The sequence below is a fragment of the Callionymus lyra genome, chromosome 1 (assembly GCF_982586985.1).
Source record: "Callionymus lyra chromosome 1, fCalLyr1.hap1.1, whole genome shotgun sequence".
NCBI lineage: Eukaryota > Metazoa > Chordata > Actinopteri > Syngnathiformes > Callionymidae > Callionymus > Callionymus lyra.
Genome location: NC_141818.1, coordinates 47,333,747 through 47,477,413, shown reverse-complemented (window position 1 = coordinate 47,477,413; position 143,667 = coordinate 47,333,747). Strand labels below are relative to the sequence as shown.

General features: G+C 39.6%; 8 protein-coding genes across 17 annotated transcripts in view; 2 read left to right on the top strand and 6 right to left on the bottom strand.

Annotated features, from left to right (window-relative positions):
• tll1 (tolloid-like 1) overlaps positions 1–30,981 on the top strand; it is a 56,134-nt gene extending 25,153 nt beyond the window's left edge. The window contains exons 4-21 of the mRNA XM_087810728.1: positions 2,189–2,353; positions 2,459–2,576; positions 3,917–4,095; positions 4,584–4,689; positions 5,759–5,883; positions 7,567–7,682; positions 7,785–7,887; positions 9,517–9,633; positions 9,707–9,852; positions 12,817–13,012; positions 13,072–13,197; positions 15,997–16,157; positions 16,247–16,427; positions 24,947–25,072; positions 26,971–27,098; positions 27,161–27,374; positions 28,342–28,592; positions 29,804–30,981. Of these exons, the coding sequence (XP_087666854.1) occupies positions 2,189–2,353; positions 2,459–2,576; positions 3,917–4,095; positions 4,584–4,689; positions 5,759–5,883; positions 7,567–7,682; positions 7,785–7,887; positions 9,517–9,633; positions 9,707–9,852; positions 12,817–13,012; positions 13,072–13,197; positions 15,997–16,157; positions 16,247–16,427; positions 24,947–25,072; positions 26,971–27,098; positions 27,161–27,374; positions 28,342–28,592; positions 29,804–29,938 (2,693 nt within the window). The 3' untranslated portion in view covers positions 29,939–30,981. The remainder of the gene's footprint in view (positions 1–2,188; positions 2,354–2,458; positions 2,577–3,916; positions 4,096–4,583; positions 4,690–5,758; positions 5,884–7,566; positions 7,683–7,784; positions 7,888–9,516; positions 9,634–9,706; positions 9,853–12,816; positions 13,013–13,071; positions 13,198–15,996; positions 16,158–16,246; positions 16,428–24,946; positions 25,073–26,970; positions 27,099–27,160; positions 27,375–28,341; positions 28,593–29,803) is intronic.
• A 3,178-nt stretch (positions 30,982–34,159) lies between these two features.
• stox2a (storkhead box 2a) lies at positions 34,160–51,403 on the bottom strand. 2 transcript variants are annotated; one of them, XM_087810707.1, is made up of 4 exons: positions 50,879–51,403; positions 43,182–43,334; positions 36,127–38,632; positions 34,160–34,969 (listed from the first exon to the last, which is right to left on the bottom strand). In XM_087810707.1, exons 1-4 carry the CDS (start codon positions 51,231–51,233, stop codon positions 34,768–34,770), a joined length of 3,216 nt encoding a protein of 1,071 aa, XP_087666833.1. In that variant the 5' UTR covers positions 51,234–51,403; the 3' UTR covers positions 34,160–34,767. The 2 variants fall into 2 exon arrangements, with proteins under 2 accessions (XP_087666833.1, XP_087666842.1); XM_087810716.1 differs by lacking the exon at positions 50,879–51,403 and adding an exon at positions 44,117–45,403.
• A 4,642-nt stretch (positions 51,404–56,045) lies between these two features.
• Positions 56,046–63,539, bottom strand: casp3a (caspase 3, apoptosis-related cysteine peptidase a). Its single transcript, XM_087810696.1, has 6 exons — positions 63,386–63,539; positions 62,902–63,038; positions 59,524–59,652; positions 59,280–59,455; positions 57,413–57,521; positions 56,046–57,343 (listed from the first exon to the last, which is right to left on the bottom strand). The coding sequence occupies exons 1-6, from the start codon at positions 63,436–63,438 to the stop codon at positions 57,114–57,116; spliced, it is 834 nt and encodes a 277-aa protein (XP_087666822.1). The 5' UTR covers positions 63,439–63,539; the 3' UTR covers positions 56,046–57,113.
• A 1,256-nt stretch (positions 63,540–64,795) lies between these two features.
• On the bottom strand, positions 64,796–76,857 carry LOC148089937 (oxysterol-binding protein 1-like). Of its 6 annotated transcripts, XM_087810664.1 has the most exons (17): positions 76,751–76,857; positions 75,859–76,029; positions 74,958–75,166; positions 74,416–74,575; positions 74,243–74,354; positions 73,798–73,996; positions 73,605–73,719; positions 73,472–73,535; positions 73,229–73,396; positions 72,895–73,140; positions 72,531–72,651; positions 71,201–71,304; positions 71,034–71,129; positions 70,228–70,412; positions 69,928–70,157; positions 69,616–69,660; positions 64,796–66,480 (listed from the first exon to the last, which is right to left on the bottom strand). In XM_087810664.1, exons 2-17 carry the CDS (start codon positions 75,990–75,992, stop codon positions 66,338–66,340), a joined length of 2,331 nt encoding a protein of 776 aa, XP_087666790.1. In that variant the 5' UTR covers positions 75,993–76,029; positions 76,751–76,857; the 3' UTR covers positions 64,796–66,337. The 6 variants fall into 6 exon arrangements, with proteins under 6 accessions (XP_087666790.1, XP_087666800.1, XP_087666764.1 ...); XM_087810674.1 differs by lacking the exon at positions 69,616–69,660; XM_087810683.1 differs by lacking the exons at positions 64,796–66,480; positions 69,616–69,660 and adding an exon at positions 69,686–69,829.
• A 555-nt stretch (positions 76,858–77,412) lies between these two features.
• On the bottom strand, positions 77,413–80,138 carry sart1 (spliceosome associated factor 1, recruiter of U4/U6.U5 tri-snRNP). Its single transcript, XM_087810625.1, has 2 exons — positions 80,044–80,138; positions 77,413–79,846 (listed from the first exon to the last, which is right to left on the bottom strand). Exon 2 carries the CDS (start codon positions 79,822–79,824, stop codon positions 77,518–77,520), a length of 2,307 nt encoding a protein of 768 aa, XP_087666751.1. The 5' UTR covers positions 79,825–79,846; positions 80,044–80,138; the 3' UTR covers positions 77,413–77,517.
• A 1,597-nt stretch (positions 80,139–81,735) lies between these two features.
• pcm1 (pericentriolar material 1) lies at positions 81,736–102,108 on the top strand. 4 transcript variants are annotated; one of them, XM_087810587.1, is made up of 40 exons: positions 81,736–81,891; positions 84,526–84,636; positions 85,405–85,647; positions 85,914–86,231; positions 86,682–86,852; positions 87,896–88,015; positions 88,163–88,358; positions 88,414–88,526; positions 88,594–88,861; positions 88,943–89,084; positions 89,226–89,438; positions 89,535–89,695; positions 89,816–90,021; positions 90,246–90,388; positions 90,470–90,599; positions 90,682–90,849; positions 91,002–91,177; positions 91,267–91,479; positions 91,956–92,217; positions 92,294–92,439; positions 92,508–92,713; positions 92,799–92,979; positions 93,066–93,358; positions 93,965–94,126; positions 94,279–94,335; positions 94,472–94,644; positions 95,793–95,924; positions 97,082–97,190; positions 97,424–97,588; positions 97,709–97,806; positions 97,882–98,016; positions 98,089–98,268; positions 98,322–98,381; positions 99,886–100,006; positions 100,081–100,268; positions 101,037–101,094; positions 101,164–101,324; positions 101,395–101,517; positions 101,583–101,706; positions 101,794–102,108. In XM_087810587.1, the coding sequence occupies exons 1-40, from the start codon at positions 81,751–81,753 to the stop codon at positions 101,817–101,819; spliced, it is 6,393 nt and encodes a 2,130-aa protein (XP_087666713.1). In that variant the 5' UTR covers positions 81,736–81,750; the 3' UTR covers positions 101,820–102,108. The 4 variants fall into 4 exon arrangements, with proteins under 4 accessions (XP_087666713.1, XP_087666721.1, XP_087666739.1 ...); XM_087810604.1 differs by lacking the exon at positions 81,736–81,891 and adding an exon at positions 81,994–82,143; XM_087810595.1 differs by lacking the exon at positions 94,279–94,335.
• A 4,060-nt stretch (positions 102,109–106,168) lies between these two features.
• On the bottom strand, positions 106,169–114,264 carry asah1b (N-acylsphingosine amidohydrolase 1b). The gene is made up of 14 exons (XM_087810561.1): positions 114,122–114,264; positions 114,010–114,056; positions 112,589–112,679; positions 112,435–112,521; positions 112,278–112,356; positions 110,460–110,534; positions 110,352–110,397; positions 110,143–110,287; positions 110,013–110,067; positions 107,282–107,363; positions 106,845–106,976; positions 106,655–106,778; positions 106,531–106,587; positions 106,169–106,468 (listed from the first exon to the last, which is right to left on the bottom strand). The coding sequence occupies exons 1-14, from the start codon at positions 114,185–114,187 to the stop codon at positions 106,379–106,381; spliced, it is 1,176 nt and encodes a 391-aa protein (XP_087666687.1). The 5' UTR covers positions 114,188–114,264; the 3' UTR covers positions 106,169–106,378.
• Positions 114,265–115,104: 840 nt separating this feature from the next.
• On the bottom strand, positions 115,105–124,388 carry frg1 (FSHD region gene 1). The gene is made up of 9 exons (XM_087810574.1): positions 124,270–124,388; positions 123,684–123,748; positions 123,471–123,593; positions 121,306–121,363; positions 120,084–120,198; positions 118,811–118,915; positions 118,566–118,657; positions 115,458–115,568; positions 115,105–115,243 (listed from the first exon to the last, which is right to left on the bottom strand). Exons 1-9 carry the CDS (start codon positions 124,326–124,328, stop codon positions 115,207–115,209), a joined length of 765 nt encoding a protein of 254 aa, XP_087666700.1. The 5' UTR covers positions 124,329–124,388; the 3' UTR covers positions 115,105–115,206.
• Positions 124,389–143,667: the final 19,279 nt, after the last annotated feature.

Sequence of the window (143,667 nt, the reverse complement as noted above, 5' to 3'; positions counted from 1 at the left end):
TATACAGTTAAATCTTCCCAGTATCTTGAAAGACAAATTTGAAAACACTTAAAGAACTGTCCAAGTATATTGTTCAGGAATAAGACTAATTTTAAGGCTGATAATGAGTCTTACAATTCCAGAGAGGAGATTGAATATTTATTTAATACGTATTAAATGTTAGGTAAATTTCAATGAAATTGGTCGTATTTAATTTTTTGTGCCCTTTTACCAATGACCTGTTGGAGTTGTTACGCCACTTAAAACCTTCCCTGTGATATTTACGGACCGACCTTAAGATAAAAAAATACAATAGCACGACCTACATACGTGTATGAAAAATACATTTAAGCATAAGGCTGAATCCGCAGGAGCTCTGGACCGGTTACAACAAGATGTTAGTGTATTGGATGGTATGCTGATGATAGTGTTCTGTATGTGTGTGTCAGGACTGACACTTTACAGAAAACGACAAGAGTGAGATCCGAGTGTCCTCATCTTGTATCGTGTAGTCTTGATGTCCTTCACCTCCATGGAAGCACAAATCTTTGACAAAACCATATGACTTAGATGTTTAAAATATGATTTAATTATGATCCAAAGTCTATATTCAAATGTTGCGATTTCAAATTCTCAAACCTGCCATTTAAAATGAGCTGAAACCTTTGAATTGGGTCATAGAATTGTTATGATATTAATAGTTGATGGTCTTCTAGAAGAGATCGTACCTTGGGTTAATTTTTGAGTTATAGCATCCAACATATTCGACAACGACACGTTATGTCACAGATGAAATATAAATGATCGATTGCTACAGAATTCTACATTCAAATGTTATGAAATGTATTATTTCAAACCTTACACCTGCCGCGATCTTAAATTAAATTCAATGATCTGAAACCTATTCATTTGGTGAGAATCTGAATCTGAATACGTTCCAAACCATTAATAGATGGCAAAATAATGAAATGATCAATAATAATGAAAAATACTAGCAAACATGGGTTTTAAACAGTACTTATATGACTGATGAATAAAAAGATATCAAGGCAGACAGAACTTTGTGCTGATTCGTTGCTCTTAATTTTAAAGGAAGTTTATTTCCTCCTTCTGAATGGCGTTTGGGGAATTTACTGCAGATTTTAGCGAAAATTCTCCAGATTAAAGTGCATTAGTGCAGAAACCTGAACCTTGGATTGATTGACAGCAGTATGATGTTGTTGTTAAGTTACTATGACTCGACCTCGCGCTGGTGTCTCTACCTGTGTGACTCGTGTAATAAAAGATGATTGGTTAACATTGTGTGGTGCCTTCCATGATAGGACCAACGTTGATATCATCATTAAAAATATATATATAGAGAGCATTTAATGGGTTACTCAAGGAGTGAGAAATGTCAAGGGTGGTGTGAGAACGAGTCAAATTGCGCAACTTGACCCTTTTAGAGACTTTGTGCCAATGTGTGAGCATGTTTTGTTTTCGTTAATTTATACGGAATGAGGACTTTGAAATAGAAGAGGTTTCTTTTCTTAAAAGAGTTTGTGTTTCCTCTTTTTCACTAGTCAAGAGTCACTATTCAAGCAATATTTCATCGAGTTTGAAATTCAATTCAATTCAATTTTATTTAAAGTGTCTTATCATAACAAAGTTATCTCAAGACACTTTACAGTTGAAGTAAGACTATAGTGGATTATGTCGTTTCCAAGCTTCGATACATCTTTATATGGTTGCAATTTAGCTTCAATCAAAGTACCGTACAATTATTCACATTCCAAAACGAAAGTGAACTTTAAAACGTTATAAAACATTGAATTAAACTCTTATTTTCATTCAATTACTTTAAACAAGGACAGCAGCTATTTATACACCTGCCACGCGAATGAATTACAACATTTTACCAATTTATTCAAAGAAGTATTGAGAGAATACAAGTGTCTTGTAATATTGTAAACAACTCTTTAAATAAAGTGTATATTTTAACTGTTAAGTTGCTTCAAGCTAATCGACAGATGCTAACATATTAGCCTTGTTGACGTTAGCTTCAGCCGGCAGGGAGCGATAAAAAACATCAAAGACACGCAGGGATTAGGTCGTTTTTCGGGTGTCTTCGATAAAAAAAGATACTCAAAAGGCATTATGATCAGGTGGAATCTCAAAATAAGCGTCGGATATACAGAACCATTTAGAAATGTGGGATTTTTCTCCTCAGACTACTTACCGAAGAACTTTGGCAGAGGTCCCGCCGCGAGTCAGACGAGCCAAACAATAAAAAGTGTGAAGTCAAATCGCAGGATTCCTCGAGCGGCCACATCACGAGCAGAGAGGATTTGGCCCGGAGGAGTCATTCCCTTCGTCATCGGAGGGAACTTCACTGGTAAGCCACTCGCTTGGACCGTTCAGTGCCGACAACTTACACACAAAAAACAAACAAAAGAACATGCCAACATGAGAACTAGAATGCTGGACGTGTGTGTTCCAGGTAGCCAGCGAGCCATGTTCAAACAGGCCATGCGTCACTGGGAGAAACAAACATGCGTGACTTTTATCGAGAAGACGGACGAGGAAAGTTACATCGTGTTCACCTATCGGCCCTGTGGGTGAGTGTGTGTGTGTTGACGGGTACACTCAGGGTTCACTAGTGACCTTGTCACGGTGAGAGACGATACGGTCACTCAACAATGGCTCTACTTTCCTTCCTGTCCTGCTCCTGTTTCCCCGTCCCACCACTCACACCGCCGGGCTCTAAGTGTTTGTATGTTCCTGCACTTTTTTTCTTTGTCCGAGCTCTGCAGAAGCACATTGTTCTGTGGAGGAGCTGCACAGTGGGGTCAGAGTGTGTTTGGACAGCGTTGCCCCTTTACCCACGGGTAGTGAGGATGAGGATTTTTGAGTGGCATCTGGGTTTAACTTTTGGATTCATAGTGTCTTTTCACCACTTTGAGAAAATACTCTTAAATGGCAACTAATGTGAAACTTTCCAAGATGCAGCAAGTCTCTCATCATGACCACGTTTTGAACTTATTACTTTATAAAGTTCTCCCCCGACTTAAATCTGGGCGAACAAGCCCAACGTCAACCATTATGACGTAATAATGGGTTCACTCCTCCTCCAGCCAGCTGTAATTACAACGGGCTTTTTTTATACAACGAGTCCCTTTTCTAATGTCAATATTTCAATGAAAAGAGAGTTTTGTTCAAACAGACACAAACTGATGACACAATAGAGTCCAACATCTATTTAAGACACACTAAGTTGCCCTTTAAGTTACAATTTATCTTTCAATATCATTCTAATACATCCTACACTTTTAAGCTATTGGACATGAGCAATTTCGACATTCGTCTGGATATTTCCACATAGAATTGTAGCCAACATAAACAAGTTAGTCACTTAATAAATAAAAAGTTTGTAATTTTACACCATTTTGCCCGTGGACACAATCGCTACCGTTTAGACTTTGCTCTGTGACAGCTTAACAGAATGAATGATGCTGTTATAAGAGCAAATACCTGATTAATCGTGAGACGAAAAGATTGCCGTTCATGTGTAAGACCGACGGGAGACAAAAAGAAAAATGGTTTTAAGGGAATTTTCGTGAAATTGGAACTTTTGTTCCGAGGCTTCTATCTTCTGTGATTCCTGATCCTGACACGGCATTTAGAACGCTGGATAACTATAATCAGATTTGCTAGCCTGGCACCGAAGTCTCCACTCGTTGAGCGAGTGTGTACAAGTGTGTGTTCGGTGGGCAGCGAGGCAGGACTTCTCACAGCCTGTTCCGTTCCGGTCATCAAACTACTGTTGTATGTAAACGAAGCCTGACACTTCCTCTGAAAAACTGTGTTTCTGTGTGTGCTCAAAGAACTGCCGTCTCTGTCGAGTGTGTAATGTAAATGTCTATCTCCCTGCTATCAACTTCCTACTAATCCTTATTAGGTGTTGTTCCTATGTGGGTCGCCGTGGCAACGGGCCTCAGGCCATCTCCATTGGCAAGAACTGTGACAAGTTTGGCATTGTAGTGCACGAACTGGGCCATGTCATCGGATTCTGGCACGAGCACACGCGCCCGGACCGCGACGATCACGTGACCATCATTCGAGATAACATCCAACCAGGTGAGATTCTCCCCGAGATGTCGTAAGACGACAGTCGGACGAGGCGTATCGAAGATATTCTGAGGCTCTAAGCTAAGCTTTTATGAGCGAATTCAAGCGAAATGACTCTTTCTTTGTGTTGAGGAATAAATAGCCGATGTTAAAATCTATACAGCTTTCTTTATAAAGTTATTTTGAAACAGAAAACTTAACCCCCAGAATTGACCCCTGTTGCCCCAGCCAGTGGAGTGTGTGACCCCTACAGTAGACAAACATTCTGCCTCGTTGGTTTCAATGAGACAGAATGTCATGAATCAATTAAACACGTGAAGTTGTCGTACAAAACTCATCTGATATCAAAGATATCCTTCCCTGTCCTTCACTAAAAGTACCTCAAACCAGAAGGTTTTGCGCTGACGACTCCAGCTACTTGATGATGTGCTAACAAAATACATTCCTATGAATAAAGAGTGTGTGTGTGTGTGTGTGTGTGTCTCGTCGCGGGCCAGGTCAGGAGTATAACTTTTTGAAAATGGAGCCCGGGGAGGTGAACTCACTCGGCGAGCCGTATGATTTCGACAGCATCATGCATTACGCCAGGAACACCTTCTCAAGGTAACCACAGGAAATGTAGAGGATTGAAAAAATGATTGTTTGTTATATACATGTCACGCATCACGGATGTTAGGACACTGAAGATGAAACCAAAGCTAAGTCACTTGAGCTTGAGTCATGTGGTTCCCGTTGTGAAAGTGTCCAGTCATCCAGGGATTACATGATAACCTGAGAAACACCAATATTTTTAACTTGACTTCCTGTTTTATATTTATATTATGGCTTTGTCCTTGTACAGCTTAAACGTGTTCACGCTCTATTTTTTACTCAACCTTGTGTTTTTTTGCCTTTATAGACGAAAATGTTTTTACATTTTAATGTAGCGACTGATGTTCTCTCGTCTTCATCTTCATCTTCGTCACTTAAAAACATCCAAATACTGTTCGTCTGTAACGGCCATCTTGTATTAAATCCTTGACATGAGAAATGTTTTACTAGTTTTCAGTTCGTTTGTAGCAGTAGCTCCAAGTCTCCTGCTTGAAGTTGTTCCTCCTTCAAAAAAAAGTGTCAGCGAGGTTACGTTACAGACGAGCAGTACGGAGGTATTTGGATGTTCTTAAGTCTTTTTGGACGAAGACAACTGAGCTCCAGTCGCTACATTAAAACGAACAAACATTTTTGCCTATAACTCTAAAAAGGAAGTGAGTGGACATGAGGGTTGGTAAAAGATAAGGGAAATTTGAATATAAGGGTGAACTAACCCTTTAAAAGAGTGTAGTAGTTTGTCTTATACTTGTATTTGTCAAAAATCTTTTGTCTTGTTCTGTGTGAGCTTGAGGTTGAAAATACCCCTGTATTTGGGAAAGATCGATATAATGATGTTACATTTGAGGTTTTCAAATCTTACCCCTGTGCAAAATATATTTTTTAAAATACCTATTTAAATAGGTAATATCTAAATGCACTGGCCAGAATACTTCAAACTCTACAATCGTCTCTTTCTTGAGACTCGAGTGCACCTGTTGTGACATCAAATTGTTAACGTCGTCTATAATTTGACATTAAATGAGTGCGGAACTGTGATAAATGTTGATGGTAAAAAGACATTTGTTTTGTTTTTGTCCAAAAGGGGGATGTTTCTCGACACCATCCTACCATCTAGAGACGAAAACGGGGTCCGACCTGCCATCGGACAGCGGACCAGACTCAGTAAAGGAGACATTGCACAGGCAAGGAAGCTGTATAGATGTCCAGGTACTGACATATTGACTCAGAGACGTTGCTGTTCATGATCCAGGTGTGATGTATTTTGCCCGATGAGCCGTTAAAAGAACGTGACAAAGTACCCGAAGATCTCAGCTGACATTGCAAACTTGTTCCTTTGGCTCACGTTTGGTCCCCTGCTGTGTTTTCTGCTGTTCAAGCGGTAAAAACGACGTCACCGGTATTTACGATCCCAGCAACACACACTCCTGGTCAGACGTGTAGTCAGAGGACTTCCACATCAGGTCACCATGTGCAGGATATGAACCCAGCTCTTGGAGAAACTCTCTGGATGCCGGACGGATCTTGTTAGCGTGCCCCAGCTGGAGCGCGATATAAGTCTCCCGAAGCATATAAGGTCATATTTCAGTGAAACCATATTCGCTAACAGATGAACACGACCCGGAGGCACTGCGTAGGGAACACAGCATGCATGAAGGGAATTCATTGGCACAATTGGCTAACCTCCTTTTGAGAAGCCTCTCAGCGGGAGGACTCACATCCTTCTCAGAGCCATAAGATGAAGAGTATATTTGGTTGGAATATAGATTTCATTTAGATTGCTCAAAGCTAGCATCATTTTGAAGCTACAAAACACTCGTCTTGTGACGTCAAGTCCAGTACGGGAGGCGTATTGAAGACAACCTTTGCACCATGTGTCTCGCAGATATACGGTGATGTGACAGTAACCATGACAACCTTGTACAGTGATACCTCCACAATGAAGTGGAAGCCAAGCCTGACTTTTAAGTTAAAAACTAGCAACTAGCAACGTAAAAACAAGAGTTTAAAACTGGGTTGACCAACTTAAGGTTTTAATATTTAGCAACTAGCACCATCACTTAAGATTTTATTTTTTACAGTGAATTAATTTGGTGTTTTATGAGCTATTTACAGTAGTAATAAAAACTCTACTATTGTAGACTTAGAGTTCAGTATTTAATCCATGGGTGTCACACTCAAGTTAAAGAACTATCGAAACAAGACCACCTACGATGTATATTCATTCCAGGACCTGTGATACCTTGTCATTCAACAAGTGGTTTTGTCACTTCATTGATGAAAAACTATTTTTTTTACATTTATTTCAGCCAAAGATGTTTGGGAAAAAATGTAGACTCTAGTACTTAATAAAAAATATTTTGGCCACGTCCTTGATGAAGTTTGACAGTAGTGATGGTTCTGATGAAGCTTCATGAAACAGTGTCATTATTTTCAAAGTCCACTAGATGGCGGTCTCTGCACTATTTTCCTTTGTTTTGAACAAGTGTTCTAATGAAACATCATTTTTAAACTGATGGCGCCACCTACTGACCTCTGAACAACATGACACTGTTTCATGAAGCTTCATCAGCACATCACTAGTTTTACGCACCTGCTTTAATTGGGGCATATATATGATGTCATCACTAATAGCCGATCGATATTAAAAGGCTAAGCAGATTATTTCAAAAGTTATTGTTTACATTTATACACAGGAACGGGTATTGACTACAATGAATTAAATATAAAGAATACATTTCAAGTTTCGAGTTAATTTCTTGTTAAGTTTGAGGATTGTACGATAACGAAAACATGTGTTTGGAGGACAAGATACAAGATACCATGGAAATGGTGAAGAGCAGCAGATGCTACATACATGTAACTCTCCCCCGTTGCTTGTGTATATTGCAGCATGTGGAGAAACTCTCCAAGAGTCAACGGGGAACTTCTCGTCTCCTGGTTACCCTAATGGTTATCCATCGTACACACACTGTGTCTGGAGAATATCTGTTACTCCTGGAGAAAAGGTACGAACGCACACATGAACACGACAGGAAATGCACGTACATGTACAATAAGATAAGCCTTCTGGTTTTATAAAATCTTATAACAGCTGTTATTTCTTACAGATCGTCCTCAACTTCACCACCATGGATCTTTACAAGAGCAGCTTGTGTTGGTACGACTACATCGAGGTCCGGGATGGATACTGGAGAAAAGCTCCCCTGCTTGGTGAGAGTCAGACACGGTCCGATGGTTTGATAATGGACTTCATCAACTCTGAGGCTTGAACTGATCCGTGGGATCTCTGTCTTGCACAGGAAAGAACACAATTTTCCTTATCAACTTTTTCACCTTAGGCGTCCTAGACTGTAAACAATATTTTTTTTATTAAAGATGTATTTCTTGAAAAATATACTCGCCATCTTTTGGTGTCTTTAACATTGGTTTTAAAATATCAAATAGAAACTCCTGTTCTGTCCTGCTCCTCCCACATCTCTGTAGATCAATTATACACATCTAAATACTAAAACTATGTGGGTTGATCTCTGTAGTTGTGAAAAACTTCTCTGTTTTGTGTATATGGTATAGTGTATTGTATGTGACGTAGACAGACCAACTTAAATTGGTTAGTTCCAATGCGACCTATAATCATTGACATGTATATTTGTCAGAGAATGTAAATCTATAATGTATAACTATAACCACACATGTTTAATAAATGTCACATCATCACCTCTTGACTAAAATGAATTAGAATCCCAAAAAGTACTTATTATAAATACCTTTCGTTGCCTAGTGCTCCTCCCCCCAAAAAACTTGCTGACTCCATAGCATGGTATAGAATAGTTCTCCAAGGGCTGAACCACTAATTGCATGTGATTTACCAAGATAGTTTAAAAAAGTGCAAACAGAACAAAACTTTGTCACCTGAGTTGAATTTCAACATGAAACAGATGTCAGGAGAGATGACAGTATGTCGTTTAGTACATGCACAGTTACAATCAGTACCTTTGGGAAGGTAAAAATAAATAAAAACAACTCTTGTTAAAATGATCCTCTTCATGTATTTTAAACTTTAATTTATACAGTTTAAAATATTTTCTATATTTATTTTTGGTAACATTTCGAGTTAAGAGAGTATTTTAGTTTTAATTTAAACTGCTTAGAAAATGTGATTTTTACGGGTTAATGAAAAGTGGCCTTTGTAAAAACCTCCTCTAAGAGGATTTGATGAGGCGGCGTGTTGGGTTGTGTGTCGTTAAATGTCATCCGTGTAACAATGAAACCCATCTTTGAAAAAAGACCTGGTGGGAAATCTGTGTGAAACTAAAGAAGAAACCGAAGGAACCGAAAAATGCATTCCTTCCAACAGGATGTAAGACAAGCCTCTAAAAGGGAGAGCTTTTGACCCAAATACTGACCAGACCTTCCTGGAGGATTATGATGGCCAGGGTGTCATACTTTGATGATGGAGGCGACGGAGAAGACCTTAATCTGTCGCCAGTAGGAAGATGTTGGCAGTGATTAGGATGTCAAGAGTTTTGATGGGAAAACTGTTGGGATTGCTGCTCTATTTGAAACATGAACCAGAACACTGTTTCTGCTGGGTAAGAAGAGAAGGTCGGGTCAGAAAGTTAAAGCAGGTATGCAGACTTATTGAGCAGTAATCCTGACACTTTTTCATTAAGTCATTGAGGAGGCTTTAAGTACAGCGAGTGGGCATCAGGGTATTGGGGCCAACCTGGGACCTGTCTGGGGGAAGAGTCGTCCCATGATTTTAAAAAATGTTCACTAAATACATTTTTACAGAAACGATCAAAAAGCAAGTATTAATACATCCACATTTCTGTTTCCTAGGCAGGTTCTGTGGAGACAAACTTCCAGATGTTCTCATCTCCACCGACAGCAGGATGTGGATTGAGTTCAGAAGCAGCAGCAACTGGGTGGGCAAAGGTTTTGCTGCAGTTTATGAAGGTCAGTGTGGGAAGTGAAAACGACACACTTGATTGGTTTAAATATAACCTGTTTCTCGTTCTACGCTGCACAGCTATCTGTGGAGGTGAGATCACCAAGGACTCTGGACAGATCCAGTCCCCCAACTATCCAGATGACTACAGACCTTCCAAAGAGTGTGTCTGGAGGATCACGGTGTCTGAAGGCTACAACGTCGGGCTCAGCTTCCAGGCATTTGAGGTGATTTTCTCCCTCAACGCATGTTCTCGTGGAAGAAGTGGAGAGTTCTTTGTAACAACATGTTCCTGCAGTGTGTAGCAAGTGTCAAACTCAAGGCCGAGGGTGCAATAGCCAACCAACTCATGACTTATATTGTGATAGTGTAGTAACAAGGATGTATTTGTAGTATCATTGAAAACTTGGTGTTGTAGTATTTACAGACCACATGAATCTTGACGAAGACGGAACTGCTTACATTCGTTTTGAAACCAGAATTAGCCCAAAGATTAGCTTTAAAAGCCGCTGGAGTCGACTGTATCCTCTCGTCCTCAGTCATCTCCAGGATCTAGCAGGATTTCAATGTTCATTTAGTTGCAGGGGACGTAATGATGCTGCCATCTTGTGACCAGAAGTTTTATTGTGACCCAAAAATGAACAAATGGTGCCACTATTTTCATAATAAGTGTAATGAAAAAACTTGTTTTAATCAAGTGAAAACACATTTTAGACAGTCGACAGTGGGTTTTCTGCTTGTAACTCTATGTAGAAATCTGGCAACCTAGACGAACAAGGGAGTGCGACGTTCACTGACAACAGAAATAACGCATTCACAGAAGCGTTCATCACGCAAAATACTCTGTAAATAGTCTGTCCAAAATCTGAACTAGTTCATGAAATATCCTTCAATGACCCAACACTGCATGTTGCTTAACCTAAACCGTAGCAACTCGGCTCAACGTAAAAATGCAGCCTTTTTTCAAACAGCACATATATCTACTTCTTGATAACACATTAATCTGATGACGCTTCATAAAGCAGTGTCATTATCTTCAGAGTCCACTAGATGGTAGTGATGTGTTGATGAAGCTTCATAAAGCAGTGTCATTATCTTCAGAGTCCACTAGATGGTAGTGATGTGTTGATGAAGCTTCATGAAACAGTGTCATTATCTTCAGAGTCCACTAGATGGTAGTGATGTGTTGATGAAGCTTCATAAAGCAGTGTCATTATCTTCAGAGTCCACTAGATGGTAGTGATGTGTTGATGAAGCTTCATGAAACAGTGTCATTATCTTCAGAGTCCACTAGATGGTAGTGATGTGTTGATGAAGCTTCATGAAGCAGTGTCATTATCATCAGAGTCCACTAGATGGTAGTGATGTGTTGATGAAGCTTCATGAAACAGTGTCATTATCTTCAGAGTCCACTAGATGGTAGTGATGTGTCGATGACGCTTCATGAAACAGTGTCATTATTTTCAGAGTCCACTAGATGGTAGTGATGTGTTGATGAAGCTTCATGAAGCAGTGTCATTATCTTCAGAGTCCACTAGATGGTAGTGATGTGTCGATGACGCTTCATGAAACAGTGTCATTATCTTCAGAGTCCACTAGATGGTAGTGATGTGTTGATGAAGCTTCATGAAGCAGTGTCATTATCATCAGAGTCCACTAGATGGTAGTGATGTGTTGATGAAGCTTCATGAAACAGTGTCATTATCTTCAGAGTCCACTAGATGGTAGTGATGTGTCGATGACGCTTCATGAAACAGTGTCATTATTTTCAGAGTCCACTAGATGGTAGTGATGTGTTGATGAAGCTTCATGAAGCAGTGTCATTATCTTCAGAGTCCACTAGATGGTAGTGATGTGTCGATGACGCTTCATGAAACAGTGTCATTATCTTCAGAGTCCACTAGATGGTAGTGATGTGTTGATGAAGCTTCATGAAGCAGTGTCATTATCTTCAGAGTCCACTAGATGGTAGTTATGTGTCGATGACGCTTCATGAAACAGTGTCATTATCTTCAGAGTCCACTAGATGGTAGTGATGTGTTGATGAAGCTTCATGAAGCAGTGTCATTATCTTCAGAGTCCACTAGATGGTAGTGATGTGTCGATGACGCTTCATGAAACAGTGTCATTATCTTCAGAGTCCACTAGATGGTAGTGATGTGTTGATGAAGCTTCATAAAGCAGTGTCATTATCTTCAGAGTCCACTAGATGGTAGTGATGTGTTGATGAAGCTTCATGAAACAGTGTCATTATCTTCAGAGTCCACTAGATGGTAGTGATGTGTTGATGAAGCTTCATAAAGCAGTGTCATTATCTTCAGAGTCCACTAGATGGTAGTGATGTGTTGATGAAGCTTCATGAAACAGTGTCATTATCTTCAGAGTCCACTAGATGGTAGTGATGTGTTGATGAAGCTTCATGAAACAGTGTCATTATCTTCAGAGTCCACTAGATGGTAGTGATGTGTTGATGAAGCTTCATGAAACAGTGTCATTATCTTCAGAGTCCACTAGATGGTAGTGATGTGTTGATGAAGCTTCATGAAACAGTGTCATTATCTTCAGAGTCCACTAGATGGTAGTGATGTGTTGATGAAGCTTCATGAAACAGTGTCATTATCTTCAGAGTCCACTAGATGGTAGTGATGTGTTGATGAAGCTTCATGAAACAATGTCATTTTCTTCAGCGTCCACTAGATGGTAGTGATGTGTCGATGACGCTTCATGAAACAGTGTCATTATTTTCAGAGTCCACTAGATGGCAGTCTCGGCACTACTTTCCTTTGTTTTAAACAACTGTTCTAATGAAACATTATTTTTAAACTGATGGCGCCACCTACTGACCTCTGAACAACATGACACTGTTTCATGAAGCTTCATCGACACATCACTACCATCTAGTGGACGCTGAAGAAAATGACACTGTTTCATGAAGCTTCATCGACACATCACTACCATCTAGTGGACTCTGAAGAAAATGACACTGTTTCATGAAGCTTCATCGACACATCACTACCATCTAGTGGACGCTGAAGAAGATGTCACTGTTTCATGAAGCTTCATCAAAACATCACTACCATCTACATCTACAACAGTTGTCATTTATCGGTAAATGGGCCACAAATGTAAGGGACAGATTTGAAGTTGAATAAGCCTGAATCTAAGCTCTTGTTGTGTTCTGTGTTTTGCAGATCGAACGACACGACAGCTGCGCCTACGACTACCTGGAGGTCCGAGATGGCCCCCTGGAGACGAGCCCTCTGATAGGCCGCTTCTGCGGTTACGACAAACCAGAGGACGTTCGCTCGACATCACACACGCTCTGGATAAAGTTCGTCTCGGACGGGACCGTCAACAAGGCCGGATTTGCAGCCAACTTCTTCAAAGGTGCGCATGATGGACATTGGGTCGGTCAGTTGGTTACCTAAGGCGCATGTGTTATTCAGAGGAGGACGAGTGCTCCAAGCCGGACAACGGTGGCTGTGAACAGCGCTGTGTAAACACTCTTGGCAGCTTCAAGTGTGCCTGTGACCCGGGCTATGAACTCGCATCGGACAAAAAGAGCTGTGAAGGTAGGATTGCGTGTTTATATTTGTGTGATGGAGTGTATACATTCCTTGGATGCTGCTGTGCGACTTTAGAAGAATAGGGGTCTGAGCGGCCCTTGTCAACAGGAAAAAACAAGCTGCAGATGCATCGCATGAAAACCTCTCGTCGCAAAACCAAAGCATACCTTTGAGTCTGACTCAGGATTTAAAACATGGTGGACCCTGAGATTCTGAACTGTGACTATAAGTTGGACTCTGCAAGATAGAGGTGGAGGATTTATGGTGAAGTCGTACTTTTTGTTCTTTGGACTTTCTGCAGTCATTCTCAGGACCTACAGTGATTTCTTTCACTGCCCTGATCCTGTTATGATCATTGTCCGTAAACCAAGGCCATTCTCCCATTGATCATGTACATTTTTAGAAGTAAAAAGTGATGTTTTTGTATATTTATAATGGCAAATGCCCGATTATTACAAGTGTGCTAGCTGAAGGTACGCAGGTCGTACATGACAAAGGATGATAGAAGAAAATACATTTGAAAACAAAATGACCCAAAAGAGAAAGGGGTGAAAAAAGTGAGCAACTTTGGTCTTTCAATTGCCAAAAGGAGCCGCCATTCCTAAAATATCCCTTACTTTACTTGAAAAACATATGGTTTAAATTGAATCAAAAATGGACATTGAAAATTGTCGGCTTCCCTTGTGTCCCTGTCCAAAAGTTAACTCTGATATGTTAGCATGGATGCTAATAGAACATTTAATTGCAATAATCAAAATGATAAGACAGGATAATGTAGTGATGAAGTGAGTTTTTTTTCATGGTCAACGTTTAGCTTTTGCAAACTGATCAATTCTAGTAAGGTGTCCAAGGAGCTGATTGGAAGACTTATTTGACTTTGACCTTAAAAGCATAGTTCACCCAAAATTCAAGTTCGACTAACCCTTGCCGCAAACTACGCCCATTTAAGTTTGTTCCTCTGGTCCAAAAAGACACACTTAAAAACATCCAAGTACCTCCATTACTCTGAAAAGAATCCCAACCTCTTAATCCACATGAGTGTGAGCAGAAAATGGAAATAAAAATAAATTTGAATTCACCTGGAACCCAGTGACAACACAAGGGATTCCACAAACACATTTGTTTAAAGTGAGCCAGGAGAGATATCATGACCTTCTGGAAGCATCAACTTTGTTCATATACTGTACATAATCAAAATAAGAATCAGAATCAGTACAGAATAAAAGAATGACACAAGATAACAAACAGAGTAAGCAATAGAAAAACGCCATCATTTAGTGTAATTGTGAAATAGTCTTGCTTCAAAATGTTGATGTGCAACACTGTCTTAATTCTGAGCTGCTCTAGTAGAAGAACTCACATTTCTCCTTCAAACTCTTCACTGGCTGCCAGTTTCTTTCAGGATCTATTTAAAAATTCTGGTTCTTACTTTCAGATCTATTCATGGTCAGACCTTCCATCAGTGATCTGATCCAGACTTACACCCCAGCTCGGGCTCTGAGGTCTGTGGATCAGAATCTACTGATGGTTCCTGAACACAGTTCAGGACCAGAGGAGAGAAATCCTTCCAGACTGTTGCTCCTAAGCTTTGGAACCATCTCTGTGTTTGATGATCTACTGACTCCTTCAAGAAACATCTGTGTTTGATGATCTACTGACTCCTTCAAGAAACATCTGTGTTTGATGATCTACTGACTCCTTCAAGAAACATCTGTGTTTGATGATCTACTGACTCCTTCAAGAAACATCTGTGTTTGATGATCTACTGACTCCTTCAAGAAACATCTGTGTTTGATGATCTACTGACTCCTTCAAGAAACATCTGTGTTTGATGATCTACTGACTCCTTCAAGAACCATCTGTGTTTGATGATCTACTGACTCCTTCAAGAAACATCTGTGTTTGATGATCTACTGACTCCTTCAAGAAACATCTGTGTTTGATGATCTACTGACTCCTTCAAGAAACATTTGTGTTTGATGATCTACTGACTCCTTCAAGAAACATCTGTGTTTGATGATCTACTGACTCCTTCAAGAAACATCTGTGTTTGATGATCTACTGACTCCTTCAAGAAACATCTGTGTTTGATGATCTACTGACTCCTTCAAGAAACATCTGTGTTTGATGATCTACTGACTCCTTCAAGAAACATCTGTGTTTGATGATCTACTGACTCCTTCAAGAAATATCTGTGTTTGATGATCTACTGACTCCTTCAAGAAACATGTGTGTTTGATGATCTACTGACTCCTTCAAGAAACATCTGTGTTTGATGATCTACTGACTCCTTCAAGAAACATCTGTGTTTGATGATCTACTGACTCCTTCAAGAAACATGTGTGTTTGATGATCTACTGACTCCTTCAAGAATCATCTGTGTTTGATGATCTACTGACTCCTTCAAGAAACATCTGTGTTTGATGATCTACTGACTCCTTCAAGAAACATCTGTGTTTGATGATCTACTGACTCCTTCAAGAAACATCTGTGTTTGATGATCTACTGACTCCTTCAAGAAACATCTGTGTTTGATGATCTACTGACTCCTTCAAGAAACATCTGTGTTTGATGATCTACTGACTCCTTCAAGAAACATCTCAAGACATTTTTATTTGTTCAGGCTTTTCCTTGATTTTCTGGATCTCCTGTGTTGTTATCAGTTTTATCTTGATCTTTAAAGTATATACTTTATTGAATATTGTTTCGATTGTTTAAGCGCTTTGTGACCCTGGTCTGGAAAAGCGCTATACAAATAAAAATGACTTAATTACTTACTTACTTCTGCAACACTTGTATCTTCAGCTGCATGCGGGGGTCTCATCTCTAAACTCAACGGAACCATCAGCACGCCTGGATGGCCTAAAGAGTACCCGCCCAACAAGAACTGCGTTTGGCAGGTAGTCGCTCCCACCCAGTACCGGATCTCCATGCAGTTCGAGGCTTTCGAGCTGGAAGGCAACGAGGTAAGTCCTCCGTCTTAATTAGATCACAGCAGAGCCGGCAGACGTCGCAGCTGCTCGCCGTCTCACCTGAGCTGTACTTGTGTATTTAGGTGTGTAAGTACGACTACGTGGAGGTCCGCAGCGGCCTGTCGTCCGACTCTAAGCTGCACGGTAAATACTGTGGCAGCGAGGTCCCGGAAGTCATCACCTCTCAGTACAACAACATGCGGATTGAGTTCAAGTCGGACAACACAGTCTCCAAGAAGGGCTTCAAGGCTCACTTCTTCTCAGGTGAGTGCGACGCGTGGCTTGATGTTATGTCACTCTGTGTGATCACTGTTACTTCAAAGACTGCAACAGAAATCAATCAAATATATATATATTTTAATAAATTATCTGAATCCCCAAATGTTTCACTTTAGTTAATTTGATCAATAAAAACGACTTTTATATTACGTGTTCTTTTTTTAATCGTATTATTAAATAAAAATGATCGTAATGATATTTACTTTAATCTCATGACTAGTACGTTTTTAAGTCATGTCAAGTTATTTTATTGTCAAATATGCATGTATTAAGACATTTCTATTTGTTCTTGTTCTTATTTTATTTTTATTTATTTTTTATGAAAAATTGCTGTATTGCTGTGTCTAATTGGAAAAAAAACAATTTCACGAAGGAGACCTCCTGAAGGAATAAGAAAGTTCTACCTAACCTAAGTAAGTAAGTAAGTAAGTAAGTAAGTAAGTAAGTAATATTTATTTATATAGCGCTTTTTGAGACCAGGGTCACTAAGCGCTTAAACAATCAAAACAATATTCAATAAAGTACATACTTCAAAGATCAAGATAATACTGAGAACAACACAGGAGTTCGAGAAATTCAAGGAAAAGCCTGAACAAATAGAAACGTCTTAAGATGTTTCTTAAAGGAGTCAGTAGATCATCAAGAGCAAAGAGAGAGAAGATTGTTCCAAAGCTTAGGAGCAACAGCCTGAAAAGATTTCTCTCCTCTGGTCCTGAACCGTGTGCGTGGAACCATAAGTAGATTCTGATCCACAGACCTCAGAGCCCGAGCTGGGGTGTAAGGCTAACATACAAAAATTAAAATAAATAAAATTGTGGTCCTCTGTGACCCACGATGCAAAACATGAAAGGTTGAAATTACTTAACAACAGACATTAAGACATTCAAGAAAATAAATAAAAATGAATAACCAACAAAATGAAATAAATAATCAACTAACAAACAGAATATAAACAAAAAAACAAGTAAATGCACAGGTATGTTAGTACAAGTGAAATAATCACCTTATTTAGGAAGGTAGGTAGAAATGTATTAATAAATTGTTTTTTTTCCAAATTATCCACAGCAAATACAGCATTTTTTCACAAAAAATAATCAAAAATAAAATAAGAACAAGAACAAAGAGAAATAAAGAGAATGAACAAGATGATACAATCTAAGTCTAAAGATAAAGATAAAGAACATAGATCAAAGAAAAACAACAAAGACAAAAGATACAAAGACTAACATAGAACAGATACTTTTACTCCACTCCTGCCCCCGAACTCACAATTGTACAATTTAATAGCCCGAGGAATGAATGAGTCAACAATTTAATTTAATATTTATACGTTAGATAAGAAACATCCACTTTACAAATACATATTTAATTTTAAAGTTGATGTAATAGTGTCATTAAAAAAGATCTTGCTCCATCTGACCACACCGTCCTGCGAGTGCATGAACATCTTGCTGTTGTTTGTCTCACTGTGACCTGAGCGTCCGTCGGCTTCCATCTCGCCCTCAGACACGCCGTCACTGTGTCCAGAGCGTTTGTTTGTGTTTGAGTCGTGCCGGGACAGAAAGCGTGGACGCTCGTCCCCCCGCGGTCAGGTCAACAAGAGATTGGCCACCTCGCCAAAGGTCAGAGGTAACATGACCTCACAATCAGCTTCCCTGATTGACGCTCGCTAGTGCTACGAGGAAATGGATAGGATCCTGGATGATCCCCTTATCCATTTGTCTCTGAGGCCAGCTCTTCCATTTTTCTACTTCTGTCTCACACACAACTACACAGGGAGACAACATGAGCAACACTTTATCCTACTGTTGAGTTTTGTTTACTTTTCATACTTTCCATCTCCAGGAAAGCACCGTTTTTTTGTTACTGCCAGGGACCTGATAGAAGAGTGACGAGTAGTGCTGTGTATTGACAAGTATCTTGCAATACCATACGTATCTCTGCACATGCGACAAAAACACAATATATTGCGATAAGGCAGGAACAAGTATATATATTTATAGTATTGTTGAGTACTTGACTCTGGTGTTGTGATAGTGTAGTAACCAGTATATATGTGTAGTATTGTCCAGTACTTGACTCTGGTGTTGTGATAGTGTAGTAACAAGTATATATGTGTAGTATTGTCCAGTACTTGACTCTGGTGTTGTGATAGTGTAGTAACCAGTATATATGTGTAGTATTGTCCAGTACTTGACTCTGGTGTTGTGATAGTGTAGTAACAAGTATATATGTGTAGTATTGTCCAGTACTTGACTCTGGTGTTCTGATAGTGTAGTAACAAGTATATATGTGTAGTATTGTCCAGTACTTGACTCTGGTGTTGTGATTGTGTAGTAACAAGTATATATGTGTAGTATTGTCCAGTACTTGACTCTGGTGTTGTGATAGTGTAGTAACAAGTATATATGTGTAGTATTGTTCAGTTCTTGACTCTGGTGTTGTGATAGTGTAGTAACAAGTATATATGTGTAGTATTGTCCAGTACTTGACTCTGGTGTTGTGATAGTGTAGTAACAAGTATATATGTGTAGTATTGTCCAGTACTTGACTCTGGTGTTGTGATAGTGTAGTAACAAGTATATATGTGTAGTATTGTCCAGTACTTGACTCTGGTGTTGTGATTGTGTAGTAACAAGTATATATGTGTAGTATTGTCCAGTACTTGACTCTGGTGTTGTGATAGTGTAGTAACAAGTATATATGTGTAGTATTGTCCAGTACTTGACTCTAGTGTTGTGATAGTGTAGTAACAAGTATATATGTGTAGTATTGTCCAGTACTTGACTCTAGTGTTGTGATAGTGTAGTAACAAGTATATATGTGTAGTATTGTCCAGTACTTGACTCTGGTGTTGTGATATTGTAGTTACAAGTATATATGTGTAGTATTGTCCAGTACTTGACTCTGGTGTTGTGATAGTGTAGTAACAAGTATATATGTGTAGTATTGTCCAGTACTTGACTCTGGTGTTGTGATAGTGTAGTAACAAGCATATATTAGTAATATTGTCCAGTACTTGACTCTGGTGTTGTGATAGTGTAGTAACAAGTATATATGTGTAGTATTGTCCAGTACTTGACTCTGGTGTTGTGATAGTGTAGTAACAAGTATATATGTGTAGTATTGTCCAGTACTTGACTCTGGTGTTGTGATAGTGTAGTAACAAGTATATATGTGTAGTATTGTCCAGTACTTGACTCTGGTGTTGTGATTGTGTAGTAACAAGTATATATGTGTAGTATTGTCCAGTACTTGACTCTGGTGTTGTGATAGTGTAGTAACAAGTATATATGTGTAGTATTGTCCAGTACTTGACTCTAGTGTTGTGATAGTGTAGTAACAAGTATATATGTGTAGTATTGTCCAGTACTTGACTCTAGTGTTGTGATAGTGTAGTAACAAGTATATATGTGTAGTATTGTCCAGTACTTGACTCTGGTGTTGTGATATTGTAGTTACAAGTATGTATGTGTAGTATTGTCGAGTACTTGACTCTGGTGTTGTGATAGTGTAGTAACAAGTATATATGTGTAGTATTGTCAAGTACTTGACTCTGGTGTTGTGATAGTGTAGTAACAAGTATATATGTGTAGTATTGTCCAGTACTTGACTCTGGTGTTGTGATAGTGTAGTAACAAGTATATATGTGTAGTATTGTCCAGTACTTGACTCTGGTGTTGTGATAGTGTAGTAACAAGTATATATGTGTAGTATTTTCCAGTACTTGACTCTGGTGTTGTGATAGTGTAGTAACAAGTATATATGTGTAGTATTGTCCAGTACTTGACTCTGGTGTTGTGATAGTGTAGTAACAAGTATATATGTGTAGTAGTGTCCAGTACTTGACTCTGGTGTTGTGATAGTGTAGTAACAAGTATATATGTGTAGTATTGTCCAGTACTTGACTCTGGTGTTGTGATAGTGTAGTATCAAGGATATATGTGTAGTATTGTCCAGTACTTGACTCTGGTGTTGTGATTGTGTAGTAACAAGTATATATGTGTAGTATTGTCCAGTACTTGACTCTAGTGTTGTGATAGTGTAGTAACAAGTATATATGTGTAGTATTGTCCAGTACTTGACTCTGGTGTTGTGATATTGTAGTTACAAGTATATATGTGTAGTATTGTCCAGTACTTGACTCTGGTGTTGTGATAATGTAGTAACAAGTATATATGTGTAGTATTGTCCAGTACTTGACTCTGGTGTTGTGATAGTGTAGTAACAAGTATATATGTGTAGTATTGTCCAGTACTTGACTCTGGTGTTATGATAGTGTAGTAACAAGTATATATGTGTAGTATTGTCCAGTACTTGACTCTGGTGTTGTGATAGTGTAGTAACAAGTATATATGTGTAGTATTGTCCAGTACTTGACTCTGGTGTTGTGATAGTGTAGTATCAAGGATATATGTGTAGTATTGTCCAGTACTTGACTCTGGTGTTGTGATAGTGTACTAACAAGTAAATATATTTATAGTATTGTCGAGTACTTGACTCTGGCGCCGCAGATTTTACAGACCACATGACTCTTGATGATTTGTTTTGAAACCAAAATATGTCCAAACATCAGCTTTAAAAGCCGCTGGAGTCACTGTATCCTCTCATCCTCAGTCATCACCCAGATTGCGCAGGATTTTCTTTTTCCTTTAGTTGCGGAGGAACGTAATGCCTCCATCTATCGGCTGGAAGATTAATAGCAGCACAAAAATGAACAAAAGCTGTGAATATTGTAAAATCGATTCAAATTTTACTATTGAGGTATTTAATTTCAAACACACTTTATTGTGTAAACCATTTTTGTTAATTTGGTAAACATATGAACTAATAATACACAAATATGATTTAAAAAGCCATATCTATTTATGTATATATACTGTGTGTATATTTCTATAAAATAGAAATATATGTATTTATGTTTGTATGCTTGTGTTTGACAATAAAAATAAAAATAGAATAATATATATATATATATTTTTTTGTTTTAATGTTATATATATATTTATATATATTATTTTTATTTTATTATTATTATTACATTTTTTTTATTGTCAAACACATGCATACAAATAAAATGCATTTTATTTTTATTGTCAAACACAAGTATACAAACATAAGTACATATATTTCTATTTTATGTTGTGTTTGAAATACTAACTGTAGAAAAATATACTTAAATCAGAAAAACAATCCTATTATATTATATTATATAATAATGTCTCCTTGAGCCTCAATCTAAATATTAAACAATTTTACTTCCTATATATTTTATGGTAAACTTTGCTTTAATTAATATTTTTGGCTAATTAGTTTCTAACAGTGTACGTTTCCCATCTAACGCACACGTTCAAGTCACTGGACGTAAATCAGAGCAGATTAATAATCATGTTGCTAATAGATAGATAATAGATATTTCTACGCAGCTGTAGATGTTGTCGTAGAACAAGACGACAAAGGAGAATTGTGTAGCGTTGATGTAACAACTTGGAGAGAATTACGAAACCAAAACATCCACCGGACCTGAGTGTGTGTCAGCAGGAGTGAGTCCAGCGTAGCAGAAGGTAGCTTCAGGTTCTCGACAACGAGCCTGCGATGTCGTGTTCGAGCAGACACGCTTGAGTTGAGTCAGCAAGTGTGTGTGTGTGTGTGTGTGTGTGTGTGTGTGTGTGTGTGTGTGTGGGGGGGGGGTGTGTGTGTGTGTGTGTGTGTGTGGAGAAAGTCACAATCCACACGGGAGGGTAACATCAAGAGAAAAGCTTCTTAGGCAGACTGAAGAGAGTATGAGCCCACAATAGCACCGTAATACTACATCACACACACACACACACACACACACACACACACACACACATGGAAGGAGAGGATTTAGTTGTTTCATTAAATGCAGATCTTGTTTTGATTCACAGGATCTGAGGTCACATGTGTGTCTGTGTCTGGTCTGCCATCTCTGGAGAGGTTTTCTCTGACTCACACTCACACACACTCACACACACACACACACACACACACTCACACACACTTTTGCTTCTCGTGATAATCCTCTCCCTCGATGACTCCTTCCTTGAACCGTTCTGTCAGACGGACCACACAGTCAGACGCTGCCGTTTGCCTTCAAAGTCCATGAAATTATACAACAAGACCCAGAAGTAGAAATTAAATCATGTTAAAAGAGGATCAAGGAGAAAATAAATTGAGTAAAAAAAGATGTTCGAAGGAGAAAGTAAGTTGAGTAATAAGTAAGAAATCACATGTCCCACTTTTTTTATATTGTATTTTATGTTTTTTATAACAATGAATTACAAAATCTTTTTTTTTTTTCTTATATATAGGCAAAGAAAATGACCTCTCTTAGCTTATGTTATAATAATAAATATATATATATAGGTTAACAGAAGTTTATGTGTTAGATTTTATTCACACTTTTTTTCAGTAATACATTCTTTGAAATATAAATATTTTCATTAAATATGAATATTATGATTAGTGATGTGTTGATGAAGCTTCATGAAACAGTGTCATGTTGTTCAGAGGTCAGTAGGTGGCGCCATCAGTTTAAAAATGATGTTTCATTAGAACACTTGTTCAAAACAAAGGAAAATAGTGCAGAGACCGCCATCTAGTGGACTCTGAAAATAATGACACTGTTTCATGAAGCTTCATCAACACATCACTACCAACTAGTGGACTCTGAAGATAACGACACTGTTTCATGAAGCTTTATCAACACATCACTACCATCTAGTGGACTCTGAAGATAATGACACTGTTTCATGAAGCTTCATCAACACATCACTACCATCTAGTGGACTCTGAAGATAACGACACTGTTTCATGAAGCTTCATCAACACATCACTACCATCTAGTGGACTCTGAAGATAATGACACTGCTTCATGAAGCTTCATCAACACATCACTACCATCTAGTGGACTGTGAAGATAATGACACTGTTTCATGAAGCTTCAACAACACATCACTACCATCTAGTGGACTCTGAAGATAATGACACTGTTTCATGAAGCTTCATCAACACATCACTACCATCTAGTGGACTCTGAAGATATTGACACTGTTTCATGAAGCTTCATCAACACATCACTACCATCTAGTGGACTCTGAAGATAATGACACTGTTTCATGAAGCTTCATCAACACATCACTACCATCTAGTGGACTCTGAAGATAACGACACTGTTTCATGAAGCTTCATCAACACATCACTACCATCTAGTGGTTTCTGAAGATAATGACACTGCTTCATGAAGCTTCATCAACACATCACTACCATCTAGTGGACTGTGAAGATAATGACACTGTTTCATGAAGCTTCAACAACACATCACTACCATCTAGTGGACTCTGAAGATAATGACACTGTTTCATGAAGCTTCATCAACACATCACTACCATCTAGTGGACTCTGAAGATATTGACACTGTTTCATGAAGCTTCATCAACACATCACTACCATCTAGTGGACTCTGAAGATAATGACACTGTTTCATGAAGCTTCATCAACACATCACTACCATCTAGTGGACTCTGAAGATAATGACACTGCTTCATGAAGCTTCATCAACACATCACTACCATCTAGTGGACTGTGAAGATAATGACACTGTTTCATGAAGCTTCATCAACACATCACTACCATCTAGTGGACTCTGAAGATAATGACACTGTTTCATGAAGCTTCATCAACACATCACTACCATCTAGTGGACTCTGAAGATATTGACACTGTTTCATGAAGCTTCATCAACACATCACTACCATCTAGTGGACTCTGAAGATAATGACACTGTTTCATGAAGCTTCATCAACACATCACTACCATCTAGTGGACTCTGAAGATAATGACATTGTTTCATGAAGCTTCATCAACACATCACTACCATCTAGTGGACTCTGAAGATAATGACACTGTTACATGAAGCTTCATCAACTCATCACTACCATCTAGTGGACTCTGAAGATAATGACACTGCTTCATGAAGCTTCATCAACACATCACTACCATCTAGTGGACTGTGAAGATAATGACACTGTTTCATGAAGCTTCATCAACACATCACTACCATCTATTGGACTCTGAAGATAATGACACTGTTTCATGAAGCTTCATCAACACATCACTACCATCTAGGTGACTCTGAAGATAATGACACTGTTTCATGAAGCTTCATCAACACATCACTACCATCTAGTGGACTCTGAAGATAATGACACTGCTTCATGAAGCTTCATCGACACATCACTAGTTATTTTATTGAAAATTAAAAAAAAAAAAAGGAAAAAGTTTGTGGCTAGAATTGTATTTGTCGTGAAAGTCTTCAATAGGTAGTGGACGTTACAGGTGTAACAATGTGATTTATATTGGTGTCTACATAAACCGGTGGAGGCATGAACCACAATCACAGCACGACCTCGTGTGTGTCCTTCACCTCGTCCACTTCCCACCATAGAAGCCGTCCTCACCGTGTGCATGTGTGTCCCTCACAGACAAAGACGAGTGCAGCAAGGAGAACGGCGGCTGCCAGCACGAGTGCATCAACACTGTGGGCTCGTACGTCTGTCAGTGTCGCCACGGCTTCGTGCTGCATGAGAACAAACATGACTGTAAGGAAGGTGGGTTCCACTTGCATCTGCACGCCCACAAACACGAGCTCGCTCACAGGACCGGTCGGCCGTCGACCCACCGGCATTACTCCTTCCACACGCACAAAAACTCCATTTGACGACTTCAAAAATAGTTAAACAATCCAGAACTATATCGACACATGGCATTGTTTCATGAAGTCTTAGTGCAGGTGAAACTATCTAAGTAACAATATAGTTCCTGTGATGCTTGTAAAATAGTGACATGAGTGAATGTCTTTAGTAAGTTACCGGTGGAACAAATGACATTTTGTTCTTCTAATTTCATGTTTTTTTTCTTTCGTATTTATTCAAATATCTTGTATACGTCAACTCATGTTTTATTTAATAACTTCTTCTTTTTTTTTCGTGCCCGTCGACTGCTTTTTCTCCCCAAATTCTGAGTTTGTAAATGTTTCATTCTACAGCTTTTATTTTGTAATAAAACGTGTTGAGCTACGTTCTCTTCTTCTACTGTGCATGTGTCTCATCCTTTCCATCTCTTTATTCTGTCATCACATTCATATAGTACACATATAGTACAATATATATACACTAGGAATATACAGGGTTTCTTTCTCTGATACCAGAGTACACTTCAAATGTAGGTCATTCAAAAGAAACAAAAAGCAACAAACAATGAGGCATGAGTCGACCTCTCTTTAGGTATTGAGTGTAGTGATGGTCTGATGAAGCTTCATGAAACAGTGTCATGTTGTTCAGAGGTCAGTAGGTGGCGCCATCAGTTTAAAAATGATGTTTCATTAGAACACTTGTTCAAAACAAAAGGAAAATAGTGCAGAGACGCCATCTAGTGGAAAATAATGACACTGCTTCATGAAGCTTCATCAGATTCTAGCTCCAACTCTGCAGGGGTCTCTGGACTCCCTCTCTTTAAAGACAAGGTCAGTCATTGAGGAGAGACTCAGAGTAGAAGTACTTTCACACCAAGATAATCCAGTAGAGGAACCTATTCGGGTGATTAGTATTTGGCAGATGTTAACCAATGCATGTCCAACTGGGACTATTTGGAGAGACTACGTCTCTCAATTAGCCTGAAAACTCCTAATCCTATTACTCATGGGTTTAGGAAAGTCTGGGTTGACGGATATTTGTAGCCAACAAATATTTCACCATAGAGTTGTGGGCCCCAGATTGTAGATCAGAAAGATGGGTCATTAGAATGAACATCAGAATAATATGAAGTATATTTTATCCCTCATTATGAATGAAAGTTACAATTAGTTTCCTAATTGTTGAGTTTATCAGTTCATACTCCTGAACACCATTGTATACAAGTGTATATGGTAGAAAACCAAGTTTTAATCCTGCCACGTGTTTTTGGAATCACTCTCTTTTGACGGTGGATCAGAAATATATGAAATAATAAATATTAAAGGAACCTTGAGCATGTTTCGTACGATCAACGTTTGCTAACTTAATGGAAACACTTAGAAGAGTTGAGCTAAAATCCTGGTTCTGGTTCTGGTAAATTGAATATTTGAACAAATTTAGCTAATTCGGTCCTTCCGTCTGAGCTCAAGGCTACAATAAAAATATGCCAAACGGTCGCTCTAACCACTGTTCCAAACACTCACTGGCGAAATCCAAATAATTCCTGTAAAACCAGCTTTTCTTGTGTAAAAAATACAGTCTTGAGAAGAAGTTCCCGAGACAACAGTCTTGATTCAAGGCTCTTCCCGTTGAGGGACGTCAGGTATCGGACTCGCTCCAAACCTCCGCACCAGGATGAAATCTTCACTCTCTCGCTTCTCTCCTTCCTGTTCCCGTTTCCATTTCCTCTGACCTTTTTCCCCCCGAAACAGCCATGATTTTTAACTTCCTGTCCTTCTGCTCGTGTGTTTTTGTGTGTTTCTCTGGCTCCCCAGCCGAGTGCAAGCACAAGTTCCACAGTCCCAGCGGGTCCCTGAGCAGCCCCAACTGGCCCGACAAGTACCCCAGCCGTAAAGAGTGCACCTGGGACATCACGGCCACGCCGGGCCACAGAGTGAAGATAGTGAGTTCCAATGAAACCAGAGAGTCGTACCACGACTACAAACCCGTGTCTCTGCCCCACAGACCTTCAGCGAGTTCGAGATCGAGCAGCACCAGGAGTGTGCGTACGACCACCTCGAGGCCTTCGACGGCGACACCGACACGGCGTCTATTTTGGGGCGACTCTGCGGCAGTAAGGTCCCGGAGGCCCTCGTCTCCACCGCCAACAAGATGTACCTTCGCTTCATCTCTGACGCGTCGGTGCAAAGGAAAGGCTTCCAGGCCGTGCACTCCACAGGTAGAGACGCCTTGCTTCTCACCTGTATTTACAACAGATATTCAAGCGAACACTTAAGAGTATTTCACTTATTATTCTGCATATAACAGTGGTAGAAACATGCGTTTGAAAAATTAAATAAAATCAATGGTTCAATAGCGCCCTCTTCCGGTTGTCAGGCAGAAGTAACTCTCGTTCAGTGACGTGCGCTGAGGGTCATGGTTGGTGAGGCACTGACTCCCTCAGTGTCAGATCGACAAGTGTATAAAGTCAAAAGAGAAGCTTATTTAACTGGCTACTGGTTATTTCATATCTTAACAGCATTCTTCACACACACACACACACACACACACATAGTTAAAGCATAAACCTGTCCATCTTTGACAATGTCATATGAAGATGGTTTAAAAAACATGATTTAAATAATAATTTCTCAACAGGTCTACATTGAATTGTTGTGATAATTTGTGGGATGTTAGTCTACATCCTCTAGATCTATGGCAGTCATCGATTGTGGATCAATATTGATTTATAGTCATCTTTGACATTGACATAAGAGTCATAGCTGAAATATTACGTTTTAATTATCAGTTTATTTAATTTTTGTATTCAAAATCTTTAACGTCCTTTCAATCGGCTGAAAATCTAAATTTGTTTTAAACAATCAATGGATATAGAAAAAGATGAATGAACTCATGAATAATTTTAAAAAGGATTAGCAAACGTGGATTCAAACAGTATAGAATACGACCGTGATGGTAAAGGATTACAAGGAAGACGCAGATAAGTCAATGCTTTTAATTTGAATCTGTGGAAAATCAAGGCAAATAAACGTACCTGTGAACATTATATTGGCGACATTCAGAGATAAAGAAACCGCCGCGCCTCAACTGCAAGTATCAACGCACATGTGATGGATTGCGCAATGAGAGGTGAGGCACTGCCTCACCTGCCTCCCCCTGACCGCACGTCCCTGCTCTCTTTGCAGAATGTGGAGGTCGCTTGAAAGCCGATATTCGACAGAAGAACTTGTACTCCCACGCCCAGTTCGGGGACAACAACTACCCGGGCCACACCGACTGCGACTGGCTGATCACGGCGGAGCCGGGCTACGGCATCGAGCTCAGCTTCGTCACCTTCGAGGTGGAGGAGGAGGCCGACTGCGGGTACGACTACATCGAGCTGTACAACGGATACGACATCAACTCACACCGACTCGGACGCTTCTGTGGCTCAGGGGTGAGCAAGGATTTCTATTTATGCTTTTATAATATATAATAGATTTTATTATTTAAATATATAAAACATCAAGCTTTTAAAGCCGCTGGAGTCCACTGTATCCTCTCGTCCTCAGTCATCACCGGGATTGAGCAGGATTTTTCTTTTTCCTTTAGTTGCGGAGGAACGTAATGACTGCCTCCATCTAGCGGCTGGAAGATTAATAGCAGCACAAAAATGAACAAAAGCTGTGAATATTGTAACATCGATTCAAATTTTACTATTGAGGTATTTAATTTTAAACACACTTTATTGGTAAACATATGAACTATAAATAAATAAAATATGATTTAAAAAGCCATATCTATTTATGTATATATACTATATATATATTTATTTTTTATTGGCATATATATATATATATATATATATATATATATATATATATATATATATTTATTATTTTTATTGTCAAACACATGCATACGAACATAAATAAATATATTTCTATTTTATAGAAATATACACACAGTATATATACATAAATATATATATATTTATGTATACATTATATATAATATATATATATATATATATGTATATATATATATATATATATATATGTATATAAGTGATATTTCATTGTTTAATTTAACATTTCAAATGATTGTATTATGTTGAAATGTTGTTATTTTTATAGAATTATATATATTATTATTTTATAATTAAATTCAATCCTTTCTTTATTTAAAAGTTGAACTTGTTTTTATTAAATAATTCAATTCGATTAATTCATACATTAAAGGGTTTGAATTTGTTTTTTTCTTTATTATAAAAAAAAATTTTTTACACAGAGAGTTTGATATTCTAGTTCCTATATTACAAAAATAATTTTCTTAATTAAATATGATTTAATTCATAGCCTTTTAAATTCAATTTAAAGATGCATATATAGTGCCACCAATACCATAATAATAATCAGTCACGTGATCACATGATTGGCTGAAAGTTTGATCATGTAGCTCGGTGCACTTTTATGTCTACGTATCATATATGTGTAAATATTTGATCATTTTATTAACTTATTATTAAAAAACAAATTCATTACTTAATGAAAGCAAAAAAAACGATACGATGCTTCAAAAAACAACAACTTTTCAGCGGTTTATGTTCATGAAGCGGGTATTTATTTGACTAACGTGTCACATGTGACTGATCCATGTCTACTGCAGCCCAGAGAAGGAATCTTCTCACCTGGAGATGCCATGATGATCCGTTTCCATAGCGACGACACCATCAGCAAGAAGGGCTTCCACATCCGCTACTCAAGCACCAAGTTCCAAGAGAGCCTTCACAGCAGGAAATGACCTCACGTGGACCGTCACCACGGCGATGAGGAGAAGGGGACGGCCCGTCCCCCTCCGTTTGGACCCGTCAAGATGGACCTCTCTCGTCTCCGGTCGTGGAGGTCTGAGATGAGACAGGAAACACACGATCGGGGGGGAAAACACTCTTGTTCCAGGAGCGCCACGGACGACTTCCTGGCCGGGATCACTGCAGAACTTTGTGCTTGTGTCCAGGATCACGGGATGAGGAACCTGCAGGGGAACATTTGTGAACCTGAACCCCCCGACCGGAAGCGGTGGATCCGTCTCACGCCGTCGGTGTTTGTTCTGTGCATGCGTGAGCGGCCCGGTGGTTCCGCTCGCTGGTGTCGTGAGGTTCGCTCTGAGGAGATGTAAAGTTAAAGCCTTGCTTCGTGTTGTGTGTTTGTGAGGATGTGTCGCAGGTCACGTCACCCCCAGGTAATCAAGACATTTGTGTGGATATCAGAAGGGAAATCTACTCCCCAGTCATGTGACCCGGCTCTGGCGGACCGAGAGACTCCCATGGTGCTAAACTAAAGAAAACAAAACCCACTGTGGATGGATCTTCACTGTGGCAGCCATCGACAGCACTGATCCTGTGGAACTACTTTCTTGCCTTAGATACTGATTGGAGGCGAGGTTGACCTGGAGTGTGTTCCTTAAACACGGGGGTGTGTGTGTGGTCTGTGTGTGAGGTGCAGTATAGTTGGTGCATGTGTGTTTGGATGTTACTTCAATATACTAGAGATACACACTTAAAAGCTCACACATCGTATGCACATATTCTCCCGAAAACCCTGAGCCGTAAAAACCTCTGAAAATATCTGTTGAATACATACTCGTGGGGCGAATATTCTACGAGTAAAAAAAAAAAAAAATGGCAGAGAAACTACAGACGTGTGAGTCGAGTCCTTCGTGGCTGTTTGTGCCAAGCTTCAGGTGATTCACCACCATTTCTGTTTCATCGCCCCGTCATCTCGGTGTCTGTAGTTCAAAGACACAAGTCTCCTGCATTAAAGTACAAGAAGTTCTCATCAACTGTGCCTTTTTTTTCTGTGTATTAATCATGTCTTAAGTACACACTGAGGCTGCTGGTCCACCGGTCATACACTAGAGGGCGCCAAGAGAATGCGTTTGAACTTTTTTTGGAACCAAAAGATTTTACTGGTGTTTGTTGCGTTAAAGGCGACATCATAAGACAATTTTTAAAATATATTATGTTTAATATTATTAGAAAGAACATAAGGTTTAGTAGTAAAAATATGAATAATAAAGGACAATAACATTTAGCATCATCATGCAATATCTGTAGTTAAACATTAATTATTTTAACGCTTCTATTAATCTTATGTTTACTACTTAACAACGTAGACTGTGGTGTGAACTGCTCTATATTCTTATATTTTACTTTACATTTATATTTAATTAATATATTATTTATTCTCCAATTTATCAGTGTGCACTTTGTTCCACTGACAAAAGCTTAATTACCTAAAGAACAAGTTCTATCCATCCATCCATCTATATATTTAAATAGTTTTAGTTAAACTAGTTATAACATGTTATCCAACCCATGACTCATAGCTTCTTCCTTCAAACACGGTCGTCACTTTAACGTGATTATGATTTAACACTTTCATACGTAGCCATACATTAAATTACATAAATTATTATCATGTTTTAAAAACATTTGTAATCATTTTAAATAATTGTATATTACTAGATATTACTTGCACATGTTAGAATCGCATGTATAAAGTTTATCGATCTATCTAAATTAAAACTTTTTTTTAATCGATGTTTGATGTAAAATTTCCCATTAGATGAAATAAACTTTGACTCGCAGCATAAATTCTAATTAAGTATTTTCCAAATTGCGTTAAAAACATGGTTTAACTACCACAAATGAATGCTTTTACAATTATTGTTTTTAACTTCACTTACATTTATATATATATACATATATATATTCTTCTTTAGGAAAGGAAGGTTATGTTTATACAGTACGGTGCAAAAGTTTTAGGCAAAAAAGCTTTAAACTAAGAATGCTTTCAAAAAATATAAATAATAATTGTTTATTTTTATCAATTCACAAAATGCAAAGTGAATCGAACAAAAGAGAATCTAAATCTAATCAATATTTGTTGTTACTTCCCTTTGCCTTCAAACCAGCATCAATTCTTAAAGGTACATTTCAGTGGTTTTGTAGGATCATAGTGAGGTTTATGATCAACAGCTGCTGATGATCATCAATTTCACAAGTAGTTGAAACACAGTCATGAAGTGAAGAAGATACAGATGTGTAGGAGCTTAAAACTGGGTGAAGAACAAACTCTGCTACCAGAGCTGAGGTCGTGGAAGACAGTTTCATGTCACAGGTCAAGCGACTCAACTATGCAAGAAAGCATAGGAACTGAGGTGCAGTTTGTTTCCCGAAGGGCTGGAGAGCAGTTCATTAATGAGTGTCTACAGGCAACAGTGAAACATGGTGGAGGTTCTTGCAAGCTTGGGGCTGCATTTCTACAAATGGAGTCGGAGATTGGGTCAGGATTCATGGTATCGATGCTGAGAAATACAGATACTTATCCATCATGCAATACCATCAGCAGGACCACGACCCTAAGCCATCAGCCAATGTCATTAAGAAATATCTTCATCGTAAAGAAGAAGAAGAAGTCCTGGAAGTGATGGTATGACCCCACAGAGCCCTGATCTCAACATCATGGAGTCTGTCTGGGATCACAGGAAGAGACAGAAGGATTTGAGAAACATCTACAGAAGATCTGTGGTCAGTTCTCCAAGATGTTCGGAACAACCTTCCAGCAGAGTTTCTTCAAAAACTGTGTGCAAGTGAACCTGGAAGAATTGATGCTGGTTTGAAGGCAAAGTGTGGTCACACAAAATATTGATCTGATTTACAATCTCTTCTGCTCGTTCACTGCATTTTGTTAATTGATGAAAATAAACTATTTTCACTTTAACACCATTTTTTAAAGCATTCTTGGATTTATAATTCATCATTTTGCACCTCGACTAGAAATATTGTTTGTCTACAGTTTTTAACGCTACAAACTCAACTAGTGATTGAGGACTAGCAGTGACCACCCTCCCTGCCTCCTGAAATACAAACACAGCTTTAGCAGAGGTCACAACGGATTTCACCCAAATTGTCTGTGATCTTTGAAGAAGATGTCACGATAAAGTTCAAGCTAAAATGCTAAAGCCTAGAAGCTAATATGACTACCTTGATGTTTGGTAGCTGTTTTAACTTGATTGTTTAGGATATTGCAAACCATATCTTTAAATAAATATACCTTCAATGCATCTAAACAAAAAGTACACATATCTACAGATAGATATAAAATAATACAATATACTGTATAGGCAGGTAAGTGGAGCCATCCACAGGCTAGCACAAAAGCTACATCTTGAAGTGCTTGAACATTGTCCTTTAAAACGATATAAATAAATATAAATGATTCACTCAAAGATAAATATCTACTTACCTGTTTTCAAAGCTTCCTTATATGCTATTATTTTAAGTACCCCTGTATATATACTGTGTATATACAGTAGATATATGGTAACCTAAAGTGCACTTCACCACCACTTACCAGAGCAATGCACAATGTTCCCTCTTTTTATCCAGATTCCAACTGTCGGTCTCGAGTGAATGGAGACAATATTTGTTGAGTTAATGTTGGTGTATAATGTGTAAAGGTTAAGAGACGTGGACACAAGAAGGGTAGCGACAGCGATCGACCACGAACGTCGCAGATGGAGACGAAGAAGACGACCAATGAAAACCATTGAAGTTAAAGGGTTAAAAGGTAGTTAAAGTCGGCAACAAAACCTTTTTTGTACATTTAAATACGAGATTTGGATCAAAATGATCAATTTCATTTTGGAGAGACCACCATTTTTCTTTGTTAGTTTCGCTATCGAGCGTAGGATTCACCCTATGCTAACTAGCATTGTGCTAACTAGCAGAGGGAAATCCCTATGGCACGAAGAAAACACTGGATAAAAATCCATCGCTGTCTAGCAGTTCGGTGGTCACGGTGACACGCACAGGCTTTCGAAGGCAAAGTTTGAAGAATCATGGAATAAATAGAAAAATAAATCCATAGAAAAATGTACTAACAGACCAGTGTCTTCACTCCCTGATCCCCCCCGATCCCATCCCAGATGTTAGCCATGAAATTAGCCAATGAACATTGATTTGGTCACATAGCATCTTTTATATCACCATTATAATAATTAGGATATCAAAAGTATCGAGTATACATACATCATTTGCATTGCTGTACGCAAATCTGAGCGGATTTATGTTCTTATATGTGTCATTTATTGTTCTCAGGTTCAACTATTATTGTCTGGACATTGTGCTGATTAAATTGTCCTGAATATTCAACGTTGTTTCAGAAAGGAGAACATTAAGTTGGACATATATTATTAAGTTATATAAAAAGTTTTTTTGATATTTCCCAATGTAACTTGATTCCTATAGCCTACTACTTTCCAATACCAATAATAAAGAATCTTTATATTAGCCAAACTATAGTCCATATCAAGGAACATCTGGTTGGAGCGACGCCTCCTGTGGCGTTCATAATTGGATGTCTCTTTTTTTTATTTCTCCGCAGTAAAGTTTGATGTCTGTGGGAACAGTCTCTTGAAGCCATGCCTGTCAGTGTAACAGTCCCAGTAAACAGATTCTCAGTCCGAAGGTGTGAAGCTTCATTTGAGAACATCGAGGGTGGAAAATGGTCAAAATCCTCACTTCCCCGCTCCTTCATCGCGCTCATAGTTTCCGTCTGTGCTGCCTGTTAGACGCTGGTGATGGAGGCCAGGCAGTTCGATGACTTCTGGAGTTTCTCAGGCTGTGTGGTGGCGGGTTCGGGGATTGCACGAAAGCTGAAGGGCAGTCCCATACTGCTGGTACCGATGTGGCCTGGGCTCAGCGCTGGATTCTGCCGTCTATTGCTTTCCACTATGCTGGATGTGTTGGAGGCAAGGCTTTCACGTGTCCTGGAAATCATTTGAAAAGGAAAAATTTAACTCAGAACATATAGAAAAAAAACATACGTTGATTATTACATATTATGTCAAGAGGTAATCTGGTCATTGGATTTTGGTTATTGAATTGAAACGTATCTTAAAAAAATAGAGGTTAAAAGAATTCTGAAATTGTATCCGATCCTGAAATCCAGTCCCAGTTATAAACTGGGGGTAAAACACTCAGTTTGTGTGGCTCAAAACTTTTCAGTAGAATCTGAACTGTGAACCAAAAAAACAACGCTAGAGTTAAATTATGAATTAAATGTATCGCACAACCTCTCAATATACAGTATATGTATAAGCAATATATTTATATTTACCATTTTTGTCAAGGGTAAAGTACTTGAGGCATGCAAAGTGCATCTACAAAATACTTGTTGAACAAAATACCCTGATAAAAAACTTTAAATATGCTTATTCACTAGTAACATTTGGCTCCAAAATATCCACAATGAACTTATTTTTTGTCGCGGTTTAGATGGGGTGGTAATGAAATAAATCACGAATAGAAGTGGGTATTTCAGTTTTTTTTCTCCAAAAAAATGAACGTGACCGACTATCAGTAGCCCACATTGTGATATTATTTCTGTTGTATTGATTATTTCTTTCTGAAATTAGTTTTTACTAAAAAATAACTAATTTGATACACAACATTAGCCTGTGACTCTTGACCTGTAACAAATAAAAATGAGACAAACACAAACTCTGTATGAGACCATCTTGTATCAGTGAAACCAGTCCAGGGGCTCCTGCTGATTCAGTGTTATAGTGAAATATATTTTTCATGCAATTTATGCAGTTTTGTTTATAATGACTACAAGAAACCAGTCTGCGATGAAAAAAAAACCCTAGGGACACCTAGTTAACCAAAAAATGATTTTCCTAAGCAACACAGTTCTTGAAACGATGGGTTCAAGGTTGTTTGTAATGTCATGGGAAATAAAGACCTTGGCAGAGGTATGCAATGTCACAGTGGGTTTTAAATTTCCAAAATAAACATAAATTGTTCTCCTAGTTAATGCTCAAAGGCACAGAGTCACACTACAGCATACATTTATAGAACAATCAATTTTTGCATTCTACAAAATCAAGGATCGAATAATGAATTGATGGACAGCTGCACATACCGAGGAGAGTTGAATCCACTGTCCACTGTGACACTGCTGCTGTCCATGCTGTCCAAGCGTGCAGAGTGGGCTGACTTCTGGATGCTGCTGTTCTCTGTCTCTTTGGGGCTGAGTAAGGTAAGATTGGTCGCCAGTTTACGCTGCAGGTCATGGCCCTTTTCTGGATCAAGTAGCCACTGCATGGTTCCCTCCCCACCGCCGCCACTGCCCCCTTCATTACCACCACTGTCCCCACGGTCTTCGATGTCCTCTGTAGTTGCCAACTGTTTGTGCGAGTCCTCCTCTGGTTCTTCTTCTACCTCGTCGTCCGATACATTATAATAGTCGAAGGAGGCTGGGGGGACAGTTGGCTCTAAACAGCTCTGTAAAACTGCAGGTGAGGCTGACGAAGCGGCTGAATTCGAAGGCTGCTGGGGCTCAGGATTGTCTAGGGCCTCCGTTGATTTGGCATGTGAGGCTTTCCGCAATGTGCCAGACTTGGTGTAGCTGCTGTCCATGTAGCCCGTGGACAAGGCATTGTGTGGAGGTTTGAACAAAGTGTCCTTACTAAAGATCTCTTTCCTTTTGATTACCAAACTGCCCCCTCCCCCTCCAGGATCGACGTTGTGTTGATGTGGCATCAAACGAACATTTTGCACTGGCTCCGGCGTCTGGCTCGGCGTCAGCCGAACTGTGCCGTTCTGTGTCTTTGCCGACACGTCCTCTTTGTACTCCAACTTGTGAGGAGACGTGAGGTGAGGCGTTTGGCGGTCAGCTGGAGAGCTCTTTCGGAGTCCCCCTGATGAGGTTAATGTGTCATATTCTGATTTAGTCTGAGGCGAAGGTGCAGTTAGGATTGTTTCGTTTGACGTATTGCACTGGATGTACTCATCTGTTGAGGGCTTAGGTGAATGTTTCATTAACTCGTTATATGTTGGCAAGCTGTCTCTGCTTTTGTTCCTCTCTATTGTATTACGGATCCTTGTCTCGTCTAAACTCCCTTTCCCTAAATCAGGCACATTAAAATCAGAGTGGAACTTAGCAGCAGAGAACATGATTCTTGAGTAGTGGGAGGACTTCTGTGTAGCCCGCAGTGTACCGTCGTCCGTGTAATAATGACTATGTTCCTCAAGGCTGGGTTCAAAGTCTTCTGGTGCCCCTAATGAGGGACCTTTAAGAGCATTGTCCATGGACCGTGATCGTTCTTTAGCTTGATCCGTCCTGTCATGACGTGACTTCCTGTCCTGATTATGACTTTGACTTCTTTGAACTCTGGATTGGCAAGTTCCCCGCGAGGGCTCCGGAAATGGCATTTCTGTCCGTCTCTTAGCTAGCTCCCCTGAAACATCCCATTCTGGAGTGGCAGGGCAATAGGATTCGGTGATGTTGGGGTTACTGTGGACGAGATAGGTTGCGCCACTTCGCATTCGCTCCAATGTGTACATAGCCTCCCGAGGTGAGCGAACTAACGAATGACTAAAGAAACGATAATCCCTTTCCATGAACACAATGTCCCAATTGGAACCCTCAGATGGGTCCTGCCTGGAGGTTCGAGGCTTGCTATGAGAACGAGACTTAGCATGTGGCATCCTTCTGTGTCCTCGGCCTCTTCTGCTCCGTGCACTGTGCTGGGCCGAAGAGCCAGCCTTGTTCTTCTGTGAACGCTCCTCCTCCAGCCGCTTCATTACCGCAGTGTGTCTTGCAACATTCTCCACTGTCAAATCTGGGTTGATTCGCCGAATTATCTCCATTTCCACCTCGCGTGGGATTGGCGTGGTTGGCACATCCTCGTCACCGAGAGGCCACTCCTCTGGGGGAAACTGGGCCGAGAAGCTTGCCAAGTGTCTCAATTTGTCTTTTTTAAAACTCAGCCTAAAAAGTCTCAGACCAAACCTTTTAGATTGTTTTTCGCCATTTCCTCCAGCATCTTTCTTCTTTGACAAGGTGTCTGTTTTATAAGGGAAAGATGTGTTACTTTTACTTTTCTCAGCAGTTTCTTGAGTAGGTGGAGGTTGGACAGGAGGGGATGTAGCAGGAGGGGGATAAGGATATGATGGTGGTTCTCCTCTGGGCTCCTTAGCTGATGGAACAGGTGGAGGCTCTCCATTATTATGATCCTTGGGTGGTTTACTTTGGAAGGAATCCACTCTGTGCTCCTTCGTTGACTTAGTCTGGAGTTCAGAGGTTTGAAGTCTGGTCAATTCATCCCGGTAGGAGTTGTACGAATCACTGAGGTTTTTGCGTGAAGGCTTTTCTTTTAAGCAGCCAGGTGTGGATGGCGTGACGTTTCCAGCCTGAGAGGAAGTGCATTTCTGAGGCTGCTGCTGTTGTTGCTGCGGTGCTGACTGTTCCTGAAGCCGATCGTCCAGGTGATACCACTTACTGTTGGTTCTTATAAGGGAGGGGGTGATAAAGTAGGTCTGTGGGGTAACAATGAAGTAGCCCTCTGGAGTTGGGTAGATCTTCCTTTCTCTTACCAGCATGTTCAGAGTATGTCGCAAAACATCCATGCTGGGCGTAGGCACACCTGAAAAAGGACAATATAGGCAGTTGGAATTTTGAATCATTGAACTAAAAATGAAACGTAGCTTTTACAGAAAAGATACCAAAACATAGATAAAAATCCTCTTAATCCTGAAAGTGCCCTAACCATCTTTAATGGCCATCCTGACTGTTCAAGATGGCTTCCAGTATATTGCTAATTTGAGGCCTTTTCATTCCTTTCACATCTTTTACATATGCGAGAATGATTTTGGTATATATAAAATACCAAAGATAAAAGAGCAGTCAGAAGTAGATGTCATCAACGACAAAGAAGTAAATATAGCTACAAACGGACACTAAAGTTGTGGAAGTAGTCCTTGTTGCGCATTTGACAAGCAGAGAGATTCAACGTTGACCTTAAGCAAGACCTCTCTGGTGTGTGTCATTGTAGATTTAAAAAGAAAAACTATCATTGTATTGGATGCTGTTGCCTTCCAAAAGAATTACTACAGTTTGTGAGTAGTTGAAGATATATCCTCAAATTGATCCACATATGTGTATTCATTGATGGGTTGAATATATGTCCTCGTTTTGGGTACTCAATTGTTAACATTGATAATTTTAACTTTAATTCAGAGTTCAAACATATTCTTGTATTTTGTCTTTTGTCTTTCCCAAGGAGCAGGGTTCAAGGGTTGGGGGCTCTGGGCATCTGTGCCTGAACTTTGTATGGACCTTGGTGCCACTTTGTGTCAATAGTTCTAACTGTGAAAGACATATGTGTTGGGAAGAGGATGTTACTTCACGTGTTCGGGGAGGGTCTTGAGGTCTTTAAAAGAAGGGACAAGCTAAAAGATTTTCAGCCAATCTCTGGAAGAATCTGGTTGGTGTACCAGGATTTCGGACAGAGACTGGACCGAGCGCTCGAAATTCTGGTATTTCTGAATAATTTGCATTCTTTGTTAACTGTTGTATTTAAGGTCTTGTATGGCCTACCTTTGTAATCATTCTTTGCTGTTAATAAATTGACTGTTTTAATTTTAAATGTAACTCTTCCTTGGATCAAACGAATGCGCAGAACTCATTGGACAGGAAAGAGGTTTGAGTTTTCTTCATAGTAATTATTCGTCGATTATGCCAGTAAGATTATTTCATTTGACAATATTAAAGAATTGAGATTTCCTGATTAGATGACAGATCAATAGACTTACATTTCTTATGTGAAATCTAAAAATAAGAATTTATCTAGTCATTAATTGGTAATTCTAGCAAAATTTACTGTGTAACCAGTGACAGTTCTAGGGGCAAACTAGGCAGAGAGTAGGTGGCATTATTTGGCGGGCGGCATGATTAGTGTATGGAAAAAAAACAGCAAAAAGTTGTATTGTATTCACGGTAAACTACAGTCTCCATATTTAAGTTGTCCCTTGGACAGTGAGTTTTCTACAGGATAGGGCTAAACTGGACAGCCTTATTAAGAAGGCCGGTTACGTCCTAGGGCGCCCCCTGGATCCTGTGGAGGAAGTGACTGGGAGGAGGATACGGAGCAAGCTGGGCTCCATGAGGAGGAACTTGTCTCACCCTCTCCAGCACACACTGAGGGCATTGAGGAGCTCCATCAGTGATAGGATGCTCCATCCCAGGTGTGTGAGGGAGAGGTACCGCAGGTCCTTCCTCCCTACTGCCATCAGACTCCACAATAAGAACACAGCCAGATAATCGTCTAACTGCACCTTTCTTGTTATTTTTGTAAATATGATTGTGTATATAATATAGTGCAGATTTATTTTATATTGTATTTAGATCTTTTTCTTTCTTTTTAATATTTTATTTCTGGGTGTTATATATTTTTTCTGGTATATTGCTCTTGCTGTTGTTAAAACGAATTTCCCCTCGCGGGACAATAAAGGGATTCTGATTCTGATTCTGATGATTCATCTGATTGCATAGCTTAACTAGTAGAGCACATCCGTTTAATCAACATTTAAAAATTTCGAGGTTATTGTAGGTGTTTTTTTGTTGCAATAAACAGAACTCTACCTCTCTTTATCTTTTTGTTAACACCTGTGGTATCTCAGTGCCTGAAAACAAATGTTTTTGTAGATAAAAAGAAGGTTAAGGCATTATTTATATTCTTTTGCGTTTATATTTCATAGCCAGGGGATAGTTTTGTTTGTATTGGTAGCTGTAGTAAATGGCTTTCTCTAAAGCAATACATCCCTGGAAAGGGTTAGGGTTAAAGCATTAAGTACAACAACTGAATATCTACACAGTACTCAACGCTCAATCGCTCCAACATTCATTGCTAAATTGGTAATACCATAACTACTCAGATGTTTCCTTAACATGTTTATTTGTACATCTTTGTTGTGTTGTTGTATATCTGGCCAGCAATTCATTGAAATTCATTTTAAATTTTGAGTTTTTTGGAATTTGAAGTTTTTATGTATTCATTTTTTATGGTCACAACGAGGTCACAACAGCACGAAAGAGGTTATTGAGTACTAGTCTGTTCCTTCAGCCAAATACATTGACTTGAATAGAAATCTCAAATTGGTTTCAGTCTAAAAATAATATTTCCTTAAAAGGCACTTAAAAGGCTCTAGTAGAAGAACTCACATTTCTCCGATCCTTAAAACTCTTCACTGGCTTCCAGTTTCTTTCAGGATCAACTTTTAAATTCTTGTTCTTACTTTCAGATCTATTCAGACAGTGAAGTCTACTGACTCCATCAAGAAACATCTGTGTTTGATGATCTACTGACTCCATCAAGAAACATCTGTGTTTGATGATCTACTGACTCCTTCAAGAAACATGTGTGTTTGATGATCTACTGACTCCTTCAAGAAACATCTGTGTTTGATGATCTACTGACTCCTTCAAGAAACATCTGTGTTTGATGATCTACTGACTCCTTCAAGAAACATCTGTGTTTGATGATCTACTGACTCCTTCAAGAAACATCTGTGTTTGATGATCTACTGACTCCTTCAAGAAACATCTGTGTTTGATGATCTACTGACTCCTTCAAGAAACATCTGTGTTTGATGATCTACTGACTCCTTCAAGAAACATCTGTGTTTGATGATCTACTGACTCCTTCAAGAAACATCTGTGTTTGATGATCTACTGACTCCTTCAAGAAACATCTGTGTTTGATGATCTACTGACTCCTTCAAGAAACATCTGTGTTTGATGATCTACTGACTCCTTCAAGAAACATCTGTGTTTGATGATCTACTGACTCCTTCAAGAAACATCTGTGTTTGATGATCTACTGACTCCTTCAAGAAACATCTGTGTTTGATGATCTACTGACTCCTTCAAGAAACATCTGTGTTTGATGATCTACTGACTCCTTCAAGAAACATCTGTGTTTGATGATCTACTGACTCCTTCAAGAAACATGTGTGTTTGATGATCTACTGACTCCTTCAAGAAACATCTGTGTTTGATGATCTACTGACTCCTTCAAGAAACATCTGTGTTTGATGATCTACTGACTCCTTCAAGAAACATCTGTGTTTGATGATCTACTGACTCCATCAAGAAACATCTGTGTTTGATGATCTACTGACTCCTTCAAGAAACATCTTAAGACATTTTTATTTGTTCAGGCTTTTCCTTGATTTTCTGGAACTCCTGTTGTGTTATCAGTTTTATCTTGATCTTTAAAGTATATACTTTATTGAATATTGTTTTGATTGTTTAAGCGCTTTGTGACCCTGGTCTAGAAAAGCGCTATATAAATATAAATTACTTACTTACTTACTCAGCACCCACTTTTACATGACTTCAACTTTTAACTAGCTAGGAGACGAGGGAAATAATGTCATTCTTGAATCTACGTTGAGGTTTATTTTGTATGTGTATCCAATTTACTCAAGCACATCTAATATTGCTATAATCGTATCACTGCAGGTATTTTCATCAAGTGTAAGAAAGGAACGTGAGGGTTAGTGAGGTCATGGTTCCAAGAACCGGTCTCTGACGTGAGTGAACGCCATCCTCGAACCTTGATGATAAAAACATTAATGTAATAATTTTTGTGAGGAAACCTTTGTGGATTTCAGAAATACATGTGAACTGTTCTTAGTTGGAGTAAAAATGTGTGACTTTAAATTTGATTCGTATTCTTGACCTCTTAATCCAGGGGTGTCAAACTGGTCCAGAAAAGGGCCAAAGGTGGTGCAGGTTTTTGTTTCAACCAGTCGAGCACATATAGTTGAACCCATCAGGCATCTGAAGACAGTAATCAATTAATTATCAGTCACAAGTTAATGGTTGGTTAACTCGTGTGCTTGACTGGTTGGAACAAAAACCTGCACCACCTTTGGCCCTTTTCTGGACCAGTTTGACACTTTTTTCTTAATCTGACAGTTCTACTTTTAAAATACTTTTAAAAAACAACAACTTGTAGTGGATATATGAGGGTAGTACAGTATTTCGAGGGACCATTCTTCTGTCATCAATACAATCAAATCAGCGACATGCTAACACGTTGCAGCGGAAATAAAATATTCTTAATCCCGTTTGTTCCTGAACCTAATCCCCCGGCACGGAGCTGCAGGACCAGGAGGGTGAAAAGGTACCTGGGAAGCTGGCAGTCAGATGCTCCACGAGAGCCTCCTGGTTGACCGGCTTGTGAGCCGAGTTCATGGCAGAGATGGCGAGGCACAAGATCTCCCCCAGCGGGATAAACTGCGACTGGCTGATGGGTGACATACTGAGTGGAGATACGTCACCTACCGGGGCAGAAGAGGAGGGTTGTGGGGGTGTGGGGTGTGGAGGGTGGGGTGAGGGGGGGCAGAATCACAACTGTTAGCTTATGAATGAACAGCGGCTGCAGCGTGTGAAGCTATGATGTAATGGTCAAACAGCAGCAGCCTGCTGAAGCAGCGTCACCCCTCCTTCTTGTGTTTTCATAGCCCAGGAAAAAAAAAGCGGTTGCACCAACCCAGACCCCTTAAGTCGACCCCAAAAAACATACCTCGGTCTTCCCGATCACGTAGAGTGAACCGGTGACCTTTTTTCAAAACATTTTTTTTTTTCTTTGGTCAAAGCTAGTGCACTGACATCATCCTACAATCATGCTCCGAACACACGTGTACACGCATCAACACAAGGATCCGACATCGACCGCCTTCGCTCGATTCCGAGGCGACGACGACAACGTAAGGGTAGCGGGGCCGAAATATTTGTGCAGCTTTGTGTCGAGGTTCTGTACTACGAGTCTACGGACGAGCCGGGAAGCATGGATGAGCGGTCGGTCGGGCGAGATGATGACATGATCACCGCTTGTTAGAAGAAAGAGGCATATGTGGATGGAAGCTATGTGATCGAGGGGGGGATCGGGGGGTTTGTTACTGACTTTATTTCCCCGTCTTCACGTTAAAACCTCTTCTTTCGAAGATACTACAACGAGCCGAAGCAACACCGATGAGAACATCTTAAGTCCTCCACGAGGAAGGTTGGTTTTCCAGCAAAAATTCTGAGGCAGCTGAGGGTGGGAGTGTTCGGGACTCACCTGGTGAACGGTAACTTGGAGGGGACGGAGAGATGTGAGGCGGAGGGGGGGGAGGAAGATGTTGTTTCTGCACACGGATGTCTTTTTCACTGCGAGAAAGATTGTGCTCCAGTGGGCGTTCTGTCAACTCTGAGCTGGGCCGGGCCTGACGCAGATTGTTGCCGCGGTTCTTCTTCATCGTGAGACCTTTTTGGTTGTTAAACCAGTTGTTGTGAAATGGATATAGGGGTCCAGGGGGGGGGGGGGGGGGTGGAGGAAGGTTAGGGGGGAAAGGGGTTGCAGGGGGAGGTCGACCAAACTGCGGTTCAGTGCCTCCCCCGCATCAGTGAGAGCGTCCTGGTCGATCGATCACACGCCAGACATGGCAGGAAGCAGTGGTGTGCGCCTTCACACACACACACACATCGTTGACATCCGAGCTACAAACGACGGCGCCGGCGCGGCGGGCGGTTGTCATCGGGCGCTGGGCTCTAGCGGACCGACGTGGAGGGGCTGCGGCGGCGGCGGCGGTGGTGGTGGTGGTGCGACGGCAGGTGACGGCACCTGACATCACCTTTCAGCATCGGCTTCAGACCCGGCCACCATTTGTAGCGAGCCCATCTGCATGCGTGGAGAGGCACATGACGTCGCTGCTCGGCTGTAGGAGGAGGAGGGGGCGCGGAGGGAGGGCAGGGGGAGCGCTCAGGGATGTGGGGCATCGGAGGCGAGCAGGACGGCCGGGAGCTCGTTCTCTCTCTCTCTCTCTCTCGCTCGGTCCTCTGGAAGGTGGTCGAAAGGATGGATAGATGCTGAGGAATGTGAAGCTTAAGAGGCCTTAAGTCTTTGACAATAGCTCAATTCAACATGGCTCGGTCCAATCCGGAAAACAAAAAGGTCCAACTTAGGGGTTCAAAAAATATATATCTTTTTTTAGAAATTCATCCCAGCGGACAATGAAAGTTCAGGTGTCTGCCGACGGCCAGGAGCGCCACAAACACCTCCATCTTTTCCCCCCATCAAGCCCAAGACCTCATCGTCCTATTACAACAGCACCACCAGGAGGGTGGGGAGAGAGAGAGAAAAAAAATCCAGGAGCATAAAAAAATCTGATAATAGATCCACCGTCCTTTACAATCCGGCGCGAGGACCCCTTGAGCCGATGGCGTTCATTCAGCGGCAGCAGAGGTGGGGGGTGCAAACTTTAGTCGGCGAGCGAGTCTCTTTCAACGCTAATGCTGCAGCTGCTCCCAGCTCCTCCAGGAAGGGTGTGTGAGCATGTGTGTGTGTGTGTGAGAGAGAGAGAGAGAGAGAGAGAGTGTGTGAATGTGTGGTGAGTGTGATTCTGCGTGAGCATGCGTCTGTCTGAGTGATGGAGAGGAAGCTCAGAGAGGATATAAGAGGACGTTCACCAGATCCAGAAAATGCAATAAAAGATGAGCGTTTTTTTTGTTGTCGTTTTTTTTTCCCCTCTCTCCTTGAATAACCTCTTCCACGCCACGTGACACGCCGCCCTTCACCTTGACATGCTATTTCCACAACAGAAGGCTGCGTTAAAAGATTCTGGACGACGGCCCCCCCGACTCCCCCCCGGATCACATGGAGGGTTTAGACGTGAGGAAGGATGTAAGGACAGCGTCACTTGGAATCTGCCTCAGTCGGCTGAAGGAGAGCAGAAGATAATGAGGTGATGAGGTGGTTGAGTGCTGTTAGCAGGGTAGGCGGGGAGGAGGAGGGGGGGGGTGAACATAATGCCAGCCATTTTACTTCTCAGTGGTGCTGCAACAGCTTTTGTTGCCATAACGACGCAAGCCGATGAGGTCATAGCTGTTAGCGACGAGACCTGTCCCCCTTAAAGAACCCGTTACCGGATCCACGAGCACAAAGGAGACCGGCAGACACACACGGACAGAGAATCCCGTGGAAATGCTTGGAAAGACGGTCAAGAGAAATCGACGGGACGAAAGTTCCATGTTGTTTCTGGGAGGAGTGTTTACTGGGATGTAAAATATGTTAAAAAAGAAACATGTCTGTAACTGACGTGGTAAAAACACAATAGTTCTCATAGATTTGACTTGGTATTTACGATCAATGTAAGAACATATCAGTATATATCGCTATATTCTGAACCAATACTGTATCCATATTCAATAGCACTGTATCGAAAAAATGTATAAATATATATGTATATTTGTGCTTTATTTGAATTCAAAGTTATTTAATGGTTTATATTTCAATAGCGTGTGTATAAAAGAAAATGATTTTAAGACGTTTTCTTTTACAGTTAATACTTAAATATTCACAGCGTTTATTCATTCGTGTGCCGCAATTAAACCTCTGGCCACTAGCTGGCGACATTCGGTATTTCCTCCGTGACAAAGTGACAACTAAAACCGGCAGCAATGAGTGAAGAAGATGGTGACGTCGTTGATAAGAGTCATGTGATCTGCAGTATGGAATCTGGGCTCGTCTTCCTCCACAAAAATATGAAGTTTAAAAAATAAAAACACTGAAAACTAGACTCTGGTGTTGTGATAGTGTAGTAACAAGTATATATGTGTAGTATTGTCCAGTACTTGACTCTGGTGTTGTGATAGTGTAGTAACAAGTATATATGTGTAGTATTGTCCAGTACTTGACTCTGGTGTTGTGATAGTGTAGTAACAAGTATATATGTGTAGTATTGTCCAGTACTTGACTCTGGTGTTGTGATAGTGTAGTAACAAGTATATATGTGTAGTATTGTCCAGTACTTGACTCTGGTGTTGTGATAGTGTAGTAACAAGTATATATGTGTAGTATTGTCCAGTACTTTACTCTGGTGTTGTGATAGTGTAGTAACAAGTATATATGTGTAGTATTGTCCAGTACTTGACTCTGGTGTTGTGATAGTGTAGTAACAAGTATATATGTGTAGTATTGTCCAGTACTTGACTCTGGTGTTGTGATAGTGTAGTAACAAGTATATATGTGTAGTATTGTCCAGTACTTGACTCTGGTGTTGTGATAGTGTAGTAGCAAGTATATATGTGTAGTATTGTCCAGTACTAGACTCTGGTGTTGTGATAGTGTAGTAACAAGTATATATGTGTAGTATTGTCCAGTACTTGACTCTGGTGTTGTGATAGTGTAGTAACAAGTATATATGTGTAGTATTGTCCAGTGCTTGACTCTGGTGTTGTGATAGTGTAGTAACAAGTATATATGTGTAGTATTGTCCAGTACTTGACTCTGGTGTTGTGATAGTGTAGTAACAAGTATATATGTGTAGTATTGTCCAGTACTTGACTCTGGTGTTGTGATAGTGTAGTAACAAGTATATATGTGTAGTATTGTCCAGTACTTGACTCTGGTGTTGTGATAGTGTAGTAACAAGTATATATGTGTAGTATTGTCCAGTACTTGACTCTGGTGTTGTGATAGTGTAGTAACAAGTATATATGTGTAGTATTGTCCGGTACTTGACTCTGGTGTTGTGATAGTGTAGTAACAAGTATATATGTGTAGTATTGTCCAGTACTTGACTCTGGTGTTGTGATAGTGTAGTAACAAGTATATATGTGTAGTATTGTCCAGTACTTGACTCTGGTGTTGTGATAGTGTAGTAACAAGTATATATGTGTAGTATTGTCCAGTACTTGACTCTGGTGTTGTGATAGTGTAGTAACAAGTATATATGTGTAGTATTGTCCAGTACTTGACTCTGGTGTTGTGATAGTGTAGTAACAAGTATATATGTGTAGTATTGTCCGGTACTTGACTCTGGTGTTGTGATAGTGTAGTAACAAGTATATATGTGTAGTATTGTCCAGTACTTGACTCTGGTGTTGTGATAGTGTAGTAACAAGTATATATGTGTAGTATTGTCCAGTACTTGACTCTGGTGTTGTGATAGTGTAGTAACAAGTATATATGTGTAGTATTGTCCAGTACTTGACTCTGGTGTTGTGATAGTGTAGTAACAAGTATATATGTGTAGTATTGTCCGGTACTTGACTCTGGTGTTGTGATAGTGTAGTAACAAGTATATATGTGTAGTATTGTCCAGTACTTGACTCTGGTGTTGTGATAGTGTAGTAACAAGTATATATGTGTAGTATTGTCCAGTACTTGACTCTGGTGTTGTGATAGTGTAGTAACAAGTATATATGTGTAGTATTGTCCAGTACTTGACTCTGGTGTTGTGATAGTGTAGTAACAAGTATATATGTGTAGTATTGTCCAGTACTTGACTCTGGTGTTGTAGTATTTACAGACCACATGACTCTTGGCGAAGTCGTAACATCAGCTTCAAAGCTGCTGGAGTTGCTGTAAGACTCGCTATATTTAATACTTATCTCAGGGTCAAGGGGATCCGGTGGACGAAAACAAATGTGTTTGTGGTATCCCTTGTGTTTTTTCAAGGTCAACCTCCCTGGCAGCCAGAATTACATATGCAATGAAGGGGCGCTCCTATACTCTGTATGGCCAGTTTTGACCCGATGCAAAGAAACTGGGGTGTACATGGAAAATGAAAGGCGAGGGGAGCGTTAAGCATATAGATATTTTCTCATACCCCTACAATCGGATGAAAGTTGATGTTAAAATACCCCAAAATGCTTTCATTTGTTTTGAAATCAAAATATGTATCCTCTAGTCCTCAGTAATCAGCGGGATCCAGCTGGATTTCACTGTTCCTTTAGCCGCGGAGGACGTAATGACTGCTGCCATCTAGTGGAAGGGGGTGTCGGATAAAATAATAATTATCGGCTAATCTTGACGAAAACCAACAAAACCTCAAAAATGAGCTTGACTGCACACACAAGGTACAACGGTGTCGATTTACACACCTGGGTGTGATGCGCACTACCGCATATTTCCCAGGACTACACCAACACTGGCATTAAATAGACAGAATTGGGGAAAGAACATCTTGGTACTGCGTATAATGTGTCATACTCCGGGCAGAGAACCAAATCCAGTGCGCCAAGTGAGTTTACGTTTTTCATGAAGCTTCATGAAGCAGTGTCATTATTTTCAGAGTCCACTAGATGGCGGCCTTTGCACTATTTTCCTTTGTTTTGAACAACTGTTCTAATGAAACATGACATCATTTTTTCGAGGTAAATATCATCATTTTTCACTCGTGACATGACGTCACGTAGACATGACGGGGATATTTTTCAGAAAGTAAAAAAATAAAGTGTTACTTCTGGTGAAAAACACTTATTTTTTCACTTGTACCACATTTGCTAGTCGTCTGCCCTCGAGTGACATCGTACTACAACCTTTACTTTCCTGAGACAACGAAAGTAGAAACACATATCTGGGGTGAACATGACCGACGATACATTGAATTACAAATAGAATTATCCGAGTCAAACATTTCCACCAATTCTCCACGGAGACCCTCCTCTTCCTTCCAACAGTCCTGGCCTGGAAATGCCATGAACTGCCGTCTTCCTGAAAAAGCTCTCGACGTTAATGTTCAACCGAGGCAAAGGAATCCTTGTTTAAAATCCATGCTTCGGTTAATTTCCAAATATTTCCTTTTCGTCCTTTTAGGAGCAGTAAACAAAAACAAAAAAACAAGAAATAAATCTACATTTGTCAATTTTACTCATAATCCTAATCCCATCGTGTCACTTTAACAAGTATGAGTGAGAGTTTTTGTGGAGAGTCTGAACATTTTCTTTTGAAAAAGTTGCATCGGCGTAAGTTTAAAATGAACATGATTTGAAGGACAATAATAATGAACTCCTAAGATGGAAGTATCCCCAACAAGGAGATCTGTTGGTTTAAGCGTAACGAGGGCTAGTGAGTCATTAGCTTTAAGACAAACATTCCACGACTTATCGGTTCTACCTTCAACAAGGAAGTCCAGTAGTCTCTGCCGGAGCGAGAGAGAGAAGCATCGTCGTCGTCACAGTTTTTCTTTTGATTGTTGTGGTTCAAATGTTTCATTTTCAGCCAACTTCACACTTAAAAATTCAATATACATTCCGTTATGATACTTCCTAATTGGGGCTCTTTGGTATTGATGGTCTGATGAAGCTTCATGAAACGGTGTCATGTTGTTCAGATTCCACTAGATGGTAGTGATGTGTTGATGAAGCTTCATGAAACGGTGTCATGTTGTTCAGATTCCACTAGATGGTAGTGATGAAGCTTCATGAAACGGTGTCATGTTGTTCAGATTCCACTAGATGGTAGTGATGAAGCTTCATGAAACGGTGTCATGTTGTTCAGAGTTCAGTAGGTGGCGCCATCAGTTTAAAAATGATGTTTCATTAGAACAGTTGTTTAAAACAAGGAAAATAGTGCAAAGGCCGCCATCTAGTGGACTCTGAAAACAATGACACTGCTTCATGAAGCTTCATTGAACACATTTACTCCCTTACATGGATTTATACATTTTAGTGTAAGAATATGTTAGTTTATCCTCACTTTTGCCCTCAACCATCATCTCTGTGAACCTTCGCTGGAAAATACACAACAATAATAAAATAAATGATTAATATACCTTGATAAGATAAAACATGAATTAATCAATTTAAAAACAAAAGGCTCCAGTTTGCATATAAGACCAAAACATCTAAAGAAATAGTTTTGGAAAAATTAATTATTACAACAGGTTTTTTGTTACTTAGAAATAAACTTCATAAGGGGTGAATGTTTATTTTTTTAGCTGTTTTTAACCACATTTTTCAGGGTGAACGTGCCAGATTACATTGCGTTAAATAGGTGCAAAAAAAACCCAAACTCTAAAAACAAAAACGACATGTTGGGATCTTTTCCGTCACTTACCAATGGTCTTGATGTCAAACCCTGGAGGAGGACTCAGGGTTCTTCTGGTCCATCCGTTCCTCAAGACCTGCAGGTGGGTCTCTCTCCCTCGCACCAGGAGCACATGCTCGTCGATCCAGCCCAGGAAGAAGACCCGGGTCAAGGCTCTGGTCAGAGTCTGGTTCCAGAAGTGCTGCATGTTGGTGGCCTTGAAGTCGCAGAACACCTGGTAGCCGGTGTCGCTGCGGGGCTGGTTCTGGACGGAGAGGACGGCCCTCCTGGACGAGGACGGCGAGGAGGATTCTTCATCTTCTGGGTCCAGTCTGGACAGAACCAGCGCCAGAGAGTGAGGACAGATCCGGAGCCGCCTGTCCATCCCTGGGCCGGACCTGAGACCAGAAAGACTTCACTGACTCGGTAAAAAACGAACAAAAAAAACACTTAAATAAAACCACAGATACGTAGTTTATGAGACAAAAAAATGAAGCGAAACATTCACTTCTAAAAAGAAGTGAAAACGACGTCGTCCCGAGAAACTGTCAAAGTTGTGAAGAACAACCCAACAGTGTGATGCCTTCAGGGGCGGTTGGAAAAGGAAGAGTTTCTTTCACGTTTGGCACAAGCGCTCAAATCTCTTCATCATTTAAATTCCAAACGACAAACCTTTGAAAAAAAAACTTGTGGGCGAAGGAATTGAATCGCCATCATGATGAAGTATATTTTCTCTTTATGTTCTTGTTCTTATTTTTTTTCTCTTTATGTTCTTGTTCTTATTTTTTTTTCTCTTTATGTTCTTGTTCTTATTTTATTTCTCTTTATGTTCTTGTTCTTATTTTTTTTTCTCTTTATGTTCTTGTTCTTATTTTATTTCTCTTTATGTTCTTGTTCTTATTTTATTTCTCTTTATGTTCTTGTTATTATTTTTTTCTCTTTATGTTCTTGTTATTATTTTATTTCTCTTTATGTTCTTGTTCTTATTTTATTTCTCTTTATGTTCTTGTTCTTATTTTTTTCTCTTTATGTTCTTGTTCTTATTTTATTTCTCTTTATGTTCTTGTTCTTATTTTATTTCTCTTTATGTTCTTGTTCTTATTTTATTTCTCTTTATGTTCTTGTTCTTATTTTATTTCTCTTTATGTTCTTGTTCTTATTTTTTTTCTCTTTATGTTCTTGTTCTTATTTTATTTCTCTTTATGTTCTTGTTCTTATTTTTTTTCTCTTTATGTTCTTGTTCTTATTTTATTTCTCTTTATGTTCTTGTTCTTATTTTTTTTCTCTTTATGTTCTTGTTCTTATTTTATTTCTCTTTATGTTCTTGTTCTTATTTTTTTTCTCTTTATGTTCTTGTTCTTATTTTATTTCTCTTTATGTTCTTGTTCTTATTTTTTTTCTCTTTATGTTCTTATTTTATTTCTCTTTATGTTCTTGTTCTTATTTTTTTTCTCTTTATGTTCTTGTTCTTATTTTATTTCTCTTTATGTTCTTGTTCTTATTTTTTTTCTCTTTATGTTCTTGTTCTTATTTTTTTTCTCTTTATGTTCTTGTTCTTATTTTATTTCTCTTTATGTTCTTGTTCTTATTTTTTTTCTCTTTATGTTCTTGTTCTTATTTTTTTTCTCTTTATGTTCTTGTTCTTATTTTTTTTTTCTCTTTATGTTCTTGTTCTTATTTTATTTCTCTTTATGTTCTTGTTCTTATTTTTTTTCTCTTTATGTTCTTGTTCTTATTTTATTTCTCTTTATGTTCTTGTTCTTATTTTTTCTCTCTTTATGTTCTTGTTCTTATTTTTTTTCTCTTTATGTTCTTGTTCTTATTTTTTCTCTCTTTATGTTCTTGTTCTTATTTTTTTTCTCTTTATGTTCTTGTTCTTATTTTTTTTCTCTTTATGTTCTTGTTCTTATTTTTTTTTCTCTTTATGTTCTTGTTCTTATTTTTTTTCTCTTTATGTTCTTGTTCTTATTTTATTTCTCTTTATGTTCTTGTTCTTATTTTATTTCTCTTTATGTTCTTGTTCTTATTTTTTTCTCTTTATGTTCTTGTTCTTATTTGATTTCTCTTTATGTTCTTGTTCTTATTTTATTTCTCTTTATGTTCTTGTTCTTATTTTTTTTCTCTTTATGTTCTTGTTCTTATTTTATTTCTCTTTATGTTCTTGTTCTTATTTTTTTTCTCTTTATGTTCTTGTTCTTATTTTATTTCTCTTTATGTTCTTGTTCTTATTTTTTTCTCTTTATGTTCTTGTTCTTATTTTTTTTTCTCTTTATGTTCTTGTTCTTATTTTTTTTCTCTTTATGTTCTTGTTCTTATTTTTTTTCTCTTTATGTTCTTGTTCTTATTTTATTTCTCTTTATGTTCTTGTTCTTATTTTTTCTCTCTTTATGTTCTTGTTCTTATTTTATTTCTCTTTATGTTCTTGTTCTTATTTTTTTTCTCTTTATGTTCTTGTTCTTATTTTATTTCTCTTTATGTTCTTGTTCTTATTTTTTTTCTCTTTATGTTCTTGTTCTTATTTTATTTCTCTTTATGTTCTTGTTCTTATTTTATTTCTCTATATGTTCTTGTTCTTATTTTTTTTCTCTTTATGTTCTTGTTCTTATTTTATTTCTCTTTATGTTCTTGTTCTTATTTTTTTTCTCTTTATGTTCTTGTTCTTATTTTATTTCTCTTTATGTTCTTGTTCTTATTTTTTTCTCTTTATGTTCTTGTTCTTATTTTTTTTCTCTTTATGTTCTTGTTCTTATTTTTTTCTCTTTATGTTCTTGTTCTTATTTTTTTTCTCTTTATGTTCTTGTTCTTATTTTTTTTCTCTTTATGTTCTTGTTCTTATTTTTTTTCTCTTTATGTTCTTGTTCTTATTTTTTTTCTCTTTATGTTCTTGTTCTTATTTTATTTCTCTTTATGTTCTTGTTCTTATTTTTTTTCTCTTTATGTTCTTGTTCTTATTTTATTTCTCTTTATGTTCTTGTTCTTATTTTTTTTCTCTTTATGTTCTTGTTCTTATTTTATTTCTCTTTATGTTCTTGTTCTTATTTTTTTTCTCTTTATGTTCTTGTTCTTATTTTATTTCTCTTTATGTTCTTGTTCTTATTTTTTTCTCTTTATGTTCTTGTTCTTATTTTATTTCTCTTTATGTTCTTGTTCTTATTTTATTTCTCTTTATGTTCTTGTTCTTATTTTTTTTTTCTCTTTATGTTCTTGTTCTTATTTTTTTTCTCTTTATGTTCTTGTTCTTATTTTTTTCTCTTTATGTTCTTGTTCTTATTTTATTTCTCTATATGTTCTTGTTCTTATTTTATTTCTCTATATGTTCTTGTTCTTATTTTTTTTCTCTTTATGTTCTTGTTCTTATTTTATTTCTCTTTATGTTCTTGTTCTTATTTTATTTCTCTTTATGTTCTTGTTCTTATTTTATTTCTCTATATGTTCTTGTTCTTATTTTTTTTCTCTTTATGTTCTTGTTCTTATTTTATTTCTCTTTATGTTCTTGTTCTTATTTTTTTTTCTCTTTATGTTCTTGTTCTTATTTTTTTTTCTCTTTATGTTCTTGTTCTTATTTTATTTCTCTTTATGTTCTTGTTCTTATTTTTTTTCTCTTTATGTTCTTGTTCTTATTTTATTTCTCTTTATGTTCTTGTTCTTATTTTTTTTCTCTTTATGTTCTTGTTCTTATTTTTTTTTCTCTTTATGTTCTTGTTCTTATTTTATTTCTCTTTATGTTCTTGTTCTTATTTTTTTTCTCTTTATGTTCTTGTTCTTATTTTATTTCTCTTTATGTTCTTGTTCTTATTTTATTTCTCTTTATGTTCTTGTTCTTATTTTTTTTCTCTTTATGTTCTTGTTCTTATTTTATTTCTCTTTATGTTCTTGTTCTTATTTTATTTCTCTTTATGTTCTTGTTCTTATTTTTTTCTCTTTATGTTCTTGTTATTATTTTATTTCTCTTTATGTTCTTGTTCTTATTTCTTTTCTCTTTATGTTCTTGTTCTTATTTTATTTCTCTTTATGTTCTTGTTCTTGTTTTATTTCTCTTTATGTTCTTGTTCTTATTTTTTTTCTCTTTATGTTCTTGTTCTTATTTTATTTCTCTTTATGTTCTTGTTCTTATTTTATTTCTCTTTATGTTCTTGTTCTTATTTTTTTCTCTTTATGTTCTTGTTCTTATTTTATTTCTCTTTATGTTCTTGTTCTTATTTTATTTCTCTTTATGTTCTTGTTCTTATTTTATTTCTCTTTATGTTCTTGTTCTTATTTTATTTCTCTTTATGTTCTTGTTCTTATTTTTTTCTCTTTATGTTCTTGTTCTTATTTTATTTCTCTTTATGTTCTTGTTCTTATTTTTTTTCTCTTTATGTTCTTGTTCTTATTTTATTTCTCTTTATGTTCTTGTTCTTATTTTTTTTCTCTTTATGTTCTTGTTCTTATTTTATTTCTCTTTATGTTCTTGTTCTTATTTTTTTCTCTTTATGTTCTTGTTCTTATTTTATTTCTCTTTATGTTCTTGTTCTTATTTTTTTCTCTTTATGTTCTTGTTCTTATTTTATTTCTCTTTATGTTCTTGTTCTTATTTTATTTCTCTTTATGTGCTTGTTCTTATTTTTTTTTCTCTCTATGTTCTTGTTCTTATTTTATTTTGATTTATTTTTTATTTTTCATGAAAAATTGCTGTATTTTCTGTAGCTATTGGAAAAAAAACAATTTCCCGAAGGAGACCTCCTGAGGGATCAATAAAGTTTTACCTTACCTTACCTTACCTTATAAAAGTAATAGTGAGTAACAATTTTTCAACAAAAATAGCAATATGAGGATTTTTAAATAACTATAAAGGGTCCTAATGAAATATAAAAAACAAATGGTAAGATGTTTTTATGTGAATTATATTAACACGAAAGAATACAATACAATAAAGTATTTTATAGCTAAAGATAAAGATAAAACATGAATCAAACATGAATTATGAGTACTGAGGAAGTATGAGTGATATAAACTGTAGACAATGAACATACCTTTATACAATTATAGTACTAGAAATATTCTTTTAAATGGGAATTTTTAAGATGAATAATTCTACGTCTAATGAGTCATTTTGATTGATAAGATGTAGAAAAATGACCCATTGTTTATACCTTCAAGTACGTATAAATAAATGCAGACCTATGAAATAATTCGAATTAAAAAAAAAAGAATCACATGTATTGCAACACTTTTATTTTTCGGTTAAACTGAAACGTCACAGTTTACAAACAATAACCACAGCAAACTAATGCACAAATGTGTCGCTGATACTGCGATTTTTTAAATTATCGAAATGCATTGAAAAACCAGCAAAAAGAGTTCCTGTCGCGCCGGTTTGATAGAAAATCCCTGATGGAATAAAAAGTCCTACTCAAGAGGTTTTTTTATTGCAAGTTTAGAAACGGTGAAATGTTTGAATCAAAACATGGCTCAACATGTTCCATACATGTACCATACATGTACCATACATGTACCATACATGTACCATACATGTACCATACATGTACCATACATGTACCATACATGTACCATACATGTACCATACATGTACCTTACACTGGAGACTGGGCCGAAGAGAGAACTGGTCGACCAACGACTGATTTCAGTTTCTTGTAAAAAAAAAGAAGAAGAAAACGTTTTAGTCGTTTCTCTCATCACATTAAAAGTTCATGCTACCATTGCTTGTGTAGATTTCAGGTGTAAAAGTACACAAACAAGAGGAAGATTTTCACAAAAGCCACAAGATCTTCTTTTGGACGTAAAAGAAGGTCCAAGGTCACGTTGAGATAGAAATTCATAAAACAAGTCACGATGACCAAAACAAAACCACTTCGACTCAAGATCTCGATTTCCCGCCGAATGCTTCTTTTTTGCTCTTCAAATGCCGCAAATATCTTCGCTTTGATTATGTCGATTGACCTGAACGCCATGTTCTCAGCCTCCCTTCTGCAAACATACTTCAAGTATCAAAACCTGCGGCTCATCGTCAATAACCAGTGGATAAGAAAAACAAAACAGGCACAGACGTTAGAATCCCTTCATAGAAACGTCGACTGAATATGGCGTCATGATAAAACTGACATGTTTCCGACCAAACCAGTTCCCCTGAGTAAACAGCAGGTGGATTAAAAAAAAGTGACACTACTTCATGTATAACAAACGTGTGGTTAAACCTTTAAAAAAAACAAACAGATGGAACATCAACTATTATTCTGGAGAAACGTGAGCGTGGTTTGATGGCAAACTAAGGACAGAAGTACATCTCTTTGGTGAGCATGGACACGATGCACGGGATCTGCTTCTTGGAGTGGAAACCCGGCGCGTTGGAGAAGGACTCGAACTCCACCGCCACCTTGTGGTTGACCCGCGTCATGATGTGCTGGAGCTCCAGCTCCTTCCCGTACTTGCTCAACATGTCGCAGAGCGACTGCATGAACCAGGAGCCCGTCGTGGTGTTCCTCCAGGAGTAGTACCCTAAAAAGAAATGACACGTCAAAGTTAATCCGGACGGGTTAGTTAAGGGTCGAGCCGAGCGCGTTTTACCGGGAGCGGTGGAAAAGGCGTACAGGAAGTCCGCCTCCACCGGGATCCTGGTGGTGTCGTCGCCGCTGTCCGTCTCGATGCCTCCGTCCAGGTCGGTGCCCCTGCAGGCCTGGACCATCCAAACCAATCAATATTTCACACCAACAAACGCTGTATAAACTAGAAAAGCAGTAAGATGACGCATGCCTCTGCCAAGGGCCTCGTTTTGCATGAGCTTTTGCATTAGATCCGTAGGCTGACGCGAGTGAACACTAGGGTAACTGACGGAAGGACTTGACCACAAGTGTCGAACTCAAGGCCGGGATCTGGCCCAGTAAGTTGCTTCATGTAGCAAAGTAGATCCACTTCTATCCTGGTACTGTAAGTAAAGGTTATTTGTAAAGATCTTTTCTACACCAGGGTCACAAAGCGCTTAGACAATCAAAAACATTACACAGTTAAAATATACACTTTAAAAGATCAAGACAACATAAGACAAACACAGGAGTCTCAGAAAATTAGGGAAAAGCACAAATAAAAGTGTCTTAAGATGTTTCTGATGTTTAAGATCAGTAGATGCTGATCCACAGACCTCAGAGCCCGAGCTGGGGTGTAAGTCTGGATCAGATCACTGATGGAAGGTCTGACCATGAATAGATCTGAAAGTAAGAACCAGGATTTTAAAATGATCCTGAAAGAAACTGGAAGCCAGTGAAGAGTTTGAAGGAGAAATGTGAGTTCTTCTATTAGAGCGGTTAGAATTCTGGCTGCAGTCTTTGTCAAATACAAAACCCATTGTGACCTAAAACATGCCAGTATTTAAGATAAGATAAGGAACATATACTGTCAAGAATTATACAGAGAGACGTCCAATATCTAAGGCTTTTAGGATTTTTGATGGGATTCCATGTTAAAGACAGTTTGGTCAATATATACGTTTTTAAAAAACTACAGTAACATTTTCCACAACACTTGTACTTTTATAATGAATATTTTGACATCACGTTCATTTTGCTTGTTTGATAGTCGGCCATGTTTTGTAAAGTTCTGTTTGTCGTATCCCTTGTGTAACCTCAGGGTCAAGGTGACCTGAAGGCCTGAAAACAAATGTGTTTGTCGTATCCCTTGTGTTATCTCCGGGTCAAGGTGACCTGAAGGCCTGAAAACAAATGTGTTTGTCATATCCCTTGTGTTATTTCAGTGTCAAGGTGACCCGAAGGCCTGAAAACAAATGTGTTTGTCGTATCCCTTGTGTTATCTCAGTGTCAAGGTGACCCGAAGGCCTGAAAACAAATGTGTTTGTCGTATCCCTTGTGTTATCTCCGGGTCAAGGTGACCTGAAGGCCTGAAAACAAATGTGTTTGTCGTATCCCTTGTGTTATCTCCGGGTCAAGGTGACCTGAAGGCCTGAAAACAAATGTGTTTGTCATATCCCTTGTGTTATTTCAGTGTCAAGGTGACCCGAAGGCCTGAAAACAAATGTGTTTGTCGTATCCCTTGTGTTATCTCAGTGTCAAGGTGACCCGAAGGCCTGAAAACAAATGTGTTTGTCGTATCCCTTGTGTTATCTCCGGGTCAAGGTGACCTGAAGGCCTGAAAACAAATGTGTCTGTCTTATCCCTTGTGTTATCTCAGAATTAAGGTGACCCGAAGGCCTGAAAAAAAATGTGTTTGTCGTATCCCTCGTGTTTTCTCAACGACCTCTGGCTACTAGAAATCCACATGCAGTGGACGAAGTTGTTTGTTTTCGGCCTTGTTAAAATGATGAATACATATACATTTTTGTTTGACCCACAACCTCATCTGAACAAATGTGTGACGTAGTTTTTAACCTGTTTTAGAGAAAACACATCTACGCGTCCAGACACGCAACGCCTTCTATAAATACCTGGATGAAGAAAAGTTTGGGTTTCCCCACGAGGCTCCTGCAGCGGTCTCCCCTGAACAGCGAGGTGAGGTACTTGAGCTCCACAGAGCCATCGGTCCCGAAGAAGACGCCTTCATCGCCATGACTCAGAAGAACACAGACGAACGACGCCGAGCCGCTGTGATCTTCTTTGGAGGCTGAAGACAGAAGACGCCGTGAGGGAACATGCCGCGGGTACGGGATGAAGACGCAGAAAAAAACTCACCGGAAATCAAGACCTGCTTCATCTGCTCGACGGTTTGGTCGTTGTACACTTTGACTTTATAGCCCAGCTTAGCAAAGACCTTCATGGCATTACCTGCATCCACGTCTGTGCCGTTGCGTTGATTCATGCCTGGGATTGCAGAAATGTGTATTATTTAGCCACGAGAAGATATAAAAAATCTTCTCTAAACATCCAGGAAGAAGAAGAGGATGGTTTTGGTTTCATATGGAACTTTATCGTGAACAAAACCAACTGAATAGAACAATCAAAATGTCATTTAATCCCATGATTATAGTCGTGTGAACATGATGTAATTCAGGTGCATCAGTTAAACAAACAGCTGCAGAGGCTTCATGAAACAGTGTCATGTTATTTAGAGGTCAGTAGGTGGCGCCATCAGTTTAAAAATGATGCGATGTTTCATTAGTGATGGTTGGATTAAGCTTCATGAAGCAGTGTCATGTTATTTAGAGGTCAGTAGGTGGCGCCATCTGTTTAAAAATGATGCGATGTTTCATTAGTGATGGTCGGATGAAGCTTCATGAAGCAGTGTCATGTTATTTAGAGGTCAGTAGGTGGCGCCATCTGTTTAAAAATTATGCGATGTTTCATTAGTGATGGTCTGATGAAGCTTCATGAAGCAGTGTCATGTTATTTAGAGGTCAGTAGGTGGCGCCATCTGTTTAAAAATGATGCGATGTTTCATTAGTGATGGTCTGATGACGCTTCATGAAGCAGTTTCATGTTATTTAGAGGTCAGTAGGTGGCGCCATCTGTTTAAAAACGATGCGATGTTTCATTAGTGATGGTCGGATGAAGCTTCATGAAGCAGTGTCATGTTATTTAGAGGTCAGTAGGTGGCGCCATCTGTTTAAAAATGATGCGATGTTTCATTAGTGATGGTCGGATGAAGCTCCATGAAGCAGTGTCATGTTATTTAGAGGTCAGTAGGTGGCGCCATCTGTTTAAAAATGATGCGATGTTTCATTAGTGATGGTCGGATGAAGCTTCATGAAACAGTGTCATGTTATTTAGAGGTCAGTAGGTGGCGCCATCTGTTTAAAAATGATGCGATGTTTCATTAGTGATGGTCGGATGAAGCTTCATGAAACAGTGTCATGTTATTTAGACGTCACTAGGTGGCGCCATCTGTTTAAAAATGATACGATGTTTCATTAGTGATGGTCGGATGAAGCTTCATGAAGCAGTGTCATGTTATTTAGAGGTCAGTAGGTGGCGCCATCTGTTTAAAAATGATGCGATGTTTCATTAGTGATGGTCGGATGAAGCTTCATGAAACAGTGTCATGTTATTTAGAGGTCAGTAGGTGGCGCCATCTGTTTAAAAATGATGCGATGTTTCATTAGTGATGGTCGGAATGAAGCTTCATGAAGCAGTGTCATGTTATTTAGAGGTCAGTAGGTGGCGCCATCTGTTTAAAAATGATGCGATGTTTCATTAGTGATGGTCGGATGAAGCTTCATGAAACAGTGTCATGTTATTTAGAGGTCAGTAGGTGGCGCCATCTGTTTAAAAATGATGCGATGTTTCATTAGTGATGGTCGGATGAAGCTTCATGAAACAGTGTCATGTTATTTAGAGGTCAGTAGGTGGCGCCATCTGTTTAAAAATGATGCGATGTTTCATTAGTGATGGTCGGATGAAGCTTCATGAAGCAGTGTCATGTTATTTAGAGGTCAGTAGGTGGCGCCATCAGTTTAAAAATGATGCAATGTTTCATTAGTGATGGTCGGATGAAGCTTCATGAAGCAGTGTCATGTTATTTAGAGGTCAGTAGGTGGCGCCATCTGTTTAAAAATGATGCGATGTTTCATTAGTGATGGTCGGATGAAGCTTCATGAAGCAGTGTCATGTTATTTAGAGGTCAGTAGGTGGCGCCATCAGATTAAAAATGATGCGATGTTTCATTAGTGATGGTCGGATGAAGCTTCATGAAGCAGTGTCATGTTATTTAGAGGTCAGTAGGTGGCGCCATCAGTTTAAAAATGATGCGATGTTTCATTAGTGATGGTCGGATGAAGCTTCATGAAGCAGTGTCATGTTATTTAGAGGTCAGTAGGTGGCGCCATCAGTTTAAAAATGATGCAATGTTTCATTAGTGATGGTCGGATGAAGCTTCATGAAGCAGTGTCATGTTATTTAGAGGTCAGTAGGTGGCGCCATCTGTTTAAAAATGATGCGATGTTTCATTAGTGATGATCGGATGAAGCTTCATGAAGCAGTGTCATGTTATTTAGAGGTCAGTAGGTGGCGCCATCAGTTTAAAAATGATGCGATGTTTCATTAGTGATGGTCGGATGAAGCTTCATGAAGCAGTGTCATGTTATTTAGAGGTCAGTAGGTGGCGCCATCAGTTTAAAAACGATGCGATGTTTCATTAGTGATGGTTGGATGAAGCTTCATGAAGCAGTGTCATGTTATTTAGAGGTCAGTAGGTGGCGCCATCTGTTAAAAAATGATGCGATGTTTCATTAGTGATGGTCGGATGAAGCTTCATGAAGCAGTGTCATGTTATTTAGAGGTCAGTAGGTGGCGCCATCAGTTTAAAAATGATGCGATGTTTCATTAGTGCTAGTCTGATGACGCTTCATGAAGCAGTGTCATTATTTTCAGAGTCCACTAGATGGCGTCTGCACTATTTTCCTTTGTTTTGAATGAAAACATCACATCTTTTTTAATCTGATGGCGCCACCTACTGACCTCTAAACAACATGACACTGTTTCATGAAGCTTCATCAGACCATCACTAGTTAAACTCACTGAACTGGTTTGACATTTACTGACGTCACTAAACACAATTTTTATTTAGGACCCACTTTTTTTTCTTATATTGTTAGTTTTAATTGATAGTCTTGTGTGCAGGTCAAGAGTAAGAGAACCAAACACAGAAAAACTGACTTTTTTAATTTGGATAATTTGTTTGAGACGCATTGTGAAGATGCCTTTTCGTCCGAAGGGTAATTTGTAAGCAGCTGGTATTTTACACCGTAAAAATAACCTCGTACATGACAGTCGTGATTAGTCAACACAGCAATGCAAGTAATGTGCGTCTGTGAATGCTCCGAAGAGTTGTCGGTTCAATTCTCATGCGTCTCTGGCTGCACATCCTGACGGTCGACTGCTTGCTGTCGTCGACAGGATGAAAGCCCAAACATTCTTGTTTTTAATTTGCAGGGAATTCCCTTCCGACCGTTAAAATTCTTTAAAAAAACACATATTTGTAACGTGTTTCACGTTATATTCCTCAAATTGCACCCGTTTTATTGAGGGATTCGCACTCCTCTGCAGATTGATTTTAATTCCGATTTAATTCCGATTCTGCTCTGAACGTCGCCCTCTTCTCCCCGACATACACACCCGTTCTCCGCTCGAAGTTCTTGTTGTTGATGATGACGCAGCGGCCGATGCTGGGATACTTCAGGCTGTACCTGAAGCTGTGAGGGGTGTTGGCGTCCACGGTCATGGTCTCTGCAGGGGGCGGCGACGCCTCTGACCTGAGGGACAGACAGACCATAATAATAACAATAATAATCCACCATTGAAAACACACAACTAACCACTGTAACCACCAATGGTTGTGACCCTGAGGTTAAGCTGTAGAAGCTGCAGTAACATAAACAGTGTTATTCAATTATACATTTTAATACAAACTATATAATGTATTTATTCATAATTATGTTGATATTTCAGATATTATTCGTCTTTTTCTAAATAATAAGATGGCACAAGATAGTAGAGCTGATTCAAAATAGGTTTCATAGAAAGAAGGAGTTGTTGTTAAAAAACTATGTAAACAACATGCTAACAATAGCAGCTAAACTAGCATGTTAGCTTCACTCACGGTTCTCCGTCCTGGCGCCTGGCGTCGGTGCAGTCTGACCCGTTAGCAGACATTATTCTTCGGCTTCAAGCGGGCGATGAGAAGTAACGCAACGGAGCTGAGTCACCGCACCTTGTTCTGAAGAAGAAGAAAAAAAATGTCTCACTGAGATGTTTTCACGGACAAGGAAATGTGGCGCCGCCTGTCGAGGAAACACCGGCGTGATCATCATAGACGGATGTGTATGAAGCGCCGCCATCTTGGTACAGTGTCGTCAGAGGCAGCAACTGCAGGGAAGAAGGCACTTATCTCAATCTTAAAATACAATTATACGATGAATTTTGGACCGATTTTTCAAACGGCAACAAATCCGTATTTGTTTCATTTATCAAAATTCATCATATTCAAAATAATCCTTTATTTTATAGATTTAAAATATTCCTTCTAATAATGTACAGTATGTCTATCTGGTCTGAGGTTTATAACAACAACCCCCGTGAAAATAGATTGACAAATGAGCGATTAATGATGACTTTTATAGTGTAAACACATCATTCCTCGATAGACTTAATGCATTGTAGGAGCGAGTGACACTGTACCAAGATGGCCGCCGTGGATACACACCGCTCTTGTGGGCGGCAGCAGTCGATGCGGTGTCTATGTATATATATGTCTATGGGGATGAAATATTCGCTCGCTTTGCAAACCGTCGTTGGCCGAGCGGGCGGTCCTTAAACCAGACAACAAACAAAAAGTCAAGTATGTAGTAAAAGTAAAAGTAGAAACAAAATGATAAGTGAGAATTTAAAAATAATTATATAATAAACTTTTAGACAAATAATTTAATCAATTATTATTCAAACAACAAATGTGTAAATAGGACTCTATTGTATCATCAGTGTCTGTTTGTACAAAACTCTATTTTCATTGAAATATTGACATTAGAAAATGATCTCAAGCCCCGCCCACTGAAAGCACTGTTTTTCTGGAGATGAAAATCTTGTTGACCATAACCACACCCACTCTGCTGTCTGACACCACCTGTCTTCAATCTCAGAAGTCTCTCCCTCCAAGGGACTCGTTGTATAAACAAAGCGGGCGTCATAGCAGCTGGCTGGAGGAGGAGTGAAGCCACTATTACGTCATAATGGACTCCCCTCTCGTAACCTCTCGTTCGCCCGGATTTCAGACGGACTTTATAGAGCTATAAGTTGAAAACATGGTCATGATGAGGGACTTACTGCATCTTGGAGAGGAAGATTCAACATTTGAAAAACACAGTCTCAGAAAATAAACCATTTAGGAAAAAACAATTACAGATAAGATAGTAAAAGTTCAATTAAAAATCTACCTAAAGACCTATAAACACACGTCGCTCTACAAATCACTCAATCAGCTGCTTGGAAAAAGAAAAAAGTCAAACAGACCGAATCAGATAAAACAATTAATTTATTATGTACATTTCTGTGATTACAGCTGAATTCACCATCTTCAGTAAATAACATGGGCAGATAACAAGGAGTGGAAGAGCAGCAGCAAAACAAAATGTTTTTCTGTTTTTTTTTGACGTTTTCCGCTGCCCGTTAGTTTCACAAACAGCCACAAACATCAGAGCTGAGAACGTGAATCTAAAGAAGGCAAAACACAGAAAAAGGTTTGGTGGCAGTATAATAAAATGAAGTAATCTCGTTCAGTTATTAAATAAACATATCTACAATTAATATCCTAAAACACACTTCTGAAGGAATTCATTGTGCATCAAATAAAAACTTTCAAATCATCATACAACATGTTACACTGGAGTATCCAGACAATCCAGATCGAGGATCAGAAGTAAATGTAAAAGGGTGTTTGCTGTGGTTTTTAAATTAGATTTTAACTTCTATGATGGACGATACTAATCACGATGACTATTTCTTATATTTACAACAATATGGTGAGTGATCCATTTGGTCTTTTTTTTTTTTCAGCGGTCTTTTAAGTACACTTAAATATGGTGTGAAGGGAAAAAACTTTTGGGAGTCTTTTCACGGACAAACAAAAGCACAAACCGGAGAAAAGCGTTCACGAGCTTCACATTGCAATCGGTGCCGGAAGACACGCGTTTTTTGCATCCATTTTTAAAAGGACGAAGCTTGATTCCGATACAATTGACGTGAAACCAGGACAGCAGGAGAGAATGAAAGAAAAACACTTTATTTTCTTTGTTTTTTTTAAAGTTTTCTTTCGTCTTCAGACAGTCTAGGCTATGATGTAGGAGTGCAGCACATCTTTTGTAATGTAGGTTTGTGTTATTTGATGCAAGTACGTCATAGCTGTTGACGTAAGAACTTCAATCAGCTATTAAATAAAAAACAAGTGTACATTTAGTCGAAGCAGACATTCAAGTCAACAAGAGATTCAAGAAAAAAAAAAAAAAAGGTGCTTTTAATCCTTTTTGACATGACTTTAGATGTTATGGTTCAAAATATAGTTCTAATATATAAAAACTACTTTGGGTAACTTTAACTCATTAATGGTAACATACTGGTGTAAACGTAAAATGAAATAATTCTACACATAATTGTGAAAGAATTAAAACACAAAAAAGTCAATTAGAGTAAATGTAATTTGTGATGCTGGACCAGACGCCACATTCTAATTCTAAGAACCTGTGTTTGTATAAAGAAGGCCTTAGTGTCCGTGTCACAGGAATCAGAGAACTGGAAAATGAGCAGGAAAACCCTTTTTTTTTTTCGTTTAAATATAGGATGTCATGTTTGGACGGGAAGAGAACTGCAGCAAATAAAGACCATGCGAGTCAGTACAAGCAGCAGCAAGAAGAGTGGCAGTGAGAGACGCACCTGACGTTACCTGGCTGTGCAGCTGCACACAGTGATGGGTTTTCATTGAGGGTAACGAGAGACACAAGCCCACGCCCTCGTCCTGAGAATGAACTCCCCAAACGTCCCTAGTTATCTTCAAATGCTGACTTTAGAAGATGTTGGGGCAAATGTCCCAGCTGCCTTTGTCCTTGGTCTCCCAGTAGCCCCCCCTGTAGACGTGCAGGGTCTCTCCAGAGACGGGATCATCCAGCTTGTCGAACCACATGGCTTGATAGTTGTCCTGATGAGGACCTGAGTGAAGAGGACGACAAACTTAAATTATTTCAACGTAAAATCACTTTGCACCGGACCCGAGGCAACTTCTCTCTTCGGGCAGAGAGTGTTGTAAAGTAAAATACGGTTCATCTACTTTTTTTTCTCCTTGAAATACCCAGTCGGAAAGGGGCCACGATACAATATATCGTGATACTGTAGTAACAAGTATACATGTGTAGTATTGCCCAGTACTTGACTCTGGTGTTGTAGTATTTACAGACCACATGACTCTTCGTAACTGCTTTCATTCATTTTGAAAACAAAGCTTTTAAACATGCTGGAGTCGACTGTATCCTCTCGTCCTCAGTCATAGCCGGGATCTCGTGGGATTATATTGTTCCAACAGGTGAAGAAGCCGTAATGACTGCTGCCAACCAGTGGCCGGGAGTTTAATTTCAACACGAAAATGATCAAACGCTAATGTTAATTGTAGATTAAAAAAAAAATAGAACCAAGAACAATGATTTAAATATGAAAGAAAAAATATATATACAGTACTAGCTGACGTATTGCCCAGTGATTTTTTACTAGATAAAATCGCAAACGTATTTAAAAGGAAAAATGCATGCAAGGCCATGTCATTTAGTTTTAAATAATAAAACACACTAGAATCTCTACATGTCCAAAATCGGCCCTGAACTTGGCTGATATCATAGAGCACTTGACCAGCTCACTGCGCTACAGTTGTTTTGCCGGCGACAGTGAGACTCATGGGCGTCGCTTGTTTGAGTTCAGGTGCGTCACAGAACACAGATCATTGTTGACATTTGACCTGTTCAACAAGAAAAGTCCAACTCCAGGAACTGATGATATCTATCAAAGCTAGTTAGTGCTAAAGTAGAGCCTTCAAAAACAACACTTACACATCCATGTCTTCCACATTCATTCTAGGAGCTAATTCTAGGTGAGGAAACTCCACTGAGACGGACATCTACTCTTAAATACTTGCTTTTTATCGGGGCTCCGTTTGGACCTTTAGTACCATCCAATGAGAAAACATGAAATGATGGAAACATTTTCACATCAGATGAATCATGAGCTAAACTATCGTCTCGAGGGTCAGAATACTTGCTTTGAAAATGACATTGTGTGGGTCCATATGGTGCTGAAATAAAAATGAAAGAAAAAGGTTGGAATCTGAAGAGGGCGTCACAGCGGGGAAATAGATGACGTTAGTAATAGAGCTGCACCGCAAATTATACCTCCAATGGATTTACCCTTGTAATCATAACTTGATGTATTTGATGTATTTAAGTTGATGACGTTTTGACTGTAAGCTTCAAAACCACAATTGTTTTTTTATATCCATAAGAAAGTAAAAAGTTATCACAGAGTCACAGCTTCATCAGAATTATTAGTTGCTAAAGTACTTCTTAAATTCTTAAAATGTGTTGCACTCAAAAAAAGTTAAAAAACAATCCTTACTTAAGTAAGTAAGTAATAGCTATTTGTAAAGCGCCTTTCTGGACCAGGGTCACAAAGCGGTTGAAGAATCAAAAGCAATACACGGTAAAAAATGCCTAAAAATTTAAAAACTATAAAAGGTCAAGACACATAAGACAAACACACGAGTCCCAGAAAATCAGGGAACAAAAAATAAGAATGTCTTAAGATGCTTCTTTAAAGTAGTCAGTAGACCCTGAAGTGTGTTCAGGAACCATCAGTAGATTCTGATCCACAGACCCCAGAGCCCGAGCTGGGGTGTAAGTCTGGATCAGATCACTGATGGAAGGTCTGACCATGAATAGATCTGAAAGTAAGAACCAGAATTTTAAAATGATCCTGAAAGAAACTGGCAGCCAGTGAAGAGTTTGAAGGAGAAAATTGAGTTCTTCTACTAGAGCGGCTCAGAATTCTCGCTGCAGAGTTTAGTATGAACTGCAGGTGAGACACATCCTTCTTGTTAAGACATGAAAAAGTTACTTAGTAACATTAATCCAAACAAATATTATTATCTAGATAAACTAGTCAAATCAAGGGTAAAAAACTATCACACAAGGTTTTAGGTGCTAAATCCAGAACACGCATCGATGACTTAGTTAACAAACATCCTGCCTCGTTACAAATATACACAAACTAAACTGCTTTCTATCATATTCCCTTCGTCTCACATCAGGTGTTTGGATATTACTGACATGTTCCTTGTCTTAAACATTAGTTTCTTCACTTCACCATATCAACATGGCTGGCCACATAAAATGACATGGCATGCTGGATTTAGCTCGGAAGTTTGACACATTTGGCCGAAAAGCTGCTTTCTTAAGTCCTTCAATTAAGTTTCATCTAGATCATCAAAAATAAGTTACAACCCGACTCTCAATTCAAACCATAACAGAGAAAAATGTACCTTTGCAAAGACAAATTATGTTAAAACTGCCCTGAGGTTGAAGATAAATATCTCATCTTTACGCTATAATTAAACGTGTTTGGTGGCGACTGTGCAGCTCTGATGACACATGACGAGATTTTAAGAAGTTACTTGCATGCAACAGGAGTGAGAGGAGGTGAATCTTCTGTATCAGCTGCTTTGCACACAGAGACACAAACACACACACAGATGAATTAACTCTAAAACAAAAAGTAAAGCGTGCTTTCAATACATAGGAACAGAACATGTCAGATGTTTTGGAGATGAGGTCAGAATGAGATGGTTTGGTCATGTACAGAGGAGGGAGAGTGAGTATGATGGTAGAAGGATGCTGAGGCAGGAGGTCTAGAGGAAGACCAAAGAGAGGTTTATGGACGTAGTGAAAGAGTGAGAGAGGGGGATACAGAGAACAGGCTTAGATGGAGGGGGTTGAGTCGCTGTGGCGACCCCTGAAGGGAGCAGCCGAAAGGAAAATAAATAAGTCAATAAAAATGATATTAATATTTTATTATTAAATAATAAACCGTATAAATAGTTTTTATGACTATGGGACTTCAGCTAGTGTTTCAGCTGCACTGGAGAATCTTGATCACTAGTTGTTTAGTTTGCTTTTTAATTCTATTTATACGGATTTAAACGTAATCAACACTACGATCGATGACGACGTCACGTCAGCTACAGAACAGTCTGTAAATATGTGAATGTTGAGAAAAGAGAACCCGCTGCAGTGAAGTGATACTTGCTTTCGGAAACCTCGCTGACTTCGGTTCCCGTCTCCACCGCGTCGGCTAAATGACACACAAACGAATAACGTGATGGCGATGAGACAATGGACAATATGGGGTTGATGACATTGGGAACTAGTTTTGAAGTGAACTTTCACCAACTGCTGGCAATTATGTCAAAAGGAGTACTTGCTTTTGAATGCCGAGTCATCTATCTGCTCCTCATTGACAGCTTGCGGTGAGACAGAGACAAGAGGTGTACACAGACAGACTTGTGGGCACAAAATGGTGGACTGAGCAACACGGCGGGACAAACAGAAAGTCTCTTACCTTCCTCGGGTGAGTTGGCAGCCTTCACGGCCTCCCTTTCTCTCTCCCTGCGAGCGATTCGCTGTTTTTCCTCAAGTCTCTGTTTTTCCGCATTCGCCTCGTCCCAACGCCCGTCCTCCATTAACCGCTGGTCTGGGCGGTTCCGACTGTCGGTGGGCGCCACTCCATCTTCGGCTTCGTTCAGAGTCAAGGCCAGTGAGGAGAAGAAGTACATGTTTTCTGCCCCATCGCTGCAACAAAATATGTTTTTAAAGAATCAGACACCTGATGGGGGCAGATTGAACGTCTCTGCGAACGTACGGTAGAGGATTCTTTTTCCAGATTTCTTTGGCTTTAAGGGTCTGATACACAGTTTTCTGTTTGCCTTCCAGGCCGTTCTCGCCTTTGCTGCTTTGCATCACCCTGGAGAACTCCATCTTCTCGTCCCACGTGCCGGACAACACGTAGTGCGCCTTCCCATCTTTGTCCGTCACGACGCCAGTAACCTGCAACGCAGATGCATTTTTAGAAACATCACGGACGCTGTTGAAACACCAGCACAAATTCCCAAATGAATATGCGTTGAAGATTGTTTGCCATTACAGTGAGGAGCAAGTACAACCAGATAAAGACCACGAAGCAGGTGATCTACACAAATTCTGTGACCATTTTGTGTGACTGTGCTCTTATCTTAACGGGACAATAACTTTAAACATTTCAAGTTAATCAATGTTTTAGTCCGATTGTGATATTGCCTTTTCATCCTTTTTAATTTAACGTAATCATCTCTGCACTTCGATCAAACTTATAGATAGATAAACTTTATAAATCCCTCTAGAGATCTCTTTCAGGAAATTAGGTTTATTTAAAATGAGACCCTTACACTGTACGAGTGTCGACACCCATAATCTTTGTAGGTCACAATATTAACATAATGTACTGGTCTGGTGGCCCCCCGGTTTTAAGTAAAATAAAATGAAAGAAATCAAGAAATTGTTGTTGGTGTTTTTGCTAAGTTGCTAACAGAGACGTTTGTTTGTGTTCAGGAGTTCATTTAACTTGAAAACGCAACATAGAAATCCATCATCGCGTGACAATCTAAAGACGAGTGTTTATCTTTAACAAACCTTTCTGGCTACATCTCTAGAAAAGTAACTGTAGGGGGCAAACTTGAGATGACAGCGATCCCCCGTCTTGTGGTTGACCACGTCGATCTCTCCCGACTGAAGAACAAGGGTAGAGACCATTGATGTTAACAAACACACACATGAACCACAACTATGAACATTTCTACCTGATCGATCCATAATTTCCCCACAATAATATTGTGCACTGTTGTCGTTACTTTCTTCCAGGAGTAATGATTGTTGCTTTTTTCAAACAAACACTGGATTGAGCCTGGAGAGAAAAACATAAGATATCATTTCATGATGGATGACAAAATGTTATGAAGTAACTAATTAAGTCAGATATTTGACATTTCAAATGACCATAACTTCTTCAGATCTAGTCTACCAAGGTTATTAACATGTGTCAAGAACAACAGTGAAATATTGATAGATTCTATTAAAACATGGTTTCTGAAGTAGAAAAATCAGAGCTTTCAAACTATGTCAGGCGTGCATTACTACAGTAAGGTTTTGCTGAGTTTACAGAGAGGGAGTGAGACCAACAGGTAGCAATGTTGGAGCTTCGGTGTCAGTGCTTGTTGAGTTAGAAACCGAGTAGGTTTTATTCAAAATGATCCAACAAAGGTCAGCAAAAGGAGAATTCCTAGTCTGCCTTTGGCCCTGGTTGAAAACCTGTGGACAATTCTCTTTCTAATTGGAGAGAAAACGATTAATAAAAGATAAGGAGCCTCATGTACAAGGCTTGCATGCGCAAAAAAATATTGGATAATAGTGGATATTCAATTATTCATAAACTTGTTTCTCATTTACCAAACTGATGATTTTTTATAAAGACAACATGATCGATCAGTTATTTCACGCAATTCATAAAAATAAGACAGAATTGTATGCAGGTTTTTATAATAAAACTTACAAAATATTCAGCGTCTGATTGCTTCAATTCTTCTCTACGAGAGTCACAGACGTTCTTGTGAAACAACATCCCGTCAGTTTTATCAAACTGAAGCTGCAGAATGAAGCTAAATTCATGTTTGATTTTGTTTTTCCTGGTCGCTCAGAGAAGAATCACTGGTGCCAGTTCATTTAAATATGGTTGACATATTTAAATGGAGGCGTGGAAAGGGATGAACACGTCTGCGATTCATTCTACGTTGATTTGGATGAACAAAGAAAAAGGGCTTTTTTTTGTGCGCACAGATTCATACATCTGAATATTTTTGTGAACCATTTTCTGGGTTTGTGTGTACAAGTAGGAAATCCAGCTACATCTTTGTACATGAGGCTCCAGGAGGGAACATTTGTTACGGAAATATTCAATGTTTAATTAATCATCCTGGTCGGATTTTTAACGTATGGTATAAGTTCTTACCAGATGAGTCGGGTGAATCACTCTTTTATGTTATTTCAAAGTAAAATGCGTGATAATATTTTATAACTACCAAAATGGGATGAAAGCACAAACTCATGAATTTTTTTTAAATCTTTCAAACTCACCAAGTGGCATTATAGACAAATATTTCCCCCTGAACTTGCTGGCCAGAGTGATTTCTTGTCTGAGGGTCCAGCCCTTCTCTGACATGGCATGGTGAGCTGCGGCAGGAGGATGGTGACTCACCTAAAAGCGGAATTAATGAGTCAGAGTTATAGGTGTTGAAATGTTCCAGGACTTCTCAGTGTAGTTAAACATTTTTTGCTCCAAGCATGTGCCCTGGAATCTTGTGAAACAGGTTTAGGATTATTAAGGAGCTGGACCGTGGGATTCTGCCTCAGGAGTTCTCTGTAATGTTCATGTGTCAGTTATGATACAGCTCATGTTCTCATTGACCTATAAGTGGAAAGGACAGAAGCACCAACATACCTGTTCGCACAGTGAACGATATCCACAATCAACAAGTCGATCCAACTCAAATGTTTCTCCGAGCAGAGGGTTAAAGGGTTTCCCTGTGCGATGCACGGTGGTAGAGTAAGACGAGACTGTGAAAGCTGCCACGTAGCACATCTGTTCTAGAGAGCTCTGACACTTTGCTGCTTTATCCAACAGCTCGTAGTACTCAAGGTCTTCTGAGAGACGTTGCAGCATGGAGAGAGGCTCATTGAAATTCACCTTGAGGACGAGAAATGAAAGTCACGGGGAGATTAATTGGCAGGTTTAAATGGTACACGTGTTAGATTTATCTTTTCATGTCAATTACAGGCATGGGTATCTTTGACAGCTCCTTTCCGATGCAGTTCTTCATGATGCTCCATAGATTAAGGTAATAGTTGGGCTTGTCAGGGATGCGATTGCGTCTTTGTCGAACTGGTTCCAGCTCCAGCAACTGGGGCGACTCAGGATTGGATGCCAAAGATTGTTCGTCAAACTGAACGAGAAATTGAAAAACGGTTAGTTTGTGGGAACATCCGTCTAAAAGAAATAATGAGAACCAAGGACCTACATTCATTGACTGGTCATCTGTTCCAATCTCACTGCTGAATCCACTCATGTTGCTGCCAGATCTCCTGCAGGACAAACAAGAACGCCACTGTGTGGTTAAAAGCTTCTCGGGGATGACTGGGCGTGATCATTACCTGTGATATTTCGGGTCTGCTGGGACAGTGATGAACTCTGCAGGGTCTTCCATGGCATCAAAAAATTCATTGTCATCGTCCTCATCACTGGCGTCACCTTTTCCGGTTACACCTCCTATGGAAACAGAGATTTTGCATGAATGAACAACAGGGAAATTTAATAAAAGCTCTCGAGGGACAACAGGTTTTGTACCTTTGTTACCCAATTCCGAATTGCTGAAAGACGAAGGAAGGACCGTTGCTCCTCTGAAAGCTCTCTCCAAGTGATTGTGCTGCTTGGCCAACTGCTCCAGAGTCTCCTCCAATCGAATCCTCTGATCCCTCTCCACCTGCAAGGCCTTCTGCCAACGCTTACTGTGTTGCTGCGCCATCGAGAGGAAGTCCCTGCATACCTGCAGAATAATCCAAATGTTAAAATGGGGAAAACTAAAGTAAATGATGAAAAGATCAAGATTTTAAGTTTAAACTAAAACATTTGATATTCCGATAAACTAATATACAATATTCTAAAAGTATCAGAATATGTCAGAATATCCTTTACTTTCTGGTAAAGTATTTGAAGGCCACGGTATCTCACATTAACATGCTTTATAGAGCATTCATACATTCTTTTAAACCATATATTTATGTTGGCTTACGTTGATCATCGCATTCGAGGTGATTCTGAACAGCGTCGCTCTTTCTGTCACTTGTCTGACCTTCTCCCCCATATCCCCTCCTGCACGGATATTTTCCAACTCAGACAGAGACCTGTGAAAAGTAAAAATCAGTTCCGCCATAGATCTTAAAGAGCAGACAACTGTCCAAATACCTTTGGAGTGCAGAGCCATGCTTGACAATAAGGTCATTGCAAGTAGTGAGGTCTTCCACTTTGCTGCTTAGTGTTCGTAGTGTTGACTGGATTTCCGAGTTGCGTCCGCCACCTTGTCCGGCCGAGGCAGGCGCAGGAGGGCAATCGTCCCCGGAGTCGTCTAAAGGGGAAATGCAGTAGAAAGTCCTGGATGACCCAAAACGTTCTTCTGCTGAACTCAGACACAACTGAGGTTCTACTTATAGACAACCCCCAACTAAAAATATCTGCTCTATACTGTTCAACATAATCCACCTATCTTTGTTTCACCTCTTACAACTTAAGCTATTCACACCAAGTCTGGTTCTGCTCAATGTTTCTGCCTGTTATGAGGCCTTTTTTTTCTTGCCACTGTTGCTCATTATGACTTGATGTTATTTGTATTTCTCCGTGTCATTTAAGAAAACTCTGTTATGATTTGTCACTTTATTTGAATATGATTAAAAAAAAACTTGCATATAAAGCTATCCCAGACTTTTTGGAAAAGTGAAAAGTCACGTCACCTGACTCTGCCTGCATGCGGACTGCCTTTGCCTTGGCGAGCTCCAGAGCTGTTATCCAGCGTTGTCGCTCCACTTCTGAGCTGGCCTTCAGGTGGTAGGTCTGTGCACCTCCATTAGAGATGACAAAGTTACAGGAGTCTTCCACTGCAATGTTAGCTGTCGCCAAGTTGATGGTTCCACGGCACGTGTGACCCATTTCAGCCTGAGTCCTAGAGCAGAGAAGAAAAATACTCTCAAACAATGGCCCTTTGTTTAGAAATAAATATGCAGCCGATGCAAAAGATCATGGTAAGTAAAAAACAATAACAATATAAGGTAAATTGTTTAATTACACTGAAGCTAAAAAAAAAAAGCAACATGGCTCCCATCATTTCCTGCTCAGATGATCTGTATTTACTACATATTCAATAAGGACTTTAAATCCAATTAAGAAGACCTTACTTTCCCTGCCTTACTGAAAAGCTAAATCATCCCACAAAGAAATAAGAAAAAGCACTATTAGAAGTAGAAAAAGGTTTCAAAGTAGTCAACACAAGAGACAACAGACAACACATGACTTGAGCAATGACACAAACTCTTAGTAGAAAATTGTTTGCACAGAACAATGAACAATTATTTAAACTGTTGGACCCAATTTGCTCAACTGTTTTAAGGCAAATATCATCCACTGGCTTAAATACATCAAATGAACATCATGTGATGTCCCAACAATGTATAGCTTCAGTTTAAACAGTTAAATATTAATGTTTTGTGATTATTGAACATATTTTTGCTATCAGGAATGTATAAAAACCAAACTGATTTGATTTCCAACAAGTTTCATCAAGTAAGAAGCCCCTTTATTCATTTTATTCATCACAATGTAGGGATAATTTAGAAATAAAGCCTGGCGGAAACTCACCTGTAGTAAGACAGCAGTCCATTGCTGAGAACAAACCAGCGCCTCTGGTACCCTTTGATGTAGTTGGTCCACTTGAACAGCCAACCTTTGTACGCGTCTCCTGGGGTTGGTGTGGGGGGCTTTGTTTCGGACATCACTGCGGTTAACGGGGTTCCTGGGTGAAGGTTGAGTCTGTAAAAATGACAGATACACTCCTGGTGCTCAGTGGAGTTTTTCGACTTCTAAACTACCCTCAAATAAGTTCTCTGCTTCAACCTTCATACCAATATGGCAGCCTTTCAATGGCAATGCAATGTAATGTTGACGAGTTATAAACAGCATTGAGTGACGAATTACCGACAGCATTAATGTATACAAATATAAATAGTCATAGTTCCAACGCAATATAATAGCGATGTAGTATATTCCCAGTCAATAGACGATTATTACAAACTCGGATTCACTAAATAACAAGCTGATCTTCATTATGTCTATCGACATCCAAGTTCTACTGACACCTGCCTGTTTATTTCGCCATTCCATACGTTTTTAAACGTAAACGATTATTGTTATTATATATTAGACGCAACAATTATTTTAGCCACGGCTGTGGATCGCCTGCTGCTTTTAAACTCAATATTTACTCAAAGTCACGTTTAACATATCGATTGTTATTTCTTTAAACGGTGGTTGATAGTGATAAATACGAGTCGGAAGCATTTGTTGGATCGAGATCTCTGTTCGTAGCATCAAAGCTACTTAAGCCACAGCTCGTCACTAAGCTTGCTAGCGAAACAACAGGAAGCTGTCAAACCAGCGACACGTCAGATACTCGTATTTCGCTTTAAATCCCTCTCACGCCATTCACGGACAATTTTGAGCTTCGCGTCCGTTAGTGTCTAGAAACACCCACCGCTATGTCGAAGTATGTCGCCTTCAGGTGTACATTTCGTGAGCAGTGAGCAGCGGTAGCTCACTGATGCTAGCCTTGAGTCGCGACTGCTACAGGTTGTGTTGCACAGAAACAAGTTCTCCAGCTCAGCTTGAAAAGAAGGTTCCGCTTTGAAAAAGTACGCGACACTGCAAACGTTGTCGCTTTTTGTCTCGAATAGCCTTTTATATATAGATATATAAATATATCCAACTATATATCTATAAATATTAAATAAACAATGTGACTACTCGTCGAGTCACATAACCAAGTAGATATTGAGGTCAAACGTTTAAACCTATAGACTCACGTACTTTTAATAGCCAATTGTAAAACACTTAAATTAAGAATTAACCTTCAACTCTTAAATTTTACTGGAGTACTTTTTAGAAGACGATGTTCTGCCACCTAGTGGATAAACCACACAGGCGAGGATGATTGGAATAAATACATAAACAGTCGATTTTAGATTGTTTTTGTTTGTTTACCGATCAAGTTACACATTATACATTATTGTGTGATCATTTCATACTTTCATGTTGATACAACTAGTAATGTTAAGACAACTATCATGACTATTTGGATTGAAACCACAAATGTTGGCAGTTTTACAACAAAAAAGGCAAGTTTATCAATTATCCTGATTTTATTCAACAGATAAACATTACAACAATGTCACATGATTTTCTTGTCTTCTAAAAAAAAAAAAAGAAATGTTTTCATCAACTCAATTAAACACTTCCTCACATCTATTTGGTGATATTGTTGGCATTCATACTCTTCCCTCCTCCACTCAGGACAATATAGGGTGTTTTCTGAGATTTCTGCTTCTCCTGCAGCAGGGCCACCGTCCCCAGAGGAGTGTCGCTGCTGCTCATCTTCTTGAGCAGGGCCTCTTCTTCCAGCTTCTTCATCCTCCTCTCCGTCTTCATCTTCCCAGAGCCTTTGCCGTGGAATCTGTGTGAAAGTTGTCTGAATGCTTCCTTTGGCGTCAGCCGCCGACCGGACTCGTCCACGTATTCGATCTTGACTTCTGGCTTGTAGCTGTCTTTATCTTTGAAGTCTTGAGCGAAGCCTCTGTATTCCTCCCTGCGACTGTACTTGTCATCGAAGCCCATCTTATCCTCGATGCAGTAGTTATCGTTGGGCAAGGCACCTTTAGTGGCTCTTACACGAGAAATCTTTTGCATCTGAGTGTCCAACAGTCCCTTGTTTTTGCACAGCAGAAGAGCAGCACCAAGACCGGAGCTCACTATGGGCTCCTCATCCAGGATGGTAGCAGAAGCTGTGGCAAAGTCAGGCGTTTTCTGCTCTTCATCCAAGTTGACAGTGCTCCAGCCAATGTTGTCATCCATGTCTGATTCTGAACCTCCAGCACCTTCTTTCTCTCGTTCTTCTTCAAAGTCCATGATGTCTTCTTGGTCCTCTCTGTTTCCGGACAAACCATAAGTTGGAATGTCACCCAGAGTTCTGCAAAACTCGGATGTGGCGTTGAAAACAATGTTGTTCTTCTTGTCTGGATCGTTGTCGTCGGCGGCGTCACTTTGAATTCTTATCTGCTGCGCCACCTTCTCTCCAGAGTCTTTGAGCAACCGCTTTTGTCTCAGCTTGCGCTGCTTCTCCAGCTGTTTCTGCAGCTCCTGCTCTGCTTCATCCTCCTCAATAACGGTAGGTTCTGGTGGGGTGAAGTCCTCCTCGTCACTCATTTCCATCTCTGCCAGCCTGACATCATCAGATATCAGGGGAATCTGCGGCAATGCAACTTCTGGCTGAGGATCCTCACCCTCTGCTTGAGTCCGACCTTTGCCACGGGACCTGGAGCCAAAATCTGTGTTGCGAGTATCATCAGAAAGCTGTGTAACCAGATGTTCCTTCTTTCGGATTTTCTTCACACGACGTTTGGTTTTCTTAAAGCCCACCATCTCCTGTGGAGTGTAGTACTCGGATGCAATCATAAGGGAGGGCATTACCAAAGTCTGCGCTTGATTTTGGAGCGCCTCTCTCATCGCTTTGAGCTCTCGTTCTCGCTCTCCACCCACAAAGCCGCCGGCATTCAACCGGAAACTCTTTTTCTTCTCGCCCTCAATTTCCTCGTCATATTTCGAAAGGACAGTCGGAGATTTGAACGTTATCATGTCATCAACGCTCTCCTCTTCTTCGTAGGGGTTGTAGTCTGGCTTCTTCTTCTTCAATTCCACATTCTTATCGGCTTTCTCTTTGTCCACAATGTTCACATTTACGAGAACATCTTCCTCTTCCTCCAGCACGCCTTTGTCCTGCAGTGTCAGGATGACGCTTTGGCCCTCGTTGAACGACTCCACGCGATGTTGTACTTTTAGTCCCCTGAGATCAAACGAGGTGTACTTTGTCTTCTTCTTCCCTTGTCCAAACTCCTCCTCCACTAGGTTGCTGACGCCAAACTCCTGATCCATTTCTTCCAGAAGTTTAGCTCTTTTTTCTGCCAGCTCCTTTTCCTTTGCCAGCTTTCTGTTCTTTTCCACCCAAGAAGATGCGTCGTCCAGCCAGTCCTCATCTCCCAAGGTCTTCACTTTGCCCAGCTTCTTGTTAAGAAGGCGTTTTTCTTTCATTGCTGCGAGTTTCTCTCTCATTTCCCCTTGTTTTTTGATGAGGACAGGGTTGATGGTCTCGGCGACCAGAGGCGCCTCCTTGGTACCGACTTCCTTCTTGTCATCACTGAGCTCCAGAGGTTTCAAGCCCAACTTCGCCCGAAGCTTGTTGGTCTCTTCGACGCTCAGTGATGCATCACCACCCGCAGACTTGGCTTGCACGGCTGAGCTCGCCTCGTCATAGCTGGGGTCGACCTTCTCCTTCTTCACCCGTGGCTCCCCTTGGCTCCTCTCTCCTCGACCGCGGGGGTCTCGGCTGGGCCTGTCCCTGTCCCTGGACGAGGAGCGTTTTCTCTTGTCCTTCTCGCGGCCGGCGCTCCTCTCGGGGCCGCTATCCCTCTCCTTGCGACGGTGTTTCTTGTGTTCGCGGCGGCGATCTTCCGCTTCTTTGTCACGGCTCTTTTCTTTGTGTTTCTTGGACGAGCCCATGGTTTTTGCTGGGTTTCAAAAACTGTGAAAGAAAGACGTGGATGTCAACATAATATATACGTGCGTAGCCATTAGCATGATTAGCTGTGCATGCTAGTAGTAGTAGCGCGACGGCTTTAACGAACAGATAGTCGACGCCGCTTAAACGGCGAGTACATCAGTGATATTTAAAGTCGTAACGTGCATTTGTGAATGATCAAGAAATTCAAAATAATTTACCACTGCGTAGATTTATGAGAAGTATCCAGTGAAAGACGAGACGTCCACCAAACGACAACGGGGCTTGAAGATTATGGACTTCCGGTAACAAACACGGTGAAATCTATCCGCCATCTAGCGGAGTGGAGGTGTACTGCGCCCTTTAACGTAAATGAAGTCTTACCTGAAGTCACTGCTGTAAACACGCGAATTAATTCACCTGTTTAAAAAATAAACAAAGATCCGTTATGATATATTTTTGCATTAAAATATACCCTTTTTTATTATTGGATATGCTATGGATAAATATGATTAAGCTCTTTCACACTCACTTACTTTATTTATTTTTTAAATGAATCTTTCAATTGAATATACCTGATGTGCAATTAAATTGTTACTAAAGTGACATGCGGTTTCTAATGAGAAAAGATAAATACACGCAATTAAAGTTGTATTGTTTATAAAAGTCAATTGGTCAAGATGATTCTAAACTATTTTCAGTTTTTCTATTTTTTTTCTCATGTTTTTCTCAGGTTATTATGTGTGCTAATTTATTCCATTATTTTCTTTTCTTATGCCATCACAAAATAAATAAATCATATATTGTGTTTACAACACTGGCAACAAAACCATCTGATTCTGATAATTAAATCAAATCAGCTATCGTGTCCACATGTCTTAAATAGCAGTTGGTGACACTTAATCAAATTGCAAGAATGAAATCTCTGGAAGGGTGACGACCGGTAATCTTCGATGAGTAGGGAAAGGGAAGCCTGAAAAAAAGCCCACAGATAATCTCTCATTGCTCAAACATGTAAAACATGTATTAAAAAAAGGTTGCGAAATACAATTCGGGACTTGGTAATGTCACATCAGCATGACCCAGTTCAACAGTTCATGTCACACTCGATGCTAGGTGTACGTTTTCTACCACTGCTTTCCACTCTTGGTCAATGATATGTAAAAAATAGTATAATATAGTATAATAATATAGTCAAAAAATAAATTCAACAAATACAATGTGATTGATCCGATTTGAAACACGACTCATACACGTTAAAGGAATTCAATCAAATATATTCAACTCAAAAATGAATACTGATAACTTTTATTTAAAATACTACTACTACTCCTACTAAAATTAATAGTAATAACAATAATAATAGTATTAATATATGTTTTTTGTTAATAATAATAATAATAATACCTCCCCAAAATAAATCATCATCAACTTACCTACATATGATCAAGCTTCTACTCCTTCGCCAATTTTTAATTGATAAAAATCAAACTGTCTTTACAAATAACTTATTCCGTTCCTTTATTATCTCTCATGTTTTAATGCATTCTTTAGTCACTTCAAATTACATTTTTTATATAATTTGTATGTCATACATCCAGGCATCTGTGTCTTACTAATGCAATGTTGATCTATTTTTATTTTCTGTGGACTCAAATAATGAATTATAATAATCGGGGAAAATATTGACTTCCTTTTATCTTTGATATTTAAGGCAAGATGAAGTATCTTTACATAATAGGACTGTGTTGGGATAAACGTGAGTTCCTTTGTAACAGAGAATAATCAAGCGATAACAAAGCTATGATGCATCCACATAAGATACATAAATAAGGATAGAAATGTGACACATTATTTCACACTCTATTTATCAATGATTAGTGAAAGGGTGAATGTTTGTCAAAACAACTTCACCATTTTAAGATTACATGGAATTATCAGATAGATTATCGAACAATAAGCCAATTCTCATACCAGAGTCGATACATTCTAGGCTCTGGAATGTGTTGGGGATGCTGAGAAACAACAAAGAAGGGATTATAAGTAAAATGAATGCATTCACTGCTTATGTAAGAAACACATAAAGTTATATCGCATGCTGTTACACTTATGCACTGTAGGTGGCGGTATACGGCGGTGGTTACGGTCGCTCAATACAGAGAAGAAGAAGTTGTAATGATCGCACGATTTTTTTGGGGAATATATGGCGTCACAGATGTTTTTTTCATGTTTTCTCCGCTAAATGCAACACATTTGAAACACTCGTTGAGTTTTACTCGAAGGTCGTAGCTGTGGCTCTTCTTCCACTTTCAGCCTGAACGGTAATGTCAAGCATCATTGACGACGTTGCTAACAAAACTTAGCTGTTGACAAAACTAGCTTCGTGTTTCCCTGCAGATCCTGTAGTTCAAGACCAGGATTTATAGAATATATTCTTATATAAACAAGACTGTCGTGGAATTGGTTATTGTGTTTGTTTAACAAATTAGAAAAAAACACTTGTTATTCAAGTTAAGACGTCAGAATGTATTAGTATTGTATTGTATGGATGTCATACACAGACATGACAGTTATCTGAGCTGCATGTACTGTTGATGTCTGGTGTGGATTTTAGTTTATTTAGTTTAGATGCTTCTATGCAGACGAAAACAAGATTACACTGTTGACATGTGGTTTTAAACTGACACATGTTTCAAGCACTGGGTATAAATGTTTTTGTTTTTTGTAAAAAATATTAGTTTATTATTGCTTTAAAGTTTAAACATTTTGCAATAGAAAAAAAAGGGACAAATATGATTTTAAAAGTTAATCAAATATACCATAGAAAATAGTTAAATTATGTTTCATCTATAAGGTATCAAATATGGATATTCTAGTAAATTGTTTTTCAGTTTTTTGCCAGATCTAAATCATCCCCAGTCTTTGAAACGCAAGTCATTCATGTACATCATGTTAGAACCTAAGGAAAATCTTCCCCAGCATTTAGTTCAGAATTTAAATCTTAACCCTTTAAGATTTTGTAAGGCTGATCTGATCCAGCCTTACACCCCAGCTCGGTCTCTGAGGTCTGTGGATCAGAATCTACTTATGGTTCCACGCACACGGCTCAGGACCAGAGGAGAGAAATCTTTTCAGGCTGTTGCTCCTAAGCTTTGGAACGATCTTCTCTCTCTTTGCGCTTGATGGATCTACTGACTCCTTTAAGAAACATCTTAAGACGTTTCTATTTGTTCAGGCTTTTCCTTGAATTTCTCGAACTCCTGTGTTGTTCTCGGTGTTGTCTTGATCTTTAAAGTATGTACTGTTTTGAGTATTGTTTTGATTGTTAAAGCGCTTTGTGACCCTGGTCTCGAAAAGCGCTATATAAATAAATATTACTTACTTACTTACTTACTTACCTTTAAGGCAGACCTGAGCAAAGTAAGAAAGTCATTTGTTTGACCATATGTATGGCCCCAATGCGGTCAAAGGTCATATAGAATTGTATTTTTATTTAACTTTATTGTTACTATTTTCAATTCAATACAAAGACTATTTTATTTGAGTTTTTCTTATTTATGTGAGTATTTATTTCTCATTCAAAAGGCTTAAGTAAATAAAAAATACTTGTAAATAAATAGCATTCATAGCAGATCTGTGTATATATATATACAAATACGATGGATTTAGAATTTTCACTCCTTTATTATATTCCTGATCGCCCCTATACAACATTCACTCATTAGGAAAATGTAATTTCTATCACTGTTTTAAAAGCTACACATAATAATTGTATTAAATATAAACAAATGACTTGATGGTCTTTATTTGTTCAGGCTTTTCCTTTATTTTCTGGAACTCCTGTTGTGTTATCAGTTTTATCTTGATCTTTAAAGTATATACTTTATTGAATATTGTTTTGATTGTTTAAGCGCTTTGTGACCCTGGTCTGGAAAAGCACTTTATAAAATTATTACTTACTTACTTTTGCATCAAGGAGTTTCTATTGTTGCATGAGACACTCCGATACACCAGGGGGCAGTACGCACCTACCATAGTCACCTGCCTCTTGGCAACAAGAAGTTTGGCCAAGGTTTGTGACGACGTTTGTTTTCCATCCCGAACTTCTGCTAAAATTATTAAACAAATATACGATACGATTTATCTACTGTATGATGTGGTATCGTTACGTATTTCTAGTGTAATGTTGTCGTCCACTGGTGCGAACCTCGCGGGTTGCCATAGCGATTCCCGGGGAACAGACGAGACGACACCTGCGACAAAAAAGTTGTTAAAGGAGTTTAGTTTCAACTAAATGTTGTTTGTTATTTGACACGACTTTGTTTTACTGGTGTTTAGTAGCGACGCATTTAAGGAAAAAAGAAATCCCGCGCCAGCACTAGCAGGTTGAAGGGGGGATGGTTTTTCCCGGGAAATAGGAACCCAAACCTGGTCTGTAAGAATGTTGTTTTTGTCAAATATTCCCATCGTTTTTTGGAATATTTAAAGTATTTTTCTTCTGTTTACAACAGGTGCTTCGTAGAAAACGGTCTTAAGAATGTTTTATTTATATATAAAACACAATCTAATTTAAGAATGGAAATAAGAGGGATTTGTTGGGGATTGTAAAGTTGCAGCTTCAACTTTTTATTATGTCAAATTGACAAGCATTGAGTCAGACAACGTCGTTTCACCTTTTGAAAACATTTGTGTTTCTTTTGCAGAGAGAAGCCAGAACCATGGCTACAGGAGGTTCTCCTTTTGAGGACGGTGCAGACGAGCTACACAACTGGAGTATAACGAATGTCAGCCTCGAGGACAGACTGAATAACATGGTGAGGTTTTACATGTGTTTTTGGTCAAAAGAACTCAAAAGATTTCATGTCACTAAATACAAACGTAACTTAACCTTTACTATTAAACGCCTGCATAGTTAAAATCTTTTCTTTTTTTTCTCACACAAGATTATTCTTGACTGTCTTTATGGTTTTAATGGTTACATGCATGAGATTCAAATAATTATTTTTAAATAAATAAATCAAACATACTTTGTGTCAAAGCCTTAACAATTGATCAATACATTTTATTTCATCAAGTTGTGAGCGAAGACAACATCATTTTACATAGTTTTTCATTTCAAATTCCGAAATTATCGCTTAGATTATTTACATAATTCCGCCTTTGACAAATTCACTTGGTATTTAGCCTTGTTATTATTAATTATGTAAAACGATGAAAAGCAAGTCCCGCCAGGTACATGTTTCTCAACTGTTTGTGATCATGTCAGGCTAATGTAGCATGCACAGCATATTATTACAAACTCTAAGAAGATCTAGGTCAATTAAATAAAATCCTGCAAAATAAAAGATGACATTACTATGACACTACATTATGTGTCGCAGAAAAGGGGATTGATATTGTAACTGATCAAAACAAAAGAGCAATTATCCTGTTTTGTGTTTTGTTTCTCTATATATTGCGTTGAGTTCTGAGAGATGTTAAGTTTCTGTATGATTAAAATGTAAATTTCATACGTATTAGGTATAAAGGATAAACAAGTTTCCCCCAAAAATGTAAATAATCGATTTTCTTCCATTGCTCAGGATTGGGGTATGCAGCAGAAGAAGGCAAACAGATCTGCTGACAAGAACAAGAAGAAGCCTCCAGCCGGGGCGGTGGAGAGCCGTCTGACTAATGATATTTCACCTGAATCGACCCCTGGGGCCGGACGCAGGAGAATGCCTCACTCCTTGCCACACATTAAATACACAACCCAGATGTCTGTCCCGGACCAGGCCGAGCTGGACAAGCTGCGTCAGAGGATCAATTTCACGGATCTTGACGAGGTAAAATAAAACACAAGCTGGCATATGAGCAAGTCATGTGCGGGTGTCCTGCCTCCGTCTGGCAAGTCTCTGAAGCTGAACAGCCATGTCTGTTGGTCTATAAAGAGCTGTATTAGATAACAATTTAATGTGTTGTATTAATATCTCCTGAAGGGTTTTGGCCTCGCTATTAACAAAAGTTAACCATTTATAGTAAAATTCCTTAGTATATTGTATTTCAGTGATTTCAGTTTTATCAGTAGGAGTCATTTATTTTTCCTTAACAGCGAAGCGTCGGGAGTGACTCACAAGGTCGAGTAACTGCTGCCAACAACCAGAGGCAGTTGGGGAGCGACGTGAAGAAGGCCTTCCTCCCTCTGCATGTCAACACAAACAAGAGCAGGGAGTTGCTGCTTCCCTCCTTCTCCGCTCCGGCCACTCCAGCCATCGCCAAGGAGACCAAGAAACACAGTCCAGAACTCCGAGGTTCAGCAACAGCCGCGGTTCAGAGGAAGGAGGTATCGAGGCGCAGTGGTGGTACCGAGAGGGGGCTCGCTGCTGCCAAAGAACCCAGGAGAGGGGATTCCAGACTAGACAACAGTCAGGTAGCAGTTCTGACATTATGAAATTATGAGTCCATCACGTTTTCTCCTCTTATATTTTTATTCATGCATTCTTTCTTAATACATTAATTAACACTTAAAACATTTCCAACATGTATCTTTTCAGATTATTAAATAACATTATGGGAAGTAGCGGCTCAAATTTACAATGCATCCTTTAATCTCTAATTTAGCAAACTAGTAATCGAAGGTTAGTCACATTTCAGATTTACGAGTTAATTTATCGTCTTGTGTACGATGATGACATGGGAAAGACTGAACTGAAACTTCTGGAATGAATCTGTATATAGGACATTTATAAATAAGCCCTCTGTGGATTTTGTGCCCTTGTTTTAACTCGGCCTGGGCCGTCTGCTGCTAGACGTGAAGCCATATTTTCTTCTTCTTCCTCATTTGCTCTCCTGCTCCTCAACACGTTTCTTGCGGTCACAGGTTGTGAGTAAACTGGTTCAGATTCGGGAGTACATCAGCAAGGCTAGATCCATGTGGGCCGACCTGGTGGAGAAGAACGATTTGTCGGCGGATGTGGAGCGACTGTCGCAGCTCATCGATCACCTGAAAGAGCAGGAACAGTCTTATTTACGATTGCTTCAAAAAATGCTGGTTAGTGTCTTTTCTTTTTCCCTTTTTTTTCAGATATTAACAGATAACCTGGTTGTTTATTTGTTAACTCACTATCTGAAATTGGTGAGACATGGCGAGGGTGGCAGGACTTTAGATAGGTAGTGGAGGTTGACCTGCCGTTGTAAGCTAACATTTAAAATCAATCAATCGAGTATAGTAATTAAAAAAATATATATATATTTCGTTTATGAATCATATTCAACAAATACTCCCCATATTGCATTTTTAGTTGCATACAGTACTGCATATTTAAATGTTATGCATTGAGCTGCATCCTTGTCTTTGTTTATTCTCTTTCAAACCGGTAAAATATTTGAACAGTAGATTCGGCGAAATCACTGTCTGGTACTTGGTGGAAGGCACTATTTTCTGCACCCACCTTACTTCTGGTGACAACAAAACAGTTAACTCCCATGATGCCTTTCTACACACAGCTCTATTTAGTGGCACAGACTGTACAGCTGTGTTTGGTTGGACGGGAAAAGCATTATGGGAGCTCTTCAGGTCAAAGTTACTGAGAGGGATGGCAACTGATGTGACGTTAAGTTCAAAGAAATTTTGATTTAAACCTTGTATATTGCACTCGTCGTAATTATAATTAATTCCATGGTGCTAAAATTAAGTAGGTTTTTGAAAACATTTTTTCATATTACTCATTATGTTTTAATTTGTTATTCCTCTTGGTAATTATGGCAGAACCAATTATGTGATTGGTGTAAATCATTTATTTATTCTATTTTAGAAGTGTGAATCAATCTAATGGTCGCACCGTGCCCTTGATGTAGCTTATATTTGATAAAGGGTTAGTTACATTTTTGACAACATGAATTTCAATAGTAGATAATGTAATGGTCACCAAGGATTTTGCTTTAGTGTGCTAGGTTTCAATAACCAACATTACACACCGCGTTAAACCGAGGGACCACTGTATACCTTCATAGTTTATAGTAAAGGTACAATAAAGTAGACAAAATGATTTATTATTTGAAATGTCACACCTCACTTAGTTTTTGTTTTACCAGGCGCAGCACAATGAGCAGGACGATGCAGGGACGATGGATTCTGCGATGGGATCTGGATCATTAGCCGAGAGCACGTCTCTCAATGTCGAAGTTGCATCAACTGATACTTATAATGCAATGGTGGGTGACATCACAAATCACACTCTGTTTGTCCCGTACGTGTTTATATGCCTAAAGCTGGAAATGTAAAAGTACATTTTATTCATTACGGATTTATTTTTAAGCAGTATTTAGGTGAAATAAATCCTGATATGATGCGTTCCGTAGGTGGGTCCACATGATGCTGATCAGAAGGATGAGCTGGAAAATCTGCGTAAGCAGCATGAGTTGCTTAAAAAGATGCTGGAGCAGCAGGAGCAGCTGAGGGCATTGCAGGGGCGGCAGGAAGCTCTGATGTCTATGCAACACGACCCAAGCCCGGCCCCGGCTGTTGTTGATGATGCTGGTGAGGAAGTAACAACAAGTAAGAAAACCATTTAAATATTCTGGGGAAAAAAATTCATTGTTTGGGGAAACAGTTGTTGTTACAGAAACTACAGGAAGTGTTTCTGGCTTGAGCATCACCTCAGAGCTGAATGATGAATTAAATGATCTGATCCAACGGTTCCATAACCAACTTCATGACTCTCAGGTGGGAAAATCTAAGTTCAGATCCAATTTGTTACGCGACTTCTGTCTAACCGTTGTTTGTCTCGCAGACGAAGGCAGTTCCAGACAACCGTCGGCAGGCGGAGAGTCTCTCCCTCTCCAGAGAGGTGGGCTGGTCAAGGCCTCCTCATTCTGCCGGACCACCTCAGCACAGGCCTTTACTGCACTCCGCCTCAGGCCCTCACACGGGCCTCGACACTGGTGCCACTGCAGCGAAGCTCACGAAGCTCCAACAACTGCAAGACAAGAAACAAACGATGGACCGGATTCTTCAGGAGCTACACTCGCTCCGGGATCAAACTCTGAACAACAACTACTGTAAGAATACAGAGTTCATAGACACATTGAAATGTTTTTACTCTGGTCTGTTGGTTTATATGTTGGCTTGTGCTCATTGAGGTCGAGGAGTGTCTGCACAGCGCAGCTTGAGCTTTGGAGGACCTTCTGATTATCCACCTGCTCTCGGCGCCGCTGCTTCTACATCCTTTCACTTGTCACACAAACAGCCCCAGGATCCTTCCAAGTCCACCGACAAGCTCAGGTACAAGTTCAGACTAGCTGCAGATCAAATATTCACAGAGCACAGGAACAACCCAAAACATTTAAGAGGTTTTTTTTTTTATTCTAAAATGATGTGTTCTGATTTGTTTTTTTATCTTTACAAAATTCATTGTTGTGGCAGGAAACTGAAGGAAGTCCACAAGCGTTTGAACGAGCTGCGGGAGTTGGTTCAGTACTACGAGCAAACCTCTGACATGATGGTAGATGCTGTCAATGAAAATGTGAAGGAGGAGGTTGACAATGAGGATGAGGAGGAAGAAACGGAGGACGGCTCCATCTTTGAGGCCATATATGACTCTGAACAGGAGAATCGCCACCCGGTCACAAACATTAGGTAATTGATAGAGAAGTAAAGATTTAACTTTTAAAAGCTTTTAAGCCAACTACATGATATAAATCCATGATAATTCTAATAATTGTATCTCTGTAGGAACACGCCGCGCACTGGAAACTGGATGGACCGCAACAGCTTGACTATCGTGGGAAGTTCACGAGGCAACACTTCAAACAACCACGAGAGCAGAGTCAATAGAGATCATGATATCAACAATTTCTCTACAGCCAACATCCGGAGCCTTAACATTTCCATTGGTAAGACCGACGTTCAAAATCACTCTTCTTGGTTACATCCATGTTAAAATCTTTTTATTTGATTATCAGTTTTTATTTCTATTTACCCCTTTTCCTTATTTCCCCTCTGTGTCATTTCAGACAGTCCGTACAATCGTGACACGCCTTACAAACGGGTGAAAGGTGACGATCGAAATAACGATGGGGCGCGGCCCGTGGACACCGAGGTCTCAGACTCCAGTCGCAAAAGCAGCCTGGACGACGTGGACGACTATCCTCAGAATATGCATCGGCAGACTGCAAAGCAGAAGCTCAGGCAGCTGCAGGAGCTGGTGGCTATGGTGCAGGTCAGACATTTAAACCTTGACCATATACTTGTCGTTGCTATAAATTAGTGCATGTTATTTAAGTGGTGAAGGTTTTTGAACGTGAGCAGGCTGTATGAGAATGTGGAAAAGAGAGCAAGGAGGGAATATGAGGGCCAAAACATGTATTGGTGAAAACAAGGGGGACACCGTACACCAGTCTTTTGTTATTAATGACACATTGACGTTTGCTGTTTCGTCTCTAGAGCGATGACACGGATGCTACGACTGCAAATGAGGATGATTCTCTGCAGCAACAGCCGAACAACACCAGAGCTCCTCTGACACAACCACAGATCACCAGATCGAAGCAGAATCCGAGAGAAGTTTCTCTCTCAAGCAAGGCGAGGTCTGGTCATAGTCCTCAGGCTGCAATATTTTATAATGGTTAAAGCAGTTTCCTTAAATCCTGAACCTCTTTCATGAACAGGGAGCAGTTGTATGAGGAGAAGCTGCTCAAGCAACAGCAGGAACTGAAGCAGCTTCATGAAGAAAGACGAAGACTAATAGAAATTCAGGACAAGATCAGTGACCTGCAGTGGGCTTGTCCAGATCTACAGGTAACTTCTACATAATAATAATGAATTATATATACATATAAATAATGAATTCATTTTAAACACGTCTTGTCCTCCTGTCAAGTCTTCTCTGTCGAGCATGAGTCAGCAGGGGTTGCTGAGGAAAGTTCCTGCTGCCTCATCCACTCCAGCCAAAGTGCAGACATTTTCTTCCCCTGGACCGAAGTTTAATTCAGTGGAACTCAAACCCACACCTGCAGAAGCTGCCACCCCTGCTGTTGCTGACAATGAGGTTTGTTTACACGTTTAATAAAAGGCAGAGCTTTTGGAGGATGTTTTCTCACACATAACTATCTTTAATTTACGGATTAATTTAAAACCATAGACATTGTCAATCCTGCTACTCTGTTAACATGCTTCTCTCTTTGATCCTGCAAAAAACAGCTGTGGTCAGAGATGCGCCGACACCAGATCATGCGGGAGGAGCTCCGTCAACGGAGGAAGCACCTGGAATGTTTAATGGCTGAACACCAGAGGCGGAATGGCTTCAGCGACTCCTTCAGACTGGATGATAACGAAAGCTCTGTCACGCCCTCGCAGCCTGCCAGTAGAGATGAAAGGTAAATAAGAGAGGACTTTACCCTGAAACAGTCTGATCTGATAAAGAAAAAATGTATTGAGGGGCTAATATTTATTGATCTCCTTTCAGAACAATGGCTACTTGGGGTTCATCGCCTTGCAACCTGATTGGTGGTGATGAGGGTGGGGAGGAGATGGGAAGAGAAAATGCATGTCAATCCACAAATGGCGATGAAGAGGAACGAGAAGATGGTGCTGAGAGCATATCTGACGATGATGATGATGATATCTACTCGACTGGCAGAAACCAGCAGTGCTACAGCAATGGCAACAATCAAGAATGGTACTCTTTCTTACTCACTTGTTTCACTCTCAGTTAACACAGTGACCCCTGTCTCTCCTCATGCTTGTGGACCAGTTTCATTTTATTTTACATTTTAAAACATAAATCAAAATAGAATTCACAGTTAATTTGTTACATTTTCCATTTAAAATTAAAAAAATTTAACAACCCATTTAATGGCGCATTTAAAAAAAAAAAAATACAATTTCGGGAAAGGACTCTAATTTCTATATTTCCATTTACTTTTTTAACAACTTGGTCAATTAACTGGCACAGTGGTGTCAAGTTGCACAATTTTCAAAGGAAACAAATGTCAAACACTAACAGAAACACGATTGGACACACTGTTAGGGCGTTTGCGTGCGAGAAATTCGTGAGAATTCATTTTTCTTATCAGATTTTCACAGATTTTCTCACTACATTTATTTTTGTCAAACTGTTGTGCGATCCTATGAGTTCTTTTCTTACTTCCTCAGTAACATGCAACCTCTGCCGGCCTTCTCCTGTGAAAGCAGTGCGCAGCCCTCTCCTCGTGTGAAAGCAGACGGAAAACCCCTTTCCAGAAGTTTGAATCAAACTGCTGGTCAGCCAGGTCCGAGGCGGCAGGAGAACCTCCGCTGGGCTTCTGATCTGTCCTCGGTTGAGGGCTCCACGCACTGGCAGGAGCAGATCGCTCAGCTACAGAGACAGCTGGACTTCAGCATGAGCATGTGTCAGACTCTTCTCCAGGACCAGCAGGTCAGATTTACTATTCAAACCATGAATCCAACCATGAACAGTTTCTTTAAAAGGCTTTATTTCCCCTTTTCATTAGAATCTCTCCTACATGTTGCAAACTTTGCTCAGCGGCCAGTGCAGCATTCTGCCGAACAACCTGTCCTCGCCACAGGTCCACCTGGTCATGCACCAACTCAACCAGTGCTACACCCAGCTCGCGTGGCAGCAAAACAACGTTCAGAGGTTGAATCCACAAGATAATTTCTCCCACTTCAATGAGCTCTTATGATGTCTTCTTTCTTTCTCTCCAGGCTGAAGCATGTTTTGAATGAGCTCCTCCTCCAGCAGCAGCAGCAGAATACTTCCTCTGCAGGTGTGGCAGCCCACGGCCAGAGCTCCTCCAAGAAGCCTACCTTCTGCCCTTCGGTTTCTCCTGGTGTCTTCCCTCCATTTTTCCCCTCTCTGCATCCATCCAGCAACAACATGAACGCTGCTCCCTTACTGCCATTCCCTCCAAGTACGACATGAAGATAAAAAAGAATAATTGAAACTGAAAATGAGGGTTTGAGAGCTTTTTGTTTCAAGACTCCTGTTTTCCGCAGGCTTCAATTTATTCCCCGTCTTCCCTGGTGAAATGGGAACCGTCCCTGCCGGAGCGCCAGAGCAGGCGAGCCCCGACAATCGCAAGCAGAATTTAGACACCAACAACTCAATGAAAACGGAGTACATGAGTTTCCCTCCTCCTCTTCAGCGTTCTCCTTTAAACTCTACCACAGAGTCGGAGTAAGTTATCGCTTCACCTTTTGTTGCCAACAGCGTCTTGACAGAGAATAAACCTCACCAAGGCTCTTCACTGTGACACCTCTTAGATCTGCCGGTTGGTTCGACGCATTCCACAAAAACGACACCCATCACTCTCCCAAGACGCCGAATAGGTCCTCGCCATCGCCGGCTCCTCGTCGTAACAGACCCCAGGATCCTGACCAGGCTTCACAAGAAAGCTTCAGTAGCTTGCTCGACCCGTACGACGCAACGACCGTCACCACTTACAAAAGTGGACGAAAGGCTTCTGCGCAGGCCAACTTGGCCGCCAGAAGTAAGACCCCAAAATCTAAAAGCAGACGCAGATGGAGTAAGGGGCGCAAGAACAACACCAGTGATGGTAGGAACACTTTCAAGCAACATTTTTACTTTACGACTTTACTTGACATCATTTTTTTAAAACGATATATTGCAGTAGAGCTATGTATTGGCAAGAATATGGTGATACGATAAAGGGGCAACGACGCCATATATCGTGATACTGTAGCAACAAGGATATATTTGTATTGTTGAGTACTTGACTCTGGTGTTACAGAATTAAGAGGCTGCTGAAGTTGTAACTTCTTTCAATATGTCGGAACATCAACTTTAAAATCCGCTGGAGTCGACTGTATCCTCTCGTCCTCAGTCATTCCTTTGCTGTGTTTACAAAACTGGCAATAAAAGTTTGTGATCCTGATACTCATTGCCAGGATCTTGCAGGTTGCATAGGACGATAATGTCCATCAGCTTGAAGTTTTATCGGAACTCAACATTCAACAAACGCTGTGAAAGAGTTTTATTGTAATTATTCTTTCCACACATTGGTTGCAATGTAACCTATGAAAAAAACAATGAATTTTCTTAATCAATACAGTGACGTTGACTAACGTTACGTTGTGCTGAAAATCGTTTTTCTCCGTATTTAAGTATTTAAGTGTATCAATATTCTCTCACCCCCCCGTAGGCCAGGAGAGTGACGGCGTCAGCAGCGTTACTGACATCTGTCAGAAGAGAGCAGCACCGTCACACCAGCGGGACAAGAATCAGCAACTGCTGGAGAAACTGACTCAGGAAAAACTGGACAGCAAAGGTGCCGCTGGGAATAAGCGAAATGATCTCTCTTCTGGTATGGCCATCCATTTAAGACTTATTTTTTCCATGTAAAAGTAATTTTTCATCTTCATTTTAATCACTTCCTTGTCATATTAGTTTTTATTTCCTGCACATCTTTAATTTTCTGTTCATTTAATTTGTTGCTTGATTTTATCCTACTCACAGCCTATGCTTGGAGAACACCCTTCCTTTGTAACAGAATTGCATGCACAGAGGCACCAGGTAAACGTTTATGCAAGTTTATGTTTACCATCCCACATATCACCAAAATGCATGTTTTTTTTGTCCCTCACTATGTGCTCTTTAATAATAAATAAGCTCTGCCATACTTAAATGACTCCTCTCACTTTTCCCCAAGATGCCAGCAGCGACTTCTCTCTCTTCGAGGCTCTGAGGGAGACCATTTACTCAGAAGTGTCAACGCTGATATCTCAGAACGAGTCTCGACCCCATTTTCTCATCGAGCTCTTTCACGAGTTGCAGCTGCTGAACACGGACTACCTTCGCCAGAGGGCGCTATACTCCTTACAGGTGAGTAGAGCAGCAATAACTTGCTGATATGACTCATTCAAGTGTAGAGAAACATGATTTATTCAAGTTGAAGTCAGTAGAATTATTTGGATTTGTACTTTATTTAAACAATTGTTCTGCTCAAACTAAGATAATCTTGAGTTTGTGATGTACTAAGATGCTTGTGTTTAAGATAATAAATTAAGATTTATCAACTATTCTTCCAAAAACCAGAGGAATCTTAATGAAAACGGGTAGATTTTTGTGCTTCAGGGGTTTAATAGAATCTGAACTAAGTAGAACTTTTAAGTATAAAACGAATATCACAATCAGAATTATTTCTCCGGTTATAGAAAGTTGGATGAATATACATATTGTTTCGCCCAAACGTTGTTTTTTATTTCTTATATTTGGTCCCTAATGTGACACATTTGATGTACAGTAAATAATAATGATGACTATATAACAGTCAAGATTCAGGTTCTGCGTGTCCATAATCCCTTTAAAGTGCAACTAACCTGAAAACCCAACTCTCCTGACTTCATTATATAAGTCTTTTATATATACAAGTATTTTTCTCCAAGATGCAGTAAGTCCCTCATGATGACCATGACTTGAACTCATTCCTTTATAAAGTTCTCCCCCGTCTGAAATCTCAGCGAATGAGAGGTTACAAGGGCGGAGTCCATTCTAATGTAATAATGGCTTCACTCCTCCAGCCAGCTGTAATCATGCCCCGCTTTGTTTATACAACGAGTCCCTTGGAGGTGATAACTTCTGGGATTGAACACGCATTATGATGAACCTTGATTTTTGACCAATCGCAGCAGAGTAGGATTGGTGATGGTAAAGAAGATCTAATCTCCAGAATAACAGTGTCAGTGGGCGGGGCTTAAGATCATTTTGTAACGTCAATATTTCAATGAAAAGAGAGTTTTGTACAAACAGACACTGATGATACAATAGAAGTCAATAGTCTTTCAGTTAAAGTTATGTAGTAAAGATCATCAAATATTACCTCGAAAGTTTCACGATGAGTCGTGACGTTTCAAATGTAGGTCGAAATATTTCATAAAATATTAAACGAGCAGAATAATGTCAAAACGTTACGTATCGTTGCTTAAACGCAACGACTCCAGTTTTAGCTTCAAAGCGCTTCGTCTCTGCAGGACATTGTGACGCGACACTTGACGGAGACGAGCTCGTCCAAAGACCAGCTCCACCTTCTTGGACCTCACAAGTGGACCACGGATGTTCCGTCCGAACTCACGCCGAGTCAAAGTTTGGAGAGCAGCGACGATGTACGTTATTCTTCTTTCTCTCCCGTACTTTGTCCCCAAAAACCTGCAGCAATGTCGACCTTTGTGTGAAAGTTGTTCATTTCATCTGATCCTTTCTTCCTGCACATTTTGATCCATTTTTCATCAGTGTCCCCGAACTGTGTTTGCTTTCATCCTGTCTCGTTCTCCCACCAACGTCTTCTGTCTTTCTTCTCCTTTACACTCGCAGCCACTGTTGTCTTCGTCGTCTTTCATTAGACACGACGTTCCTATCTTTTAGAAATAACCCTCATTTGTCAAACTATCAGCTGGATCAGACGTTTATCTTTTGTTTTTCACCGAGATCTGCCGCGCTCTTCTAATTAGACTCCGACTCTCCTATGTTTTAGTCATTTGATGAATAATGAGAGAGCTCTTCCTGATCAACTTGTTCTAGGATTCACTTTGATTGTTGCTGCATTTGGGGGCTTTTATGAAAGGGTTCTGTCGGGTGAACGTTTCTGATGCATCGCAGGCCAAACTTCACGAGCATTTTGAGCCGTTTGACTTGAACGTCAACTCATCACTTTTGCTAAACAACAAAACAAAATTGTTTTTTTTTTTTTTGGTTTGTTTTAGGTTTAATAACTAGACGTTTTTTTTGTGTGGGTCAAGCAAGTTTTGAGCGTGTCCTGTGTTGTTTCTCTTTTGGTTGTCCATGAGTTATGACGTTATTATAGTTCTGCTTTGATTGTGGGTGATTAAACATGAATTATTACTTCTCTTCTTCCAAAAAAAAACTTTGGTTTTAACAATATTGCGATTGCGACAAAGCCAATCATACTATTATATACTTTTTAATACACGCAAAAACGAAGAAACACTGTAAAAGGCTTCGTTTCTGATACTGTACGCTCAGCGTTTTTTTATTTTAATCGTTGCGTTCTACTAAAGCATGATGTTCAATCATTTATTTGAATTTGCACTGACTAAGATTAAACAAATTAAGCGAGCTGGATGCTCTAGAGAAGAGGTACTGGAGAACCCCAAGAGCAAGAGTCTTAAAAAAAATGGGGGTTTGCTTCAAATATTTAAAGTAAGCTGTATATATGTATAACTATATAAAAGAGCCTGAGTTCATGATGCTAACGTTGTGCATGTGTGACGACAGTAAAGGAGAATCCAATGCAATGTTTCAGGAAGTGGTGGAGAAAAACCTCCGGTTCACTCCGGACGATGCAGAGTCTGCGGGCAACAACAGCATGACCTCCTCCTCCAACCTGGATCCGTTTTCCAAAGATGACTTGGGTCAGTTTTCTTTACAAAAAATACAACATTAGAGTTCATGTCAGTGCCTTGTTAATACTGTCAAACATGGAAGCTACATCTAAAATGAACATCTTTTGAAGGGTTTTTCCTTCTCCTTTGTAGACTAACTCCTGCTTTAATAATCTTCCAAACTGACTGATCCTTTTGCTCCACTGACTTTGGACGTCTCATCATTTTCAACTGACTCCTGGCACTTCTCTCTGATCTAATAGGCAACACCGTGATTCACTTAGACAAAGCTTTAAACCGGATTAAAGAATACGAGCGCATGAAGCTTAAAGCCGTGTTTAACACCTGCGACGTGGACGGCGTCGGGGCTAACGAGTCCGACGGTTCAAACGCCGAGTGCGGAGCCGCCGCCGCCGATCCGCTTCAAGGTACCTGCCAGAGTGTTTAGATCCTGCGTGATGATGGCTCTATCTCCTGCATCCCTCGCCTCCCCGTCCTCGCCGGTCCTCCCTGCACCAGGACTGAAGATCCCAATTGTGTGTTCACAGCAGGACGTGGCGGCCACATCCCGTGTCCTCAGGTGGACACCCAGGAGGTGGACCGACAGATCAAAGACATCATGAAAGAAGTGATTCCTTTTCTCAACGTGAGCCCGAACGACCAAACACGTCCGGTGTAAAAAGGGACATAATCGAGTTTTTCTTCCCGTCTTAATATCCAGGAGCACAAGGATGAGTTTTGTTCCACTCAGCTGCTGACGTCTGTGCGGCGTATGGTGCTGACTCTGGCCCAGCAGAATGACGACAGCAAGGATCTGGTGAACTTCTTTCACCGGCCTCTGGGGGGAATCCTGCAGGTTTTGAGAATGAACCAACGACACACGTTTAAGCAGACGTTCACCTGCGAGTTTCTTTTTCCGCCCCCGCAGGAGTCTCTGAGGAAGTTCACGGGTCGGACGCTCAACGACTGCGGGGAGGATCTCCTGGTGGAAGTGTCCGAGATCCTCTTCAACGAACTGGCGTTCTTCAGGCTCATGCAGCATCTGGACAGCGGCAGCAGACACAAGGCCAGGGACACTGACGCCTCTGGAGCGACCAGCAGCGTGAAGGTGAGATTTCTCCAAGCTGGACTTTCTCGGCTTTAAATGTTTGACCTTCGCAGGAGAACAACGTACCTGCTGCTGCTGATGATGGTTCTCAAGCCTATTCAGATGAAGACAAGGTTGGTCTGTTTAAGAGATTTATCTTTTACATTCTTGTGTAAGTAAAGGTTATTCGTAAAGCCCCTTTCTAGACCAGGGTCACAAAGCGCTTCAACAATCAAAAACAATACACAGTTAAAATATTAACTTTAAAAAGGCTGAAGCACATAAAACAAACACAGAAAATCAGGGAAAAGCACAAATAAAAAGGTCTTGAGATGTTTCTTGAAGGAGTCAGTAGATCATCAAACACAGATGTTTCTTAAAGGAGTCAGTAGATCATCAAACACAGATGTTTCTTGAAGGAGTCAGTAGATCATCAAACACAGATGTTTCTTGAAGGAGTCAGTAGATCATCAAACACAGATGTTTCTTGAAGGAGTCAGTAGATCATCAAACACAGATGTTTCTTGAAGGAGTCAGTAGATCATCAAACACAGATGTTTCTTAAAGGAGTCAGTAGATCATCAAACACAGATGTTTCTTGAAGGAGTCAGTAGATCATCAAACACAGATGTTTCTTGAAGGAGTCAGTAGATCATCAAACACAGATGTTTCTTGAAGGAGTCAGTAGATCATCAAACACAGATGTTTCTTGAAGGAGTCAGTAGATCATCAAACACAGATGTTTCTTGAAGGAGTCAGTAGATCATCAAACACAGATGTTTCTTGAAGGAGTCAGTAGATCATCAAACACAGATGTTTCTTGAAGGAGTCAGTAGATCATCAAACACAGAGATGGTTCCAAAGCTTAGGAGCAACAGTCTGGAAGGATTTCTCTCCTCTGGTCCAGAAGTTCAGGAACCATCAGTAGATTCTGATCCACAGACCTCAGAGCACGAGCTCTGGATCAGATAAGATCAGGTAAGTCTGGATCAGATCACTGATGGAAGGTCTGACCATGAATAGATCTGAAAGTAAGAACCAGGATTTTAAAGTTGATCCTTAAAAAAAGAAACTGGCAGCCAGTGAAGAGTTTTAAGGACAAATGTGAGTTCTTCTACTAGAGCGAGTCAGAATTCTCGCTGCAGAGTTTTCTATAAATTACCTAATTATTAATAAATGTATAAAGACATATAAACACATTTAGACCTTTTAATTATTATGGAATGTCTTTATTCACAATGTATTAATGAATGTATTTATTCTTTGTCTTTTATTCATTTCCATTTTTTTGAATGAATAAAGAAATGTTTAAATAACAAAATACATAAATGTACAGTTTTGTAGTTTTTCATTTAAGTTTGTTCTCAGTGCCTCAGATCTAAAACTTATTATAGTTGTAGTTTTTTTTTTTGCACAAATGTTTTTCCATTATAAATATTTACCCTGTGGTTCTGTACATGATGTAACGGGTTATTTTAGTTTTTCCTGGTCAATAAATATTTACTTTTTTATCAAAAATGGTATTTAGTTTAACATTCTCGTATCTTGACTTCCTCTTGCAACATGACTTCTCTTCCCAGGAAACTATATCTGCAGATCAATAAAGTTTTCTCTTTCTATCCATGAATCATTTTGCAGGACGGAGACGCGACGCTGCAGAACTCCTACATGCTGACGAAGATGAACAACCAGAGGAGCGGCGACTCTTCCGAGGCTGAAGAGGATCTTGAAGGAGGACAAGACTCTCATCTGTCCATCAGTACGACGTCCATGTTCTCGCCGTTGCACCCGATCGTTCACCGCTAACAGACTCTTTCTTCGAATCCTTCCAAGGTCTGTCCAAAGCCGAGAGTCGAGCTCTGACCAGCTTCGGCAGCGGGGAGGACGAGAACGATGAGGAGATGGAGGAGTTTGAGGCCGAACCTGTGGACGTGCAAACATCTGTGCAAACATCTGTGCAAACATCTGTGCAAACATCTGTGCAAACATCTGTGCAAGCTACGAGACAACCCGAGCGAGAGGTCAGTAGATGATCAACGATTCCATGAAGCCTGTTGCCTAAATAATTCATTTGTATTGTTCATAGCTAATCTTTACCCTGGATATCTATTAGTGATGTGTTGATGAAGCTTCATGAAACAGTGTCATGTTGTTCAGAGGTCAGTAGGTGGCGCCATCAGTTTAAAAATGATGTTTCATTAGAACATTTGTTCAAAACAAAGGAAAATAGTGCAGAGACCGCCATCTAGTGGACTTTATAATAATGACACTGCTTCATGAAGCTTCATCAGACCATCACTAATATCTGTGATCGATCGCAGTTGCTCTACATAACCACTAGAGGGTTCCGTCTCCATTCAAGCACCTCCTATTCCCATAACGACAAAGCCCTTCCAGTAGTTCCCACATCTTCAAGAATAGAAAATAAATGATAGCCGACATAACGGATGAATCACAGAAATGTATTTACCGTATTTTATGGACCATAAGGTAAACTTAAAATCCTTCTGAAAAATCGACCGTGATAAGCATTAAGCATTAATTCTCGTGGACTCAAACGTCTCCAACAATCCGCCAGAAGCCTCGTGTAAATTTATTTACAAACGTTTTAAACCCTTACTAGTTTTAATAAACAATTGTATATGAATATTGTTGCACTTATCCCTCCTTTAACACTTGAATCACACGCTGCTGCTATAACTAAAGCATGAACATGTATTTGTTAGAAATGAATGGATAAAAACAAACAAAAAAAAAGGGTTTAAGTTCCTGTTGTTTCTGGGCTTCAGGTGTCGACACCCACCGAGCCCATGGAGGAGAAGAAGGATGTGGATCCTGAGAGCGAAGGTGAGTGATTGACAGGTTGTTAAAATGCTCCAATGCAACAACGGTTTATTCGCCACTTTCTCGGCCCAGATGAAGCCGACGTGTCGTACGACGCCGGGGAGTCCACGGTGGTGGAGCAGATCCCAGACCAGCCCAGAGAAGCAGCAGGAGGCGCCGCCGCCGCCGCCGCCGAGCGCACCGTCAGCAGCAGCAGCAGCAGCACCGACTCGCCCGTCATGATCAACGCCGACGTGAGCACGACTCGCCGCCGCCACCAGGTTCTGAAGCAGGTTCTGAACCCGCTTCTGTCCGCGCACACAGGAGGAGGGCTCGGCCAACACCAGCCAGAGGTCGGACGAGGACGACTTCGTGAAGGTGGACGACCTCCCGCTGCAGCTCACCGTCATGTGTCAGGTGACCGCCGACCCATCAGACACGCAGAAGGTCTCAGGATCGACGGGGCAGGAGGTCCGGATCAGATCTTCCGCTAAACAACGTCTGCCCTGCAGGAGGAGCTGCAGAGCAGGATCGTGGAGGAGCAGCGGAACAACAACCTGTCCGTGGAAATCCTCACGGCGAACACGGACTCTCTGGGCGGGCTGGTGGGACCCACAGACGCCTTGAAGGGACCAGGTACGAGCGGCTGTGTTCAGGGAGGGGGTCCACGACCTCTGACCCAGCCGTTAATAATCACCGTTTCTCTGACGCCCTTTGTTCCAGGAGACCAGGATGTGCCGAGTGTGTGAGCGTTTCGTCGTCGCCGCCTTCCTTTCTGCTCCGAAAAACACACTAAAAGTCCAGAGTCTACTGGTGCTGGACCCGAGGTGCCGGGATCTCGTCGCTGCTGATCGTTAGTCAAGTTTCTGTTGAATCCACGAGCTGTTTGAACCCCGTCAGGGACACGGATGTTGGTTCGAGTCTGCACTTGTCGCCTGTTCACTGAATCACCTCTAGTTTGTTTCCATCGTCGTTTCTTTTAAACATTGTTACGTGTGACACTAGTCCAAGTTTTATTAAAATAAACTGTCCAACAAGTGTCTGGTTTTTTAAATGTTCAATATTTTCTTCAATTTCTACTTTAAAGACCGTAAATGCTCTCATTGAAGTGTGAAGATGTTGTAAGTAATTTTTATTTATAAAGCGCTTAAACAATCAAAACAATACTCAATAAAATATATACTTTAAAGATCAAGATAAAACTGAGAACACAACAGGAGTTCCAGAAAATCAAGGAAAAGCCTGAACAAATAAAAACGTCTTAAGATGTTTCTTGAAGGAGTCAGTAGATCATCAAACACAGATGTTTCTTGAAGGAGTCAGTAGATCATCAAACACAGATGTTTCTTGAAGGAGTCAGTAGATCATCAAACACAGATGTTTCTTGAAGGAGTCAGTAGATCATCAAACACAGATGTTTCTTGAAGGAGTCAGTAGATCATCAAACACAGATGTTTCTTGAAGGAGTCAGTAGATCATCAAACACAGATGTTTCTTGAAGGAGTCAGTAGATCATCAAACAGATGTTTCTTGAAGGAGTCAGTAGATCATCAAACACAGATGTTTCTTGAAGGAGTCAGTAGATCATCAAACACAGATGTTTCTTGAAGGAGTCAGTAGATCATCAAACAGATGTTTCTTGATGGAGTCAGTAGATCATCAAACACAGATGTTTCTTGAAGGAGTCAGTAGATCATCAAACACAGATGTTTCTTGAAGGAGTCAGTAGATCATCAAACACAGATGTTTCTTGAAGGAGTCAGTAGATCATCAAACACAGATGTTTCTTGAAGGAGTCAGTAGATCATCAAACACAGATGTTTCTTGAAGGAGTCAGTAGATCATCAAACACAGATGTTTCTTGAAGGAGTCAGTAGATCATTATTCTGCAGAACTGCCTCAACTCTCCTGGACATGGAGTTCACCAGAGCTTCACAGGTTGCCACTGAAATGCTCTTCTCCATCACGACTCCATCTTGAGGATGCCCCAAAATATGTTCTATTGGGTTTAGGTCTGGAGACGTGCTCGGTCAGTCCATCACCTTCACCCTCTTTAGTGGAGCAGTGGTCGTCTTAGAGGTGTGTTTGGGGTCATTATCGCCCTGGAACACTGCCCTGTGACCCAGTTTCTGGAGGGAGGTGATCATCATGCTCTGCCTCAGCATTTCACAGTAAGTACACGTTGGAGTTTATGTTTCCCGCAATGAAATGTAACTCATGCAGCCCCAGACCATGACATTCCCACCAGCATGCTTGACTGTAGCTACACAACCTCACCTGTGCTGTGTCTCAAATCGCATACTTCTCTTAGTATACTAGAAGTTAGTATGCATCAGGATAGTGTACGTACTAACTAGTACGAAGAATTCTCCACAGATAGTATGTCTCAAATCGCATACTTCTCTTAGTATACTAGAAGTTAGTATGCATCAGGATAGTGTACGTACTAACTAGTAACTTATTCTCCACAGATAGTATGTCTCAAATCACATACTTCTCTTAGTATACTAGAAGTTAGTATGCATCAGGATAGTGTACGTGCTAACTAGTAACTAATCCTCCACAGATAGTATGTCTCAAATCGCATACTTCTCTTAGTATACTAGAAGTTAGTATGCATCAGGATAGTGTACTTACTAACTAGTACGAAGAATTCTCCACAGATAGTATGTCTCAAATCGCATACTTCTCTTAGTATACTAGAAGTTAGTATGCATCAGGATAGTGTACGTACTAACTAGTAACTTATTCTCCACAGATAGTATGTCTCAAATCACATACTTCTCTTAGTATACTAGAAGTTAGTATGCATCAGGATAGTGTACGTACTAACTAGTAACTAATCCTCCACAGATAGTATGTCTCAAATCGCATACTTCTCTTAGTATACTAGAAGTTAGTATGCATCAGGATAGTGTACGTACTAACTAGTAACTTATTCTCCACAGATAGTATGTCTCAAATCGCATACTTCTCTTAGTATACTAGAAGTTAGTATGCATCAGGATAGTGTACGTACTAACTAGTAAGTTATTCTCCACAGATAGTATGTCTCAAATCGCATACTTCTCTTAGTATACTAGAAGTTAGTATGCATCAGGATAGTGTACGTACTAACTAGTAACTTATTCTCCACAGATAGTATGTCTCAAATCGCATACTTCTCTTAGTATACTAGAAGTTAGTATGCATCAGGATAGTGTACGTACTAACTAGTAACTTATTCTCCACAGATAGTATGTCTCAAATCACATACTTCTCTTAGTATACTAGAAGTTAGTATGCATCAGGATAGTGTACGTACTAACTAGTAACTAATCCTCCACAGATAGTATGTCTCAAATCACATACTTCTCTTAGTATACTAGAAGTTAGTATGCATCAGGATAGTGTACGTACTAACTAGTAACTAATTCTCCACAGATAGTATGTCTCAAATCGCATACTTCTCTTAGTATACTGGAAGTTAGTATGCATCAGGATAGTGTACGTACTAACTAGTAACTAATTCTCCACAGATAGTATGTCTCAAATCGCATACTTCTCTTAGTATACTAGAAGTTAGTATGCATCAGGATAGTGTACGTACTAACTAGTAACTAATTCTCCACAGATAGTATGTCTCAAATCGCATACTTCTCTTAGTATACTAGAAGTTAGTATGCATCAGGATAGTGTACTTACTAACTAGTATGAAAAATTCTCCACAGATAGTATGTCTCAAATCACATACTTCTCTTAGTATACTAGAAGTTAGTATGCATCAGGATAGTGTACGTACTAACTAGTAACTAATCCTCCACAGATAGTATGTCTCAAACATACTTCTCTTAGTATACTAGAAGTTAGTATGCATCAGGATAGTGTACTAACTAGTAACTAATCCTCCACAGATAGTATGTCTCAAATCAAACTCTGCTGCTACACACTAACAGGAAATGATGCGACAGCGTCTACTTCTATTTAACGATGGTTTCAACCAGCTGTTTGAACGCTATCGCCACCTGCTGGCAGCACGTTTTGCAAGTTTGGAAAATGAAATAAAGAAAAAATATGAGAATCGAAATATTCACGAGATATTTAAGCTGGTATCAGCAGCGAAGACGTGTTTATCCTCCTACTGCTGCTGAAAATACACCTGTAAGTATATGAATATATATATATATATAAATATATATATAATGACGTAACTTCCGTTTACAACGTCACTAAGATGGAGCCGTTTAGGGTGGTTAGTGTCCATCGATCCATACTTAGTTTTGTGGGCTTTTTAATGACAATTTAGTGTGTATGGAGCACTTAATTTTGCATACTAAGAATTGAGACACACTTACGCACTAAAAATACTAACTTTGAGTACGCAAGTATGCGATTTGAGACACAGCAAATTATCCTTGGTCTCATCAGACCATTGGACTAGTTCCAGTGATCCATGTCCTTCTGCTCTTTTCAAATGATTTCGGCTACTGAGCTGCGGCTCCGTTTCAGGGCGTCGGCCATCTTCTTCATGTTGCGCAACAATTCGTCTTCTGAGAAACCCCGAGTTCTTGGCCAGGGGGGGCCACGAGAAAACTTTCAGGGACCAGTATGACGATGTGAGAGCTGTACTGTTGAACTCACCTGCTCCCTATGCACACCTGAGACATAGTAACACTAATGAGTCACATGACATTTTGGAGGGAAAATGACATTTAGTGGTGAAGTCTCTTGTTGCCGGTGGTTCAGATATTAATGGCTGTACATCGAGTTATAAACTACCTCCACCGTGTCATTTTGTCAACGTTGGGTTAATTTCTGGAACAAGTTGGGCTACATTTAGTAGTTTTGTTAGAATTAACTTCCTACTTGTGATAAAGCTTCATTATTTTCTGAGCACACTGGGTATTATTTTTACCATTCATTTATTATTTAGACATAAATATTCATTATTTAAACGGTAGATTTAGACATTATTTATTAATAAGACCATACATTTATTATTTAGATCATATTTGTTAACATTTATTTATATGTAATATAGACATATTTCTACCATAGATGTATTTTTCCTATTTTAAGAATTCCTTAAAATGAAGCATTAATGAAACATGACTCCAAGTACTTTAAATTATTATCTTTAATTAAGTAATAAAAAAAAAATAGTAGCGTACAAATATAGCAGCAATCAAAATCTGTGAAACATTTGATGTTTTAGTCATTTTTTAAACAATGTACACAAAGTGGCAGACGAACAATTAAAGTTGATCCCTTTTTTTTTTTTTCTTCAGTGAACGTGGAACCGAGTCGGACCTTCATCTCCAGCCCCGGCTCACCAGGGCATGCAGGGGTTCGGACAGTCGCGGATGTAAGACTCCAGCTTCCCCTCGGCCACCTGCATCAGCGTGGTGTACGTGGTGAGCTGGAACACAGGCAGACGGTTTAAGGACGGCGTGATCTCGGTCCTGGTCTTCACCGACGCACCTTGTTCAGCACGGGTTTGGTGGAGAGCACGTCGTACAAGGTCTTCGCCGAGATGTTCTGTGGGTCGTGAGGCGGTTTGAGAATCCATCGAGCCGATTTAAAAACGATCTCCTCGGACACTCACCGCCTGCGTGGTCTGGTTCATGCACTTCATGGCCGGCGTCCGGCGGTCGTCCAGGAACAGCGGCTCCTTCCAGTGATCGTAGTTGGTCTCCAGGACGTACCAGCGTCCCAGCTTAGGTTCCAGCCTGAGACTCACAAACGAAAGTGAAGCTCGGAATGACGCGTTTTTTTGCAGAGAAATGTCGACTCACTCCAAGACATCCAGGCTGAGTTCTCTGGATCGGGTGATGATGCAGCCCTGGGTGCTCTGGTTTCCTCCCAGGATGAAGTAGGCCGGAGCCAGAAGCTTCGTCTGAGCCAGTCGGGTTTTTGCCTCTTCGTAGCTGAGGATGAGCAGGAGTGGAAGAAAATATACGTTCACTTCATCATCGCAATAATGTTTTTTTTAAACAGCAATGCATCATTTTTATTTTATATCATATATTTCTGCAAGATCCCTGCGATGACTGAGGACGAGAGGATACAGTCGACTAGCAGCTTTTAAAGCTGATGTCTGGACATATTTTCCTCAAGAGTCATCAAAGTCTGTAAATTCTGCAACACCAGAGACAGTACTACAAATACTATCTATTGTTTAGTATCAATACTGTTGCCGTACGTCTACTAACTACTCACAAGAGTAAAATACCTTGTTGCGTTCTCCAAGACGGACCGTGTCAGGAAACTCATCCACATCCCGTCTCTTTTCCCGAGGATCCATTCCATGATGCCTATCATGACAGATCATGAGGTTTCATGATACAGCATCATTACATATACATACAAGACCACAATAACACACCGTCTCAGTCAGAGGCCGAACAAAATGTATATTTGATATTTTTAATTTCTTGAAAGTTCAATATATCTTGATTACATTTGTCTTCGTTCTCCTCCGTGAAACATGAAAAAAAACCCTTCCTTGGTTTTTGACAGAGAACTGTGGTGACTGGCGGAGCAATACTACGGTGACTGGCGGAGCAATACTACGGTGACTAGCGGAGCAATACTACGGTGACTAGCGGAATAATACTACGGTGACTAGCGGAGCAATACTACGGTGACTAGCGGAGCAATACTACGGTGACTAGCGGAATAATACTACGGTGACTGGCGGAATAATACTACGGTGACTAGCGGAATAATACTACGGTGACTAGCGGAGCAATACTACGGTGACTGGCGGAGCAATACTACGGTGACTGGCGGAATAATACTGCGGTGACTAGCGGAGCAATACTACGGTGACTAGCGGAATAATACTACGGTGACTAGCGGAGCAATACTACGGTGACTAGCGGAGCAATACTACGGTGACTAGCGGAATAATACTATGGTGACTAGTGGAGCAATACTACGGTGACTAGCGGAGCAATACTACGGTGACTAGCGGAATAATACTACGGTGACTGGCGGAATAATACTACGGTGACTAGCGGAATAATACTACGGTGACTAGCGGAGCAATACTACGGTGACTGGCGGAGCAATACTACGGTGACTGGCGGAATAATACTGCGGTGACTAGCGGAGCAATACTACGGTGACTAGCGGAATAATACTACGGTGACTAGCGGAGCAATACTACGGTGACTAGCGGAGCAATACTACGGTGACTGTTTGAATAATACTACGGTGACTCGCAGAGCAATACCACGGTGACTGGCGGAGCAAAACTACAATGACTGACGGAATAATACTACGGTGACTAGCGGAGCAATACTACGGTGACTGGCGGAATAATACTACGGTGACTAGCGGAGCAATACTACGGTGACTGGCGGAATAATACTACGGTGACTAGCGGAGCAATACTACGGTGACTGGTGGAATAATACTACGGTGACTAGCGGAGCAATACTACGGTGACTGGCGGAATAATACTACGGTGACTGGCGGAATAATACTACGGTGACTAGCGGAGCAATACTACGGTGACTAGCGGAGCAATACTACGGTGACTGGCGGAATAATACTACCGTGACTGGCGGAATAATACTACGGTGACTAGCGGAGCAATACTACGGTGACTGGTGGAATAATACTACGGTGACTAGCGGAGCAATACTACGGTGACTGGCGGAATAATACTACCGTGACTGGCGGAATAATACTACGGTGACTAGCGGAGCAATACTACGGTGACTAGCGGAATAATACCACGGTGACTAGCGGAGCAATACTACGGTGACTGGCGGAATAATACTACGGTGACTAGCGGAGCAATACTACTGTGACTGGCGGAATAATACTACGGTGACTAGCGGAGCAATACTACGGTGACTGGCGGAATAATACTACGGTGACTAGCGGAGCAATACTACGGTGACTGGCGGAATAATACTACGGTGACTAGCGGAGCAATACTACTGTGACTGGCGGAATAATACTACGGTGACTAGCGGAGCAATACTACGGTGACTAGCGGAGTAATACTACGGTGTCTGGCGGAGTAATACTACGGTGACTGGCGGAGTAATACTACGGTGACTCGCGGAGTAATACTACGGTGACTCGCGGAGTAATACTACGGTGACTCGCGGAGTAATACTACGGTGAATGGCGGAGTAATACTACGGTGACTGGCGGAGTAATACTACGGTGACTGGCGGAGTAATACTACGGTGACTGGCGGAATAATACTACGGTGACTGGCGGAATAATACTACGGTGACTGGCGGAATAATACTACGGTGACTGGCGGAATAATACTACGGTGACTGGCGGAATAATACTACGGTGACTGGCGGAGTAATACTACGGTGACTGGCGGAATAATACTACGGTGACTAGCGGAGCAATACTACGGTGACTCGCGGAGTAATACTACGGTGACTGGCGGAATAATACTACGGTGACTGGCGGAGTAATACTACGGTGACTCGCGGAGTAATACTACGGTGACTCGCGGAGTAATACTACGGTGACTCGCGGAGTAATACTACGGTGACTCGCGGAGTAATACTACGGTGACTCGCGGAGTAATACTACGGTGACTGGCGGAGTAATACTACGGTGACTGGCGGAGTAATACTACGGTGACTGGCGGAGTAATACTACGGTGACTGGCGGAATAATACTACGGTGACTGGCGGAATAATACTACGGTGACTGGCGGAATAATACTACGGTGACTGGCGGAATAATACTACGGTGACTGGCGTAATAACACTACGGTGACTGGCGGAATAATACTACGGTGACTGGCGGAGTAATACTACGGTGACTGGCGGAGTAATACTACGGTGACTGGCGGAGTAATACTACGGTGACTGGCGGAGTAATACTACGGTGACTTGCAAAGATAGATCATTTATTTTTGATAACTACCGGAAGAGCTTTGCTGTAATGGGAGCTACGCTGTAGAGAACTTCACTCACCGATGTATCCTCCGTCCAGACTGAAGCGCTCGTTCATCGTCAGAGTAAAGAAATGCTGCAAAGAATTGATTATTTGATTGAAAAATGATTTCAGTGACTCGTCCTGAGGCTTCACTCGAACCACACTTACAGGCTTCATTCCAGTCAGCATTCCAACGTAGCCGGCAAAGTTTGTAGATTTAAAAACCGTCTTGTTGCCTCTCTGGAAGTCCACATTGACCACCAGTGGCTTCAGCTTCTCACTGATGATCCACGACCTGTTCTTCAGATCCCAGCTGAGATAAAAAAAGAACTTGTGTCAGTCGGCTTGAGGACGTTTATCAGTGAATCAAGCCTCACCCCAGAAACAAGCCGAAATCCAGATTTCGACCGTGAATCAGGTTTCCTGGGGGACAGTGAGCGGATGAGGGTCAGTGGACTTTCACATGATCACGTGAGCTTCTTTACCTTTCGGGTCTTCAGCCACCACAGAAGTGCAGACCGTGAAGACTTCGTAGAAGATGTTGAATAACACGACCTCGCCTGCATGACAGTAAACAATTAACTTCCACAGAAGACAAATATCTGGAGGCGTTTCAGCAGAACCGTGTGGAACACAAGCTAAACTCAAGACCTCTTGAGTCTTATCAGTAGTGATGAAGCTTCATGAAACAGTGTCATGTTGTTTAGAGGTCAGTAGGTGGCGCCACCAGTTTAAAAATGATGTTTCATTAGAACAGTTGTTCAAAATAAAGTAAAATAGAGCAGAGACCGCCATCTAGTGGACTCTAAAGATAATGACACTGCTTCATGAAGCTTCATCAACACATCACTACCATCTAGTGGACTCTGAAGATAATGACACTGTTTCATGAAGCTTCATCAACACATCACTACCATCTAGTGGACTCTGAAGATAATGACACTGCTTCATGAAGCTTCATCAACAAATCACTACCATCTAGTGGACTCTGAAGATAATGACAATGTTTCATGAAGCTTCATCAACAAATCACTACCATCTAGTGGACTCTGAAGATAATGACACTGTTTCATGAAGCTTCATCAACACATCACTACCATCTAGTGGACTCTGAAGATAATGACACTGTTTCATGAAGCTTCATCAACACATCACTACCATCTAGTGGACTCTGAAGATAATGACACTGCTTCATGAAGCTTCATCAACAAATCACTACCATCTAGTGGACTCTGAAGATAATGACACTGTTTCATGAAGCTTCATCAACACATTACTACCATCTAGTGGACTCTGAAGATAATGACACTGTTTCATGAAGCTTCATCAACACATCACTACCATCTAGTGGACTCTGAAGATAATGACACTGTTTCATGAAGCTTCATCAACAAATCACTACCATCTAATGGACTCTGAAGATAATGACACCGTTTCATGAAGCTTCATCAACACATCACTACCATCTAGTGGACTCTGAAGATAATGACACTGTTTCATGAAGCTTCATCAACACATCACTACCATCTAGTGGACTCTGAAGATAATGACACTGTTTCATGAAGCTTCATCAGACCATCATGACCCAACACCAGTGTCTTCATACTCAACCCTTGCCCACTAGATGGCACTCTTTGTTTTAAGCATCTTAATGAAATCTTGCACCAATGAGTGCCACCTACTGAGCTCCGATTACGATGCTTCGTGAAGCTTCATCCTTCCTTCACCAAATGTCAATCAAGTCTAGCCAAAGAGTGTGGATCCAAAATCAGGGATTCAATTGAAATCCAGGGGAACCTCCTGAAGCCGTTACTAGTCATTGGTTGAAATGAAAAAAACTACTGAATTAAATCATTCAGTGACAAAAAGTCAAACTTCCATATAAAGAAATGATTCAATTAATTAATTAATTAACAATAACATCAACGTCTGAAATGTTAAATTCAATCTTTCATCATCATCATCATCATCAATATCACGCTGATATACTTCCGTAGAAGATCATCCACAGATGAGCTCTAGTTGGTTCTCAAAGATGTTTGGAACAACGATCAGTCAAGTTCCTTCAAAGCACGAGTGCAAGTGTTGCTTAAGTGGATTTGATTTAAATTTTCTCTTTTTATCATTCACTGCATTTTGTTGATCGATGAAAATACATTATCGACACGTTCTTTACTCCACAACATTTTCTCGCACCTGCCTAGAACTCTGGCCCACGACTGTACCCCCCTCCATCACCCCGTGACTTTAAAGAACCCAGACTGACTTCCGACAAAATGATTTAAAGTACAGGCGCGTCTCACCGAGAGGAATCCCTGAGGCGGATGCTATTCCCTTCATCTCGTCGCCGAAGGGATGCGGGAGCGAGTCCACGATCAAAGGCTGCCATCGTGAGCACAAACAATTAGAAATGAGTTTGCGACGCGTCAGGAGACACCAGGAGCAGGAAGTGAAACTCACCAGCGAAATGTCCACCAACTCGACCAAGAGCCCGCTGGGCACAAAGGCGTTGGCCAGGTCTTTGATGGCCGCCATCATCTCGCCCAGCTGGAGGGAGAGAGAGAGCAGGAGGGTGAGAGATGATTCGAGGCGACCTGGGCGAGGGAACCCCTACCTCGGCTTTCTTGTCGGAGATCAGGCTGGTCCACCTCTTGCTGGGCGGCAGGTCCAGGTCCAGGGTGTACCAGGGCACGGTTCCTTTGAACCTGAGCAGAAGACTTGAAGGTATTACCTGTTCATGGATGATCCACCACATTCTTTTACGATAATTACTTTTTATGATTATGATCTCATGTCACGGAGACGTCTTCAGTCGTCTTATGACGGAAACTAACTTTGACATGCTTTAAAAAAAATGATAAAAGAGGAAATAAAAGTGTTTCATTTTATTTAGAAGGCGATACAGACCAGTAGAACAAACAGGTTGAATCAATCTTTGCAGCATTTAGGCCTGCGATCAGTATGTCGAACCAAATTCAATGCATAGTATCTTGACCTGAAAGTCAAGCAGTTAAACTGACTGGGTTTGAATCCCAACTTCTAACCGAGTTACTGATTATATTATAATTAATCTCTGATAACCATTGTTCTCTCTTCACATATATTTAGATTTATTTATTTTATTTATCATTTTTTTAATTACGCTCCTTAAACTTATACTTCTAATTTCTATGACATCTTAATTTAATTAGTTTTTCGTCTTTAGTCATTTAATTGTGTAGATGAATTCATATATATTAATTGTACTATTCTTTTCATTAAAGAAAAAAAAGAAGTAGCATATATTTTACCACTTCTAATAAAATACACACAGTATGAAAAATGTAAAACCAATCCTGTAAAAAGAAAATAGTAGAAAAGAGGTCTTTAAACCAAGATCTCAAAACTAACTTTTCTAGACCAGGGTCACAAAGCGCTTAAACAATCAAAACAATATTCAATAAAATATAAACTTAAAAAGGTCAAGATACCACTGAGACAAACACAGAGTCTCAGAGAATCAAGGTAAAGCCTGCACGAGTGGAGAAATGTGAGTTCTTCTACTAGAGCAGGTCAACTAGTGATAACATGTGACTTAATGTGAATTATATGCGAGATTTCAAACTAGTTTCGAGTTACTATCCGATCATCATTTGGCTTAAAATTGAATTTCAATTTAATCATCATCCAATGTAAAGTCTTCATCATGAATTCCCAACATGTGTTGGGATTTATTCCAGTTTAGTTAAAATCAAACACCTGCGCACGCACTTCACAGTGAAAGAACGAGAAAAGGTCAAACTATTGTTGTTGTTTTTTTTAAATTACTATTTGACAAAATTGTTTATATTTCATTGAAGAAGTCATGTGTGCATCTCGGCTGGTTGCAAATATAGGTCAATGAAAATTACGAGGTGTACCTGAAGGCAACACGTATCAGCGACTCAGGTGTGGAGAAACATTAGATTGAACTTTTGCTTCCTTACATTAAAGAATATAATTTATATTATATTAATTATAGAATATACGAATAAATAAGAAGTTTCGATCACTTACGTCGGACCTTTAGGCGGATACATGTCGCCCCTGCAGTCCTCCGTGTACTGGCGAGAAACTACATGTTTACACGAGTACATGGTTCACGAGCACGCGGACAGGTGTAACTCACCGGCGGCACGAACTGCGTCGTCGTAACGCTAAACAAAGTTAGAATTATCAAGGAAAGAAACGCCATGATGGCCGCGTTTGTTGATGTTTTTCCGGGTCCAACACGAACTTAGAGAAGTGAGCAGGACTGTGTTTATCTCGTGACACCGCCGGAACCAAGACACGGCAGAGGGGGGGAACCGGAAATGTACGAGTCCTTAAATAACACACCTTTTGCTACTTTCACTGATGCGACAATACATTTAACATATCTGAAAAACTGTCTTATATGTAAGGACTCTTTGTGTTACTCTTTTAGGGAGAAAATAACGGTGAATTAATGTGTCTGATTGAAAAAGAAACCCCTCAACGTGAATATGGTTGGGTCCACCCGGAAGTTTTGAGCTTTATTCAACACTCGTGATCGATTCTTGCATAAACGTTTCTTTTCGTTGCATAAACTCACGAATAACAATTTATGCAACACAATTGTATTGATATTTCATGTTAGAATCCGCTCTCAAAATGTTTCACAGAGGCGTAAATAATCAAATAAATCTGAACATTCATTACTAGTCCTTTTCCTTAACCAAGGATGGAACATGTTCTCCATCCACGTCTATATTTATACATTTAATACTATATTCTGTAATTTGTAAGAATCGTGAATTAAACCGATATCACTTTGATGTCAACTTTACATGTTTACCTGTTGTGTTATCAGTTGTATCTTGATCTTTGAAGTATATACTTTATTGAATATTGTTTATGACCCTGGTCTGGAAAAGCGCTTTACAAATATAAATTACTTACTTTTGCAAGTCGTATGTGTCCAACATTAAAGGGAAATGAAATTACGTGATACAAAAAAAGGAAAATATAATGTTTTATTAACATTTTAGTTTTCAAGTAAAGATTTGATTTTTATTCAATGACATGTGAAAGTGATTTTTCTACATCTGATGTGAACCAAATATAGTTATTGAATGAAAATCCACACATGAGTTAAAAATGAATCAGTATAGTTTATTAAAAATACAACTCAGAATAAAACATCTGATGCAAACAAAAAAAACATCCATGGCTGTGATTCTGAGGACTTGGGGTTCACTTGCAGTATCTGTCCGCCTTCATTTTGCTTCTCCTGTCGAAAGAACAAACCAGTTTGTAACTATTTCAGAGAGTGTCGAAGAGGCGAGTGCAGCCAGGGTGGGATGGATGTCGACGACTAGTTTACAAATGATGAGGTTTTCACGACAAACATGCGACACGGTTTCATGTATCGTCACTTTCAGGAAGCAGCAGGTGTCGCTGTATTGAATGTTTCAGAGCCAAAGACCACAGAGCGCAAAGTTTACCTGTCGAGTAGAGATTCGTGAAACTTCCCGTCCGTTCTGGCTTTTTTCAGCGTCACGGCGTCGCCCTCGTTGATCCGGAGTCGCTGGTCCTGGAAACTCTGGAACTTTTTCCTGCAACACAAACAAAAAGGACGTCGTTTTAAAACAACCTTTTCGAGCGTCAGCAGCAGATTCCCCTCGTTGGATCCAAAGTTTTTGACACAAGATGATACATTTCACATGTATAAATGTTTTTATGTTCAGCAGCGTGAACTGAAAAACATTAAACCACACTAAACGTAACAAAAAAAAACAAAGATTCTTTTAGTTAATGACCCTAAAATGTATTAGAGGTTCAAACATGTTTTCAATCAGGTTAAAAGTGTGTGTTTTCAGTGGATTACACCCACATAAATAGACTATTAGTAAGTAAGTAAGTAATTTATATTTATATAGCGCTTTTCCAGACCAGGGTCACAAAGCGCTTAAACAATCAAAACAATATTCAATAAAGTATATACTTTAAAGATCAAGATAAAACTGATAACACAACAGGAGTTCCAGAAAATCAAGGAAAAGCCTGAACAAATAAAAACGTCTTAAGATGTTTCTTGAAGTCAGTAGATCCATCAAGAGCAAAGAGAGAGAAAAATTGTATATATTTTATATATAAGATCCTTCCACATCTGGCTCGGGAATGTCTCGAAGCCTTCAGTCAACGCTGACGACAAAAATGAATCTCTGATGGAATTTGTAACCGACTAACGGCAGAACAGCTGCATTGATCCACATCAGCGTCTCTGTCGCGAACGAAAAGGTGTTTTATTGGCGCCAGACATTTAAAATGAACCTTCAGGTAACGTCGCACCTGAGACCGAGTGGAAGATGAATCACGAGGAACAAACATCAGCATTTAGAATAATCGCTTCGGATGGATCTCAGGAAATGATTTGGCCCCATCAGAGCCACAATAATGGTGGTATATATTATGGCTGCCTCTGGATCTGTGCATCAATTCTATCCTTAAGGAGATTAATGGCGCGGGAGCAGGAGGCGTGTTGCCCATTGGGATGCGAGTTTGTTGTCAAAAAGCGCCTGCTTCAGGTTGACAAATGGTGAAGATAAATGGAGTGGAAACGCTTGCTGCGGGGGAAAAAAAGGAAGAAAAGAAGAAAGAAAAATCACCTCATGCCGTTGCATCTTCATTATTAGCCACGGAGAAGAGAAAACCACCGTTGAAACATCTCGCTGTGACCAGGGATCAACTCAAACTGCTGCATGAGGTTCTGGTCACTCGATAAGAACGACCTTCACCAACTACACACCAGTGACTTCGAAGCTTATCGTCGTTTCATCAAGACGAGTCGCTTCTTGTTTCGTCTTTTTCATGTGGGTTTTAGGTGGAAGCCCTGGGGCAGACCCGGGACCAGGAGAGCTGGAGGAGGTTTCTGAGTGGAGGGAACGTCTGGGGTGTCTTTGCCGCCACATAAACATGACGGTGGATGAAACAGTGAAAGATGGATGAAAGCAACAGACAGACCACTGGCCAATGCGTCGCTTGACCAGGACAGTAATGAGATGAAAGAATTACAAACTCACTGAACCCGAGTGATTTTCAGAACCTCTTTTCACTTTTGTTTCCCTTTTCTCCATCATAAAATCTAAACTGTACTTCAATATGCAATATTTAAAATATTATGTATTTATTCTATTTATACCATATTGCACTATTTTTAACTTTTTAATATTTATACTTTTATATACATTAACTCTATGCAATATTTAAAACGTTATTTATTTATTCTGTTTATACCATATTGCACTATTTTTACCTTAATTAATACACTAATATTTATACCTTTTATATACATTAACTCTATGCAATATTTAAAACGTTATTTATTTATTCTGTTTATACCATATTGCACTATTTTTACCTTAATTAATACACTAATATTTATACTTTTATATACATTAACTCTATGCAATATTTAAAACGTTATTTATTTATTCTGTTTATACCATATTGCACTATTTTTACCTTAATTAATACACTAATATTTATACTTTTATATACATTAACTCTATGCAATATTTAAAACGTTATTTATTTATTCTGTTTATACCATATTGCACTATTTTTACCTTAATTAATACACTAATATTTATACTTTTATATACATTAACTCTATGCAATATTTAAAACGTTATTTATTTATTCTGTTTATACCATATTGCACTATTTTTACCTTAATTAATACACTAATATTTATACTTTTTATATACATTAACTCTATGCAATATTTAAAACGTTATTTATTTATTCTGTTTATACCATATTGCACTATTTTTACCTTAATTAATACACTAATATTTATACTTTTATATACATTAACTCTATACAATATTTAAAACGTTATTTATTTATTCTGTTTATACCATATTGCACTATTTTTACCTTAATTAATACACTAATATTTATACTTTTTATATACATTAACTCTATGCAATATTTAAAACGTTATTTATTTATTCTGTTTATACCATATTGCACTATTTTTACCTTAATTAATACACTAATATTTATACTTTTTATATACATTAACTCTATGCAATATTTAAAACGTTATTTATTTATTCTGTTTATACCATATTGCACTATTTTTACCTTAATTAATACACTAATATTTATACTTTTTATATATACGTCTCTCTGCTGTGTTTTTTAACGGTTGCCAAGCAACGAAATTTGGGAAGCAACATGTGACCTTTCTGTGTGGAGTTTGTATGTTTTACTCGTGTTACGAAGGTTTACTCCGGGCACTCCGGTTTCCTCCCACAATCCAAAACCATACAGAGGTTGATAAGGAACTTTGGGAAATTGTCCGTAGGTATGAGAGAATGGTTGTCTGTCGTTGTCTATCTTTGTGTGCCCTGCGACAGACTGGCTTCCTGTCCAGGGTGTCCCCCCGCCTCACGCCCCAAGAAACTGGGATGATGAAGTTCTTTGGATTCATTTGGCGTTCATTCTGACACCATTTCAATGGCACCGGTGTCGTTTGGAACACAAACCACATACACTAAATACACGATTGTGATTCCTGTCGAATAACCAAAAGCTGAACGTACACATAGTTGAGCTCGCAGGACTTGACGTTGCCTCGGTCCTCGTCTGCCAGGTTGTCTTTATGCTTCACGTCCCGATCTGTGTTGGATCTGATCTGATCGGGAAAAAAGGGATAAATGAAGTCACAAAGTCACAAATGAAACCCTGCACTTCCTCTTAATGGAGCGACAGCAGCGTTTCCCTCCGACATCATACGACTAACACGAACTCTTGCCAGAAGAAAAAAAACAAACAATTTGGCCGTCACCTTCAGCATCTCGTCGACCCCCGCCGTCTTGCCCTTGGCAGCGATGTCCCCGCTCTCGCTGTAGGAGATAAAACAGCTATTTGCTGCCAGAAGAGCCATTTTCCCCTGCGGCGGAACAAGAAGAAGGCATCAGAGGTGCTCTCCATTAGCCAGAAGCGAAGGCGTAAAAGGTTTCCCTGATTAGACGGCGTAGTTTCAAGGCCGCGCCACACAGCGTTTAGATACCTTCAGCGTAAAAGGTGAGGTGAAGTGTGTTCAGCGGGATGAAGTGCGAGCGTTAAACATTACCAAATGACTCACAGTCCAGCGAGTTCCAATCAGACACAAAATTAACTTTTCACACTTCACCTCCATTTCTGTGTTGAGACTAAGAATAGGTCGACGGAGAAGAAAATGTGTCGGCAAACAAAGGAACCTGAAACGCAGTCAAGATAAATAGCGACGAGGTTTTCCCGGGAGAAATCAAATATTCATGTTTGCACATCAGCACCGTCAGCCGTGAGCGGAGCAGAACCATCGCAAAGACCGAAAACATTCAAGCCAACGACGAGCTGCGAACATCACCTGCAGGAGGAGATGAACGGCACCAAATGACCTTGAAATGATATTACATCAAGTGACCTTTACTGTCCTCGTCGATCTCATGCGAGGCAAATATCTTCCTTTTCTTTTGGTAATCTTCATCAGACGCTAGCCTCAACGTAAAGAACGCATTTTTGTCCGTAAAATGTCATGAATTTCATTTATGAACTTAAGTTATTATCAAGAAAGTGTGGGAAACGAGTGCTAAAATTTAACTGTTATTAACTAATTTTCTTCTCATTACTAGATTTTCCAATAAATGCACCTATAGTTAACCAGTCAACAAGAAATTAAAGAAAAAAAGGGCAACCTAATCATGTTTTTTTAAGATTCCATCTCCATATATTTGCTGGTCACGACCACGAAAAACTTGAAAAACAAACTATAAATATTATACTGTATATCCATGTGTTTTTCTCTTGGCACCGACCTGGGGCGCTCACCTCTAAACAATGTTTGCAGAGGTAACTCGAAAATAAACAAGTTAGAACCAACTGCAAGTGTGTGAACAGGTTATTCCGTATGTATTGGAACAGCCTCTCGTGCTCCTCTCACGGCTGGTAATGCAAGCAGGTCGAGAGTTCACCCCGAGAGTGAAACTTTTCCAGTGAACCCTAGACCTGCTTGATGTCCTTGTAGATGGTTTTCGGTGACATGTCTGCCCTGGTTTAATATGATTTGTTGCGCTTACATCTTGGAATATGGGCTCCCACTGCTCCCTTGCACCGATGGCATCGGACCGACCCACAACCACGCCTTCCGAGTTGAGACCCAAGTACTTTCCGTATCCAGACTTGAGGGCAATCCTGCAACAACAGAGTGTACCGTGGATTGAAAAAGATCCTCTGCTTGGCTTGTTTACAATGTCCAAATTAGAGCCTGGTGTGTGATGAAGATCTCCACATGATTTCAGGAAATATGATTAGATAGATTAGATTAATAGATAGATTAGATTAATAGATAGATTAGATTAACAGACAGGACAGGACAGGACAGGACAGGACAGGACAGGACAGGACAGGACAGGACAGGACAGGACAGGACAGGACAGACAGGACAGGACAGGACAGGACAGGACAGGACAGGACAGGACAGGACAGGACAGGACAGGACAGGACAGGACAGGACAGGACAGGACAGGACAGGACAGGACAGGACAGGACAGGACAGGACAGGACAGACAGACAGACAGACAGACAGACAGACAGACAGACAGACAGACAGACAGACAGACAGACAGACAGACAGACAGACAGACAGACAGACAGACAGACAGACAGACAGACAGACAGACAGACAGGACAGACAGACAGGACAGACAGGACAGACAGGACAGACAGGACAGACAGGACAGACAGATAGATAGAACTTGCACAAGGTTCTTGATTTTATTTAGTTCTGTTGCCTTTATAAAGCACTTCAGAGAAAGATCCCCTTCTTTGCCATTTAGACTATAAACACCAAGAGAAAGACTTAGCACCAGATCGAGCTTCTATTCTAGTGATGTAACTGTACAACCGTCGGGTAGATTTTTGTGCTGTTTTTTATTTTTTAAAGGTAAAACAACTAGATCATTCCTAAAGGCAGTGGTGATGAGCTTTAGAATAGCAGTGCCAACACATTTACTTCAGCAGACAGACTAAAAACCATCCCACCTGCACATCCTTTTTTGCCCTTGAGGCTCAGAGACTGTAATCAAATGAAATCTAACTTTATTTACGAGTCATTTTTCACACGAAATGCAGCATGAAGAGCATTGCCGCACTCAAAGCGACACAGAGGATGAAAAGACACACCCACAGACGCACACAACGGACAGCAGGAGACGAGAAAAAACGGCTGTTAAATGGAATTATTTACGATTCCCATGAAGAAGAAAAAAACACAAAAAATCATTTTTGTTTCAAGCTTACCTTGTGTCTGAAACCTTGACGGCTGTAAATTGCTCCGGAGGGTCTGGGCCTTCGTCCTCTGAAAGAAGGCGTGAACAACACAACATGCTTTTTAATACGTTTTTATAAATAATAGGCTGATTTCTAGTCTGTTTCCAGTTAGAAACCCTGTCGTCGTGATACATTTGGAACTTGTTCAGCAAGTAGGTGAAGGGACTTATCATCCTTTCCACAGATTTCACCATGTCTGCATCATCCAGTGTGGCACATACACTAGAGAACCTCTCTGCTGTGAGTTCATATATTATTTCATCTACTTCAAATTAGCTTAAGTAAATCGAGCGGAGGCTGACCAACTCAGGGGATTGGGACGTTTCAATCTCACATTTTTCTCTGGTCTGAAAAAGAAGATAAAACGTCGACTGAATTAAGTAAGTTGTGCGCCCCCTTTCAGGCATGATTCTCCGCTGGGCTTTGCTCCCGAAAAAAAGCCTGAAGGCAAAGTGAAAGCATGGCTACTCAGGTCTTCATTTCACCCTCGCTCCGATTTTGTTCGCTCTTGCCTTGACTTCAGATAGATTAAAAAGCACTCTTTAACTTTTTAAGATGCTTGACAGAGAGGCTGAGAACTATATTCTGAACCTGACTATTGGTCTCATCTTGAAGATTATCTTAACAAGATGCGATCTCGCCAACCTATGTACCAGTAATTATGTTGGAGAATTGTTGGGCACAGAATTCAAAACAGTTGTTCTGTGTTTAATACAATGAATCAGAAGGTGTTGGCAGTGAGTTGAACACATTTCAAATGATTGGCAGATGGTAACCAGGTTGCCTCAATATACACAGAAAATTAAAACTAAATTAATTATTGTATACTTAAAAATCGAATCTGTTTTAGTTACACATCTAGAGATTTTTTTTTTTAATAAATACATTTCTTGGGAAATCATTGGATGTGTATTCACTTTTTCTAAAAAACAACACTGTGGTCATATTGGGTATGACTTTAATAAGCTTTATTAAGTAGTGATGGTCTGATGAAGCTTCACGACGCAGTGACGTGTTGCTTAGATGTGATGTTTCATTAGAACAGTTGTTCAAATCTAGTGGGCTCTGAAAATAATGACAGTGCTTCAAGAAGCTTCTTCAGAACATCACTAATGTTAAGTAGTGTCCCGGCTTTAAGAGCCCAATAGAAGGGTTTGTCAGCTTAATGATAATCTTAGGCTTCCACTAACTATGTTGGAAAAACCACATTCAATCAATTCATCATCCTCTAACCTGAGGACGCTGTTACAGGACTATTATATTGAGGAGGGCTTGGCTAGGGAATAGTCTGATCCCTGCTGCAGTAGCTGGATCGCAAGCCCTGCCTTTCGTCCACTATGTGTCATTTAAATGGTTTTTGTCACTACTGCTGTTGTGCATGTCGTCTATTGTTGTCGATGTTTAAGTTTTGCTCATTGTCATTTGTAATGTGTAATATATTGTCAGTGAAAACGGGACGAATAGTCTACTCTAATTCATCTTATTATTAAAGCCAGAGAGGACGATTATTGTACTCTGACAACAAAGACACTGCTGTGATTGTTCTTCACACCTTCAACAGACACCCCTTGAGAGCTGTGAGTAGGTTTTCCACTGACCAACTCAGAAAGATAAATAGCAGATCAGTTATCATTGAAGAGCAGATTTTAAGATCGTCTGCTTAGTCCTTAAAACCCTGAATGTTCTTGTACTATAACTTTTTGTTCCATTTAAGACATTCTGGATCCCTTAATCAAATAGTATACGTTTAGTTTGTACATTTATACACAAACCAAAAGAAGCAGGATTCAGCTAATGTTGTACTCACCTAGAGAGGAAACTACAACTATGGTCTACACAAAAATGTGTTAAATTTGGGCTGAAATCATTGGGTTTTGTATGCTGTAAGGTTGATCTACATGCATTTTCTCTCCGTCATATTGAAGAATTGTATCCTATTTATTAGTTAGAAGTACTTATTTCCTGTTTGTAGCAATATGGATTTTTATTTGGTGAACTAATGTTGCCATAAACATTCTCCCTCCATGTCGTTTCCCCGTCATTGCGAGGGCCGTTATACATCATGTTCTCAACACGTTTTTCAATTAGAGCAAGTAGAACGATCAACTCGAAATTAAAAACATGAGCCATCTTACCGTTATGTGGAGCGCCGATGGTGAAGAGACCAGTATCAAGAGCATGAATGTACGCGTTGTTCTGCATCTCTATTGCCACCGATCCTGTGATTTCATTAAACGTACTCACAGTCCACCAACCACCTATCAAGAGGATAAAAGAAATACAGTTATTTGAGTTCTCAACTTAGTGATTTAAACATGGATCACACGTTTTAAACAAGAAGATCTTACCAACAATATCAGGTTTTGCTGCGTCGTTGGCATTTTTCTTTTTGTCTTTGTTCTTACGCTTTTTCCTGTGGATTCAAATATATACATTATTATCAAACTTGATACTAATAAGCAACTTTTATGGGTTCATGGTTCTTACGTTCTACTTTTAACAGTCATCCATTACAACAATACAAATGTTCAATATCTAACCATACAAGAACTACACTTGTCAATATCTTTCATCCATGTTCAGACTATATTTAAGTAACTTTAATAGAAGTTATTGGTGACTTGTTGTTGTTGTTGTTATCCAATAATAATAACAATACGATGTAGAAGTTGAACGAGTGTTGCAACTGTAATGATTTAAATTCAAAGACTTAAGTCGATATGAAAATAACTTCTGTACAAAACACGTCGCTAGAAATTTCTAATTTTGCTATAGAATCAATTGTTCTGATTTATTGAAGGTTTAACCTTCGTTTAAGTTGATCAAAGCTACGTTTAGCTTTAGCTAGCATAGCTTTACAAAATCACATTTTAAAACCGCGAAAAAACACGCTGCAAAATTCAACCATGCACATTTCAAAAATTACAGTTTTACCCTTTATTTTGTCCTTTCAGAACGAGCTTCGTTGTTTTCACGCTCGAATATTCCGCCATTTAGCACGACGAAGGATTAGCTTAGCAAGCTGTGTTTTCCAAACAGGTCGCTATGGTGGCCGCAGAGGATCAAACCACGTCTTCGCCAAAGACGTTCAATCTGTCGATCAAACAAAGTCAGAATTTTAGTTTATTAGAATATTTAAAAAGGTCTCCTTGAAAAAATAAATTTGATTGACACCACACACAAAAATATAGTTCCAGGCATGTCATGGAAGAATAAAATAATAATCCACATTTATAAATGATCTGCCTTATGTATTACCAGTCAGACGACTTTTAACAATTATTTAAACAATAATTTAAAAATAATATTGCTTGACTGGCCTCTTCATAATTTAGAGTCTAAATTATAAATTACAATTATGAACTTGGATTACCGTATTGTAAAGCAGAGGCCAGTTATGAAATATAGACCATTTCATTTATACTTTTGACGTAATTGTAGACATCATGGTTTACTACTTTGATGATACATGCATTAGATTAATTCACCCAAACAATAACTATAAATTATATTTGTGCATAATTTAAAACCATTTATTGATGTAAAAAGTGGACATTAGAACAGGGTTGGGTGTACTATAGATATATAGTCATATATAATAAAATAATTCAGCTTCAAACCTGTTTTTAATGAAAAAAAAAGAAAGGATACAAAACCACGTAAGAAATGAAAGTATTCCGACAGTCAGCGAAGCGTCCCTGTGATCCGCAGAGCCAGCGTGTTCAAAAGGAGCGTTTTGGACTTATTAAGAAGTGAGACGTCATCACTCACAAGTGCAAGAAACATCTCATAAAGTCTGGCCCGAGCTCCGGGAACCTCATCACATTGGGTAAGTGCTGACTGCGATAGCTCACTGCCAATTTGGTTGTTGCTGTGCATAAGGGAAAAAAAAGTTGGACTGAGAGTGTGGAAGATTATTATGGCAAAAAAGTGTCACGTAAGCTTCCAGAGAGTTTGGCTGCTTAAGCCTCGAATCAACATCTTACTCTAAAGTGTATCCTCAACGTAGCCTCACTGTCTTTGTCGAGTTCCCGGCTGCTTTGACAGAAATCCTCCCTCCTTGACAAGATTAGGCCGTCACGAGTCCTCACCAAAGAGTCGAGTGGTTAAGTCGCAAAGTACTTTGGAAAAAAAAGCTAAAGGACTGTCAAATGAATGACTGACTTTTAAACGACTGACTTCACAAATTCTATATATTAACAACATAAACTACTTCTGAAATGCCGTCCATTCAGGCACAGGGGCCAAATTTGTTCCACCAAGTCAAATTGACTTGTGGCCTGTCGGTTGGTTGGCATAAGATTAAAGTTGATAAATATTTATGTTAGTATCATGGGTAGCAACTGATGAAGCTTCATGAAGCATTGTCATTATCTTCAGAGTCCACTAGATGGCGGTCTTTGCACTATTTTCCTTTGTTTTGAACAACTGTTCTGATGAAATATCATTTTTAAACTGATGGCGCCACCTACTGACCTCTGAACAACATGACGCTGTTTCATGAAGCTTCATGAAACAGTGTCATTATTTTCAGAGTCCACTAGATGACGGTCCCCGCACTATTCTCCTATGTTTTTAACAATTGTTCTGATGAAATATCACATCATTTTTAAACTGATGGCGCCACCTACTGACCTCTGAACAACATGACGCTGTTTCATGAAGCTTCATGAAACAGTGTCATTATTTTCAGAGTCCACTAGATGGCGGTCCCCGCACTATTCTCCTATGTTTTTAACAACTGTTCTGATGAAATATCACATCATTTTTAAACTGATGGCGCCACCTACTGACCTCTGAACAACATGACGCTGTTTCATGAAGCTTCATGAAACAGTGTCATTATTTTCAGAGTCCACTAGATGGCGGTCCCCGCACTATTCTCCTATGTTTTTAACAACTGTTCTGATGAAATATCACATCATTTTTAAACTGATGGCGCCACCTACTGACCTCTGAACAACATGATGCTGTTTCATGAAGCTTCACCAGCACATCACTAGATTTAAGTGAGTCTTAAATAGATGTGTGACTCTATTGTATCATCGGTGTCTGTTTGTACAAAACTCTCTTTTCATTGAAATATTCAGAGTGGAAAATATGCTTCAGCCCTGCCCACTTAAAAACACTGTTTTTGGAGATGAAATCTAGTTTACCATGACCACACCCACTCTGCTGTGATTGATCTACTGTCGAGATTTGTCACCGCACGTCATTAATCCGGGGAGTCTCATGTATAAAGAAAGAAGCAGGAAGTTACTACAGGAAAAGTAGGTAGGTAGAACTTTATTGATTCCTCAGGAGGTCTCCTTCAGGAAATTGTTTTTTTCCAATTAGCCAATTAAAAAAGTGAAGCCATTATTACGTCATAATGGACTCCGCTCTCGTAACCTTTTGTTTACCAAGATTTCGGACGAGGAAGAACTATATAAAGTAAAGCCATGGTCATGATGAGGGACTTGCATCTTGGAGAGGAAGACTTAACCATCCACTTCATCTATGTAACGGTAGCAGGGCTCTTAGACCATTTAACTTGCTAACAGGAGGGTCAACAAAGACACTTAAAACTCAGATATTGAATCCTCAAAACGTGGTCTGGAGTGCTTATCGAGGATTTGGCTGCCGCACGAAAATCAATGTAGCTGTGCGCTTGATCCGCAGGTGACGCTGATAACAAACTTTAGTTTCAAGATCCAGTCTAATCTAATCTTCTAATCTATTGATGTGCTTATACTCTTCACCCCCCCCCCCCCACCCCTCCCTAAAATGTCATTCTTGACCCTGAAGTACACCTCGTTCCCAGAGCTCCCATCACCGTCACCCCTTCTGTCCTACATCTGTCAGGAATAATCCTTCCAGAGGGGATTTGGGTGATAAAAAGCCAAGTTGCTGACAGTGTGGAGCAGGTGTTTTCATTAGTGGCAGTTTGCTGTTGCATGGCCATGCTCGCACTTTGTCAATGTCACCGCTGCCTCACAATATGTTTCCTCAGCCTCTCGGTGTTTGCACGTCGCACAGTTGGAGTTTATGATGCCGAAGGCAGACGATGATGGATCAAGCGGCTCCTGGCATTCCCGGGGAAGTTCGTTAACAAACGAAGAAGCAAAGGGATAAACTGAGAATGAAATGTCGGACAAGTGCGAGACTTGAACGCCGGAACTACTTCATAGGATATATTCCTTCATTTGTAGTGGATTAAAACACTGAGACAAACAGTGAAGGGATTAATAATTCTTTAAAATTAATTAATTAATTAATTTACCGATCGAAAATTATATGAATACAATATTTGTTCAGGCTTTTCCTTGATTTTCTGTAACTCCTGTTGTGTTATCAGTTTTATCTTGATCTTTAAAGTATATACTTTATTGAATATTGTTTTGATTGTTTAAGCGCTTTGTGACCCTGGTCTGGAAAAGCGCTATATAAGTAAAAACGACTTACTTACAATAAAGAAAATAATCCCTCAGATGTATTTTTGTACGGATTAAACAAATAATTTGAAGTTGTATTTAATGTAGATAAGAAGCTACAGTACCAGGGACATTGTTTATGCTGTGACTTGATAGACTACTGTGATCAGATCGGATGATATATGGTTTTTTAAGGCAATAACTGGAGCTAGAAAGTGCTAGAATTTAGGGCGCCCTCTCTAAGTGATGGTGTCGTACGAACTGGTTTCGCAGTATTGAGTTGAAGCAGGCCGACTAAATCTCAGTGACAGTAATGCTCAGTAAGAGGGCACACTGCAGTGGATGCTGCGAAGCAGAGAATATTAAAAAGTGACTTATCTAGCTCTATTATAGCATACAGAGTATGCATGTGAAAATATTTAAGAGTTGAAAATGTATTATAATATTTAAACATTTGTATTTATCTACACACGAATCCCATATTTTTTAGCCATATTCATCAAGGACATGGACTATTTCTCATCTCCCACATTGAACCAGAACCTATTATTATTCAAAATATCTTTAGGTAACACTTGACAATGAGGAACAGATTTTAACTATCAACAAGTTTCTTATTTATTTGTGTATTAACAGCAAATTAGCCACTTTATAAGCCACTTACCCTTATTAAGTACTTATGTATTAAAGGTGTGATATCAAGGAGTACACTCTGAACACAAAGTTATTACTGATTGTTAACAGGAAATAAAGAATGAATTAAATATAAAATTTGGTGAAAACTAACCTCTCACTATTTACCCATTATTAGGTGTAAGTAGTAGTAATTAATAATTTTAACCATTAATAATATTTAACGAAAATAAAAAACTAAACTATACTAGTATTATTAACATCCGTACTACTCAAAAGTAATCATGGAAATATGTACAGTAATAAGGATTCTTTTAATACTTCAGAGATTAGTGTTTTACCCCAAAAAAGACTGTGAAGTATAAACATTTCTGACATTATATGTCAAACCCACATGTTCACAATTACTAATATTTATTTTTTATTTTTTAATTCTCATGATGCGATTAATACCTTTATAGCTGAAATTAAGTTCATCTTTAATTAAGGTCACAATAAACGTGTGAGTTATTGGTTTATGACGGTTAATACGTGACACATTATCTGTTAATACACTTATAAACAAGTAGCTGATTAATGGCTCCATATGTTCACCATTGGAAAGTGTTACCAAACTTTATTTATGTCATATTAAAAGTATTTAATTGATCATGTACTTGTACTATACATTATATATAACAATAATAGTACATTGTTCCATTAGGCACAGCTTTTTATGGTGGTAATGGATGGTCCTCCACAGAGGTGGCTGGAGGGTCGGTTCGATCTTCTGTGTTTGATGGGGAGTCTGGTCACTTTTGTCGTTGAGGGCTATTGAGTATCTGCTGGAGCCTGAGGCTGAGACATCTCCTCTTCTGGGAGAGGCCACTCTCTCTTTACATGTGTCATGATGGCCTCTTTCCTGTGATTACCTTCTGTTGTCGACTCCTCCGGGGACAGCAACAAACGCACCGACAAGAGAGGATGTGATCGGCAGCGGTTTTCCGGAAAGTTTGTCGGACTTTTCCAGAGTGAAGACCCATGTCTTTATTAAGCTCACCGAACATGACGCGACGATTCTGGCTTTTATAGAGGAAAAGATAGTTTCTGCCCATTATTCATCCTTTTTTTTCACTGAACAGAAAACAATTAACGTAATTGTCTTTATTTGTTATCGATTATTTGTCTTTATGTGTCATGTGAATATTATTTAAATAAAAAAGTTCCCTCGTAATATCTTAGAAATAATTAAAACCCTTTTGACTATTCTGGGAAATTATGTTGTCCCTTATTTGATTAATGTGTCAAGCGTTCCAGATAGAAAACTGTACAAATGTTTATTTCAGATACAAATAAGAGGTGGAGTTAAAACTACAGTGTACATGGATAAATAATAAAAATACATTCAAGAAGTATAATAATAAGAAGTATAAAATGGCACTCATGGAGTGAATATATAAATAGGGGTGACATAGCTCAGATGGTAGAGTGGTTGCCTGCAGTCCAAAAGGTTGCAGGTTCAATCCCAGCTCCAGACAAGCTTGTGTCGTTGTGTCCCTGAGCAAGACACTTCACCCTGATTGCTCCTGATGGTGAACTTGGCGCAAGTGTGCAGCCTACTCCCATCAGTATGTGTGAATGGCTGAATTTCCCCTCGCGGGACTAATAAGGGATTCTAAAAAAAAACAAAAAAAACATATAAACTGAAAAATTACATTTTTTAGAAACTCTAAACTTGAGCAATAGAGACCCCCAAGAAGACACCCGGAGAATACTGATGGTCTGAGAAGCTTCATGAAGCAGTGTCATTATTTTCAAAGTCCACTAGATGGCGGTCTCTGCACTATTTTCCTTTGAGACACAAAATAATTTTAAGTTTACCTTATAGTCCATAAAATACGGTAAATACATTTCTGTGATTCATCTGTTATTTATTTCCTATTCTTGAAGGTGTGAGAACTACTGGAAGGGCTTTGTCGTAATGGGAATAGGAGGTGCTTGAATGGAGACAGAACCCTCTAGTGGTTATGTAGAGCAACTGCGATCGATCATAGATATTAAGGATGGTTCTGATGAAGCTTCATGAAGCAGTGTCATTATTTTCACTAGATGGCGGTCTCTGCACTATTTTCCTTTGTTTTCAACAACTGTTCTAATGAAACATCATTTTTAAACTGATGGCGCCACCTACTGACCACTGAACAACATGACACTGTTTCATGAAGCTTCATCAGACCATCACTACCAGAAAGCGCCATGTAGGATTTCAAAATAAAGGTATTTTGAAGGTTGCACTTAGGTTTTATGATTAAAAAAATACACTATGAGACTCTTAACTTGAGCACTTTGTCACCAGACTTGAACTAGAGCAGCCCAAGAAGAAACCCCCGGAAGTTCAAACTCAACCCTGTGTATGATTTAAAAATAAAGACCTTTTAAATGTGGCACTTTGATAAAAACGTTGTTCAAGGTTCAAATAGAAACCATATAAATATACACATAGAGATAAAAAGGTAAATATACTTAAATCTGTAAATAATCGCATCCTCTATGTAATATAATATGATTTCTTAAATCACACCAACACTGGGCTCTTTCCAACACATGTTCTCCATCAAAGTTATGGAGGAAATAAAAGCTTTTTTACAGCAGCTATTGTGTGCCAGGATTTTTTTTTTTTTTAAACACACACCAAGTTCTATCTAATCATAAACCTCCCCAACCTACCAATTTAACAAAACCAATGAAAATAAACCAGGTTTTCTTTCTGATAGCAGAGGGGGAAAAAAAAGAGACTTGAAATAACAGTGTGGTATTGTTGCAGGCGAGCATTTTTTCCAGTCAGTGCGGTGAACGCTCGCCCTCAGTGTCTCAGCTGCGCCGGGTCACTGGAGGCCCGGTTGCCTCGCTCCTGCTGCTGCTCTCCCCCGCCTCACCCCGGCCTCACCCCGGCTACCCTGCCCTTTCAAGCCGTCTTCACAGACCTCGAGACGGTCTTTCATCAGCTGTGGATGTTAAAAGAGACTAATTTATGAGTCAACCTGGGTCCCCCTGCAGCACATGAAGGCAGGCTCTGTGGATGACTCATCTGCCACTCGCCTGCCTCACCGCTAGGTGGCACTATGAACACACAGCTCTTTAAGTGTGAGAAAAAGATTGCTTTTTTTTTTTTAACCTTATAATTAAAGTCAATATTGACGGTAGTTCGGACCTGCTCTGCATTACCTGTAATATTTAGACTTCCTTCTCAGTTTTTATTGGTAGAAATAGTGCAGCCAGAGTGGAAAGAGTTTGTTATCAAGGTTATCCAGACTGACAGCTGAGCTGTCGCCGCACAGCTGGCAGGTTAGTTTGAAACATCAGCTCCTCAAAGCCTGATTTATGGTTTGAAAGATGATTTCAGAGCCATCGCCTTCCATTATACTATAATTGACCAACATTTATTATATTTAAAACATCTTTCCTCAGGTCAACAAAAGATGTCCTCAGTGGGTTCAGAGTAGTGATGAAGCTTCATGAAGCAGTGTCATGTTGTTTAGAGGTCAGTAGGTGGCGCCATCAGTTTAAAAATGATGTTTCCGTTATGATTTATTAAACAAAGACCCAAATGCGGAAGTTGATAAAAGGCCAACGACAATGGTGACGACAAAAAAATACACAGTTTAATACAACAGCAGTGCAAAAAACAACAAACGTCCACAAGATGGGAGAAGTATTCTAGAGTCCGTTACCCCACTTCATCAAACAAGAATAAAGAGTAATCACAATTGTCCATCAAGTCCAACAAACATCCAAGAGAAAGGGAAAGACAGTTCAGGGCCGGCGTGGCTGCAAGATCCACTAGAGGAGAAACAAGAATTTGAAGGCGACTCATCGAACAAGAACAAAAAACTTTGACTCAAAAGGCAGTCAGGACAACAATGTTGGACCCGACAGTTTGTGGCTCAAATAATTGCTTAGTGCATTTTATTCTGACAACTTGGATATTTTCAAAACGATAAGAAGTTTTTCACCCACAAGAGGAAGGTTTGATATTTCGGCTGCTTTGATTTTGGTCTTGATCTAACAAAATGATTTAATGACGGAAGTTGTTTCAATGATGAACTAAAGATTTGAAGATCCCGGCGATAATCTTGAACCCTGACAATGTATTTTCAAAATAAGTCCTGGTGTCTGTGAGTTAATAACAGTCAAAAAGGTGGGAAGGGATCACATGACCTCACACTGAGCCCCAGAGGCTGAACAGCTTAGTCAATTGTTTGCTAGAAATCAAACAATGAGTGAAAACACTCTACAGCTAAATGTGGACAAAACTGAAACTCTGGTGATTGCTCCTGATGATAAGGTTCCAGGGTTGAGTCAGTACTTGGGTGACTTAGGTCAGTCTGTCAAACTGAGCCTGAGAAACCTGGGTGTTGTATTTGATAAAGACATGTCTCTAGTTCAACACTGAAGAAAACTGACCAGAAACTGTTTCCTTCAACTGAGAAAAATCTCTAAACTTAGGAAAATGTTGTCGGAACATGATCTGGATCTTATAATCCATGTGTTTGTTTCTTCTCGTCTGGACTATTGTAACAGTTTGTTTTCATGTCTTAACAAGAAGGATGTGTCTCGTCTGCAGTTGATTCAGAACTCTGCAGCGAGAATTCTGACCCGCTCTAGTAGAAGAACTCACATTTCTCCGATCCTTAAAACTCTTCACTGGCTTCCAGTTTCTTTCAGGATCAACTTTAAAATTCTGGTTCTTACTTTCAGATCTATTCATGGTCAGGCTCTTCCTTCCATCACTGATCTGATCCAGACTTACACCCCAGCTCGGGCTCTGAGGTCTGTGGATCAGAATCTACTTATGGTTCCACGCACACGACTCAGGACCAGAGGAGAGAAATCTTTTCAGGCTGTTGCTCCTAAGCTTTGGAACGATCTTCTCTCTCGTTGCTCTTGATGATCTACTGACTCCTTTAAGAAACATCTTAAGACGTTTCTATTTGTTCAGGCTTTTCCTTGATTTTCTGGAACTCCTGTGTTGTTCTCAGTGTTATCTTGATCTTTAAAGTATATACTTTATTGAATATTGTTTTGTTTGTTTAAGTGCTTTGTGACCCTGGTCTGGAAAAGCGCTATATAAATAAATATTACTTACTTACTTACTTACTTACTTGATGGTTATACATACCTGTAGAGGAACTTAAAGTAGCAATCAATGCAACATCTTCAGTCATGGACACCCAGTATTGGTCTTTCAAGGTGAGGCAAGAGCTGAAAGACAAAGATCTCCGTTTATTTGTGGATCTTAGAAATTCAAGATGCCTGAGAAAAGGCTGCATGTGCAGCGTGTCTGGTCACTTTGACATGAGGACGAGCCTCTTATGACCTTTTTACCATCGGCTCGTCTCAGCCTTACATCGCACCTGCTCCGCTTTGGATCCTGTCCATCCGAGTGGGCGATGAAAAAAAAGGCGACGTCGCCAAGATGAGTCACGTCGACTAGGGCTGGAAACATATAGTGGAAAAGCGCCAAGAGGCGATATTTTGCACGACAAGGCAGCCACAAAACTCACACTTTGAGAAACAGCATCTACATGGCAACGTCCGTGGTAACTACGCCTGGTCGTTGAGTTGCAGTTTATTTTTCTGGAGGTCCTTGTGTTACCTCTGGGTCAAGGTGACCTGAAGGCCTGAAAACAAATGTGTTTGTGGTATCCCTTGTGTTATATCTGGGTCAAGGCAACACAAGGGATACCACAAACGCATTTGTTTTGGGGCCTTGGGGTCACCTCGACCCAGCGATAACACCAGGGTTAAGACCAACACATTGTGAATGTGGCTTCAGAGGAATCCCTAGATCAGCAACCCCTTCGATTGGGTCGTTTAACGTTAAGATTTTCGCCAGCATTGTTGCTGGAATTTCACCTTCTGGAACCATTTTGCTAAACTTTTGGGACAACATCCAGTCCTTAACATCGAGATTCTATTGTGTTCGTTGCAATGTCAACAAGCACACATACCAGATGTCTTAGGCATCTAGCTAGGAAGCTTCCTGGACACTAGTGATGGTTCTGATGAAGCTTCATGAAGCAGTGTCGTTATTTTCAGTCCACTAGATGGCGGTCTCTGCACTATTTTCTTTGTTTTGTTCTAATGAAACATCATTTTTAAACTGATGGCGCCACCTACTGACCTCTAAACAACATGACACTGCTTCATGAAGCATCATCAGACCATCACTACTGGACACTTCCTTGGCTTCCTATGTCTTGTCCGTGTGATACTACCTGAGAACAACTGTAAGTTACCTTGTTGGATTATTTTGTTCCTTCCTCTTGGTAGTGGTCACTTCATAATGAATCCAGGAGCGTTCCTGTGTGCTCCCGGCGGGCCAACAATCCTTAAAAAACCGAGCACCTGCTCTCTCAACCCATTTAATATCCTTTGATTTTAATTACAGAATTCAATTTTCTGCTCCTCTCTTTTAAGAGACTCTTGTTACCGACACACACACAAAATAAATTACCTTCCTTACACACTCGGCAGGTGGTATGTTCCATCCCCTTAATTATTCCGCAACACTTAATAAACTAATAGGAGCATTTTTGTTTGGAATTAAAAAGTGCTGTGGGTCTCTCGCAGGCTGTCATGTGACGGCTGCGCTTCTTTAGTTATTTGCCACATTACTCACGCTGGATGAGCAGCAGCAGGACCAGAAGCCTCTCGGTGAGGCAGGGAGTGGCTGAATAATTCACCGTGCCGCATATTTTTAAACTCATCCTTACATTCATAATGCAGGGATATTTGAATCCAATGACACTGACTCACTGTTAATCTCTCAGTGAGCGCTCGTCTGCCAGGCTTTCATCCTGGAATCACAGAGGGTTTGTATGTGAAACAGCAAGGACACGTGGAGATCAGGTAGTTTCTTTTAAACGTTGAACGGAGAAACTTTGTGTTGACATCATAGGAAGATGCACTTGTTGGGTAAATACACCTATTATGACGAGGAATAAAAGATTAAATATGTCCACTTCATATTAGATATCGCTGTCACTGCCATGGAGACATAAACAGAGGATTCTAACCTCATTTGTGTTGGAAATATTTCTAGCTAGATCTCACCTCAAGGTTTCCCTCACTCTTTTTTAATTTTTCTTATTATACATTTTCGGATTATCTGGAGGATTATGACTCAGACCTGAACCAGGTTTAAACTCAAACACACGCCTCACAAGCATATGGCAGTCGCACAATAATGAAGCAGCGCTCACAAGGTTTTCTCCCGAACATATTGTCGTCAGTCTGTTCACACTGGGGTGACATTTGCTCTTCCTCTCTTGTTCACACACACACGGGTGGGCACACACACACACACACACACACACAGAATGTTACACACTTATCATGCAAGATGTCAAAAACGCTTTCATACACGCACAGAACAAGGGTGTTGCTTTTGCTTCAGTCAAGCTTATTTATTAAGTGTCAATTATGACGTGACAGTAGGTTTCTTATGACACATCTTTACGACAAATGAAAGCTGTTGTTGACGGATTAGATAAACCTTCACGTTGCCGCTCTCAAAACCATTACCAGGAACAGGAAGTTGGATACAGTCACATGACAAGAAACAGAACTGAGATTAAAAACACAAAACAATTCCTTAAATTCATAACGTTAAAAGATGATTTAATTGTTAAAAAAAATCCAAACTATACACTTAAATGTAGGTTGAATTCAAAAGTATTTGAGTTTATTACTAAAGAAGTCTCTCAAATGCATGGTCCACGAAGCCTGGTGAGGGCGGACTGCACGAGTATTGGTGATCGAAAAATCACGTAATATTAGAGGAAATAAAAGTTGTGCAGGCATGTAGCATGAAGTAGGAAGCAATAACAACAGTGGTTCGTGATGTAGAAGAAGAAGGAGGAGGAGGAGGAGGAGGAGGAGGAGGAGGAGGAGGAGGAGGAGGAGGAGGGTAGAGGGAGGTACAAGGTTAGTGGTAGAAATTGTAGCCTAGCAACCACTGCTGTCTTTTACAACCGGGACTAGTGTAGGTGACAGTCTTGTCAAAACAAAGGTCATTGATTAGTGATGGTCGGATGAAGCTTCATGAAACAGTGTCATGTTGTCTAGAGGTCAGTAGGTGGCGCCATCAGTTTAAAAATACAATGTTTTTTATTAGAATAGGCAAGGAAAATAGTGCAGAGACTAATAATGAACTAATAAGACTAATAAGAATAATGACACTGCTTCATGAAGCTTCATCAGACCAGAGCTGTGTCTCAAGTCGCAAACTAGCGTACTCAAAGTTAGTATTTTTAGTGCGTAAGTGCGTCTCAATTCTTAGTATGCGAAATTTAGCGCGCCATACACACTAAATTGTCACTAAATCGCCCACAAAACTGAGTATGGATCGATGGACACTTTCTACACTAAACGGCTGCCATCTTAATGACGTTTTAAATGGAAGTTCATATATATATATGTATATATATATACAGGTATATATATATTCATATACGTACAGGTGTATTTTCAGCAGCAGTAGAAGGATGACACGTCTTCGCTGCTGATAACAGCCTAAATATCTCGCAAATATTTCGATTCTCATATTTCTTTTTCATTTATTTTTCCAAACTTGCAAAAACGTGCTGCCAGCAGGTGGCGATAGCGTTCACACAGCTGGTTGCAACCATCGTTAAATAGTAAGTAAGTAAGTAAGTAATATTTACTTATATAGCGCTTTTCGAGACCAGGGTCACAAAGCGCTTAAACAATCAAAACAATACTCAGAAAAGTACATACTTTAAAGAACAACACAGGAGTTCGAGAAATTCAAGGAAAAGCCTGAACAAATAGAAACGTCTTAAGATGTTTCTTAAAGGAGTCAGTAGATCATCAAGCGCAAAGAGAGAGGAAGATCGTTCCAAAGCTTAGGAGCAACAGCCTGAAAAGATTTCTCTCCTCTGGTCCTGAACCGTGTGCTAGTAGTAGAAGAAGAAGCTGTCGCGTCATTTCCTGTTAGTGTGTAGCAGCACAGTTTGATTTGAGACATACTATCTGGGGAGGATTTGTGTTCTAGTTAATACGTACACTATCCTGATGCATACTAACTTCTAGTATACTAAGAGAAGTATGTGATTTGAGACGCAGCACATCACTGGTTTTGATTTGAATTTTTAATATATTTGATAGTAGTTTACTATTAAAGTGTATACATAAAGTGTTTTGTTGAAACTATTCCGTCACTGACGACTGCAAACAGACATTTCTCTGTCTTCCATAAATGGCGTTGAAAGCGAGTTGGATCGAACACAAAAGCAACACTCGAGACACAAATTTGCGTGTTTGGATTATGAGAGCCGTGTAATGACCGGTTCAGGCGAAGCCGCCATCTTGCTGTGGAACACATTGAACTGTTAATTTGCCTCCTCCTTCCTCTCCCAGGAATTTCTCGACTGTCAGTCAGCCAGCAAAGATAATTTCTCGCCTGCACACATTTGCTCCGTTGTTGTTGTTGTTGTTGTTTTTTTTTAATGTAAGGAGACGAGGCAACACTGCTTTTTCAATTATCAACCTCACTAACCAATCTTCTTGCCTCTCGACTGCTGTACACAACAACAGACACCAGATCAAATAAACTCATTTGCATCTGAGGCGTTGGGAAAATTGAGTGAGTGAAGCATCGTATTCTACGCCTGAACTCCTTGGTGACATCCTTCAAGTTTCTCATACATCTAAAAACACGCTTTTTAAATGAGTACAGTGAGCTACACCCAAATGGGAATGATAAAAAAAAAAGGTTGTTTTATCCTCCACACGCGAGGGAAGGAGTTTCTTTTATTTGTTCGGCTAAAGTTAGATCTAAAGTCACTTTGTGGCTGGGATAGTCAATTATATTTCCAAGGGAGTGGATCACATGGAGATGATTAAACAAACTTGGCAGTGTGGAATTGACCTAAAAATGGAAGCCATATAAATATAACAAATGACAAAAATAATGATTGCAGAAATGTTCATAATGGGACAATCTGATGGGCTCAGAACTCTAATCGGCATCAACTAAAAGGTTACTCGCTACGAAGCCCTAGAGGTGACATGAACGACTTTTCTTTTATCTTGAGATATACTTATGTCGTGATAGTCGTACCTCGTGATGTTTTGTATCTCATGACATTCACATCTAGATTATTACACGACACTTAAACTTAAAAGCAGTGAACGAGTTCATTCGAATACAGACATGACAAAATATTTTTACAATCATTTAAACACATTTTTGACTTTCAAAAATAATATCTGTACGTCATGACCCTGAACGCATCACTGCTAATGTGGACCTGGTTTATAGGGTTTAAAAAAAGATGAACCGGATCATTAACACTTGAGTTTCAATTTCATTATTATATTCACACTTTAATGTATGAGTCACTTATTTTATTGTATTTTATTCATCTTACTTTATGTATTTCCTTTATTCTATTTACTGTATACTAGTGATGGCGAAATGAAACCATGTCATATTAAATTATAACAAGTAAGAGAGATTTCCGATTGTAGGTTTTTCGGAATGGGGGGGCAACTGGATCGGGTCAAGAGAAAGGGGGCACAAGGGGGACAGTAGACCCTCATGAAAACGTCCAATGTTGATGAAAATTAAACCATATATATAGAATATGAATTTAAAAAAGATTTCCTGAATTTTCTGAGTAAGAATGCCCCCTTTAAAAATCCAAATATATAAGGTAAGGTAAGGTAAGGTAAAACTTTATTGATCCCTCAGGAGGTCTCCTTTGGGAAATTGTTTTTTACCAATAGCAAAGAACAAGATGATACAATCTAAGTCTAAAGACAAAGACAAAGAACATAGGTCAAGGAAAGAAAAACAACAAAGACAAAGATACAAAGACTAACATGGAACAGAACATCCAGATACTTTCACTCCACTCCTGCCCCCGAACTCAGAATTGTACAATTTAATAGTCCGAGGGATGAATGAGTCCCTGAGTCTATTAGTTTTGCACCTGGGTAGGAGCATTCGTGCTTCATCTGCTTCTCTGCTCACTGATGACAGTGTTCAGAGGATGACTGTCATCATCCATGATGGACATCAAGCGTGAATAGAATTTCTACCATATTTAGGACATTTAAAAAAAAAGGGATGATTTCCATAAAATAAGATGATTTTTCTCTTCAGACCCTTTATGAAGGAAAATCATACGAAGGAAAAATATACTTTTTGGAATCTTAGTATTTATCTTGAAATTCCAGTCTGCACTCATCCAACTGGTCTTTAACAATAAATGATCAAAGTTATTCTCATCTGGAGAGTCTGAACAGGATCATCTTGATGCTTAAAAAAGCCACAGCAGCAATGTTTTCAACAAAAAGTCATCAGTCACGCGGCTTTGTTTACACCGCAAGGCTCCGGTCTCCGAGCTCCGTATTCTATTGAGCGCTTTAAGTTGTTCTTAAAAAGTGAGGGATGGAAACAGATGATCCATTTCTGCAGAAATGTGGGTCACTGTTTAAGTCAGAGCTGTGCATGTTTGGTGACTTTGAAAGGAGACTCGCTGCGGCAGCACCTCGGGTTCTTCCAGAACAAATGGACACGAGAGCCACAGCCTTTCCAACATACACTCATGAATATTCTCATCAGGTCCTGGCCGATGGCCGGTCAGGACCTTGCCCAGAGGACACCCGTGGGCTGGTGGTGGGGCCAATCAAGTGTTAGCGTGAGGGTCAACAGTGATTATGATGCAGGGCAGATATTTCATTACCGTCCGCTGAGGCGGGACAGCGTGACACGGGCCACAGGTTGGTATCGGGCTTTTCTCTCTTTCTCCGGACCGCCGGCTTCTACCAGGGATTACTTTAAAGGGAAGAAAAGCTCGTATTAAATTCTGATTTGAAACATTTTTTCACATCAAAGGTCACTGCGAGAATGATATCACTATCAGGTTTAATTGAAAATCCTCCCGTCGTCTCGAGCATGAAGGTTTTTTATCAGCACTGCTGAAGCGGCGTTGTGTAAAAATACGACAAATTAAATCAATGACCGAGGAATCATTGTAAAAGTCTAATCAGGTGCTGTCGTGACGTCATGCATTATAATGAGTTCATATTATAATTATAGTTATAAATATTTACACACTTAAATGGAGTCATGGTTATTCTTAACAGCACAAACTACTGAAAGAAAAATAAACTTAAATATTATGAAATTGAAAGACTATTAAACGGATCTAAAACGATGGAAGCATTTTTTTTCCCCTGTAATGTTTTACAAAAATATAAACAAGGATAATTTGAAAAGAATAGCTGATGATAAAATTAGTAAATAAAGATTTCCACTTCTGTAATATTTGTGCATAAAAAAACATTTTGTTTATAAGAGTGCAAAATAATTATACAAATAAACAAAAGATGAAGTTGATTAACATTAGAAATAACGGTTTAATTGCAATACAATGACTGAAACCAAATATGAATATTTTTCCTATTCAATCATAATAATTATCATAAGAAAAATAACAAAAATATTACAAAGGGCAAATAATTTGATTACTGTAACTCATCAGTGTTGTCTTTCAAACTGAGAGCTAGTGCTGGTCTGTTGAAGCTTCATGAAGCAGTGTCATTATCTTCAGAGTCCACTAGATGGTAGTGATGTGTTGATGAAGCTTCATGAAGCAGTGTCATTATCTTCAGAGTCCACTAGATGGTAGTGATGTGTTGATGAAGCTTCATGAAACAGTGTCATTATCTTCAGAGTCCACTAGATGGTAGTGATGTGTTGATGAAGCTTCATGAAACAGTGTCATTATCTTCAGAGTCCACTAGATGGTAGTGATGTGTTGATGAAGCTTCATGAAACAGTGTCATTATCTACAGAGTCCACTAGATGGCGGTCTCTGCGCTATTTTCCTTTGTTTTGTTTTGACGACTTTTCTAATGAAACATAGTTTTTAAACTGATGGCGCCATCTACTGACCTCTGAACCACATGACACTGCGTCATGAAGCGTCATCAACACATCACTACTGAGAACTAAAGGTTTATCATGAACTACTCGAATAGCTGGAGTAGCAAAGACCTCCGATCGAAAGTGTCCGTCATCCAGGATTGACTCGCACACGAAACTGTTGACCGTCCGAGACGACATCTTCTCCTCCGTCTATCTTCAGCAGAGACGAGTCGGACTTCTGTCGCTCCGACTCCCTCGCGTCTTCACCACGACCGTCTCCGGCGAACGCTCTCCGTATGCTAATCCTGTCGCGCTGATTGGCAACGAATTACATAGAGTGAGATGAGAGCAGGAGGAATCCTGACGCTGAGGGTAAGTAAAGAAGACAGGGATGGAGTGTAAACGCTGCAGAGATAATTGTGAGGACTGATTGTGCTCACAGTCCGGGGGGGACAAAAAGTTGGACCCAAGTTAGTACCGTATTTTCCGGACTATAAGTCGCAGTTTTTTCATAGTTTGTCCGCGGGTGCGACTTATACTCTGGAGCGACTTATGAGTGAAATTATTAACACATTATTAGCGGTATATCATTTCACATGTTATTTTCACACTAAACCACCAGAGGGCGCTCTAGGCCTGTGTTGATCATTTCCACGTAGAAGAGGAAGCATCTTCTACCTCCGGAGTTAGTTAGTTGTTTAAAAGTGACACGAGGATGAAGAGTTATTTGGAGTTACACGGATGGTTTGGTAAACTTGTTAGTTATTTATGCTATAGTTCTCTGAATAACTCTTCATATGTTATGTTAACATACCAGGTTCTCAGTTCATGTAACGTAACATTATTCTGTTGTTGCCTCTAGTTTTATTTTAACTTGTCTTTCAAGATCACATGTCTGTTCTTGGTGTTGGATTTTATTAAATAAATTTCCCCCAAAAAATGCGACTTATACTCCAGTGCGACTTATATATGTTTTTTCCTTCTTTATTATGCATTTTATGGCTGGAGCGACTTGTTCTCCGGAGCGACTTATAGTCCGGAAAATACGGTAGTAGCGAAGTGTGTTGAGAACTGAACCAAGTATATGTAAGTACTATTTCATATTTGGAATCTGTTCTAATTTGCCGATTCTCTGTGGTACAGAAGGATTCAGCAGAACGGGCGACGTTCATGTTGCGCAAGCCAGAATGAGAGCCTCTATTAAACTCCGCCCACAATATGCTGCTTCGATGAGCTGCTTGGCAGAGGTCTGCGCTTAACCCTGAGGGTTACTTCCATTAAATTGTTATTTTGAACATTTCATCTACTTAGCCCAGATGGTAGAGTAGTTGTGTCCCTGAGCAGGACACTTAACCCTGATGGCGGAGCTGGCTCGCTGCGTCACAGCCTACTCCCATCAGTGTGTGATTGTGTGTGTGAATGGGGGAATGTGTAACTGTAACCTAGTGCTTTGTGACCCTGGTCCAGAAAGGCATAATACAAATAACCATTCTTAATCTTCTATTTTAATATTAAGTGTTTTGTTAAGTTGATTTTTAAATCAAATTTACTAAATCATTTAAGTTAAAGTTGACCTCTTAAATACTGGTTTCAGGCCCCAAGTCTTTTGTTATGGTGTATTCTAATTTATTTTTAAATTCCCACACTCAAATTGAGTCATTTTAAGCCAAACAGTGCAAACTACTAGAGACAATATTGGTTAAAATGAGCTTCTCGGGGGAGGTCTGAGCTTGCTTTAGTGCTTTATTGTAAATATAAATCCCTTAAATCTATTTTAAATATCAATGGTTTTCATTTTTTAAATAACTAAGATGCTTTTTCGTTGCTAACTCCTCGCACTGCAGAAGATCTTTTAATTGACATTAGTGTAGATATGTTTGGTTTGTAGATCACAAAACACATATAACATGAAACATGTGTGTTTGATGATCTACTGACTCCTTCAAGAAACATGTGTGTTTGATGATCTACTGACTCCTTCAAGAAACATGTGTGTTTGATGATCTACTGACTCCTTCAAGAAACATGTGTGTTTGATGATCTACTGACTCCTTCAAGAAACATCTGTGTTTGATGATCTACTGACTCCTTCAAGAAACATCTCTGTGTTTGATGATCTACTGACTCCTTCAAGAAACATCTGTGTTTGATGATATACTGACTCCTTCAAGAAACATCTGTGTTTGATGATCTACTGACTCCTTCAAGAAACATCTGTGTTTGATGATCTACTGACTCCTTCAAGAAACATCTGTGTTTGATGATCTACTGACTCCTTCAAGAAACATCTGTGTTTGATGATCTACTGACTCCTTCAAGAAACATGTGTGTTTGATGATCTAC

Coding starts and splice junctions, on each gene's coding strand:
- stox2a (XM_087810707.1), bottom strand. CDS start 51,233: ATGGACAGGCGGCTCCGGATCTGTCCTCACTCTCTGGCGCTGGTTCTG. Junction 43,335..50,878: donor GTTTGACATCAAGACCATTG/GTAAGTGACGGA, acceptor CTGCCCCGGTAG/GTGACGTATCTCCACTCAGT. Junction 34,970..36,126: donor AGTGGATTCAACTCTCCTCG/GTATGTGCAGCT, acceptor AATGATTTCCAG/GACACGTGAAAGCCTTGCCT.
- casp3a (XM_087810696.1), bottom strand. CDS start 63,438: ATGTCTGCTAACGGGTCAGACTGCACCGACGCCAGGCGCCAGGACGGA. Junction 59,653..62,901: donor GAACTTCGAGCGGAGAACGG/GTGTGTATGTCG, acceptor CTGCAATCCCAG/GCATGAATCAACGCAACGGC. Junction 59,456..59,523: donor GAAGCAGGTCTTGATTTCCG/GTGAGTTTTTTT, acceptor TTCTGTCTTCAG/CCTCCAAAGAAGATCACAGC.
- LOC148089937 (XM_087810638.1), bottom strand. CDS start 75,992: ATGTCCGAAACAAAGCCCCCCACACCAACCCCAGGAGACGCGTACAAA. Junction 74,576..74,957: donor CCGCATGCAGGCAGAGTCAG/GTGACGTGACTT, acceptor TTTCCCCTTTAG/ACGACTCCGGGGACGATTGC. Junction 71,305..72,530: donor TTTGTCTATAATGCCACTTG/GTGAGTTTGAAA, acceptor TTTTCTCTCCAG/GCTCAATCCAGTGTTTGTTT.
- sart1 (XM_087810625.1), bottom strand. CDS start 79,824: ATGGGCTCGTCCAAGAAACACAAAGAAAAGAGCCGTGACAAAGAAGCG.
- pcm1 (XM_087810587.1), top strand. CDS start 81,751: ATGGAATTATCAGATAGATTATCGAACAATAAGCCAATTCTCATACCA. Junction 90,389..90,469: donor TCTCTCTCAAGCAAGGCGAG/GTCTGGTCATAG, acceptor TTTCATGAACAG/GGAGCAGTTGTATGAGGAGA. Junction 100,269..101,036: donor CGAGACAACCCGAGCGAGAG/GTCAGTAGATGA, acceptor TCTGGGCTTCAG/GTGTCGACACCCACCGAGCC.
- asah1b (XM_087810561.1), bottom strand. CDS start 114,187: ATGGCGTTTCTTTCCTTGATAATTCTAACTTTGTTTAGCGTTACGACG. Junction 110,068..110,142: donor TGCTGACTGGAATGAAGCCT/GTAAGTGTGGTT, acceptor AATTCTTTGCAG/CATTTCTTTACTCTGACGAT. Junction 106,588..106,654: donor TGAACCAGACCACGCAGGCG/GTGAGTGTCCGA, acceptor CACGACCCACAG/AACATCTCGGCGAAGACCTT.
- frg1 (XM_087810574.1), bottom strand. CDS start 124,328: ATGGCGGAATATTCGAGCGTGAAAACAACGAAGCTCGTTCTGAAAGGA. Junction 115,569..118,565: donor TCCTGCGAGCTCAACTATGT/GTACGTTCAGCT, acceptor TTTGTGTTGCAG/GAAAAAGTTCCAGAGTTTCC. Junction 115,244..115,457: donor CACGAATCTCTACTCGACAG/GTAAACTTTGCG, acceptor TTCTTTCGACAG/GAGAAGCAAAATGAAGGCGG.